The sequence below is a fragment of the Rattus rattus genome, chromosome 2 (genome assembly GCF_011064425.1).
Source record: "Rattus rattus isolate New Zealand chromosome 2, Rrattus_CSIRO_v1, whole genome shotgun sequence".
Lineage (NCBI taxonomy): Eukaryota > Metazoa > Chordata > Mammalia > Rodentia > Muridae > Rattus > Rattus rattus.
This window is the reverse complement of record NC_046155.1, coordinates 191,985,100-192,129,278: the sequence shown is the minus strand read 5'-3', so window position 1 is coordinate 192,129,278 and position 144,179 is coordinate 191,985,100. Positions and strand designations below refer to the sequence as shown.

Sequence of the window (144,179 nt, the reverse complement as noted above, 5' to 3'; positions counted from 1 at the left end):
ACCTCTGGAAGAGCAGTCAGTGCTCTTAACCGCTGAGCCATCTCTCCAGCCCCTACATCATAGTCTTATGGAGACTTTTTCTCAATATGAGTCTCCCTCCTTTTTGATGACTCTAGCTTGTGTCCAGTTGACATAAAACTAGCCAGCACCTTGCTCCCATCCCCCTAAGAAGGACAGCTCTACTTCCGCAGGCTTGTGGAGACAGGAAGTGTGATCCAATGAAGTCATGTGATCCAATGAAGTCAATCATATGCTCCTTCCCGGGAACATGAATCTTGGGCTCACGAACAGAAAAGTCTATTGGAAAGTCCAATAGAAAGATGGGAAATGGTTGGAGGTAGTGTGCCCCAAAACAAAAGTCTGAGAGAAACTGGCTGGTGTTTCTGTGCCCAGGCTTTCCTGGGTCCTGTTACTCCAACCTGTGTAATTTGGCCTTCTCTTTAACCTACCAAGTGACCTCTTATTCTTCTAACACTAATTTTTTAAATTGCTTATTTTATTTATTTACATTTCAAATATTATCTCTCTTCTTGGTTTCTCCTCCACAAACCCCCATCCTATACACTCACTCCTGCCTCACTGCCCTAGCATTCCCCTACACTGGGGCATCGAGCCTCCACAGGACCAAGGGCCTCCTCTCCCATTGATGCCAGGTAAGGCCATCCTTTGCTACATATGCAGCTGGAGCCATGGGTCCCTCACTCTTTAAAAGCTTAGTTATTTCTCAATTCTTTGCCAAAAACCATTTATTATTTTAACAAGTAATATACCCTTATCCTGCCCCCCACAGTCTGGGGCAGAATGGAAACTGATAGCAACATCTGGAAGAATTGGAGCTTTGTTTTATTTCGAGCTGCTGTTAACAATTCTTTGTCACGGGAAATCTTCTCTCTGTTTTCCTAACACAGTACCAATCTTCTTTCTTTCTCTCTTTCTTTCTTTCTTTCTTTCTTTCTTTCTTTCTTTCTTTCTTTCTTTCTTTCTTCCTTCCTTCCTTCCTTCCTTCCTTTCTTTCTTTCTTTTTTCTTTCCTTCCTTCTTTCTTTTTTTAAAGTATCATGAGTACATAGAGGAGGCCTGAAGAGAGGATGAGATCCCCCTGGAGCTGGAGTTGCAGGTGGCTGTGAGCTGCCCCACTGTGAGCGTTGAGAACAGAACCCAGGTCCTTGGGGGAAGCAGCAAGCATTCTTAAATCACTGAGCCATCTCTCCAGCCCCTTGCCTCCACTCTGATTTCTTGATAGTTGTTTTGATTTTTAGTACAATGATTGTGGCACTGGAGCGGCCCACGAATAACTCATTTGATAGTGCCAACTCGTTCACACAACTGGTTTGAATTAACTTGCAGGAGGCACTCTTGGTGAAACAATCCAGCCTTGAATTGATTTTGCTGATAGGTGGGGTGACTCACAAGGACATTAAGTCACAGAATTAGATGCAGTCCTCTTACACAACCACCTTAGAGAGTATAAACAATGACATAATCAGTAAATATTGGCACAAAGGATAACCTACCATGATATTAAGGGCTTCTTCAATTAACATAATTAACGGTCGCTATATCCTTACTTTAAATATACATCTGGTGGGGGGCAAGTGTGAAAGTGGATCAATTTGTGATTTGAATTGGCAGCACATGACAACAGTTCAGACCAACTGGGCCACAAGTATCATCACATTTACAGTACATGCATATAGGGTTGCCTGTGTTAGGTAAAGAAACACTTCCAGGTGACTTATGCAATGGATGAGTTCCACAGAAAGATGAGGTATGGCAGGGACCGAATCACTAAGAACTGTGTGTCCTGGGAAGAATATGAAGAAACGACTCCTCGCCCACAATCAAGTCACCAAAACATTTCATAAAAGGAGACATGAGTCCGTTCTTTTTTCCCCCAGTTCTGCTTTCTTCTACCCTGACTTTTAAAGACAGTGGAGAGTATCCAGAGGAGAGGGATTCTCAGAGCTAAAACAAGGGCTTGTCACGATTCTCCTAGGAGCCAGGGTGCCATTCACAAAATCTGAGACCCACCCTAGCTGGGTAAATGAACACATCAAACAAGATGAGATCAATAGCCAGCACGTGCTTTGCAGCACCGCTGTGAGGAAGATTACTTAAGTAAATAGAGCCCTGTTGTTCTGTTGCTAGGACATGTGGAAAGATTGGCTTTCACATGCCAAGCCATGCAACTGACTGACAGCAGGGGAAAAAATGCCAAGTGCCTGGAAGAGATAAAGGACCCTGTGCCAAAGCCTCTGGTGCAGCTGGGACAGGGCTGATGACCACGAACATCCATACTTCCTGTGTTTCAAAACTGAGGGCAACTCGCAGGAGAGTCTTGGTTGAGATGATCCATGAGTCTATTGGATCTCCCTTGGGTTGTAAATTTAGTAAGAATAATCTCATTTTTTTTCAACATGAGGAGATGTGGAATTTTATCAAATACTTTCTGAGTCAAATGACCATATGACCAGACAAGGGCCATATGGTTATTCTCCCAATGGTGGTAAATTACATTTTCTCTCAATGATAAATGTCTTCTGAACTCCTAGGACAGAGGGAATTTGGGTATGTTTTCGTTTTTTCAGCACTAAGCTGGATTTGATTTTGTTAATTTTTGAAAAGATATTTGTACCAAAGTTCATGAGTATATCTGCGTTAGTCTCCTGTTATCAGGTTATTTTTGTCTAGTTTTGCTATCAAGTCTGATTATAGGACCATTTGGGACTTCCTTTCTTCTGGGGTCAAGTTTAGAAACTATAATCTCTAGGGATTTTTTATTGTTGTGAGCGGATGGGTCCAGGGCCTTGTGAACTCTTGGTGGGTGAAACACTACCAAGGCATGTCCCAGGGCATCGCTTCTTCTGTATAGGGTCTTGCTTTGTAGCTGAGACAGCTCTCACACAGACGCCTCATCTCCTGGGTGCCAGGACCACAGGTATGCACCAGTAAACCCAGACCAGGAATTTTCTTATTTTACATACTGTTTCAAACTTGCCAAGCTATTTGATGAAGTGATTTTAATCAGATATAATTAATATATATCTATCAGATAGAAATAATCACAATTCAGACTTAATTGCTTTTAGTATCTATTGCTTTATACTTGCCTGCTTTTAAAAAATCCCATTAGTCTTTATCTGTGTCTTCTCTAGCTTTTTTAGTTTCTTGCATATTTAAACACAAAAGAGTAAAGTTGCAAATTTCTCTCCTATTTTAAACATTAGAGCTATATACTGTCTACTTTTTAAATTTCTGTGTGCATGTGTGCCATGGTCTTCATTCATGCCTAGACTTCAACATCTTACAAGTAGCTATATACACAAAGTTCATAATTTTTCAATTTTTAGTATCAAAAGGTCTGATTTGACATCTAATTTCTAAAAAAGAAATATTTGAAATTTCCATTTTGAATCTCAACTTCATCTCAAGGTAAAAAGAGACAGTAGTCTGTGTGATCCCAAGTTTGTGAAATTTACTCTGCTCCTGTTTGACTCGATTTGTGCTCAGATTTTCTAAGAATTCCACGTATGCTTGAGAAAAACATGCTTTTCATACATGACTTTGCAGTCAAGCTTCTCAGTGCACGGCTCACGCCTTCCACAAATGTTGTTACTTCAACCAGGGTATCTGCCCACAGTGGAGACACTGACGGTGAAAGCCATTCCTCGTGGTCTTGGAAGTTGTATGCTCTATATTTTGCCATGGGCAAAAACAATGGAAAACGTAGTTATTCCCATCTTTCCTCTTGAACAAAGCCTGTTCATTTAAATACCTATGCAATGCTCATGTGGACTCCACTCTGTGTGTGTGAAGCCAGAATTTCCGTAATCTTTTTTCTAGGTCCCTGATAGTGTATCTTTATGACACTCTGTATTTGGTGTCTGATTAGATGTACCTGCACATTTTAAAATCTCTTTGTTCCCCAGACCTTTTCTTCCTAAAGCATTAGATGCTCCTCTAGAGAAAGGTCTACAGGTGGTGATCGCTTTCAAAGTTTACTCATTGGAGAATGCTTCATTGTATCTAATCCTGGAAAGGTAATTATGCAGTTTTCTCATGGGAGAATGCTTCATTGTATCTAATCCTTGAAAGGTAAATACGCTGAGCACTTAGACCTAGAACTGTGGTTACTTTTCCGTCTGTGGTGGTTTGAATACTCTTGCCCCATGGGGAGTGGTACTGTTAGGAGGTGTGGCTTTGTAGGAGGAAGTGTGTCACTGTGCTTTGAAGCTCCCTCAGTGTGAAAGAGTCAGTTTATTTTGCTGGATGCAGTCAGATTGAGATGCAAAACTCTTAGCAACTCCTGTACCATGCCTGCCTATATGCTGCCATGTTCCTGCCTTGGTGATAACGTACTGAACCTCTGAACCTGTAAGCCAGCCCTGATTAAATGTTGTCCTCTGTAAGAGCTGACTTGGTCATGGTGTCTGTTCACAGCAGTAAAACTCAACTAAGACATCATCCAAGTTTGAAGATTTTGTTGCTTTGGCTTCCTATCAAGAGGTTTCCTTTGCAGACTTTTGGGGACTTGCTGATTTCTGGCTATTCTTCTTCATCTGTTGAACCCTGGTATGTGTAGACATGGGTTTCCTCAAGTTCCTCTAGCTTGACACTCGTTTGCTTCCTGTATCTGTGGATTTATATCTCTCCTCATTGTTCAGCCACACATCCAGGATCTCTCTATATAGCCATGGCCATCCTTGAACTCACTCCATAGACCAAACTGGCCTTAAACTTACAGAGATCTGCCTTTTGCCTCCAGTGTTCTGGAATTAAAGCTGTGGGCCTCTGTGCCTGGCAGCAATTTCTTAAGGAGACTTTCTCTTCCCCAATTATCTCTTTCACCATGTCTGGTCTGCTATTTAGAGCGTATTATCCATAGCAATGTTTTTTATTTATGTTATGTTTGACTAGCTTCAGACATCATTTATTTTGTCCTATTCTTATTTCTACAACCACATCACATTGTTTTGTATTTCGAATTTAGTAGTTTTAATATGGGAAACACGTAGACACCTTGCCTTGTTTCCATTGAGTCTTATGGCATTTGCTTCTTTAAAGTTTCTATGATGACTTGTTTGGTCTTAAACTGTGGAAGCCCCAGAGGTCTAAGTTGGGGTGTTATCCTGTGTTTGTTAGGAGAATCTCTCTGATGTAGGATACTCAAGGGTTTAGACTAATGTGAAGGTCAGAAAATGTCTGATCTACTCCGTGCTTGTGATTAGCTTGGCCATTAATCATGACATCCCTTTAAGCCCCTTGACTCACATATGTGATGTTCAACTAAACCATCCTTCACAGATGTTGTCTAGGGATTTATTTCTCTGCCGATGTCCTCATTCATGACGCCCTCCTGATGTCTGATCTGAATCATTTTACTGTTTCCCCAACTTACTCTATACCTTTATTCTTTCCCACCTCTCCGATCTCCAGATAGCTGCCTAGCATTTTAAAATATGATTCTGAACTTTTTCAAAACACTATCCTGGGATGTCTCCCCTCCATCTACCGTTCCTCTGTAAGGCCTCCACTTGCCTTCACTCGTCTTTTAAGTGTTTCATTGATTAATTCTAACCTGTTTTTAACACCTGATGTCTGTAGGTCCCTGGAGGCATCCTTCTGTCTAGCCAATGTGCATGCTCAAGTCCACTTCCATCTTTGTCTTGGTCCTTCCAGGTCCCTGTCGTTTCCCCAGGAATTATCTTTCCATCAAGGCCCAACTCAGTCATTATTCTTCTTCCCAACCCCCATCCCCAGCTGAGAGCTATTGACAGTTGATAGCTGCCGAGAGAGGGAGAACCAGTTTTCACTAAGGATGTGGTCCCTGGTAGGTTGACAGATCATGCTCCAATGGATGGCCCATGCCCATGTTTATATGGGGAGGACAAGTCTGACTCAGAGGGCTGTTGTTGTAAAAAATATAAAAAATAAAAAAGTACGGTTGTCTTTTACTCCTCTAGGTCCACACCGTGGTGCCCTAAGATATCTGCTAGATATCTTGGCGGAAACACATCCCAACTCCTCGGCGGCCCAGTGTCTCCTGCCACCACACACTTTCCTACACTCAAACCGTCACATAAAAGAACACACAATAATCTTTGACCCAATTGGTAAGATATAATTGCCCTCTTAAACATACAAAGCCCAGTACCATCCATCCCTTAAGAACATTTGTAACAACCTGTAAAGGTACAGCGTGGAATCTTAATGTCACCCGCCATACTGTCCTGCCATGGCTACTCCTTCTCCTCCTGTCTCTTCCTTTCCGTTCCAGTCTCCTCCCTTCCTTCAAACCTCTCTCCCACCCATCCTTCCTTCTCCTCCAATGACAGGCCTCCTTCTATCCTGTACCTGCCCCTCACCTCTATTTTACAAATTCAATGGGGAGAAGTTTCTGGTGAAGTCACCTGATTCCTGAGCACGTGACTAGGCAGCTGTCCTTGGGGCAGTGGAATTAACATCAAAATACAGATAACTCCAGGGCAAACCACAACAGTGGGCTATTAAAACTTGACCTCCAACTCAAAGCAACATGGACTTGAAGTTGAGAGGAAGTGCATCTGGGAGAAGGTGCGGGAGAGTGGAGGGTAAATACGATTGAAATGAAATTCTTTTTTTTTTTTTTTATTAACTATTCCTTTATTAGGTGGTAAGGGGACTGGGAAGGTGAGGGTTGTACAGTGCAGGACCTGGGAGTTCAGCTACAATGGACTGTGACCAGGTGCCATATTAGAAACATTTCCATCAGGCAGTGAGGCTGAGCCAAGGGGATAACAGGAAGAGGGAGCGCCACTCCCACTTTCAGCCCTGTATTTACAATTAGAAGTGGAATGCATACAAAACACAACCCCCCCTGACGTGCCCCACCCAGGCCCTAAAAGGCGAGCCAGGCTCTGGGAGGTGGGCCTGGAGTGGAGGCTGTGGGCAGGAAAGACCCCTTTCCCAATGAATCTACAAGTCTTATCTGGAATGCAGTGAAGTGAGGAAGGAGGATGGGGGGGGGCTCCCAAGTGTCCCCTGACCCCAGGGGAGGGGTGCCCAAGGCTGGCTATTTGGTAGTACCAGGGCCACGTACTCAGTACGCCGGGACCCTAGTCATATCTATGTACTCGGTACACAGAGTCCGGATTGGCCAAACGGGCCCACAGACTCAGCCCCACGGGGACGCTGGAGGGATTGGCAGGGGGCGGGGAAGGGAGCAACTCCATATATATATTGTTAAAAAAATAATAATAAGTTTGTTTAAATGAATTTGTCTCTATACAAAATGTAAAAAAGAAAAAAATAATAACTCACTCATGTCAGAGTGTGAGAAAATGAGAAGCGAGGAGAAAAAAGGAAGTGGAGGCAGGCAGAGGGATGGAGAGGTCCCAGACCCCTTAGAGGGCCGAGGCGGTGGGAGGTCAGTCCCTACCCATTATAAATAAAGGAAGACTGGGGGTCTGGGCTGGTGACCAGCTCTGTCACACTTCAAGACAGAGAGGTTCAGAAAGGCTGATACAGAGATAAAGGGATGAGAGCGAGATTAAAAGGGGAGAGAGAGAAGCCAGGGAGGGGTGCTACTTCAACACCCCTCCAAAATCCAAGAACTTAGGCCATCATCTGCCTCTACTTCTGGCTGGGGCCCCAGCTGAGTCTGGGACTGAGGGAGGGAGGGAACAGATAGGGGGTGTGGTTGAGCAGGCAGGGTCTGGCGGCTGTGGCACTGGTATCAGTTGCTGGACTAGGCGTTGAGTCCGACCAGTCTGAGAGGAAGGGAGGGGATGGGCTGGCCCAGTGCTCTGGCGACTCAGGAGATGGGGTCAAATATGGATGCTCCCTCGGAACCCGCAGGAAGCGGGTCTTCGTGGGGCTGCTGTGGGTCCCTGCTGCAGGGTATTCCTCTCCATGTCCTGGAGCAGCCAGGTAGGGTGGGGGCCGCTCATGGGGTGAAATGAAATTCTTAAAGGATTATTAGACTATTATCTTAAAAATAATGACTCCCCAAGCTGGGTGTGGTGGTGCACACCTTCAATCCCAATACTCAGGAGACAGAGGTAGGTGGATCTCTGTGAGTTCAAGGCCAGCCTGGTCTACAAAGAATTCCAGGACAGCCAAGGCTGTTACAAAGAGAAACCCTGTCTGAAAAGATAAAACAAAAGAAAAACAAAAAACAAACAAACAAAAAGGCTCTTCTAAGATGCCCTTGTGAGGGAATTCTGTTGCATTTCTGTTTTCAGCTGCGACTCTGCATGCGTGCTTGCGTGTGCGTGTGTGTATATGTACAGAGGTCTTTGTCTCAGAAAGTAATGTTGTGTTCCTCCCTGTCTTTTCTGCCCTGCCTTTGATGTCAGATTCTGTTTCATCTTTGTAAATCAGTTTTCTTTTCTGTTCATTCCAACCCCATCTTTAGGAATTTTTTACATGAAGACAACCACTTTTGTAGCGTCCTAAATGTTTTTCTGGAGCACGAGCAGACATGATGGAGAAAACTGTAGTGGCCATAGCTGTTTGATTCCACCCAAGGCTCCCCAGGACCTTTTGAATGGAGCAGGGGACACACAAGGATGTGTTTTGAGGATGGTTTAGGGGCCAAATTCTGAAGATCTATGGTTTCTGTGTGTTAGGAAAACAAACTCAAGTAAACCAAAGGAACCGCCCTGAATGGATGAGAGCCAGAACTCATGAGAATATCTGTGTTCATGAAGAGAAGATGAGCTGTGTGGTGTGTGACTGGGTTCCTTTGATGGAGGGCTGTGCTCATTACAGAGTTTATCCTGATGAGCCAGCCATAACTAATAGAGCCGTGGTAGTTCCTTGATTTGATGACTCAGTAGTTTCAAGTTTCTTGTTGCCTTTGGTACTTCACATATTTTCTTTCTTGGCAACCGTTCTAACAAGGCATCCTGCTTTAAAACACTTACATACCAATGGTCAATTCATGGCAGGCCTTACAACCGTGCTCACCGCAAAATGAAAAGAGAAATATCCGGCTCACCCAGTTGGCCTGATTCTGAGCTTATTAACCATTGCAATATGTGAAATGATTACTGCTGCAGTCCAGCCTCGATATGAGATGAAGTTTACTTATTCAGAGACACCTAAGTCACACGTTAGAGGACAATGTGTCATGGCCCCATTGGAAGACAGTGTCGCCTGTGCACCTCTGTTTATCATAACGCTCTGCACATAATAGGTTTTCTAGGAATGTCTTAAAAAATCCATGAAGTTATTTATAAAAACAGACTTTTTTACATATTTTTCAATAGTTTTTGACTCTTTTTTTTTTCAATAGTTTTGTGTGTTGGCATCATGACCCAAGCACATGTGGAAGTGAGAGCTCAATGTTGTAAGGTTAAGTCTGTCTCAGGCTTTTACAATTCTGTAATACAACCTAGAATATTATATTAAATACAGAATAAATCCAGAGTCCCATGAAAGCTACCTTTGTTCCATCTCTGTGTCCAGAAGAACTCCTGAGAGGGCTCCCCCAACCCCCATTTCTGAAGATTCTCACCAGCTCTCAACATTGCACAACAGAAAACCAACTTTCCGCACAGGAATCCTCCAGCAGCAAGACGCTCTGTAGATGTAGCTGCCCTGAGGTCCAAGATACCAGGTTTGCACCTGAGGAGATCTGCATCCAACTAGGTTTGTAGGGAGGAAACAGCAACCAGGGTGAAGGTCACCAACTATGAAAGAAAAAAGGACTCTGGTGAATGAGCTCCTGCCACCCCTACACCCACCTTAAAAATAAACAATCAGCCTCTCCTGACTGACTAGATGCACCTCCCTAGGGGAATGAAAAAGACCGTTTCTAAAACGTGATTGCTGCAGGTAACCTACCTGCCCCAAGTCACCTACCTGTCTACAGGTTCACAGGACCGTGGAGGGTGTTCACGACAGCCAGGGGTGGGATGGGGGTGGAATGACAGATTACACTGATTCTTGCAAAGGGCCATTCTCCCAAGCCTGTACTGCTGAATAGAGAATGTCCACACATGAGCTCACAGGCCTTTCTTCCCATGTACTTGCTACAAGGTAGGGCGTGTTAGGTCCTAAGGGTGTAGGGTATAGGGTATATAACTTAGATGAAGATGTCCCCAGTTGACACTATTAGGAGGTAGTGGAAACTCTGAGAGGGGAAGAGTTGGAGGGTCTTGAGGTCATTGGTTCTTGAGATGTTGTGGAATGGGATGGTGGAACTCTGACCTTTTCGTTTTTCTTTTTTGTTTCCTGTCCATGAGGTGAAAGATTTGGATTTCCAGCGAGTCCCCACCATGATGTGCTGTGTTGGAACAGGCCCAAAGCAATGGGACTGAACACTGTCCACTTTATGGTGAGCTGCTTAGCCCAGCTATTCGTTACTGTGAGGAAAAGCTGACCAACATGCGGGTTGTGAGCAAAACCAAACATGGCACCCGTCCTCATGGAGCGTGTAGTCAAGCCAGAATAAGGGGCAAGGATTAACTCCAGAGATAAGCGTAATTCCACAGCCAGAAGAGCAACTACGGAGGAGAGGTATTTGGCATATAGAGTGGGTATAGGCAGATTTCCCTCACCAAGAGAGGTTCGTGGGCCACTCTGATAGAAGCTGAACTTGAAAAGGCTGGGTGAAAGCAGAAAGGGGAAGTGGCCAATATCCAGGCACGAGGGGATCCAGTGGCCCTGTGGTCTGAGCAGTCAGGCTGTGGATAGGTCTTCTGTGGGTGGCAGGGAGAGGCTTAGATACAGTGGGCATGGAGAAGGATTGGCTGGTGTGTGTGTGTGTGTGTGTGTGTGTGTGTGTGTGTGTGTGTGTGTGTGTGAAGAGAAGCTGGAACAGGTAGAAGCTTCCAGAAAAGGAGGGTGCCTTGGGGCTGACTATGCTGAGGGATCATTAAGTCACGACTGAGGCAAAGGCAGACAGACGGGTCCTTCCCTTATGGAGGAGTTCAAGTGCCTCTTTTCTTCCCCAGAGCATGATGAAAATTAGGACTGAGAATCGCCTGGGAGCTGAAAGAGAGGCGCTTAATTCAGATGACACAAACCCCACAGAATGCTGCTGATGAGGTGCCTCTGTTAGTAAAGTGCTTGCTCCACAGCCGTGGAGGCCTGAGTCAAGTTCTTAGCATCCGTGTAAAAAGCTGGGCATGGCAGAGCATGTCTGCACAGTGCTGGAGTGGCAGAGAGGATCCCTGGGGCTTGCTGACCAGCCAGTCTAGCTAATTGCTGTGCTCCAGGTTTGGTGAGAAGCCCCGTCTCAAAAATAATGTGGAGTGCTATAGAAAAAGGCGGCCTCCATGGCTGGGTGGCTGCTTAAAATGCAAGTGTGGAAAATGGCCCTTTTTCCTGAGGTTAGAAGTGCCTTAAGGAGAAATGAAAGGGTCCTTCCCCCATGCCTCCCAGCCAACACTGTTTCTGCTAATGCCATGTTGGAGAGTCATACTTTCAATTCTTTTTTTTTTTTTTTTTGGTTCTTTTTTTCGGAGCTGGGGATTGAACCCAGGGCCTTGCGCTTCCTAGGCAAGCGCTCTACCACTGAGCTAAATCCCCAACCCCCCATACTTTCAATTCTAAGGTGATGCAAAATGCTCCAAGCTTGTCCACGGGAAATCAGGTTGATCTCCCCTGTCTGTGCTGTTTACTGACTGACTAAATATGGGTTGGACACAAACCCTTTGTTTCTTTGACCTCTGCAAAATGTCTCTCCTGTGACAGCTCATGAGCATGAAGGAATGGGCGCCATCTGGGGTTTTAAGCATTACGTATGCTCAGAGAACACTTGAAACTTCCCAGCTGCTCACAAGTCAGTTAGAAAGAGGTGATTACCTCCCCTGGTTGTATGTCTGAAGGAAAGGCTTATTCTACCGGGGCTTGAGAGTCTTGCTTGACTTTCCCATGGGTGCAGCTCACTGGAGCGATGGCAAGCCAACCTTCAGACAATTGCCAGCTGGTTCTGAGGTTATTTTGCAGATGAGCATAGGCCTCTGCCCTCCTTGTTGGCCAGGTACACAGCCAGTGCATCACAGGACTACTGAGCCAATAAGTACTTTCCCCATCCTGAGAACAAGTGTCTGTCTGTCCTCATGTTGTCTGAGGCATGCAGGACATGGGGCTTGGAGGACACATTCTGGATGACCCAGCAGCTTAGGACTATGGGTGCACAGTTTTGTGGCTGGGTTTGCTTCATGGTTGTATGCTGGTCTCAGGAGGGCCTGGGAGTCAGTGGCATGCAGCCTAGGAAGGTGGTCAGACACATGTTCCCCTAGTATGGTGCCTGGACCAACTTTTAAAGCTGTGACCGCAACTTGAGGACTGTACATTTTGAGCTCTGCTTCTACCCAGACTGGCCAGCGCCTCCCACTCATACCACGCTCTCTGCAGTTCCTTAGGATTAGAGTAAATGTGACTGTGTCAACCTACAGCAGTGACTCGCAACCCCTGAGTCGCAACTCCTCTGGCAAACCTCTACCTCCAAAAATATTTACATTACGGTTCATAACAGTAGCAAAATTACAGGTGTGACGTAGCAACTGAAATAACATTTTACGGTGAGAGTCACTACAACACGAGGGACTATATTAAAAGGTTTGCAGGGTTAGGGAGGTTGAGAACCACTGACCTAAGGAAGCACACATGGTATGGTACACATAGGGTGAAACACCTCTTTGGGATAAAGGAAGATAGGTGATGTGTGTAAAATTTCCCTGGAGTGTCACTACCTCGTATAACACCCATGGATTTAGTTTGGTTTTGCTTGATTGATCTATCTACTGCATTTGACTTGGAGCTCTTTCATTGATTGATTGATTGATTGATTGATTGACTGATTGATCTCCTGTGTTTGACCTGGGGCTCTTTGAGGCAAGGGTGATCTGTCTTGACCACATTGTATACTCAAATCCTAGAACATCGGACCGGGAATAGATGATCAATATTGAGTGTGCACAGGAGGTGAGGGGTGAACAAGCTCTCTTCATAGAGCCCAAGTGAAGGGACCATTGAGGAGTGTGGATGATGGAGCTGCCACCATTCTTTTGTGATGTAGTGTGCCTGACTGACCTAGGACATTGAAGGGGAGTCCCAAGTCTTTGGCTTTCTGTTTACACACACACACACACACACACACACACACACACACACACACACTCTCTCACACTCACACACACACACACATACACACACACACACACACACACTCACACACACACACACACACACACACACTCACACACACACACTCACACACACTCACACACACTCACACACACACACACACTCACACACTCACACACACCTGCACACACACACACACACACACACACACACACACACACACACGACATGCAACTGGAAGCCAGAGATCACATCAGGTATTATTCTTCTTAACTTGTCCACCCTGCTATTTGTGACAAAGTCTCTCATTGGCCTGGGGTTTGCAAATTGTCTTAGGTCAGCTAGTGAGTCCTACAGCCCTATGTCTCACCTCCCAGGAGGGCTAGCATTATAAATACGCTTTTAAAAAAATTTTTTTGCAGGGGTTCTAGGGATTTTACTTGGACCTCATGATGTACTGCAATCACTTTGTCCATGGAGCAGGCCATGGCTTTATATCGGGCCAATAGATACAGTCTCAGCCAGAGCTCTGAAGGAAGCACGCGCCAAGCTGACATCTCAGTCCTTCCTGTTTCACCAACCCTCAGCACCTTTGTACTAGGGATAATCACCTCGACCTTGCATGGAAGCAAGTCAGAACATCTGTGCTCAGGAACTCGCCATGGGCCGTGACCGAGCTGCAGAATGCTTTTTCTGATCCCGGACACCATTTCTTTCCCATCCCTCCCAAACCCTGAGAAGATAAATGATTTGTCTTTTATGGCTTGCATGGTTTCATGCTATGAGGTTGGGCTCCATCTGGAAGCTAAGATAATGTTTTTCTCGAGTCTATAGTGGTATTGGGGCAAGCGACGTGGACTTTAATCTTCACTCTCTGCCTTGATCACATTCTGAACAGCCATGCATGATGGAGAGAGACCTGAGCTTGGAGTCGAAGCTTGGCTGGGCTGTCATGCCCACTGGTTAGAGGACCCAGGATGTACCAGATTCCCAAGATCACTGATCTCTCTGTAAAAGCTGATACATACTGACACTCTTTCAAGGATAGAATGAATGCAGTTCAAGGAAAGGTTTGCAAAGTGTTATCGGATTGCCAGATGGAAGCAAGTTTATCTTTCCATATCAACAGAATGAGAGGAGTGGATGAGCCTGCTGTCGACTTCTATTTTTTCCCTGCCTTTTCTGTTTGTTTACTGAATCCTAGAGAAACACGCTTCTGATTCGTCATGGTGAAGTTATGTTTTCCCTTCACGCATCCCAAGCACGTTAGGCACATTCTCTTTTTTGTGTGTAAGCCCTAAAGACTGTGTGCACACAACCATTGTGTAACAAGCACTGCACAGTATCTGCTATGGCCACCCATGAGGTGCATCTGCAGAGACGGTGTTTTCAGAGGAATTAAAGAGCCAAACCCAAGGCTAAACAGGACTGGATGTCCGACAAATGGGACGAGATGCAGGCTCTCACAGCTCTGCTTGAGTCTGCTCTGCCTGGCCATTTGGACATGGTTCCGTTTATCTATGAGATTTATCTTAAATCCCCGCCCCACCACATAGGAATGCCCTGACAATGTGTAAGGAGAGTGCTGAACTCTTTTGATGCATGGTTCTTTAAAACATAACTAGAACCAGAGACGGTGTATGTGGGCACTGTCTGATGTGTGTATCTGGGAATAAACCATAGAACGGAGCTGGAGGCAGGCTGACAGAGGGTCAGACGTCAATAGCTGATGGTCTCCATGACCACAGAGAGGTCTGTCTGTCTGTCTGTCTGTCTATATCTCTCTATCTCTCTATCTCTCTATCTATCTCTCTATCTCTCTATCTATCTATCTATCTATCTATCTATCTATCTACCTTTTTTTTTTTAAATAAAGACAGGAGCTCCTGTAATCAAGACTGACCTTGAATATTTGATCCTTCTTTCTTCCAATTCCCATGTTCTGAAATTTTAGTCCTGTGCCACTAAGCCCAGGTTTTGTTTTATTTTGAAGTGAAATCAAAGCAACAGGAGATTAAGAAAAAGTGTGGAAAAGATAGGGAAACTTGTTAGGACGGCATTGGTGGGTGGGCACACTCAAAGCAGAAAGAGGCATTATGTGGATAAGGGAACTAACTAGAGGGGGCAGGACAGTGATAGAGGGGTCCAAATTAGAACAAGGTATGTGTGACACACACACAAACACACACATATATATGACACACATATATGAACAAGATGTATACTTATCTATACATGTATACAGCTCAGTTGTAGAGTGGGTTCTAGCACACACGCAGCCCAAACATCACAGAAGCCACGTGTGGTAGTAACACACACCTGTAATCCTAGCCACTTGGGATATAGTGGCAGGAGGAGCAGAGGTTCAAGGTCATTCTCCCACATGGTGAGCTTGAGGCCAGTCTGGAACACATGAGACTGTCTCAAAAACAAGTCAGGAAAATGTCGGCATGCCAACGTTTCTGGGATGGTCACGTGCAGGACCGATTGACAATGACTCTTAAGTGAGCTTAACACCCCCCTAACCGTGCGTGTTTTGAACCTAAAAGTTGGGATGGGAGAGATGGAGATGTTGGCCCCTCGATGTGCAGACATTGAGGACCAGTTCCGATCTACAGCATCCGAGGGCACGCCAGGTGTGGTGTCGTGAGCCTGTAACCCCGGGACGTGTAAACATTGGCTAGGTCATTGGATGTCTAGCAGTTCGATGACTTCTGTTTGGAGGTCCAGACTCTAACCCTGGCACTTGGTTTATCCCATGCTTTCTGAATAGTCCACATAAGGCTGTTGCTCTAATGAGCCGCCTTATGGGGTGGGAGGTAAGTGTGTATGTGTCTCAAGTTAACAGAGGGGACCTACTGCCTGCTGAGGTAATCCCACAGTATAATTTTGTTGACTCTAAACTAAGGAATGACATCTTGAAGTTACAAAAGTCCTACAGAGTAGGCTGAGGACAGCATGCCACTGCTCCCTGCCAATCTCTTTTCTTCACAGCCCATCAGTCTTCCTAGCCATTGTTTCCAGATGATCCTAGGATGTGTCTGGCTCTCATGCCCTACTGATCTCCCAGCTGCGTGCCCCAGTCTTTCCCCGCGGGGTTATTGGAGCCTCGCCCTGGTTTCTCTCTCTCCTGCTGGGAGTTCTGCGCCCAGCACCCTGTCCCTGTTGGGCGGCTTGTCTAGGAGATTTCCTTCTTTCAGGCTGCATCTCTGGGAACCAGAGCCACGGCTCATTTTGGCTACTCTATTAGACTTCTCTGGCCACTGTAACAAAGCACACTGGGTGGGTGGCATAAACTTTGGAAGTTTCTTTTGTCGCGGTTGTGGAGACAGAGGTCTAAAATTAGGTCTGCTGGCCTTACAGCTCAGGCTGCAGGGCTATGTACAGGCCCTGGTGAGAGCCTCGTCCTGTTCCTGGTAGCTGCTCGTATCCTTTGGCCTTCAACTGCCTCCCTCTCCTGTCATGCTCTCTGGTCACAAGTCTTTCCTTATATGTAGATCAAGTCCCTCTCTTCTTTTTATATGTTACATTCATAGCCTAAACTCCCGAGAATGCTCGATTGAACCACGGACCTTCCCCCCATGTGAGGTACCTAATATACACAGCCTCTAGTAATGAGGACAGACATTTTTGGGGACTGAGTTTCAGCAAATCATGGCCTCTGCCCTTCACCATCATGGACCGAGGAGGAAGAGAAGAGTCTATCATCAGTTCCACCTAGAGAGATTCCTACCTCTGACTGAGCAGCTAGAACTGACCACAGGAGCCCTGGACCAGCAGACTTGGAACACACTTGAGAGAGAGGGGAGTGTGGAAGGAACCTGGCATTCCCGAAGGAAGATCAAGCTGGGGAGACAAAAGTGAGGGGCCAGACAAACCAAAGCCCTAAGGAGCGAGGCAAGAGTGTTTGTTTAACTATAGAATGTTCCAGAACTCTAAAGAGGGGATCAATGGAGAGCCCTCCTGGGGGAACCTGGAGACTTCGCTGCAGGTCACAATTAGGGAAGAGGTGCCAGTCAGCCTGGGCTTAGCGTGTGGATGTCTTGATTTTGTTATTTTTGTTTCCGTAGGGATTCCGTGTTTCACTGCTATCTTTCCATTCTTTATTTAACGTTGTGGTCAAGTTTGGGGTTGCCACGTCGGCGATCTGATTCCGTATTCTGTCGCTTTTCAGTGGCACCAGGTTGGTTTGCAGTGCTGCCTCCCTAGCGCGAGTCTTTTTCGCCTCCAGGGGCGCTCCTACTCCGCCAGTGTCTCAAGCTGAGGGTGGACCAAAACCCAGACTGTTATCCCGCACAGCGGGACCCCAAGGCGCAGTTTAAATTACGGAAAGGGAGGTCAAATGAGTTCTTGGCCCGGCTTTTGCGGCGTGCTTAAAGCCTGTTTCCGTTCCAAGAGGGATCACGCGCTCCTGCGCAAAGACAGCCAGAAGCTGCCGCAGCTAGTGTAGTTCATCACCCTTTCCCAAGCGCTCTGGCTGCGTGGGAAGTATACCGCGAGCCCACAGACCACTGTCTTGTGCAGAAAAGGGTGGAGGGTCCTGGCTGGGTCCCCGAAAATGAAATCACACAGTAGGAGGTTTAAGGGGACAAAGTTCACGCCCTGTTGTTTACAATAGGTCACTTCCCCGGCCAGAAAGTATTAGAGAATTAGACAAAAGGAGGAGACTTTCCTGGTCGCTTTTCCTGGTGCAGATTTTTAATTTCACAAAAAACCGAGTGGGGTTCCGGGACTTGCGCCCCGCCCGCCTCGTGGGGTCTCGTCGCGCGCGCGCCGGCAGGGGGCGCCCGAGCGCAGCTAAAAGGCGCTGCGGGCAGCGGGTGGCCTCAGTGGAGGAGCGCGGCCGCGGTGCGTGGCCAGGAGCGGTCGCAGAGGGGCTGCAGCGCCGCTCGCACAGGACACCGGACGCCCGGCTACGGGCACCCGACGGCGTTGCTCTGCACTTCCCTCACTGCGGTCCGCGCCCTGCCCGCCACCCACGCTCGGTCCCCACGCATTCCGGGCTCCCGATGGCCCCCGAGGCCAGGGCGTCCCCGCGCCTGCTGCTCAGGGCGGCGCTGCTGCTCCTGGCGGCCCTGCTCCCTGTAGCTTCCTCAGCGGGACCCCCAGGTACGCGCACTCTGGACTCCGCGGTTGGTCCCGCTGTCCTCTTCTCTGCCCACTGGCTTGTCACTCTGGGGACCGCTGTCCCGCTCTGGCTCTGTGTTGCCCGCGTGCATGTCTTGTCACTAACCTGTGCATCCTCGTGAGTGGTGTCAGGACGCGCTGGGTGTGGGCACTGGACAGTCAGAGTATGGGAGACGGGCTTGTCACCACCAACCGCACAACAGAACTGGGAAATGGAACTTGTCTAAGTGCCCTCACTTTCCAGGCAAAGGAAAAGAGAAGTGACTTTGGCATCGCACGGGGTAGGGGGCACTTCCTTTGGTCAAACTCTTCTCGGGGTTGAGGGTGAACATCTTTCTGTCATCTTCTTCACCTGACTGGATGTAGGATAGGGTCACTGGGGAGCTCCGAGGGAAGCTAAGAGGCAGGACTGACTGACTGTACTCCAGGACCTGCAACAGTTGAAGTCCTTGCAGCCTTGGGAACTTTGCAGCTGGAAGAAGACATTTGTCTTTCGAGGAGGGAGAGGGAAGCCGCGCAGTCAGTGAGTTCCAGAGAACTTAACCCTTTCCAAAGGTCAGGCTGCAGCCTGAATGGACCCTTGCTTTGCACAAGAGGCTTGGCTGGCTCCCGTTTCTTGAGTGTTTCACCTAGACGGTCAGTCAGTAGTGGGCTCTCATCCCTATGTCCTTGGCGTCTTGGGTTCTAGCATGCACGCATTTCCACACTTGGGAACGGTGGCTTTTATTTATGTCCTCGATTTGTAGGAACTAAAAAGTGGACTCCCCCACCCCACCCTTTCTCGTATTGCTCATTTCCATCAGGGCTCAAAACAAGACAAACTTCTTTTCCAACAAGCGCTACTAGTTTTGTATGCTGGTTTCTGCATTGCTCTCCTCATAAGGATAAAGGGAGAGACCTCGGTGACCTCTTTGGTCGTTGACATGCATATTGCCTGGTAATGTCCGATGCTCTGACGGTGAGTTTCCCTTTTGTAAAAGGGTCATACAGAAGCAGGAGCCTTTTCCCTTCTGTTTGTGATCGCGAGGCAAGCATTCACTTCATATTTTATACAACGCCTGACAGAATGAGTCTAGTTTCCCATCTCCCCACCTACAGTCCCCCGGCTTCGCTCTTTCTAAGCTAAAGTGTTTGGGGCACTGAGTTCTTGTTACAGAAAGCGATCTGAGAGTGGGGGCACTGGTAAGTGAGCTTGGAGGTGGTTCCAGCCTCTCTCGTTCCTTTCCGAGGCCACAGTCAACTTAGGATGGGTTCTGCTTGTGAGTGTGGGAAGGCAGGGCTGTTTGTGCTCCTCATGGGTTGGGCAGTGTTGCCAGTGGCCGCTCTTTCTCTCGCTCTTTCTCTCGCACTCTGCTCTGCAAATCCCTGCACTTCGGAATGTTGGAACTGGAAGACGTGTTGGCACTTCCCTCTACTGTGTTGACGTGGGATCTGCAGTAAAATGATGACCAGACTAGAAATGGACAAAGGAGACAAGCACATCTCCAAGTGCCTATTTACCGTACTTAAGTTCAATTAGGGAAGGGAAGAAGTGGGCATAGCAGCCTGCAGATAGCTCCTGCGCCGGGGAAGAAATCACGAAGCAGCATGTAATTTATTCCATGGACTCCTTGAGGAGCCTTCCTGTCTGTCTGTCTGTCTTGCCGTTCGCAGTTTGCAGCAGCTGCTTGGATTTGTGTCTGGTGGGGCAAAGCCTCGGGCAGACGTAATTCATGATTCCTGCGAGCGGCAGCTGTCCGCCCCGTCCCTCCTCTTTTGGGTCCAGCATTTCTGAAAGGCAAATTACCCAGAGCCACAGGCATTCTTCTTGTAGCACACATGGAAGACTCTCATCTTGGGACAGATTAAAAAGAACAAAGTAGCAGGTGATGGCCCTCCCCCCATCACTACCATAGGTTACTAAGCAAATATTAAAGTAACAGGGGTGCAGGGGTTGGGGATTTAGCTCAGTGGTAGAGCGCTTGCCTAGCAAGCGCAAGGCCCTGGGTTCGGTCCCCAGCGCCGGAAAAAAAAAGTAACAGGGGTGCACCCTAGTCCGTAGGACTGAAACCATCCATGCACTTACAGCAGACCCCCAGGGATGGCTAGGGGCCATCTTTAGTTTCTTCTAAAAAAGCTAAAGATCTTTTTAACTAAGTCCACAAGGTCAAAGCTATCCTCAAAGTAATATGAGTTCACTCTTGGCCTCTTTCCTGCATCGATGTTCACCTGAATGGTGTAAAAGCTTGCTGGGTGTAATAGATGGTACCTGACAGGGTCCAAGGCTTGGACACTGAAAACACTAAGTGTTTAACCCCAGGGATAAACACCTGTGGGACTCCCAGTCAGCACTTGAGTAGCTTGCTTTCTAAGTGGAATGTAGTATTTACTTAAAAAAAAAAAAAGTCTACAGACAAACTCTAGCTGCTGACTTGAATAGTTCCTGCAGTTTTTTTCTTTCAAAAAATGAGCAAAGTGAGCCCGGTGCCTCTGCTAAAGTAATTGCACGAATTTCTTGTCAGTGATGCAACTTGAGTTTCTTGAGCTTGAAGGCAGCTAAGCTGTCTCTCCCCTGGTTTGAAACGCTTCTCTGTAGTAGAAACCTTTCCAATGGCAACAGTGACAGGAATGAATGTGGTTTTAATAGCAATATGAATGAAAATGTGCCTTCGAAATGTCACACGATGAAACACAGTGAGTCCAAATAGCGATCACACAAAATAGTATACAGGGACCCAACGTGGTGGCAAGCATCTGCAAAGCCAGAGCTCCTGTAGCAAGAAAGATGGGAGGTGGAGATGGGAGAGCCTTCAAGTTACTTAAGTCAGGTGCTCAGGAATGCACAAGGCAGCGACAGAAACAAAAGAGACTCCACCCCAATAAGGTGGAGCATGAGATCAGTCTTCCCAAGACCATTTTCCGGCCTCCATGTGCAAGTGTGCACTTACATGTGCACATGCCAGGGCATGTGTGAATACACAGCACCCACACACAATGCACACACATGCACACACACTCACACGCAATGCACATATGCATGTATACACACACGCACACGCAACGCACATATGCATGTATACACACAGGCACATATGCATGCACACACATAATCTACTGTCTATCTTGAACTGTTCACAGGGCCTTGTATATGCTAGACACACTGCTCCTGAGTTACACCCTCATTATAAATGAATTAATTGTTAAATTAGCATAATCCCTAGTATAGTAAGGAAAGATAGATGACAGACTCCCCATTGAAGTATAACTTTTATGGGAACCTTGTAAGTTTAAAGGTAGAAAGGGATCCAGAAGCCACAGAGTTTTTTTTTTTTTTTTTTTACAGCTCCTGGGATACACGGGTGAATGGAAGTTAGAAGTCCAGACACCCAAGGCAGAGTCTTAACATCTTTACGACCTCTCTGCTGGCTGTCTGTGTTTGTGGGTAGATGTGGTCAGTGAGACCCTCTCATCGTTAGAAGCCCTGGAAACTTTCCTGTGACCTGGGTGGCTCCAGCTCTTTGGTGTTTCTTTCCACTCCTGCCTTTGCAAGCAGACGGACCCTTTGCTTCAGTCTGTGCTCCAGAGCCTAGCAGGCAGACAACCCATATCACTCTTTTGTGAGTATAGAAAGCATTAGTGTAAAATTAGGGGTGCAGTGGGATTGCAGGATGACAATTCTTGTCCCTAGGAAGCTATCACTAGAAAGTCCCCATGTCACCAACATGTGACAATATCTACATGTAAGTGGTAATGACCCGTCCCTTGTCTCTGGGAGGGACATGGATGTGGACTGCGTTCTATCCCTATGTTTGCTGTGAGGAAGACCACACACCTGGCTCAAAGCAGCAGGAATTATTATAAGATAGTACTGGAGGTCAGGAGTCCAGATTGGGTCTCTTGGGGCTAAAATCCAGGGCTGTGTTCCCTTGGGAGACATGGGGCACGAGTGGGTTTCTTCACTTCCAGCTCCTGAGTGCTCACCTTTCTTGGCTCTGGAGACTTAGGAAGAGACCTTTGGGTACCACTACTACTCTGCCAACCTCAAGGGGTGTGAACAAGAAACCTGGCTACAAACGTTTCCGGAGCTGCTCCGGGAGGCTGATTGGGGACAGGACCGCTGTTTACTTCCTTATGGAATTTCAGGCTGTCTTAGGTTGTAATTAAACTTCTGTCATCAGGAGCTTTTCTTTCAATTAGAAAACGTGGGGATGGGTGTTTAAAGCTATAAAAATGAAATCGAGAAAGGAACAGGCCTGCTGTGTAGTTACTTGTGAAAGCACAGATTTCATCTGTTAAAATACTTAGCAAACTGGAAACCGGTGCCTTGGGGAGCTTTCGTTGCCCGCACATCTTCCCCAGCCTTAATAAATGAGCATTTGAGTATTTGGAACGATTGGTTAGTCGCATAAACTAGCATCATTCTTTTCAAGACTTGGACCTAGCGCTCAGCAGCACTTGCGTTCTGTGGCCGATAGAGGGCGCTCCTGGCCTTTCGGAGGCGGTCCCATCTTCCTTGGGCTCCATTTGAGCCGGGATTTAGAAGGGAAGAAAATGAGCACAAACTTTCAGTTATCTGCTTTGTTCCCTTAGTGCACTGCTTTAAAATTTGTTTTAGCTTGCTACTTGTTGGAGTTTCCTGCAGACATTAAATTGGGAAGGACGTGGTCGACATGACTGCATATCAACCATTGCCAATTACGTGTTAATACGTAAGGGATTTGAAACCTAAATCTAAAGCTGGACTGTGCAACCTTTTAGATGTTGGGATACCCTTGGTACTTTTGTAGGCCCAGGTCAGAATTGAAACAGTTGTACCATGGGGGAGAATTTAAAAATCATGGGGGTGTGTGTGTCATAGTCTTGGTAATCCCTTTCTCCCCACTCCCTCTCCCAGTCTCAAGTTTTACTTTTGTAACTAGGGGAGTATTGCAAATTATTTTAATTATCATAGTCAGAATTTATCGTAACTTACTGTTAAGTGTAGCAACAGTAAATGCTGATTAAAAACAGTTAGCATTGTAGTTTTCTGCGGTGGCATTGAAGTACTCCATAAAGCCCATGCTACAGATGTGACTCTCACCCTTGCCGCGTGAGGACGTTTTTTAAAAAGTGTCCTTTTCCTAACTGGCTCTTCCCAAAGTGTCCTTCCGCTTGGTTTCCATAGTCACCATGTGAACTTGGTGATACTCACATTTTCTTCCTGTGGAAACCAGGAGTAAAGCTGTTAAACTGTTCTCACGCAGGTATAATCTAGTAAATACTTGTCCTAGGATTTGGACTCAAATCTTAGAAATCCTGCACTCCTCCCCTGCAGGCTACCTGGGTTTACACGTCTGGGAATTAACTGTGCTAACCAGATTTTCTACCCCAGGCTACGTGCAAATGCCAGCACCAGCGTTTCTGACTTGCTCTGAGCGCTGGTTAGTTTTAACTGTTAACTTCACGCAGCACAGAATCACCTGGAAAGAGAGTCTTATTTGGGATTATTTAGATTGGATTGGCTGTGGGCAGGTCTGTTGGAGATCGCCCTTGCTAATTGAGGTAGGAAGACCCCGCCCACTGTGAGCGGAAGTAGGCAGTACAAGACAGGAGAAAGCTCATAGCTGGCAGCAAGCCAGCAAGCAAGCATGCGAGAGGTAATGCACCCATTTCTTCCTACTCTTGCCTGTGGATGTGATGTCTCCTCTAAATTCCTGTTGCCTCAACTTCCCTACAGGACAGAATGTAAACTGAAACTGTAAACTGAAGAAATGAACAGCATATTTTTTGGGTCTCTCCTACTGTGGTTGGCTGACAAGGAACTGTGGTATGCAGGGAAGTAGGGCTTCCCTGAAATTGCAGTTGGTGTGACAAAGTGGACCAGGAGGTGTTCGGATAAGGGGCGCTTGTGCCAAGGTGTGTGCCGCTAAGAAGTTACACCTCGCAACAGGTCTAGGGCAAGAGGTTTATTGGGGGAGGGGGGAAATCGAAAGGTCTTCTCTGAATGGGGACATGAGAAATAGACAGATGTATAGACAGGCAGACAAATAAACAAAATGAAACGGGAGAGAGATAACCCGATCTGGGGTGGCCAGAGCCTTTGTGCACTGCACCTGGTGCATCTGGCTATCTGGGGGATGACCTAAGACTCTCCTGCTAGGTCCCGGGAGGGCAGGCCAATGGAAATGCCTGATTTCTAACAAGGGGTGTGGTTATAACAAGGTCCTTCCTATAATAGGTCTTGCTTAACTTTCCTCATGACCACTCACAGACCTGCGCTTGTGTGTCTAATCCCATCCTTAACCCCTTCGTGGTTTACCTCCACGGTCTCATAGCCAGCACACATACGCGCCACATGCCCTTTACCTGTAAAAACTTTGAAAGTGTGTTCTGTGATTTCAGTCACTGTCCCTTGCCAGCTGTGTAAGAGTCCCTAAGCTCTCTCATGGTCAGTTTGAGGAATGCCAGGGTGGAAAACTAGTTGAACCAGGTTGGACAACTAGTTGAACTAGTCTAGCATTACAATACACGACAGACCAAACCTCAACAGTATCCCCTGTCTAGTTCACAAATGAACGAGACTCAGACTATGGTGATTTTATTTGGCTTTGACAAGTACTAGGGGTCACCCCTAATCTACTTTTCTAACTGCTGGCCTGGCTACCTCCCCAGTGGTGTACCCCAGATACTTGCTGTTTCTCCTGGCCATGTGATCTCATGGTCCATCTCCCCTCATGGCAGCTTCTCTCTCTCTCTCTCTCTCTCTCTCTCTCTCTCTCTCTCTCTCTCTCTCTCTCTCTCTCTCTCTGCAACCCCCAAACAGGTAACTCAAAACCCACCCACCTCTAATCTCCTCAGGAATTGGCTATACCATTTTTTATTTATCCAAAGTTTTAAATTAGGGAACAGGGTTTGCATAACAGAAGCTGGCAAATGTGAGGACTAGACCTTTAGGTCTAGTCTAGCATCACAATACACAACAGACCGAAAACACACCACAGTTGGAAGTCTCTCTGGTCGCTTCTGTATCCCTTGTGCCTGCCTTACACTCTGAGACTTCCTTACACTTAGTGCTCAAAAAACAGTGGTTGGATGAATTGAATGGCGTGGTTGATGCAAGTTATCTGTTTAACCGATGCTCATTCCTTCCTTCTTTAAGATTTTACACACACACACACACACACACACACACACACACACACACATACACCCCTTTTTGTTTGATATATTGTTTGTATTCCCCACTTTTCATAGATTATTTGTCTATTCCCATTAGTAATCACTAAGTGATTTTAAAATTTTTAAAAACTATTCATTTGAAATTTGGACTGCCACTGGGTCTTTTTGGCTTCTGGTTACATCTGTTTCACTTGCTTTTTTTTTTTTTTTTTTTTAAAAAACCTATCTCCCCACAGCACTTGTTTGGCCACTCTTAGTGTGTGTGTGTGTGTGTGTGTGTGCATCCCAGGATGGCCTTAAACTCACTATCTGGTTTTGAGTTTCTGATCCTTCTGCATCCACATGCTGGGATTGCAGGCATGTGCCACCAGTTTTGGGTTATGTGGTGTTGGGCCCTGAACTCAGGGCTTCATGTGCATTAGACCAGCACTCACCAACTGAGCCCCATCCCAAGACCCTGCCTGTTGCATTTTCTAAGGGAATTTTTCAGGGAGTTTTCAGGGCTATTTGAGTGGTGATTGAGGACACAGGATTATCCAAGTGTTTAACATAGTTAGACGATGACCTTCACATTTTGGGGAAATAAATTAATTTTTAGAGAAATTGTGTGTGTGTGTGTGTGTGTGTGTGTGTGTGTGTGTTTTGCCTGGCAGTTTATAGTGGGCTGAGTGTGAGTTGGACCAGTGGACAACGGCAGTTCTTTAAGGAATCATTTTTTTTTTTGTTTGCAAGCTGAATTTGAAGAATGTGCAAAAGATCCCATAAAAAACCTGGGAAGTGCTGATTTCCCATGAGTCTGTGGCATTGTCATTAGCAGGCGTGGCACGGTGTTCCCTCCACAGCTCTCAAAATTTGCTCTTTCCAGTGGTATGCCATCTGTCTTATGTTTGTTACAAGGAGAACACCCACCGTATCCCTCCGGTTTATCTTTCTAATCCATTCCGGAAAGCTGGCAGTGTACACGGGTGGAAGGGATCTTGTTTTCCCTGAAACAGTAGCTTTTATTTGTGTGAATTTCTAAACAAAAAGTCCAAGGGCTTTAAAACATTAAGTCCTAACGATCATACTTGGCCAGAGCTGGGGTTAGGTTCACTTTCATTTCTGGGTTCGTTGTTCTGGGGCACAGATGTACTTACTCAAGTCAATGGCGTGCCTACAGAAGGACTGACGCTGTCAAAAGGGTATTTCCAGGATGGACCCCTAAAATCATCGGGAACAAGCTAAAGTGATCACGGTTCTCGCTTATTGTGACTTGACATCATAAACCCACAAGCAACAGCCTGGCTAACCCCAAATCCTTTGTGAGATCAGTGGATAAACAGATGAGGGAATTGTTTATCTCTTCCTTGTAAACCTGGGAGCAGAGAAAGCTAGACTGGTGTCAGTGAGGACAGCGGAGTCCCATATTGTCCCATTTGTCCCAGTGTTTCCACTCTGCCATTGCTGCCCATGTTATCTGATCACCTGTTGCTAGATGGTTGCTGCCTGTCTAGGGATTATATCCATGACATCACAGAAGGTGAGAAAAGAGGAAGCTAAAAGGGGACAGGAGCACATTGTGGCCCTTTAAGCTGCTTTCACATAAATGACAGCACCTTTCCTCATCTGCATTATGGGCCAGGCTAACTTGTAAGTGTATCCTAGCTGCAAGGGAAGCTGAGAGTCCAGGCTTTTCCTGTGCTTGGGCCAGAGAAGTGGGCAATGGGCTTGGAGTGGCCCATAGGTAGTATTTATTATGGTAGTTTCAGATTCATCAAGCTGCTAAACTGTTACAAATTTCTTGTGAAACTTGAATAAAACTGATAAAAATCCCAAAAGCATCTTGGGAGATAAGACTGGTTTATTTTCCAAGTATCCTTGGGCATGGAATCATTCTCTAGTGACTTAGGTGTTTGATTTTAATCTTGTCACTTGCTGCTCTTTTTTTAAAATAATTCCTTAATGATTTCTTTATTTTTATTATTTTTATTTTAAAATTTGAAATCCTGGGCTTGCCTTGAACTATGTAGTTCAGGATGACCTGAGCTATTTTAAACAAAAGATTTATTTTATTTGTGTGTATCTGCATGTGGGTATGCGAATGGGTGTGTGTGTGTGTGTGTGTGTGTGTGTGTGTGCTTGTGTGTGCATGCACACTCGAGAGGCCAGAAGGCACTGGCTGTCTTGGAACTGGAATTACAGATGTTTGTCTGGTTTGTTATGTAGACGCTGGGATCTGAACTTGGGTCCTTGTGACTGAGTAGTGATAATAGTAAATAACTATTTAGCCACCTCTCTAGCCCAGATGTTTCTTTTTATTGCTCCATTTTATGCTTTTCCACGCTGTAGCTCTTTCTCCAGCCACAGGGGAGGGAGAGCTGAGGCAGGGTGATAAGGAGAGGGAATCCTGGGAAGAGAGCTGGAGTGGCCGAGCTGCAGTTTTGCTTCTCAGCTTCCCTTGAATAGAAATCAAGGATAGTCTGTACCAGTTCCGTCTGACGGAAGCTGCTGACCCCAGGCACCCTTATTACGCAAATGGTCTTGCTTGTAGACTGGGGCTCTTGCTCTGGGCCACTCCCAATAGTATATGTGGTGGCCTTATGTGACCAGCTTGAGTGTAGCAGCCAGATAGACTCAAGTGACGCAGTGTTGACTGCAGTTCCTGTAGTCAAGTGTGAGCCTACTGAGGTAGCCCACTCTGTGAACAGAGATGAGTGCAGACTGGTGATGCTCAAACAGAAGGGAAGCAGAGCAGACTGTGTACAAACTATGTAAAGGTTAGCAAGTGAGAGCTGCATGGCATGGTCACCAGTTGGCTTCCCGGGGCTGCTGAATTAAAAATGTGATTCACAATTGTATTCAGAGTCAGCTCCTGGCTGTCATGAGCACTTTGGCATGCATGCAGGGGGATGGGGCCTTCCGTTCTGAATAAGTGGTACTTTGTTACCAAAAGGCTGGCTGGGGACAACCACAGGGAATTCACGTTTAGCTGGAGTGGCAGGAGATGTGAGCCCGAGGGTCCAACTGGCTGCTGGGTACATCAGTGAGGGCTGATGGGAGCCAGGCATGCTGTAGCCTCTTGCCAGGAGCACCCTGGTCGTTCTAGGTCTCTCCAGCTCACACTTGGCCGTGTGCTGCTTCCTCTGTACAAATGCAGCAGAGCACATTGAGTGCCAGAGGCAGAATCCTATGAGACCTAGGACTGTATGGGGAATGGTTGGCTTCTGAGGACCCTGAACTGGATGATGTCTGCACATCTGGGCTGTTGACTTAGCTGTCCTTGTCCTGGTGGGGGGGACATAGGACACATCTGCTTGCCTTGATATTTCTCTGTGCAAAAATATGATGTGGTTTTCCTGTGGTGGGGGGTTAGGCGCTTTCTGTGCAAAGGTCTCTCAATTCTCTGTGGTATTTTAGTTCATGTATGTGTACATGTATTGTATATTTATGTATGTATCTATTATCTGTCTGTCTGTCTATCTATCTATCTATCTATCTATCTATCTATCTATCTATCTATCTGTCTGTCTAGCTATGTATTTGAAGACAGGGTCCCACTATGTAGCTTGGCTGTCCTGAAACTCACTATATAGACCAGGCTGGCCTCGATCACACAGAGATCCACTTGCCTCTGCCTCCCGAGTGTTGGGATTAAGAACCATGCCACCATGCCCTGCTCCCTCTGGTGTTTTATAAGGGCAGACTCCACAGACCCTCAAGGAGCCAATAACTATGGAAACTGCTTTTATGGAGCCCCAAGGGTCAAGAAATTCCAGAAAAGGAACCACACTGTTGTTTTATGGTGCAGATGTCTGCCTCTCAGGAAAGATTCAGCCAACCAACTGTGGATCTTACTGATACCTTTCTATGTAGACCAGGCTGGCTTCAAACATACAGAGATCCACCTGCCTCTGCTTCCCGCCTTTAGTCACCCTGGCTCTCCAGGAAGATCCAGTCAACCATCTGTGGGTCTCGCAGGTACCAGTTTTGTGTTACACAACCTTCAGTCAACCTTCATCTTCAGTTATCCCCCTTTTGGGGGACAAGAAAGGTCATATCTTTTTGGCAAATATAATTCCATGTAAAGACTGATTTAAACTTTAGCCAGTTAACTCAGAGCTTTGCCCATGCGTCGTCAGCCGTCTGGATGTTTCTGTGTATTCTGATGCGATCTAGTACTTGTGGGAGATAGCTGAGCACGTCCACATCCCTCTCAAATAAATCTCAAACTGCTCTCTTGTTGTTGTAAAAAATATAAAAAATAAAAAGGTACTGCGGTCTTTTCCCTCTCTAGGTCCGGCACCTCAGTGCCCCAAGATGTCTGCTAGATATCTTGGCGGAAACACATCCCTACTCCACGGAGGCCCAGTGTCTCCTGCCGCCGCACACTTTCCTACACTCAAATCGTCACATAGAAGAACACACAACACAGTAACCTTTGACCCAATTGGTAAGATATAATTGCCCACTTAAACATACAAAGTCCGGTACCATCCATCCCTTGAGAACATTAATAACAACCTGTAAACACACAGAGCGGAATCTTAACGTCAGCCTCCATCATCCTGTCACGGCTTCTCCCTCTCTCTCTCTCTCCCTCCTCTCCTTTCCATTCCAGTCTCCTCCTCTTCCTTCAAACTTCTCTCCCACCCATCCTTCCTTCCCCTCCAATGACAGGCCTCCTTCTATCCTGTACCTGCCCCTCACCTGTAATTTACAAATTCAATGGGGAGAAGTTTCTAGTGAAGTCACCTGATTCCTGAATACTGTGACTAGGCAGCTGTCCTTGGGGCAGTGGAATTAGCATCAAAATACAGATAACTCCGGGACAAACATTCTCTCTCACTGGCAAGCTGCACTGCCACTTAAGTCCTCCGCTCTCCTGGTGAGCCTGTTGTGTTTTTGATTAGATACTTGTGTCTCAGGCCAAGGTGAGGACTTAGTTTGCAAAGTACTTGCTCATAAGCAAGTACCAACCTCTAAAACCCAATTAAATGTTAGCCGTCATGGTACATGTGTGTAATCCCAGTGCTATGGAGACAGAGCCAGGTGCGTCCCTGGGACTCACTGGTCAGCCGGTGTAACCAGTGAACTGCAGGTCAGTGAGGGATCTTATTCCAGAGAAGACGGTGGTGTTCCAGAGAGCACATGAGGTTGTTTTTTATCATATACATGCACACATGCACACTCACGTGTATGCACACACATGCACACACATGCACACACACACACACAGAGAGAGAGAGAGAGAGAGAGAGAGAGAGAGAGAGAGAGAGAGAGAGAGAGAGAGAGAGATATCTAGGGGCAGCATTCTTCACTAGAGAATCGTGGAAGCATTTAGATGCTTCCAATAGATGAAGCAGGGAGACTTCTGTCAACACCCAGACTCCACACCGCTGGAGAATAATTCAAGTGTGTTTGGTGTTTAAATGGCTCACCTATTTCAAAAGCTTTGAACATTCCTCTGGGGCCTTCTTTGTAACTAAGCCTGTCCCCACCTGCTCTGTGGACCTGCCCACCTCTCCGTGTCTACAGCAGGCACTCCCTGGGCACAGCAGCCTCTGTGTTGGCCTTGGCAGTTCTTGATTTGGGTGGGTTGCTTTTGTGACCAAATGCATTGGGTGCTGGGTTAACTTCAAAGGTTTCACAGCAGGTCTTTACTAACCCGAACCCACCAGTGCCTGAAGACGAGTGGCAGAATCTCGCCTTGGACTTCCTTAAATTTCAGAATTCATTGTTTCGTGGAGCCAGAGCATGGGAAGTCCAGGAACTGGTTTTAGGGACCCTGACAGCCCAGAACTCTTTACCAGTCTGTTTTAATGGCCATGACTAAATATCGGAGGCTGGATGCTGTATAAAGAGTGTTTACTCAGATCCCAAGCTTGCATCTCTAATTCCTTCAGTGTATAACAGTGAGGTTAGGCTTCCCTAAATCCCAGAAACCACCCCCGCCCCCCAGCTTCCTGGTGGTGTCCCCTGTTAGAACGAGTCCAGAGAAGATTCCTAGGCATATTGTCATAGGCTCACAGGCGTGTTTCAGGATGAGGGAGGCCTTACTGGATAGACAGAAGAAAGACACACCATTATACATCTCCTGAGTCCACTGCTTTATACAGACCTCAGGGGCTCTAACCATGTAAGGCAGACTCTGGACTCACTCTTACTTCCGTGCTTCTCAACCTTCCTAATGGGGCACCCCTTTCATACAGTTCCTCATGTTGTGGTGACCCCCAACCCCACTATAAAATTATTTCATGGCTACTTCATAACAAATTTTGATATTGTTATGAATCATCATGAAAATGTCTGATATGCAGGATATCTGACATGGGAGTTCTGTGAGAGGGTTGCTTGGCTCCGCCCACGCCCCCCGAAGGGTTCTCTTCCCACAGAGTTGAGAACTGCTGTTTTTAGGGTGTCCTGAAGGTTCTCTACCAGTTTGAGGGAGATGCTACTGCTGAGAGAACTCTGCCCCCATCAGGCATTTGAATGAATTGTCTCTACAGTGGCCAAATGGAGGAAGAAGCTGGGGAGGAGAGAAGTCTAGATATTTGTTTCTTTGATTTTAGGCTAGAGGACAAAGCTGGCTTCCTGTCTGTCTGTACTGTCTGTAACTGTCCTGGGGGTTTTAGCGATGAGATGAGAGTGCCTAGGGGCATCGGGGCATGCTGGTCTTGCCTGCTGTTTTAAGATGTCAAACCATCTCTTTACTTAGAAATGGTGGACTCTTTTGGGCATCACACACTGAGATCAGGATAGAACAGGCTAAGGAGAGGACTTTCAGCTTAGAGATCAACTTGGTTTTGGAGTTGGGCTTAGCTTGTTTTACAGCCTTCCGGGGGAACACTATCTCCTTTTCTAATCCTAGGAAGACACATGCTGTACCTCAGTGGGTATTGCAAACATAGGGTGAGGTCACCATGATCTTTACCTGGTGGGGTCAGTCCAACCTGAGCACAGAGTGATGGTCACACCCAGTGTGGTCAGAAACAGCCCAACAGCTGGAGCTGTTTGTAAGGGAACCACCTCTGTCCTCTTCAGTTAGGGAGCGTCTCTGAAGTGACTCTGACTTCTATTCTACCGTACTCCTCTGTGCAGTGCTGAGGACACTATGCTACTTGACCTTTTCTGTTAGGCAGGGCTAGGAGCTTTGATGCTCCAGGACCTTCCTCCAGGTGGAAGAGTTTGCATTCAATTTTGCCCTGGCTTCCACGTGGCAGCTCCCTAGGACAGGACAGGCCTGCTGTCCTGGTCCTCACTGGGATTTGTCACTCTCAGGAACTCTTCTGGGTTTGTCTAATGCTCCTGAACTCAAGAAAGGGGGTAGAGAAACAGAAAGCACATTAGTGATAGAGCACAAATGCCCCGTTCTCTGATAATTCAGTGTTATTGGCATAAACTTTACGCTTTCATTTCTGACTTGTTTTCTTCACCTGGTCTTGAATTTAGATGTTTAAAATAAATACACAGGGAAGTCACCATATATACCTGTCAGACAAAATGAAGTCTATGCCTGGTCTGTTATTTGCTGCTGTGGTAGAAATACACAGCTCTTTTCTGTTGCCCACACATAGGTGCTGTTTGCTACCAAAGACTCGCAGGTGGTCCTATGAACACTGTCATAGCACAGCATATGACCATGACTTTGGAGAACCATGAGTTTTACTCAAAACTGCTTTTCAGATGTGGTTTGGTTTTAGTCCAAATCAGACTTTCAGTTACTCCAGCAAGTACTAGGGAGAGAATCAAAGAACGAGGTAGTATTTCTTTTTAAATCACCAGTGTGTGGTTAATTGCTTCAGAGAATAGCTGGTTCTTTCCGGTCAGTATTTTTATAGTGGCTTTCTCTCGAGCTGTGGGTTTTAACCTCAGGATCTAAGGTGTCAGCAGTAGCTGTCTGAGGTGGGCACGGAGATGGAGGAAGGCTGGATGGTAGCTTCCCTTTCTTTAGGACGGGAAACTGCCTGGCATTCCAACTTAAATATTCCCCCATTCATCTAATGCAAGTTGAGTGCCAGCGTAAGCCAGCACTTTCTGCGCTTTAACGATTTTGGCTAAAATCATTCAGCTGCAAAATTACAGTGGAACAACTCAAAGCAAGAGAGCCAAACGGGAGGCAATTCCCGCTTTGTTCTTTCTTGGGGTCGTATTTCCTGGAAACCTTTCCCTGGCCCTTCCCTTTCCTCTTCTCCTCCCATCCTTCCTGATGCTTCTCCTCCACACACATCTTCTCTCTCAACCTGACGAAGCAACTGTATTTTTTTTTAAAAAAAGAAACACAACCTAGAAGGGTTCAGTTATAACTTTGAATCAGTTTTTCTAAGCACAATGTCTGCAGGAGCCCGGCTTTATTGGTTCATTTTATTGACTGTTTTAAAGGACACTTTGTTTCTTTATTCTGAGACATAGCTCTCCCGGCGGCTCTCAATAGGGAAACCTGTGTTTACACCCAAGGTAGACTGGCCTGGGACTCAAGGATGGTTCTGACCATCTGCCTCTAATTCTCAGGCCAGGGCTTATCCAGATCAAGACACTGAACAGAACATCGAGATACACAGAACTGTGGTGTATCTGGAGTAGTCAGACTAGGCATAGATATGCAAGTCATTAGTTTTGCTAGTCACTAAGCCTGGATAGCACCCTGCATCCTCTCTACCCCCAATCCCCGCCAGCACAGGCCACTATTATCTCTTAGATCCCAGGTCAAGGCAACTCCAATTCTTTGGGTTTCTTAGGAAGGGAGAGATGCTTGGAGGTGGACCGTGATGACTGGCCGATCGATCCTTTATCACGGGTTGGGGACTTCCTCTCCCATCTCTGCTCTTTAACTCTCTTCCCTTGTAGTCTTTCCTCGCAAGCCCATACTCATCTCTGCACTGCAAAGGACCAAAGGATGCTGAGGGTATTGTCTGGGTCAGCAATTACAGGACCTTTCCTGGGGTCAAGGTAGTGGTTGACAGCTGGCCGTCAGCAAACATGGTCTGGCCTACTGACCGTGTGCATATGCATTCCCATGCTGCTCCATGACCAGTGAGAACGAAAATTGAGATATTTAATCAAAAACTGAGATGTCTGTCTAGGAGCCGGTAAGATGGTTCATGGCAGACGGTGCCTACCATAATTCCTGGTCTCCTGAGTTCAATCACACATGGCTGGAGGAGAGGTCCAACTCCTGCAAATTGTTCTCTGGCCTTAACACATGCCCCATGGCATGTATGTGCCTGTCTGCCTGTCTCCTTCCCTGCTATTCTTCATTTAAAAGTTGAAACGACTCCCATCTTCTTAGGATAAGGAGCACCTGAGAGTCAGGAGACTCCCGAAGTTTGTTATGTCAACAGGTGCCCCGGAACTAGACAGTAACCCCGAATCTGCAGGCCATCTTCTGCTGTGACCCCGAATCTGAAGGCTGTCCTCTGCTACACCTTCCTGGCCTTGCAGGCATTTGGATTGGGGAACCCTGGGTTGATGTGGTTACCAGATGTTCTTTTCTTCTCCCACTGCCAGTGTATGGTTAACGAGGGATACCAAGGCACATTGAGCAGGAAGGCAGGTAGGGGGCAAGCTTGCTGGGCCCTGCCTGCTGTGGAATGGATGCTGTAGACTTTGGCCAAGCTGGCCCTAAGGACTTAGCTCTGGCTTGGGCTTAAGGCTGAGTATTAACTGGAGATTTTTTTGAGGTCTATTTTGAAAGCCGAAGACCTCACCGAGGACAGTCATTGAAGAAGTTCCAGAATCAATAATTTGTCTTGACTAGTGATGGCTCAATAATTTGATCTCAGACCAAACTGGCTCCCAGGATCTACACTTTGACTTTTGAAGCACATAGCCCTCCTGGAGTCCTCTTGGATAAGCCTTGAGGTTTGGGACTCGACCAAAGTAAGGAGTCAAAGTATCAATCGGAGTACAAAGTATCATTCCTAATGAGCGAGTAGACATTTTTCGACAGCTGAGACCCAGAAGTGTGGCAAGGGGTGGCTACCTGTAAGATCACCAGAACAGCATCTTGCTATTTAGTACCTGGCAGAACATTCTCAAGTCTAGACAAAGTCTACTGGCATGAGCTGCTGGCAAGATTTTTGCCGTAACAGAACTGCTGGAGCCCTGGCTGGCTAGTATTGGCTGCTGCTTTGTGAGGAAGCGCCTTCCCATATGTCTTCATTCAAAGACAGCGAGCGCAGGATGGGGGATGGGGAGGATGGGGCAGGTTGCAGACAGGAAATTCTTCTAATTTAACCCTAAATCTCTTCAGCTGTGGTTTAAGCTTACTTCCTCATTTTGTATGCCCCTGGAGATGAGGAGCAGCTTGTCAGGGTGCTACCTGTCTGCCCGCCCCATTGCCCTTCATAATACCACAGCACTGACACTTGAGCTGGTCTATTTCCTAAGAGACAGAGCTCCCAGGTCAGACAGCCTTCAAAGCTGAACCCAGGTCCTTCATGTCAAGAAACTGATAAAAAAACTATTTTTTAAAAGGCTGTGTGCATCAGCTGTTCATCTGGCATTCACAAAGAGCCCGAGCCTGGCAGGTCAGGCCTATAGCCCTGGCTACTTAGAAGGCTGAGGTAGGAGAGTGGTAGAGCTATAGAATGAGTTCAAAGTCAGCCCAGGCAACTTAGTAAGAACATGTCATGTTTGTTTGTTTGTTTGTTTGTTTGTTTGTTTTTAAAGCCATACATATAACTCAGTGACCTATCAGGACAAAGCTCTCTGCTTGATTTCTGGTGCCATCAATAAATTCACATTTAAATACATAAGTCGATATGGACCTCTGTATTGCAGTTAAACTTCATGCTGTCAGAACACCCATTTCTTGCCCAGAGCCTGGAAACCAGCCTGCAGTTCCAGAAACCACTTTCACTATGTGGCTTTGCTTCATACTTAGAGAGTCAAGTCACTAGACCGTCAAAATGGTCACCAGAAATAGGACATGTTGTCATGTTCCAAGCCCAGGCGTAAGCTTACTGTGAGCTGAATCTGATAATGGCGTGCACTTGCTGGAAGGACTGACCTCACCCCCTCCTGGGTCGGTACCCAGGTATCGATGGAAGAGGGGGTTGTTGTGGGACTGAGAATGATGTCAGCTGTAATATCAGAGCAGATGGAATCTAGAAAATGAGAACATTTAATCAGGTCAAAGACCCCATTTCACAGACCCAGTGTGTGCTGGGAGGGCAAGGAGGTGGTATGTCTGTCGATCTAATGAGTTTTGACGAAACCTTAATTTCAGACTAGGGTCGCCTCTGAGACATGACTTCAGGGCATCCCCAAAGCCTTTATGCTTGAAAGTGACTTCTACCCATGACACTCTAAAGCCTAGAAAGCTATCTCTAGAAAGCCTTTTTTTTTTTTGGCTAAGTTTTTTTGTCATGAGATGGCAAATGTCCCCAAGAGAGCACGTGGGGCGTCAGTTACAGCTCTCTTCCAAGAACGCAGGGAAGAGGCCTTGTCCAACATTGGATTGCAAAAGGGCTCTTGTATGAGATCTCACTTATAAGACTGGTGTGGTTTAGATGCGTCCCCAGAGGGATGGCTACAGGACATAGAGTTTGGGGCGGTTGTAGAACGTTTAAGAGGTGGGATCTAATAGGAGATTTATGTCATTTGAGTTTAGTCCTTGAAGGGGACAGTGAGATCCATCTTCACTCTCTTACTGCTTCCTCACTGCCATGAGGTGGGTAGCTTCACTATACCCTATGATCCCACCACCATGGCTGCCTCCTCACAGAGCCAAGAGCAGCAGTAACAATCAACCATGGCCCAGAGACTTCCAACACCATGACCAACACTAAGCTCTCCCGTGTCTAAGTTGACTCTCTCAGATATTTTATAATAGGGACAAGAAGCCCATCAGCACAGAGTCACGGCAGGGAAGTAACCGGAATGTTTGCAGACCGCTCTTCTCTCTAGATGGCAATGATGAATTGTTTTCTGACCCGGGTGAGTGGGAGAAGCAAGCATAGCTCATTTCTCAGGCCCAGGAAGCATCTGACGTTCTGTCCCTCTGGTTCGCTTACCTGTGCCTTCTCCCTCACGGGACTTTGGGAGCCTCACATGTGGAGTTGGGATGGGTCCTCTGGGGATTATGGTCAGGGCACATCATGTTTTTGTCCTCAGAATGAACATCCTTCCTCTAAGGCATCAAATCATCCTCTTTACGAATGTTGTTGACTCTCCCAACCCGCTTTGGTCCAGAGGCCATGGGGCAATGTTCGGAGGGAGGACGGGTGCTGGATGTTACAATCCTTTGTGTTTGTTCTGTCCAGATGTTTCATTGGTATCAAAATTCACATGCTAACCCATGTGTGTGTCCTCATGAAAGTGTTGTCTCCCCTTTCTTTCCTCTTCGAGATTGCCAGTCGTTTTTAAAAATGTTATGAAAATTAAGGTTTTCCTCCCCACCTATTTAGGTCACTTTTTACTTATTTATTTTTCTGAAAGTGCCTCGTGTTACTGAATAGTCAGCCATCTTATCATCCAAATCAACCTAACGTTTCTTTGGCTGTTGCAATTGCTACGTCAATAGGTAGCGGATGTTGCCACAATTTTGCATTACAGTTCCAGTTACGCAGGGAAGTGAGAGGTTTTGTTAGGTAAAATGTTAAATATTAGCTTGGTAAATTTGGAAACAAAGAAAAACTTAAGATCTCCTAATCGGAGACCAGGTGGTGCTTTTAAAAAGCTATTTGATTTGTATAAATGTTTTGTTTGCGTTTATATAAGTGCGCATGCTCATTCGGTACAACGCTCGGAGGCTGGAAGTGGGTGTTGGATCCTTTGGAACTGGAGCCACAGATGACCTTATCCTGTGGGTGCTGGGAACCTAGCATGGGTGTTCTGCACGAGCGGTCATTGTTCTTAAGCCCTGAGTCATTGTTCCATTCCCCACAATAATCCTTTTTGATGATCCACTGTTGTTTTCTCTTTTGGGAAACCTTGGAACAATTTAATGATTAGATATATACAAAAAACAAACCAGAGTTTTACATCTCCTTCAAGTATGGTTCAGCCTTTGTGGAAACAAACACTTTGTCCCCTCACTTTGAATATGGCGGTTAGTCCTCCTAACCCACTGTAGCGCCTTCCCCTTAGAGAGGTTTCAAAGTTCGTTCAGCCTCACAAGACACCAGGGGCACATGTAGTGAACAAATGCTTCTGGAGAGTATGTGAAATAAGTTACTCATTTGTTTTTTCTTGCCCTGGCACGTCTGCATACTCAAGGCAAGGGACACCCAGGGTTTATTTTGAATTTCTTCCCGTTCGGTTTAATTTTACCACCCACAGTTATCCAAAATGCAAACCGCACGTGGGATCCGCGCTGTTTGTTTCGCTGTCACACCGTGACGGGGTGCAAACATGGTTGCGCGCACATCTTTAGGATCAAACAGATCCGATGTCATTTACATTCTTGCTGAGTGTGTCAGGGAACACTGGGAGAATCATCCTCTCAGCCACTGCACAAAGTTCATAGCTGCACTGTTTGTATAGTTGACCACCCACTGAAGCCAAGGCATGTGAAACTGCTGTCCGCTAACATGGGCCTGAAGGTCACATGGGACCCACCCAAAGACGCTACCAGTAGACCCGTGGAACATTACAACATTGCCTATGGGAAGTCACTGAAAAGTCTTAAGTCCAACAAGGTGAATGCGGAGACACACTCCTTCCTTATTAAAGACGTGGGTAAGTGACACATGTTCCTTTCTTCACTCATCTCTAACTGGACCAGCGGTCGCAGCTGTGCACTTAGGATAGACTGAGTGTGGCTGGATCAGAGTCTTTGGAAACAGGAAGCTAAAGCTTTGAGACCATCCTGAGGATACGCTTGAAGGCCTCACCACGAGGCCTCTGGTTTTACTCCAGGCTTCTTGGCCATACACTTAACTCATAACATCAAAATGAAGTAGAAGGTTTTAGGTTTTGATGGTGCTTTGGAAAACATGTCGATGATTATTTATTTATTTACTTATTTATTTATGTCTTACAGAAACAACTATTAGATAGTTTAACAGTCTAATATGAACATCTTTCCATTCATAAACCACTTAATAATTAAGTACAGTTGACCATTGAACAACTTTGGTTTGAACTGTGTTGATCTGCTCATATGTGATTTGTTTTGGAGGGGGTGTGGATTGTGAAAATTAGAAAAAAAAAAGCTCGCTGAAAGACTTCAAAGCCTAGTTATATCACGAAGAAGTTGGGTGTGTCAAAAATGCATGTGACAATCTATATTATCTGCTACTATAATGTAACATACAGATCTATTTAAAGTTAGCATTTATCAACACTTATGCATGCAAACACTTAGAGTTCACCCACAGCATCTGTCTGAGTCTTAATTGTCAGTACGATACAGCCTAGAGTCGTCTGAGAGGAGAAGCCTCAACTGAGAAGTTGTCAAGGTTATGTTGGCCTGTGGGCACGTGAGATTGTCTTGAGTCTTCATTGATAGAAGAGGACCCAGTCCACTATGGGCAGCAACATCCCTAGGCGGATGATCCCATGCCGTGTTAAAAAAGCCAAGTAAGCATAAGCAAGCCCCCCAAAGTGAGCCAGAGAGGTAACCAGCAAGCAGCAGACCCCCATGGTTTCTGCTCTGAACTCTTACTTGAGTTCCTGTCCTGATTTTTCTCAGTGATGGACTGTGACCTGCATATGTAAGACAGATGAACCCTTTCCTCCTCTAGGTTGCTTTGGGTCAGAGTGTCTTGTCACAGCAACAGAAAGGATCCCACGACACATAAACAAAGGCTGCAGTGCTAAATCGTGTCTGCAGAAAACTGACTCTGACGACGTCAGCGCCCTCCGTGTGTGAGCAGCCCATCTCCCTAGTAAACCATGAATCTCAGTTTCTTTAAAAAAAAAAAAGGACCCTACATCTTGTCACTCTGGCTTCCCTTTCCCCCAATATGATACTTACCAATATCATAGGTGTCACTTGATTAATTCTGCTAGCCATGGGGCTTCCTGTCACCAGCAAGCTGTTCGTAGCTAAGATTCTGGAAAGGTCAAAGTTATTATTTGCAGGTTTTCACCCCTACAGGGGTTGGGGCCCTTAACTCCTGAGTTGCTCAAGGTCAACCGTATCACAGAAGGTCATGCATGGACAGCATAACCTTTGCACTCACTGAACCTTGGTTTTCAGTTGATCCTGGAGACCGGGAACATTTTTTAAGTCTTGCCTCAGAGTGCCTTGTCTTAAAGGTACAGCTCTAGGGGGTCTGCTCTGTACCCTCTTTCTTTCTGCTAAGCTTTCTACCGTCCTATAAGGCTACAACTTGGAGATGGGGCGTGAGGAAGTCACAGAGAAAAGCCAGAATCCTTTTGTGCCATGTTACTGTTCTGATCCAGACATGAATCAGCACACATCTCCACCCTCTGCTGGGTACCACTGTATTCTTTGGGTAACTGGACAGAAAGTGTATAAATCAGATCTAGAGGTGGCCAGGTTCCCTTCCTTGTGCTTCCAGTCAAATCCACAGCGCTGTGAAGCACCGTGGCTCCCATCCCCAGTCCAGCTGTGAGGTCAAGTGTGAGCTATCAGACCAGAGACATGAGCAGAGACACACTTATTCAAACACCGGGTTGTTGTGATTGGGAGAGGGCCGTACCTCCCAGTAAACAATGTCTCCCAAGGAAGTGATGAGTTAAGTGGTTGGGAGTCAGAGACATGTGGATTCCATTGCTTGGGAATTCAAATGAGCCCAGAATAAGGAGAGCCTGGCTAAGCACAATTCTGTATTCTGTGGGGACCTGGAACGGCTTCCCATTAGCTCCGCAGGTTGTGCCAGACCCTGAATGCCACCAGCTCCTGCCACCGACAGACAACAGCTCACACCAGGCTTGAGCATAGCAGAAGTCCCAGAGAGCCTCAAACTTCTGCCTTGAGGACTGAATAGGGTTCTGTTTAAAAGAATGCCTCGACTTTGAGAAATGCCCATTCTCACTTGCCTTTACAACAGGACAAATTGCCATCTCTCCAGGCTTTATGCTCTTCAAGGGACCACTCCCACCTTACCTGTCACAAGGCAATGATTCATTTTGAGGGGAATTAGTGTTACAGTTTTGGTTTGGAAAACTCGTAAGTCCAGGGTGTGTCCTCTTTGTGCCGGGACTGTTGCCCCTGGTTTCCTTTTGAATCTCAACGGTTTCAGGGTCTCAGCCAAGGAGACCTCTGCTACTTGCCTTGACCCTGAGACCAAAGTCCAAAAGCAAAAGCCTAATTATTTCAAGATTAGCATTTTCAGAATTCCAGGAAATATTTTTCTAGCCTTTTTTTTTTCTTTTTGGTTGAAATAGTCAAAAACCACATGCAGATGTAGCCTGGGGAACATTTTACTGTGAAAAAGAAAAATTCCATGAAGCTTTATGCAGAGCAATAAGGATTTTTATGAGTTTCACTGATATTTCCCTTTTTTTTTTTCTGGATCTTTCCATTGGGAGTTTCCCTGTGCAATGTCAGTAGTTTGTGACACTGTGTTTGGGTACTGATGTGGTCAGTGAGCTCCTAATTCCACTGCTGAGTTCATACTCCAGCCCTCAAAGTCTTCTGTTATCAATGGCGTGGGAACCCCGGTTTGTTCCGCTGCCTGCACTTCGTATTAAACACAGCTGACATTCTTAGGGCCAGCCCTGGTTCAGCCACATGGGGAGCATGTTAGCGATTTCAGTAAAACCGAAGAGAAAGCTACCGTGGGACTTGACCACTGCGTTTGGGTTTTTGTATTTGTGTATAACTGGTGTGAGTGAGATGGTGAGTGAAGTGCGCGTTCCTGGAGGCCAGAGGCGGTGGTTTGATGTGAACCGTGTGTTTCAGAGCCAGGGGTGGTGTACTTTGTGCTGGTTACCGCAGAGAACCACATCGGAGTGAGCCGCCCCGTTTACAGAGCTGAGAGCCCACCCGGTAAGTCCGACCGGGAGGCAGTGCTTCGATGATTAGATGGGGAGGGCACCCCTCTCCTGGCTTCTTCATGCCAATAAAAACACAGAATTATTGGGCTGGTGAGATGGATCAGTGAGTAAAGGCGCTTGCCACCAAGCCTGACGACCTGAGTTCGATCCGTGGGGCGCACAGCATGGAAAGGAGAGAACGGATTTCTGTAAGTTGCCCTCTGAGCCACACACATGCATTGTGGAATGCACGCCCCCAATACATAAACATAATTTACAAATTAAAATTAGAGTGATTAAAAGATTCCTACGTTGTAGGCTTGAACGTTAAAGCCAAAGATGGGAAAGTTGTTTTTTTTTTTAGAAGAGAAGGTTTTTTTTTTTTTAACTTTTTAAAAAATTTTTTTCTTCCCATTTTGGGAGTAGTTTTGATGCAGTTTATAAACTTTTTGCCTGTCGTTTTTCAACACGGCTCAACTAGCCATGTGCAGACCCTACAACTAATGTGCTGTCACTAAAGCTTTGGTGTGTCGTCTCTCAAGGACCATTTGACTGGTCACTAAGGGTGTGCTGAACTTTGGAAAATCCCGCAGACCTTGTTTCTAACTATCCAGTTGCATTTCCCCGATTTAGGAGGTGAATGGATCAAGATAGATGGTTTTCCCAACAAGGGTCCAGGACCATTTAATGAGACCATCACAGGTACTTTGTCCTCACTTGGCTCATGCCTTCGCCGAAGCCACATCTCCCAAAGAGGACTGTGGCCCGGTCACATGCCTGCGCTCACATGCCTTCACCTCGTTCTCATCGCTAAACTAATGCACATGCTGGTCGCCCAGACTGCAGCTGGTATTGTGTGTTTGACTTCCTGTTCCTTCCCCTCCCCGAGTGAGCAACGTCTGTGTTTACATCTGGAGATCGTCACGTGCTAGCAAGCAAATATGGCGGCTGAGATGGTGGAACTGTTCCAGCTAGGAATTTTATAACCTTTTATCTGCGAGCAGCTAATTGAGACCGTTGAAGACAATGGCTCTTGTTGGCCACTGTGTGTCTTCAAGTCTTATACCTTCCTTGGAATACTCTGGAATATTTTGTGGTAGGCCAGATCCCTGTCTCCCATCTCTGCTCCATATTTGTCCATGCGTGTGTTGCCCTGTGGACATTGATGTTGTCTGGTCATATTGTTTTACTTATTGAGAGAAAAGTTGCTATTTCTTATGAGCTCGAATATATTTAATAAATGGTTGAAAAAATAATTCACAAGAATGCAGTTATTTCAGAATGTGGTTGGGCGATAGCCCAGAGGCAGTAGGGCGGAGAGCTGTGCTTCATTTTGGGTATCATGTGGTTGGAGCACATCGACATGGACTGGGTTAGAGAGAGGTGAGTATGTGTTGAGGTTAATGACCACAGCGAGCTTCTTAGATCAGTGTTTCTGGTGCAGATGGTTGCCAAAGTCTTTTATATAAGAAAAGGGGGCAAGATAATAACAAGATAAAGTGAAGTGCTTCAGGAGGCGGCACCCTCTTCCTCAGGGGTACCCCAGGTGACAGTGGGGTGTTGTGAGTAGAGATGAGGGGCTGGACTGGAAGAGGCAACAAGGAGTTAGGTACGGTTTGGGGCGTCATTCTACAGAGTGAGAATGGAATTATGGAGAGTACAGGGTCAGGAGAGGATTGGGAGAGAAATGGGACCAAGGATTAAACTTGGCACACCCTGGCAGCATAGGGAGTCTATTTTTCTGCAGAGTGTATGTTTCCAGGGCCAAGTAACCCGAAACCACAGATAGTACCAGGTTTATATACACTCATGCTTTTACCTCTATGTGTACGCTTATGACCAGTTAGAACTCTTAAAGTAGGCACAATAAGAGTTTTGGTTTATTTGTTTGTTTATTTATTTAATTATTTATCTATTTATATTTTTGGCATTTGTAGTTTTCTAAAATCTTTTTTAAAATTTTATTTATTTATTCTTTTACTTATTCACTTTACATCCCATTCACTGCCCCCCTCCGAGTCACTCCCTCCCACAATCCTTCTCCTATTCCCTCTTCCTCTTCTCTGAGTGGGGTGGGGCCCCCTGGGTATCCCTCCCTGGGTATCCCCTAACCCTGGCACTTCAGTTCTCTGTGTACTCCTTTTCCCAGCTAGAAGAACATTTCCCACAGACAGGGAACAGCTTTGGAGACAGCCCCTGCTCCAGCTTTCAGGACCCACATGCAGACCAAGCTGCACGTCTGGTGTATGTGTACAGGGAGACCTAGGTGCAGCCTGTGTATGTTCTCTGGTTAGCGGTTCAGACTCTGAGAGCCCCACGGGTCCAGGTTAGATGACTCTTTTGGTCTTCCTGTGGAGTTCCTGTCCTTTTGGGGGCTGCAATTCTTCTTTTTCTTCCATGAGTCCCTAAGCTCCTTTCCACTGTTTGGCTGTGGGTATCCTTATCTGTCTGTGTCAGCTTCTGGGTAGAGCCTCTCAGAGGACAACATGCTCCTGTGTGCAAGTATAACAAAATATCATTAATAGTATTAGGGGCTGGTGCTTGCCCATGGATGGGTCTCAGGATTGGTGGGTTATCGGTTGGCCATTTCCTCAGTCTCTGCTCCCTCCTCTGTGCCTGCATTTCTTGTAGACAGAATAAATTTTGGGTTGAAAGTTTTGTGGGTGGGTTGGTGACTCTATCGCTCCAGTGGGATTCCTGCCCGGCTACAGGAGGTATCCTCTTCAGGTTCCATATCCTTGGTACAGTAAGACTTTAACACGAGTTGTAATAAACAAACAAACAAACAACAACAACAAAAACAACAACAACAAAACGGTAACACCACACTGTAATGGTAATGTGAAGAATGTGACTGCTCTTTCCTGCCTCTCTTAGAATAACCAAATGCACTGTCTTTACTCTTCTTCTCAAGGTGAATTGAGCCAATATGATATGTACGGGATTAGATAAAACAACATTAATTAGTACTGGGGTACTAATAGTAGGATATTACACGTAAGGAGATGCTGCTAGAACAAAAGAACCTGTATGTTTGCAGGAGCCAATTTGACAACTCAGAAAGCTATTAGGTGGTTAATACGGGGGCAGCATATTCACACCAGAGGCACTGGATGAAGGCATCATTTATATCTTGGGCAGGATAGAGTAGGATAATATGAGGGTCCATTACATTTTGCAGCACAATGCACATTTTCATTATGGCTTGTTTATTTCTGGAACTTTCCACTTAATTTTGGGGGGATACAGTATATCACAGGTAATTGAACCTGGGAAAGCTAAGCTTTGGATGGAGGGGGGCTACCACACATCTAAGATGAGGGCAACGTAGGAAAGGACGTTTATTTTAGATGTATTTACTCCTGAAGACACATAGGTAATCAGTCAGAAACAAACATTTTACTGACAGCTATATATTCTTTGCATTTGAATCTCATATTCGGGTTTTTAAATGTTTATTTTATACTCTTGATCTGACATTAGATTTAGAACGAGGGATTTTCTTGCTTTTTCCCCCCAGATAATCACTTTCTTCTGCTACCTTTAATGGGAGTGTATGGGCATGTTTGAAGGTGTCTATGGGTCCATGTCTGTATACGGGTGACGTGGACTCCTGGGGGTTACAGATTAGGATTCGGGCATCAAAGAAATTCAAGTTCTGACTCACTGTTGGATTAACGCACCATGACTGCATTCAGCTTCTTTGTGTAGGAGCTTTTGGATCTGTGAGACCAAAGCTCGCTGTTAGAATAAATCATCTCCATTTGCCATACGTAATGAATAAAAGATACCAGAGGAGACACCCCTAGCTGAACTTGCAGCATATGATGTAGTCCAGACCCCAAAACAACCAACCAGAACAACCATGGTATCCAGAGAGCACAGACTCAGAAAATGCTTTATTTTATTATCAATGAAAGAATGTGAATCTATAGGAAATTGTCTAGGACTGATTGAGATGCTACCTAGACATTTTGCTTTTGGGTCTTGAGATAAAAAAGCTATTTCTTGTTCAGAGCAATGATTCGGTGGATAATACTTTGGTCAAACAAAAGAAGCATTCAGAATGGTGCAGGTCTTCATTCGTAGGAAAACATTTGCCTTTGAAAACATAGCTATGGCAGCGAGCAGCCTTAGTCAGCACCAGTACCAGCGTGAGGCCTTGCAGGAGCCTCTTCACGCTTTGATTTGTCGATGCCCCACAGTGGTCTGTTTGAAATCAGGGGAGAATCCATTCTTTATTCTGCTGAAAACAGGGATTTCAATTCAAATTCCAGAAGGCCTCCTTTTGCTGGCTCAGACCTATCAGGTCTAAATATTCTTTACCTAAAAATAGAACCAAGGCTGTTAATCTACTCCTTCAGTGCCTGTGGTTTTGCAGGCAGGTCTCTAGCATGGTGAACCAGACCTTTGAGGGCTCGTCGGCATGAAATGTACACACCAGTGGGAAAGAAAACCAGGAAGCAATGAAATGAAGTCAGTCGCATGCATCAGACTAGTGTTGGTGAGGGCTGCCACTCAAGGGGGTGGGGAGGGCTTGCACAGCAAAATGTGTTTCCAATGGTTCCAGAGTGTTGAGGTCTACTAGTAAAGTGGGGGCAGGTTTGAACCCTGGGAATTCTCTGTTTGAAGATGGCCTCCTCCCCTTTCTGTCTTTACCCAGGCTTCTCACATCCTCCGTTTCACACAGGAAGGAGATGTCAAGCATCTGTGGGTCTACACTTCTTCCTTCTGAAAGGACACCAGTTGGGTTGGCTGAGGGCGTACCCTCATAGCCTCATGTAAACCCGATTGCCTCTTTAAGGACACAGCAGCTCAATATAGCCAACTCTGAGGTTCTGGGATTAAGATGTCAGTACATGAATTTTGAGAGGACACAATGAAATGATCAATTATTTGGAAAAAAACCCTGCATAGTAATCTTGAATGAGCAGATGGGGACCCTGGTGATAAGACTGTGACATCAAGCTGGGATGGTGAGGTAACATGATGAGGGAGAGGAGGTGGAAGAACCTTCTAGAAAGTCCTAGAGGTTGGACAGGACTTGAGTGACTCAGTCTGGTTGCTCACCCAAATATGAAACCTGAAATAATAGACTGAGTAAAAATGCAACTCTTGGGTGGCAGCCTTGCTTCTTCTGGCCCAGCAGAAGGTTTCCTCTGTTGGGCATGCAGACCCCACCCTCCTTGCTGGGATGTCCCCCTCGATCCCCTTCTTCCGATCCCAGGGAAGTGACATCTTAAGTCTGTTCATTTTCCAGAACGCTGGCGTCCTTCATTTACTTCAGAATTCTTCACTGCTGTCTTAGCTTTCTTGGCAGCTGGCTCCAGAGTAACAAGGTCACATAGAAGCACGTCCCTAGGGTCCAGACTGTGCCGTGTCCCAGTTTTGATAGTGAAGCAGCTGGGACAGTTATTCTGTATTTGCCAAAATTTCGTCTTGGAAGCCACGCTAGATCCTAGCTAATTTTAGCGCAGAATATGCTCATATCTGTTTTAATAATCTTCGTGGATTCCTACAAACCCTGTCCTCTGTGCTTTCCCTCGAGCTGGGGAGCTGAATTGGATCCAGAACTGACACGAAGTCTGGGTTTCGTGCCATGTTCTTCACACTGTATTTTAATTACATTAATTTTAATGCTTTCAGTAGTTCAGTGACAGCTTGATCTAAGTTGGGTGCGCTGTGGATCATCCCTCTCTGGCCATCGTCACCAGCACTGTGGTTCAGACACTATAACCCTTTGGTGATAGCCACTGGCCTTTGAGCTGTTCCTCAGTCCAGGAACATGAGCCATGTCTAGTATTATATCTTACACACTAGGCATCCATGATGGTAGCCCGTCTGCTAGCCCCGTGTCCTGGTTTCTAACCACTGGCCATAGAGCCTCAGTTAGGCGAAAGTTGGTCCCTGCTAAGCTGGAGTTCTGGACGCTTCTGTCTGTTGGCAGGATGTCTTGTTTCTTCTCCCTCACATCTCAAGCTTGCTTGCAGACCTCCTCAGGCCCTAGTTTTGCAGGCTTTTTCCCTTGGCAGAGTCCCGAGGCCACTCTTGGCTTGTTTCTTCTCTGCTTTAACCCGGACAGGCACTCAGAACATCTCCCCTCTCAACCTCCTTCGCTGGTCCCACCAGGACCACCCAGCTGCTTGGTGCGCTCTCTCTGGCCTCTCACAGTTGGACTAAGGGAGAGAAACAAAGAGCGAGCTGCCCTGTGTCCTCTCAACCATCACAGCTGTGTTTCTCAGTCCGGGCCCCTGATGATGCTTCGACGAATCTGACTGTCCTTACATGGTCACCTCTTCCTCTTCCATGAGGGCTGCCACGAAAGGTAGCCACTTTCTTCAGCTTCTTTCCTCTTGTGCTGTCTTCCTTCTGTCAGGTGCCTTTGCTTCCTGATCCTCTCAGGGGGTGACACACCTTATCTTCCTTGGGTGATGTCATCTCCCTTTCTCCCTGCTTTGAGGGAAATTTGAGTCACCCCTTTTCTTGAAGGCTGACTTCATTAGCAGAGCATCTTCAAACCACAGTGAGATCCCAGGGCAAATTTGGGGTTGGACTCCTCTCTGGAGACTTCCCTCCAGCAGCCTCCCTGATGTCTGGCTCAAAGTATCGACACACTGTTGCACAAATAATTCAACACTGAAACAACTTAACCACGAAATCATGAAAAACAAGTTTAACCTCTGCTTACTGCCCTACCTAGCTCATTACATATTTTTTTGTAGTTAATACAGAACCTCTGAGGTTGGATATAAAGAAAAGAGGTCTGTCTTGGCTCATGGTTCTTGTCATGGGGGTGACTACTCCTAGGCTAGGGCCAGAATGCTGGAAAGCTGGAGAGGCTGAGCTGTGCTTGCTCATGCAGCCTTGAAGGAATGTTCTAGAAGGGCCTCTGCAGTTTAATAAAAGCCAGCACTTGTTCAGAGGTCAACGAGTAGGGCCTTGTGTTGCTCTCTGACCCTTGTGCCTACCAAGGGCTCTTCTTTCAAAGTCTGAAAGTGAAAAAAATTAAGAGCTTGGGACTGTCAGCCTGGAGTATATTATCCAGGTTGTCTGAAAAAATCTGATGTTTGTCTGGAAAGAAACACTTCCTTCCTATCAAGCTACTCATACATGGAATTTTATTATGAATGGGGACCAGGTAACAGGCTGAAGAAACAAAGCACCCAGTCAACAAGACCAGGCCTCTCATTTTCAGAGAACACATGCCCTGCTCTCCATCTGACCCCCAGATGAAGTAAATGCAGGGAGACTTCCATTAAAACTCCCCTAGAGAAAACCAAGCCAAACCTTTGGGATATGCTTTTCCCAAGAATAGTTCACCCTGGTCCTTCTGAGCCTTGATAATCTATGATCCTGTTGCTGTGCTGTCCTGAGGGGCCCAGGAGCACCAGATACTAAAGGCAGGAAAGGACAACCGCTCTCTTTGCTTTTGATGGCCCCTGTGAACTGTCAGGAAGTGTGGCTGGAAATTAACATGCCATGGGATGGATCCATGGCAGCTGTGGGGGCTGACTCACCCATTAGAGCATAGGAAGCCTTCACAGCTGGTTACCCTGGGAATCTGGATGATCCATTCATATGTGTTGAGGGGAATTAGGCCAGCAATGGGAGCCAGTAGGCAGGACTTGGCATAGGCTGATGCTGTGCTCTTTTTACAAGTGAGATGGTGATGTGGCTGTCAGAATCACATGGATATTAGCTTCTGACATTGGTCTCCTGCATAGATAAGCCATCCCCACTGAAGGGCACAGAGACAACAGTATTGTCCACTCGATGAGAGCCCCAGGGAAGGCTGTGACTAATGGAAACCCAGACGTATCCACACAAGCAGCTGTAGAGCCTCTTGATTCTCAAAGTACTATCAAAGGCTTCCTCACTGACCTATGCAGAGCTCTCCTGTCAACGCACAGCAATTTGTGGGTGACTTGGCATCTTGTAGCACACTAAGTCCTCAGCCCCACATGGTGCAGTAGATGCTGGTATCCATAGACTGATGTTCAGTTCTGGTGGGGTCAATAACAAAGTCATCTGCTTGATTTTCAGAAGGCTATCTTGACAGCCATTTATGGGCACACTCAAACTGTGACCCTTGGGACCCGAGTCCATAGGATGACCAGAAACCAGCAAGGGCATGAGAAAAACTGGACACATCCAATCCAATGGGAGTCCCCTTTCTGTGATCAGGCACTAAAAATGCTGTTTTTAATCGTAAAGCAAACACCAACATTTGGTGGTGTGGTCTACAAAACTCAAATGCAATCTTGAGAATTTTGAGATAAAACAGATTGTGGAGAAGTAGCAGCACTCCAGGATGTGGGGGACTGAGATAGATTTCTTTGCTGTCTGTGGAAACCTTGAGGGGAAATTGTTTAAGTGAGCAAGTGCTACACCCTGCATGGTCCCGGGATAGTGCAAGGTGTTTGACCTACTTCTGATTGATGGCTTTACTGGATTTTAACAGCCAATTCTAGGGTGCAGATGCTGGCAGCTTGGCACTGTCCCTTGGGGTCTACAGCGTAGCTTTCTGTCCTCATGATGGGCAGGCTTCTGGTAGCTTCCTCACTTGAGGACACCCTGGAAGCAGGAAAGCAGGATCTCAGACATACTCCACAGGGACAGTGAGCTGGAACCAAATGGCCCTATGGGAGTGTTTGAAGTTAGTTTTATGTCCATCATGAAGGCTCGTTGGCTTCTGTAGAACCCATAATATTCTACCTGGTGTTGGTGAGCCTGGAGGATGACGAGATTCTTCTCTCCCTCTTTTCTCCTTTTCAAACTGCTTTGTCTCTTAGACTATCTCCCCCTTCACCTTCTGTAAATGCTTTCCTGACTGGTCAAGAGGCGCTGTTCAGGTATCTCTGAGGGTGGCAGGATGTCTATGGGCTGCCTCTCTCTACTTTGGGTTCTGAGTGACTCCTTGGACAAGTAAGCCAATGGATCCATTGACATGGTTGACCAGGGACTTGGATCTTCATCCAATGGTCCTTCCTTGGTGCACTTAGTACACCTCTAATGTGAAAGGGATAGGGTAGTGAGTAGGCCTCAGAAGGACAGATGCCATTGACTTACTTCCTGATGGGGAGCCAGAGCTTGGGGATTGCAATGAACCATTTGTGTAAGGCGATGAGTGTGAATGCAATGGACAGAGACTTCCACTGAGTCCTTTACCCAGAGCTCTCTGGAGCACCATGGTCTCCCCTAGAGTGACTGCAGTGTTTATACTAGTGTGGCTACAAGGATGCTCACAGTGTAGCCACCAGGAGCTTCTGAGTAAGTGCTGCAGCACAGTGAGCTAGAACTACAGGTCCAACAGCAGGGTTCTAATTCTTGCCCAGTGTCTGTTGCCATCCAGCCCTGCAATGTTTCCTCCACCTTTGCCTCTTAGTCTCTTTGTCTTTTATTGGTGCTATTCCTGGTGAGTAATATCTGATAGATCCATTCCAGAATAAAGAAATTAAGAGTCCTTCTTTGTTATTATTAAGTAGATGATATTATTTAAATATTACTCCAAAAAGTCATTTATTGGAGAGGACACTGGCATCACAATGGACTGTGTAGATGGCCATGATATTTGAGAGTATGGCACTTAGTGATGTCATAGTCATCTCAGTGTATACGAACATGCCATATAGCATGCTCATGGTCTCATGATGGAATTACCTGACAGTGCATTTACTAGACTGTGTCTCTGTGGTCAGCGACACACGGTTGTATTGTAATACTGTGTGTGCTGAAGAGTTTTGAGAATCTATTCAGAGGTTCCCATCTAAATTTGCCCAGGAAGAATGGTTTTATGATGGATATAAGCTTTTGAGGCAATTGTAGCCAAAGCTATTCCAGAGCTTGATGCATAGCCCAGGCTAGCCTTTACTTCATAAGTGCTGACGTTACAGACATAAGCTCTGTACCTGGCTGTTACATACAGTCTCAGAGATGAAGAAGCTGATGTAGTCAGGGAGTGCTCTTGGAGTCCTCTGTAAGTTGGGGGTTTGATGTAAACCCTGAGTCTACAGTATGGGTTAGCCTGATCTAAAAACCTGTCACATTTACCTAGCATAGAATTATACATGGGCAAATAAATCATCGTGTGGAATTCTTGTCTTTTTTTCCTTAGTAAAAAGAAAAACATTAATTCCATACAACTTCAGAAATGTGCTGACGTACAAATCCCAAGGAACAGTCCAGTCCTGCCTGGCTCCCTGGCTTCTAGGTGGTGCTTGATTTGTTCTATGCCTGTCAAGGGGACAGTGTGTAATTGTCCCAGGTCTTCTGTGATCCATCAGCTCTGCCCATGACTTACCTGGTTCTTTTGTACTAAGACTAATGAGGGAGGGGATGTGTCCCGCCAATTCTGAAATAAACACACTCTGCCTTGGTGGGTGTGAGCTTGATTGATCTTGGCAGTTGTGACTTCCTGTTTTCAAGATAAAAGATCTACAGAATTTATTAGAAATATTGAGAGTGATTTTGTGAGGCCATTGCATACAGCTTAGAGAAAATACTTGCATAATTTAATTGCAGATGAATTCTAACCACATGGAATTGTTTCCCTGGTGCATGTATCTGCTTTAAGAGAGGCTCCCTGGATGATCTGCAAAAGACAGTATGCAGAATCCAGAATATTAAAGAGAAAGAAAATTTCAAGGTGCTTGAAAATCAAAGCCTCAAAACAGAAGTGACTGTGTTTGAAGGGGTGGGGCCTCTCATTACACTGTGGCTTCTGTCCACATTTCCATTGTCCTGAAAATAACCTTTGGCCAAAGTCCTCCTCTTCTCCATGGGGAGACTGCAGTTCCAGCTCGTGTAGAGTCAGCTTGGCAGGGCATAGTGTGCCCACTCTGCAGGGAGCCCGTCTAGCCCCAAATTCTGCCTGTCTAGACCCAAACTCTTATTTCGAACTCATGAGCAGAAGAGACTGTATGGCTAGTGGTAAGTGTGTGAGGTGATTTAAATAGAGAGAGCACTGGGGATCAGAATAGGTGGGTCCCCATACCCCAGCCCTGGTTGACACTAAATGTCCCTTTGACTTTATCTGCTTTGTCCACGAATGTGGATGTCCTTCTTTCTCACCCCAAGGCCACTGTGCGGATAACCAGGATAGAGATGGGAGGCTTTTTTGTTTCATTTTGTTTTTGCTGACTTTAAAGTTCTATCTAACACAGATAGGTCTCCGTGCTGGGTTATCAGCTGTTCTGTGGTCCTGGCCCCATGCTAGGGCTCCAGTAGGAAGGTTGACAAGTGCTCGTAGCAGAAGCCACACAGCATATTGGGGACAGCTGCTGTCTCTGCCAGGGGGTTGTGTGGTTAATGTTCGACAGGACTACTGTATGTGAGAGTTCCAGGATGCATGTTACAGCCAACAAACTCGTGTGGTCTTGATGAAGCTCCTTGTCCTGAGAACCTCATTCTATCTTCTTGTTGACCCCATCACTACGGAATTCCAAGATTCTGTGGAATCCCTGCTCAGCATTGCACTAATGAGTGCAGGGGTCGCCAAATGAGAGTCTGTCTTGGGAGGGAACCTGTAGCTATCCTCAGGGACAGAATAAATAGATAGATAGATAGATAGATAGATAGATAGATAGATAGATAGATAGATAGATAGATAGATAGATAGACTCTAAATACTAACCAGTGTCCCCAGGACACACTACTTTGAGAAAGTTAACAACGAGAACGTTTCAAGTCAGTTTGGGAGTTTTGGAAGCTGGTTAATTTGTCAGTAAAAAACTCAAAGACCCTGAGGATATTAGTAACAGTGGGGCATAGCCAAGATTTGTGGGAGACGGGGCAAGACTTACATAAGGGTGGGAATAGAGACTCCAGGTCAAATTAGTCTTTAGCTACCTTTTCGATATGACAGAGAAAAAGCCTTCTTGTGGCCAGTTATAAATAACAACTAATGACTCTGTTGTATTTTTATATCTATCTCTAGCACTAGTCATGGGGTATATAGCCTGTCTAGCCTGACACGGTGAAAGAAAGTAGATGAAAAGAGACCTTATAAAGCTTCCAGATCTGTGGAAAGTTTTCATTTTAAGTTCAGAGACCTCTTGGCAGGAAACGGAAGCCCAGGTAGATAGCGTTCTTCTTGGAATTTAGCAGAACAGGTTACCAAAAAAGGAAGGTTTTATGCCCAGTGATTAACCCAGGAGGATCAGTGTACACAGAGGTTTCACATACATGTGGTACATCTTTAATCATTTCTATGTTGTGTCCTTCTTAAGAAAAGGAAGTGCCCAACAAGCCCTTGCGGATGCGTGTCCGAGCCTCAGACGACAGGCTGTCTGTTGCATGGAAGGCACCACGTCTGTCTGGAGCCAAGAGCCCACGGAGATCTCGGGGTTTTCTTCTGGGCTACGGGGAGAGTGGCCGGAAGATGAATTATGTCCCACTGACCAGAGATGAGAGATCGCATGAAATTAAAAAGCTTGGTGAGTGTGAAAGTGTCTTCCATGCAATGTGCCCATCGCGTCTACATTTAGAACATCGTTCAAGGCAGGATGTTGTCTAAACAAGAGGTGTTTCTCCCAGCTATGACGGTTATTCACGGTAATGCTCTCCACTAGCCACCTTCTCCCTCCCTGTGACTAAACCTTCCAGAAGGAAGAGGTTAATTTGGCTCATAGTTTTGGTGATGGATCCCTACAGGGGAAGGCATGGAGGCAGTAGCTCTATGGTAGCTGGAGTATGGTAGCTCCTGGACCTTCTTAAATCTCAGTAGAATAGGAAGCAGAGTGAACAGGAAGTAGGGCCCAGCAACAGAACTCCCAAGGCTTGCCTCTGGTGACGCACTTCCTCCAGCAAGCCTCATCTTGTAAATGTTCCATTGCATTTCACAGTGCCACCAGCTTGGGGCTAAGTGCTCAAACTCATAAGCCTATGGAGACAGGTCTTACTGAGGCCACAACATCACTTTGTCCCATCCTGTCTTGGTCTCTGTCCCATTAACCTTTATTCATTTGCAGGATCACACTGTCTAATAAGTAGTGTCTATACACAGAGTCCCTGAACCCCTTATCTAGATGTGAGGTGTGGTGGGGACGGGAAATATTTTCCCTTTATGGTCCTGTTTTCATAGCAAAGGCAGCATTAGCTATGGAATGTTTGTGGGCATATTTGCTGGGACAAGGAGCTACTGTGTGGTTCATATTAATAGGTCTTAACCTTTATTAACAGACAAGGACACAGACCATGTTCTGAGGAGATGCTGCTGTCCCCTAAGGAACTGCTAATGGCCACTCTTGCCCTTGCCCCATTATCTACCCAATGAGTTGGATGTGGGGCAACTCTTTCTGGGGGAAGCCAGGCTACAGAGACTCAAGGGTCCAGGGTAGCCCTGGCAGCACATCTTCCTTGTGCTATAACTCCAGTTGTAAAACCCCCGGGTACATGCTCCACCACCTGCTCTTTTAACAGTGATAGGTATTTTGGTCAACATGGTTCATGCTTCTTTTATTTCCTAATGGGTCAAGACTCAACCAAGGGAGAGGCTATGGTTTACTGCCCTACTCAGAAGATTCCAGTAAAACATCTGGCCTCTTCACTCAAGCATAGTCAGGTGCCTCTCGTGTCATTGCAAACCTGATGGCGTAGACAGTGGAGGTAGAGGCTCATATCCCTCAGGGGCATGGAGGCTGGAAGTGGAGATTGGCATTGTTGGGGTGAAAAGCTAGGGTAGGAAGGAGCAAAGAGGTACCCACAGGCCTATGGTGTGTGGGAAGGAAGTGCAGTTCCCCTTGCTTGGCACCTCTGTCATAAAAGGTAAGTTCATCTCCAAGATGGGTGAGGGGCGTGTAGATGGAGAGACATGGGAGTGAGGTCAGAGCACGTAGAAGAGAGTCACAGCCAGGCCACGAGGCGCCATCATTTGAGCTCCGAAAGCAGCCCTGGGTGAGAGGAGTTTCAAGGAGACAGAGTTCTGGGGAGAAAGCCTAGTGGTCTGCATTGCTGGTTTGCTGTGAGAACTCACCAGCTAATGGAGACAAGGCAGACAGTCCTATAGTCCCAGGATCCCCAGTCCTGGTTCCTAAGACCGTGCTGCAATGTGAGCAGCTTGGATTTGAACTGGTGAAGACCCTGGGCAGATGGCTATATTCCCTTTCTGAAGAATCTTGGAAGTCTTCGTTATATTGGATGCTATGTTCAGCCACTTGCTGGACACTCCAGGGTTCCAGTGTCTATCAAGCTTCTTGAATGGGTGTTCCCAGCATGAGACAACTGTGTGGCATCCTTTGTATCTATATGGGCCCCACAAGGAGGCATAAAGCCCCTCTGAGCCAGGCCTCTGAGCCATCAAAGCCAAGACTTTGGCAAGAAGACAACAATGCCAGAAGAAATATGGAGAGACCCAAGGCAGCAAAAGCAGAATCTAGGCTGGGGGATAAAGCGACCTGGTGATGTGGAACCACAGAATAATCCGGAGTCACTTCAGCCTCCATTCCTGAGCTGTCCCTTTGCTACTGGATGGTTTCATTATACATGCTGTTGGGCCCTTTAGTGACAGGGCTCAAACTCTACCTGGCTATCCAGCCAAAGAGGAGAGACTCTCTTTGCATGTCTGATACTGTGCAAGAGTGGTGTTCAGGCAGAACGTTTCATTCACGGCTCTCATTCACAGCCAGCACTAGAACGTAATTTGGCTTTATTCTGACCCACATGACTGTGCCTGCCAGTTTTTTGTCTCTTCTACAATACATTATCTTTAGAATTTCATCAACAGATTTTGGCTTCCCCCAGTGGGTTCCTGTGAAGAGGAGGTCTAAATAGAAGGACAGGGTGTGGGATGTGGGTGAAGTGAATTTTCTGGGATCTTCTGAGTCCTGGAAGCCCATCTTTGTCATTTATTCTGCTAGGACCTTAGCACTGTTTGCCACAGAGATGCCACTGTTCGTGGGCATCTCAGAAGTGGAAACACACTGAGGAACCTTAAAGAGTGACCTAAAGTCCCATCAGCAAGGAATTCCGTCTCTAGACAATCATTAAACACATTTTATCAGTGGTCTTCTGAATCAATGAAATCCCCAAGATGAGTAGCAATGTCGAAGTGGAGGGGCCTCAGGACTACAAGAGGAGAAGACACGATCAGACCCCAGGTAGAAGGATAAATGATGGAAGACAAGGAATCTGAAGACCTCCAGGAAGACGCCAGATGGGAAGTGAAGAAATTCTGCTGCATATACTCAAGGCTGGGAAAGGAGCCAGACAGGGTTTGCATGGATGGTGTGTGTGGAGTGTCCTGGGTTCACTGGGTAGTGATTCTGGTGTCAGTTTGGAGATCGTATTTCTACCCAGTATCCAATAACCAAGGCACAGAGAGAAGTGTGTGACTACTGTTGGGTACATTCTATTGTATATCTGTGATGACTGCCCATGGTTGGCTCCTTCCCCATCTGAAGTTAATAAAAGTGGGGCCTTGACGTCACGGAGAGCTAACCAAATTACTCAATGACTTTGGCAGTCACCTCGCCCCTCTCAGCCTGTCTTTGTTCATGAAACAAGGACAGTGATAGGTGCCTCTCTGCAGAGCATAATGGCTAGACAAAAGACTTACCTGTGAAATTGTTAGCGTAGTTGGGGCAAGAGAAGGAGGAGGGGAGGGCGAGGGGAGGGGGAGTGGAGGGACCATAGGTGGTAGGGCCCATAGGCTACTGAGGAATGAGGACACTGTCCTGCTCTTTGGTCCACAGCCTCTGAGTCGGTGTATGTGGTCTCCCTGCAGTCCACAAACTCCCAGGGGCAGAGTCAGCCCGTCTATAGAGCTGCCCTCACAAAGCGCAAGAATGCAGGTACGTTTCCAAGGATGCACTTGGTGAAACCATGGTCTGGTGTGGATGCTGCTCTCCATGTGATGCTGGCTGCGATGGGATGGTGGGATGGTTGAATTTCAAGGGGGAAGAAGAGAACTACAGTTGTAGGCAAACAGGTTTCTTTCACTGGTAGAGACAGGAGAATTCTTTTGATAAGGTCTGTTTCCCTGAGGATTATGGATCGCTTTATAGTACAGTTGCTTTGCAGTGCTAGAGGGAGTGAGGCCTCAGTCCCTTCCATGGAAAGATAGTCTGATCCATCTGTTAATTGTGCCTAGGGAGGCACTGAACATGGCAGGAGAAAGGACAGGTGTGTTGAGGCAGCATGGTGGCACACACACCATTTCACTCCACTTTATGCAGATGTGATAGATAGCATGGAGAGAAGTATGAAAATACGTAATTGTGGTCCACTAGTCGCCCAATCATTGTGCACTTATTGAAGTGTGTTTTTCTTTACCTCCACTGATGGGTGTTTTTTAATCACTCATAATCTTTACAAATTACACATACCTTTCAGGGCATGAACCTCAATGGGTTCTGATTCCTTTCTGTTGCTGTGATAAACCATGGCCAAAAACAGTTAGGAGAGGAAAAGGTTTATGTCCTCTTACACTTCCGGTACAGGCATTCACTGAGGGAAGTCGGGGCAGACACTGAAGCAAGAACTGAAGCAGAAGCCATGGAGGAATACTGCTCATGCTCAGCTAGATTTCTTACACAGTCTAGGCTCACCTCCCTAGGGACAGTGCCATCTACAGCACCCTGGGTCCGGGGTGGGCCCAAGATAATCTCTTATAGACATGGCCATGAGCCAATCTCATGGGACAGTTCTTCAGTTGAGACTTGGTAGAGACAGGAGACAGGTCTCCTTCTGGGTGATGTTAGGCTGTGTCAAGTTGACAATAAAAACTAAGCAGACATGAGGAGACCCTAGCACAGCCCTTTAATGCACTCATGATGTAGAGTGGGGCCTACTATGCTTTTTCACATTGCACAGAGACATCCCACCGAGGCCCTTCACTTGTATCAGCCACTGATGGTCACCAGAGAGCAGGACAGCTTCTCCAACAGTCCTCTCCAAAGTCCCCCAATTAGGTAAAATCTGAATCCTTTTGGCCCATACAAAAAACAAAACACTCCAAACCAAAACAACAAAACAAAGAAACTTACAAGCAAAATTGAGGACACTTTGTAAATCTTAATTAGTTAGAGACCAAAATAAGATGGTAAGTCTTGTGACTATATTTTTGGATGACAGAAATAAATCTCAGTAAGAAACTGGCAAACTGAACTCCATCTTATATCTGAACATGACATTTTTTAAAAAGATTTATTCATTTATTATATATAAGTACACTGTAGCTGTCTTCAGACACACCAGAAGAGGGCATCGGATCCCATTACAGATGGTTGTGAGCCACCATGTGGTTGCTGGGAATTGAACTCAGGACCTCTGGAAGAGCAGTAAGTGCTCTTAACCACTGAGCCATCTCTCCAGCCCTGAACATGACATTTAACCTGCCATTCAACCACATAGTCTAAAATATGAAGAACATTGACTCCCATGAGATTCATAACCACTGTTTAAAGCAGAAATTTCATTTGGCATTGTGATCTCTAATGAATAATAATGTAAACTTTCATCCTTCAAACATATGCCCTCATGAAAGTTTTACTACTTCTGAGAAATTTACAGCATGTAATGAGTAAACACTGAGCTTCTTGTAGTGTTTTTTTTTTACCAAGGCATAGCCATTCCTTTATGCTCTTCTGCATACTGATTGGCTCAGGCAGCTTTTGAGGTGAACTCCTTGCTTCTCAGGCTATGGTTAGGAAAAGCAAGAATGGAGGTTTCCACACTTCATGCAGATGAAATGATCACTTAGCATTCTATTCATCTCATCTTACCTAAGTTAAGCATGAGCAGCTAAAAGTTAGGCCAGTCTTGGATGGAGGAAGTCAGTACAGAGCCTGTGGTAAGATGGGTCCCTTTTGTGCATCCACTGTCATTTCAGAAGAGGATGAACTGGATGTACCTGAAGACATTAGTGTCCGGGTCATGTCATCTCAGTCCGTGCTCGTGGCCTGGGTGGATCCTCTTGTGGAAAAACAGAAGAGAGTTGTTGCATCAAGGTACACATGTACACTTAATTCTTACCTTTGAGTATGAGAAATACAGCTTCTCTGGACCTGAATTCAGTGGTTTTCTTTTTAATTTTGTGAAGACTTATTTATTTTATTGTGCATGAATGTTTTTGCTTGCATGTGTATATGTGTACTGTGCACATGATTGGTGCCCACAGAAGAAAAGAGGACATCAGATCTTTTGGAGCTAGAATTACGGGTGGCTGTGAGCCACTATGTGGGTGTTGGGAATCAAACCTGGGTCTTATGGAAGAGACCAGTGCTCTTAACCATGGAGCCATCTTTCCATCCTAATTTTATTTTCTTTCCTGTGTGGGTGCTTGACCCCTCTTTTGCTGTTGAATGTCCAGTACTTAGTGGCAGCCAATTTTCTGAAAATCAAATAGGGTCTGTCATAGGACAGGACTTCATATCTCATCTGCTTCATTTTGTCTTGAGTGTATAAATTCCCTATGTTTGTTTTCCTCCTGCCTCAATTATGTCTAGTTTCCCTCTGGGAAGAGTTCACTGTGGGAGGAGTCTTCTTGAAGAGTCAAGGCAGGATAGATTTTTATATTGAGAGGCAGAAGCTTGTCTAATGTTACATGCATGGCTTCTCAGTAGATATTAGCAGATCTCTGAAGTGTGTCAGATCCTCCTTGGTTGCGGGTAACAAAGAGCACCTTCTTTTTCCTTAGCTCATGGTGTTGTCCTGTTCTGTCTTTTATACCCAATTGTAGTAGCAACAGACAAAAAAGTAACCAATCTTATCAGGTTAGAATGATCTTTATGTGAGTTTTATGGTTTTTACGTTGTTTTGAGACTGGTGAGTATAGATGAAAAATGTTTGTGTGTGTGTGTGTGTGTGTGTGTGTGTGTGTGTTGTGTGTGTTCAAAGACTTGATAATTTATACAACTAAGAAAAAGCCAATGATTTGGTAGCCTGGTTATTATGTATTAAGTTTCAAACCTATCTACAGCAGCAAAGTGGATCATACTTTGAAATAAAAGAAATACAATGTTCACATTGTAAAAGTACATAAACTGTAATCTTTAATAGGTACAGGACAGCTTTGCTGTCTGCTGGTAGGATGACACATGTTTCTATCTAAGGGCTCAGAAGAATCACTGTGTCTATGCATATACTCTCTCCCAACAAGAAGTGGTCCTGACCGCCTTGGGGCTTTGGTTTCCTACATCTTAGGGAAAACCAGGGGAAGTTAGACTCTCCTCAGGAGAAGCGCTTTGTTCATAGCTGTGGCATGTCTTCAACTGACGTCTTCTCCTGACTTACTATATATAATGAATAACGTGTGTGTGTGTGTGTGTGTGTGTGTGTGTGTGTGTGTGTGTGTGCATGTATACATGTACATGTGCATGCAGAAGCCAGAGGTCAACATAGGATATTGTTCCTCAGGGATCCTCTGTATTATTTCATTTATGGCCTTGAGAGAGGATCTCTCACTGGCCTGAAACTTGCCAAGTAGGCTAGGCTGGCCGTCCAGCAGGCTTCAGGGATCCCCTGTCTCTTCTTCTTCAGAACTGACATTACAAGCATGTACCAGCACACCTGATTTTTTTAACATGGCTTTTATGAATCAGGAGAATCTGATTCATATACTGATCTTTACACTTCATCTTGCAAACTTTTTGCAACTGAACTCACTTTCCAGATCCCCAATAGAACATTCTTAATGCCTCAAAGGCTTCCTACTGGAAAGAAGCCATGAAGAAAAGTTGTATTAACAGGGGTCCAGTTTTCAGGGTTTGCTGCTTCTCTAATGCCATGGATCTCTGCTGTCTGGGGTTTTTGAGAATTGATATGTTTGGTATTTCTCTGCCAGTGGATCACACTGGACTCCCTTCTCAGCCACTTGGTTCTGCTCTGTTGTAGAGTTTTGTTCCATTTCATAGCAGGAAGTCTACACAAGACCATGTTTCCTGTTCCTCCTGAGTCTATAGAACATGTCCAGTTAAGCATAAAATGAGGCTTTTTGGCTTTGTGTGCATGTGCATGCATGAGAGAGAGAGAGAGAGAGAGAGAGAGAGAGAGAGAGAGAGAGAGAGAGAGAGAGAGAGAGAGAGAGAGAACCAGTCCTGTTCTTGGTAACATCACATTCTTCAGCCTGTGTGCATATACATCACTGAGAAATTAGGTGCTTGGTAATCCCTGTCCACCTTCCTTTATCTCTTCTCTTCTGTTTGTTTTCTCTGGTCTTTGGAACAATGGGACATTTTTAGTCTTGGACAGAAACACACTCTATTTCTTGGTCTGTTTTTACACACACTTGCCAGGACCCTGACTTCAGATTCTTAGAGTCAATGACATAGTCGAAAGTTTAGAATTTCCTCCTCAAATCTTCCTGCTTGCTTTTAAATATCGCCAGTTCCAGGGAAAGTTAAACAGCGAGGACTCTGGAAGTCAGCTTCAAAGACTCGGGTCCTCAGGCTGACTGTCCTGTTGCGTTTTCTCATAGACAGTACACTGTGCGCTACCGTGAGAAGGGGGAGTCGGCCAGGTGGGATTACAAGCAAGTCTCCAACAGGCGTGCACTGGTGGACAGCCTGATCCCAGACACCGTGTATGAATTCGCAGTCCGGATCTCACAAGGAGAACGAGATGGCAAGTGGAGCGCATCTGTCTTCCAGAGAACGCCGGAATCGGGTTTGTGTCTAAAATGGTCTTGGGGTTTCAACTGAGGATCACGCCTAAACTGACAATTCAAGCAGTCTTTAAAGTATCACTATACGTCTTAGTGGTAGAGTTTGTATGTATAATTAGAAGTAGAGTTTGGGTCTAGAACTATTAAATTAAAAGAGAGAGGGAGAGGGAGACGAATGGTTGAGGAGCAGTTTTGTTTGGTTCATGCTTTGTACTCTGACATTTTTTTTCCTACCAAAATATTCTTCTGATATATCAAATCCTTCAAATTTCAGCATATAGCATACATACATTACTACTGTGGCCACGGATGTCCCTGGGTGGCTTAGCTTTTGTTGTGTAATTTTCCTGAGAAAATCTTTCCTGTAGCCAAGGCTCTCATTCAGTAACAGCTAGAACGGCATCTTTATAAGGTGCACTAGGTGTGCAAGGCAGCGCATGACTTTTATCTCGGCACTTGGGACTCAGAAGCAGGTGGCTCTGTAGGAGTCCAAGGCTAGCCTGGTTTACATATTGACTTCCAGGCCAGCCAGGGCAGCATAGTGAGGCCTTGTCAACAAAACAACAAGAAAACTTGTACTAAAGGGATGTTGCAGATTTTGAACCCCTAATAGTGCAATATTTACCTGGAAGAAAAAACTGGAATTCCTAAAAGCCGGTTTCTAGATGTTTCTAAACCCCGCAAGAGTTGTGTGTGAACCACAAAAGTCATCCTTCGTAAAGTTAGTGTAGAATCGCCTTGCATGTGTCATCAGCACCAACAGGCCATCTCTTCAGTAGACAGTGTATGAGGGGCCTGTCGGAGGTCATGAGAGCCTTGTGGAATGCTTGATTCCCTGTCATCTTATAGCTCCCACCACAGCGCCTGAGAACCTGAGAGTCTGGCCAGTCAACGGCAAGCCCACGGTTGTCACCGTATCCTGGGACGCCTTGCCAGAGTCTGAGGGGAAAGTGAAAGGTGGGTGTCTCCTCCTTACCCTCTGAGTGGTCCTTCTGAGAAATGCTACTTTGGTGACTCTGACTGAAAGGCAGACGAGCAAGCAACAGTGAGGTGGACGAGATGCTAGCAAGGTGCTGGCCAGGGGACAGGAAGGCTGGCATTACCCAAGAGCTGGCAGTTACTCTTGTCATCTTCCTGTAGACATGATCGTCTGGACAGCCGTGCTGGAGTTATTTTTAACAGCACCATGAGCTATACCCTGTGCTCATTCTGGAGCTTTCTGTTGTGCCTATGAGATTCTGAAAAGAGATGTCACCAGGGGTCTGCCGGGACCATAAAGATCTTTAATGAGACCATAAGCACCTTTAATGGGACTAAAAACCTTACCTCATGATTTCCAGAAAATGGATCTGTTCCCTAAAGTTCAGCCTGTATTGATTTATTTGGGTCAAGGAAAGGATAAAAAAAAAATAGAAAAAAATTCCTGGAGCTTTAAAAGAATAAAAATACAAGGGGATATTTACAGGTTGGAAAGTAGTCTGTTGGGGCTGCTAAATAAACACTGAAATCTTTTCATTTCAATGTGTAAAGGACTTTTTCAGGAATCTGGACATTTTCATGTTAGATTGTACCTAGCTTTGCTCACAAGTGTACCCCCCTGGTAGGAGAGATGGAATCTTTAGAGAAAGGAGTCTTTTCATTGTCATTAGGTTTGGGAGAGGCAAATTTAAGTCTGGTATGCCCCAAAACTATGAACAGTTTCCTTCATCTTGGAGAAAGACAGAAGGCCACTTCTGGTCTCCCATGAGAGTTTCCTGGTGGGAATTATTGAATGGTTCTCTTTTGTGTTCAACTGTGAGTTAGTTGACTTGACTCACAGGTAGTGTGTCTTTACATAGGACAATGGGGATTCAGGAAAATGCTTGGTGTGACATTTTCTGTACTTAATGATGTTTCCCCCCATTTTTCATAAAGAATGGATTTTTTATTCTTCTAGCATGTCCCCCTCCTGCACAGGAATAAGTCCAGAAACAGATGAAGAGAATAGGTGCTTAGCTGTCCCCGCTTACGTCTCGATTTTTACAACGTAAGCACTGACCCCTGTCTATTAAGACTGCAGTGCTGGAAGGACCTCTGAAAAGGGATTAGAGACACCTTTCTGGCTGGTTAGGTTTTCAGTCTTTGAAAACAGTAGTGACTGCCCATCCAGTAAGTCCATGCTATGGACGGACAGACCATACTTTCAGTCCTACTTCTTAGTTTAAGTCTAATGCTGAAGGGAGCCACAGGTCACCAGCTAAATATGGCCAGAAATAATGGTAGCTACTGAGTTTTTTGTTTAAAGATTTATTTATTTTATGTACGTGAGTACCCTGTCTCTCTCATCAGTCGCACCAGAAGAGGGCATTGAATCCCATTACAGATGGTTGTGAGCCACCCTGTGGATGCTGGGAATTGAACTCAGGACCTCTAGAAGAGCAGTCAGTGCTCTTAACCACTGAGCCATCTCTCAGTCCCAGTTCTTATATATTTACATATCTTAGTTTTCATGTAGGTATAATTGTGAGATTAAAATTTATAATTCGTTGGGGGGGAGTGTATTTTAAGTCAGAGAAATATATAAAGCATAGTAAAAGGGTATATACACTGACATAGTTAAATATTTTTGCAGATGTAAAGCCATAGTAACGACAAGGTTTTATAGCATGCGATCACTCTCACTTCTTACTTTTGGTCACTATGCATGACCAGTTCTATGAGCAAAGAGTGCTGCATTTCCCCAGCACGTGTTTCAAAGGCGCTTCTGGTTTAACATTTCTTTATTTATTGTACCTTTTAAAGCTTACAACTAGGGAAGGAGAGGATTCCCCCCATACTCATGTAATTGCTTATTTTTTTTTTTTTGTAATTCAAAATTTTTTTCCTGAGGCCATCTTCATATTATCTTGGTAAGATTTTTGAACCTTAAATTTATTGAGAGAATGGGCAAGGGTAGTTATTTGTTGATCATCAAAGATCCACTGTCTTTAATTGGTACACACATACACGTGTACATATTTCTAAATATATAGAAAGTGCTTGAGAGTGGTAGGGAGGGGGAGAAGGAAAGGGGGAAATGATGTGCTTATATTTTAATAAAAAAGAATTAGTTTAAAATGTAAATATAAAAATGTACATATAATAAAAGGGACATCTTATATTGCCTGTCTGTGATTTTCAAACGTCAAGGCCATTATGTGGTTCTAGACAAGACAATGAAGGATGGGAGTATTAGGAGCTGCACAGCTCTGTCAGTGAGTTTTCTTCAGTTTTAAATACAATGAAATATTCGTACCAGCATAAAGCGAATAAGAACTTTATAATTCTTACAAGAGTGAAGTTATATGCAAAACACGGCATCGTTCTGAGTTAATGTACTAAAAATCACTCCACGTGGTAAATGGGACTTGCTCTGAGCGGTTTATTCAGAACCAGTTCCTGGGAGCCAGCACTTTTGACGCCCCTTTGTTTCTTACATTAGGGAATGTTAAGGTCGGCATAGAAAGTTTTTAAATAAGTGCAAAAACAAATAAAAACTACTGTAAACATACATGGTCAGCTTATAAAGATAACCTCCCACCCCGTGTGCTCCATTTGCTTAAAATAGCAATTGTCTGCCTGGAACTTAACTTCCAGGGCTCTAATGCGTGTGAGCTCGCCCCGCGCCCGGTTCTTCTGCTGCAGCTGTTGGCCAGGTGTGCATCGCTGGGGTGTCAGCTTCGGCAGTGTGTGTCTGAACTCATCCTGTGTGCACGATCCATCTGTCTGCTGGGTACAGAACTGTTTTCATTTTCTTCCTTCCAACCGTCTGCCAAATCATTTCAGAATACATTCTTTCATATGCCCCGGCTCTCAAACCGTTTGGAGCAAAGTCCCTCACCTTCTCTGGACACACTACTTCTGCCCTCGTGGACGGTCTGCAGCCTGGGGAACGCTATCTGTTCAAAATCCGGGCCACAAACAGGAGAGGCCAGGGGCCACACTCCAAAGCCTTCATTGTCGCTATACCAACAAGTAAGCATTGCGCATTCATGCTTTCCCTCTTCCAGCCCCGCCCCTTCATGCTTTCCTTCTTCCCGCCGCCCTTCATGCTTTCCTCCTCCCCACCCCACCCCTCATCCCTGCTATTTGTTTTGTGTTACTTTGAATCATGCTTCTGGGTTCAGAAATGCTCACTAGATGATTATTCAGGGCTGAGTTTGCACGGTTATTTTCAAAATATATTCCGTAAGACCCCTTAGAAATCAACCTTTCTAAAGATTAAAATATTAGTCCTGATTTCTGTTAATACTTATTTACAGTATCATCGACATATTAATTATACGATTACTTTGGTATTAGTATTTAATTCAGGGCTTAGGGGGAAAATATATAACCACTTTTGTATGGCTAATTTGACATTTAAATTGTTAGCCCCTGCTGCCACCATTGAATAACTTTGTCCTCTGTTATTTTGGAACTCCACATTATTCAGAATACTTTCAACTGTCTGGTTTGTTGATCAGTATTGAAACCAACAGATGGATGAAGATCCAGAGATGGGGCGGACTGTGTGCGGACCATGCTTCTTTTATTGCTTCCACATTTATTCCGGACACGCACAGCTCTCGCCTCCACGGTCTGCTCAGAGTGAAGGCTCAGAGTTTCATGTTGAAAGACACTGGAAAAGACACTGTTCCCTCTAGATCCTGCTGTTGCTGTATAAATTCCCTTCCAATACAATGTCCCTTCCTTCAATCAGTTCTGCTTGCAAAACAGCACGAATCACAGAGTATGTTTAAGATCCTAGTTTGCTGACTGGAGGCTCTATTTTTAAGCCTTATTTGGGGGATACAAATGCATCTGCTTTGAAAAAAAACCTTTAAGCCAGAGAGAGGAAGCAAGCGGAAGTTTGTTTGCAGGGAGACAAGGATTCTTTGTTGTGCTTTAGAGTTTAAAGCCTGGTGTTGCGTTAGTCACCTGCGTATTCCATATGTTACTCCATTAACTTGAGTGTCGGGCACTCGACTTTAAGAACAGTCACCCTACATTGGCAATGTACAGACAGTTAGTTTAAGAGAGCCCCACTTAGGATTTCACACTCACAAAACCAGTGACTCAGAATCATTCCTTAGTATTTTGGGGTTGGTTCCAATACCCCCAAGGACACCAACTCTGCAGATCCTCTTTTTATGAAGTAGAACTGTTGGCAGAGACCCCGCACACACATTTCCCCATATACTTTAGATCCCCACTAGCTAACTCACACAGCAGTGCAGTGGGAAGGCAGATGCTCTTTAAACCTGCCATTATTTAGGGGAAAATGAGTATATACATGGTCAGTACAGACTTTTTTTTCCCCTCTCAAACATTTTCTAGGTAAGATTGGCTGGCTCTGTAGCTGCAAACTCCGTGAATACAGAGGACTGACTGTATCTAAGCACTCATTCCAGTATTTCTTCAAATGACAAATTGTGACATCTCCCGATTCAATCCACACATATGTTCTAGAACTCTGTTTGTTATTAATAGTAAAATATAACTTTTTGAAAAAGAATATTGTGATTGGGAGTTTGCATATTTAATGTTCTAAAGAGTTAGAAGCAATCACTTATAATGAGCAAATTGGAACACATCCGTATTGGATGGTGATGACTCTTAAATTTGATCTGATGTCCATTCTTTAATGCTCTACAACCTTTGATGTTCCAGCCAGTTCTACTGAAGCCAGTGTCCAGCCAAATGGGAGAGACAATGGGAAACCTGAGAAACCACAGCAACCTTCTTCCTCTGCTCCCAAAGTTGCAGCTTCCTCACAACACACGCCCCCAGCCAAAAATGTCAAAGATGCCCTCTCAGACTTAAAGAACAAAATCCAGACTAATGGTGTGGCGCCCGGAAGAACCCAGCTTCACTCTAAAGTGGGTGAGCTGGACCCTCAGTCCACAGAAGTCACTGGCGAGGAGGAACTGGATTCCCTTGAAGATCCTCGTTCATCACGGTTGGAGACCCTAAACCAGAAGCAACCCTTGAGGGTACCAAGTAGATCTGGTCATGGGGCTCTGGCTCCTGGCAGGACTCCAGCCAGGGCTGGCCTGCCAGTGCTGTCCCGCAAGGAAGGGATGGACAGGCGTGGCCCCTCACTGGACCCCCATCCTCATCCTAGGGTTGAACCTTCAGCTTCTTCTGCCTACCACCAGCTCAGCGCTACAGACAATGATTCTGTGGACCGAAAGGAGGATGATCAAGCAGGATCCCCTGACCCTAAAGCTGCCTCTTCCAGGTCATCTCCCAAGAATCCAGGCAGGTCCAGGCCAACCTCCGCCCCTAGCCGCCATGCGGCTTCTAACATGCTCAGAGACAAAAGCCGGGTACACCCAGGTACAAAGGCAGCATCATCATCTACGTCGAGACAGTCTCATTCTTCCACCAGTGAGGAAGATTCCAGTGCCCAACCCTCGAGACATTTCCCACTGCATAGAGGATCTTCTCCATCCCCGCTTTCTAGGGGCTGGAAGGACCGCCAGGATACCCATGCCTCTAGTTCCCATACGACTTCCCAGACCGCCAGCTCTTCTCATCCCTCTGCCCTGACAGAGGGCTCTGAGGAAGAGGATGGTGGCGCTGATAGTGACAGAGCTGCAGAAGACACCATCAGGCGGGCTGAGGCCACTGCTCAGATCCAACAGACCCGGCCTGGCTTGGGTCACTTTAGTTTGATACGGAATAAACCCTTCACTTCTCACAGCAGAAATCCAAACAGATTCCCCAGGCTCCGTGGACCAAGACTTCAGCCTTCTGTGTCTCCTCAGTCTACCTCAGCCTCGAAAGTCCTCACCAGGGCTCCTTCGCTGCCAGCATCCCACACTAGGCCTGGCTCTGATGTCTATGGAGACGGTGAGGATGAAGAGCCACTTTCAGCCACTGTGGTCAATGATCGTACACCTTCCTATCCCAGGCACCCAATCTCTGGCAGCCCAGACACTTTGAGAAGAGGTCCTCAGAGAGGGGCCAGCTTGTACCGGAAGGAGCCCATCCCAGAAAACTCCAAAGCTGCTGGAGCGGATGTACCTCCTGGGGGCAGATCCCCTCTGTCCTCCAAGGCTCAGGGCTTTCAACAGAGCACCACCGATGAAGGTGCTCCTCAAACATCCCCAGCATCCACCAGCCGCCAGCCGTCGCCTGCTAGACCTCCAGCATCAAGATCACAGCCCTCCCCCGGGTCCACTGTTCCCAGAAGAATGACACCCGATCGCAGCTCAGAACTCTCTAGTTCTCAGAGCAAGGATCGGTCACTTTCCCAGCCCAAGCTGTCCGTCGCTCACGCAGGGCATGACCACCCTCACACTGCAAACTCCCGTGGGGTGCTCCCCTCGGCTCCCCAGAATCAGAATGAGGGTGCCCAGAGCACCTACGAGGACAACAGCACTGAAATTGAGGGTCCAGAATCCCGGGCTCCCACTCATTCGGCTCGAGCCAAGGATACCACTCCACCCATTCTGAAACCTCGGCAGGTGGGCTCCCAGACATGGAACAGTGACAACAGACCTCAGCCCAGCCAGGCAGGAGCCTCTGAAAGACCCATCCGGCCTGGCAGCACCCACCCACGGGCCCAGGTTCCTGGCAGGGCTGGGGTCCAGGCCACGTCAGTGAAGAAGGTCTCACCTTCCAAGCGGCCCCTGCCACCCGAATCTCAGCAATCGGTCTTCGCTGAGGAGGAAGAGGAAAACGAAGGAATGTTAAAAGGCAAAGATTCTCTGTCTACCTCAGTTAAAAAGTGGCCTTCTTCCTCCTCCCCGCGGGACAAGTACACAGACAGAAACCTTGACAAAGACAAGGCTGCCATTGGGCTCCTTGTACAGGAAGAGAACACCGTCCCTGGAAGGCGACCACCAGGCAGCCCCCCAATAGCCTCACACCCATCCACCCGGCACCAGCCTCGAAATCCCGCCACTGCAAGTCCCATCGCGAACACACACTCCTGGCCAAGGTATACCACCCGGGCCCCTTCCAGCTACTCCTCCACGACACCGATGCTCTCCTTGCGGCAGCGGATGCAGCGGAGGTTTAGGACGCCAGTCTCGCGCCAGCCTCCACCGCCCAGACCCGTGCTTACACCAGGTAACTGGTTCTAGCCTTTTATATTTCTTTTCTTTAAAGGGCTTAGTGTTTGTCACAATTTCTGGAAGTGTTTTTTGCTTGCTTGATTTTAGTTTATTCTGTTACTAAGCACCCACCATAGCCAGGCACGGACACTATCCCGACTTCCTTGTCCAGTTTTATGTTGGGTGGGGCGTGGCTTGCACTGTGGCCCCTGCTTTTCAGATGAGTTGGACCCTCAGAGACCAGAGCTGCCAGCTTCCAGTCACATCAATGGGAGGTGTCTGAGTTACAGCTGAGTTCCTAACATGAAACCCGCCCTCCCATCACCCCTCAAACTGCCCCTTCCTCTGTGAAGGTGTGACATAGCCTGATGCCATCTTCAGTTACTCACTTGGCAGAACATCCTTAAGAAACCAATAATAATAACATATGTATGTATGTGTGAATATATGTATGTGTATATACACATATATTACATGTATGCATGTGAATATATATCAATTTGTCTTCTGCTTGTTCCATATGTAATATGGATACGTATGTATTTGTTTCACTTGGCAGGACATATTTAAGGAACCAATGGTAATAACATATGCATATATGTGCATGTGTGTATGTGTGTGTGTGTGCACCTTGCACTTATCTTGCATGTACCTGGGGTTTCTTATAATGTCTTCAACAAATGTATTAGGATCTGGTGGTATTGACTGATTGATTGATTGATTGATTCATTCATTCATTCATTCAAGACAGTGCCTCACTTTGTATTCCAGACTATATATACCTCAAGTTGCCCTCAAACTTAAAGCAGTTGCTAAGACTGCAGCCTGAATCACCAGACCTGGCAGCATTTGTTAATTTGCTTAATTTGTCTCCTGTTGGGATAGTTTTTCCACTAAGACTGTTTTAAGTGACACCACATTAATATATGTTGGATTCACCAATCCCTTGCATGTAGTAGAACCCAGTATGTGCTTGCTCTATAAGGGAAGCAGTGCACTAAGCCTGACCAGCAGTGTTGCCAGAAGCCCCAAAACTTCCTCTTAAAGTGAGGCTGGCCCGATGAGAACAAAGGTCAGCTGTCCCCTAGAAGAGCCCACAGGGAACAACTCAGTAAACACGTCTCAAGCTGCACTGTGGACCTGTGCATGCTGGGAGAACACCACGTGGTCACTCAGCCACTGAGAGCAGGGACAGGAGTCAGCAGGAAATAGCTGTCCTGCTTGATGGACTTTAAACCACATCAGAATTCATCTCCATCATTCGGATCTCCATCCCTCAACGCTGTCAGACTGTCACGTGACTGTCCTGTAAATGTTCTGTCATGTAGATGCCACATTATAAGCTTATTATCTTACAGATGCTATTGGTTGAAACTCTGTTTTGTATTTGTTGGAAACGAAGTGTTTGCACTTACATTGTGATGAAGTCAGTAGTCCAGGAAGGTATAATTTACCAAGAACTTATTTTTTTCTTCCCTTTTCCCTGCTGTGTAGGTTATAATGGAAGACCAAATGCAGAAGAGAACATACCTCCTGGTAGTATTGGAAAACCAAATGGACAGAGAATTATTAATGGTCCTCAAGGAACAAAGTGGGTAGGGTGATATTCCTTACACGCTCTTGTGTTCCTGGTGGGAAGAGAAAAACCATGGATACCGTGTGCCAAAAATCAAGCAGTCTGCTACTCCCTTCCTCTCCCCTCCCCTTCTCTCCCCTCCCCTCCTCTCCCCTCCCCTCCTCTCCCCTCCTCTCCCCTCTCCTCTTCTCCTTCCCTTTCCCTCCCCATTCTCCTCTCCCTCCCCTCCTCCCCCTCCCTCCCCTCCTCTCCTCTCCTCCTCTCTTCTCCCCTTCCTTCCCCTGTCTCCCCTCTCCTCTTCTCCCTTCCCCTCCCCTCCCTTCCCATCTCCCCTTCTCTCCTCTCCCCTCCCTTCTCCTGTCTTCCCTCTCCTTCCCTTTTCTCCTTCCTTCTCCCCTCTCCCCTTCCCTCTCCTTTACCCTCCCCTCCCCTCCCATCTTATTGATAAATTCTTAGTATATCCCAGCTGGCCTCAAATGCAAGATCCTCCTGATTCACAGCCTCTCAGGCACTGGATCATAGGTGTGCCTCATCCTGTCCATTTAAGAATTTAATAGCTTAAGAAAGAGGAAAGGGCACATGTTTCTACTTAGTAAACTGAGGCTTTCTCGTGTTCAGCAAGTGTGATGGCCACTCCACAATAGAAACTTTCTCTATTCTTCATCTTTAGTTTTAACTACCTGTGTAAAGGATACTTGAATATAATTACTCTCAATGTCTAGAAAGTCTATGGTTCTCCCGAGTAACTAACTTGTTCTTTGAAGCTGATCCATGAGGCTTGGGCTTGGGAAACCTCACAGTGAGGTTTTCTATTTGTCTTGATTGTCAGGAAAATAAGATAAGTGTTTGCCCTGACCACAGCAGTTACCTGGAAAAGAACAGCTTTTCTTATTTAATTTTTAATTTCTGTATTTAATTTTTATTTTTACCTTAGTGTATAATTATATATTGTATGTTGTACTCACCAGCTTTTCTACCTGACTTCTTTGTTCACAGATTAACTACTCTGGGACCTAATTATTTATGAATAAATGCTTTGGCTCATTCTCTGACTAGCTTGTGACTTATATAACCCATTTATTCTATTCCATGTCTTCCATATGGTTAGTCACATGCCCTCAGCTTCATGAACCTAACCTCCTCAGAGCCTGGAATAAACATCTCTTTCTTGACTCTCTCTCTGCCGGATGTCCCACCTTCTATTCCCTCCCTCAGCTCATTGGCCAATCAGCTTTTAATTGACATGTGATGCTTCTACACACTGCATAAGAGCTTCTCTCTACTCTATGTATTTTCTGTTAATTGTTTCAAATCATTTGTAAAAGAAATAGTAAAACCAAACCAAAAAGTTCTAAATCAAATAGATCATTTTGTCAGATAATCTTTTGAATCTGACCGCTGTCTAACTAAAACTGAAAATGTGCCACGGTACTTTTTGTTTAGAGAAAGAATATGTTAAGTTCCTGCCTGGGGCAGAGATAAATGTTTAGGGGAATTTTGTGGGTTGACAGTGTAAGAAAATGGAAAACAATATTCAAGGCTTGAAAATATTCTTTGAAAGAATTTTTAAAAAAATCTCATTGTAGAATTACCAGTCAAGATGTCTATTTACAATGAAAAGGTTTAAAAAAATATATACTGAGAGCCTCTGAATTTTTTTGTCATATAACATCTAAAGATGGGATCAGTGCAAATCAAAACAGAATTACTTTATCAATCATTCTGAATTGAAAAGGCTTCCTTGTCTGGCCTCAGTGGGAGAGCGCAGAACTAACCCTGCAGAGACTTGATGTGCCAGGGCCTGGGGACACACAGGGGGCCCCACCCTGGCAGAGGAGAAGGGGAGAGAGGGATTGGGAAAAGGACTCTGTGGTGGGGGTCAAGGGCAGCAATTGGGATGTAAAAATATTAATTAATTAATTAAAAAAAGAAAAGTAAAGGCCTTGACAACTATGTTTCCTAGCCAAAATGCTGAGAGGTGATTGGAGCTGATTTTGAAAGTAGGCTCTACAATAAGTATCTTACGTTTGCTGTTAACTCGGGACTTCTTTTGTATTGTGGTTATGTAGAGACGGGGTTTCAGATGTTCCTCAGTGTGGGATCACCAGGAGCCAATGTGTATCTGAAAAGTCACTAATGGATGAGGACTGCTAGTCTAGGACCACACTTAGGGGGCTGCTAGTCCAGGACCACACTTAGGGGGCTGCTAGTCCAGGACCACACTTAGGGGGCTGCTAGTCCAGGACCACACTTAGGGGGCTGCTAGTCCAGGACCACACTTAGGGGGCTGCTAGTCCAAGACCACACTTAGGGGGCTGCTAGTCCAGGACCACACTTAGGGGGCTGCTAGTCCAGGATCACACTTAAGGGGCTGTCAGGGAAGACATGAGCTCCTTCTCATAGGGAAAAGAATGAATTTTCAAGTTTTATTATTTTAGAGAATAGGATGTTTCTCCATGCATTCTATATTTTACACTATTTCTATAAGTTAAAAAATAATTCAATAATCAAAATTTATTTTTAACATAAATAGCACAAGGAAAACATTTCATAATTTTAAGCAACTGGTGATATCTGTCAGTCATTAAGGTATTTCAGAAATACAAGGACAAGAAACAAATGTCCTTTATTCCAAACTGGTTCTCAGGAGTGACCCGTTGGTGACAACTTAGTGGATATCTTTTTGGAACACTTGTCTTTGACATTTTCAAGCTTATGTACAAAATGTGTTATTTTCAAAGTAATCAGTCCTGTTACCTGGGTATGCATCAGTTTAGATCAATATACACGAGATTCCTATCTTCCTCCACTGGTGGCTGACGGGCTATTATTTAAGCTCTTCTATCAGTTGATGAATCCTTGGGTTGGTTCCTGTTTTTGGCATTAGATATGATATACTTAACGGTAAAAAAATACTTTGAATATTTTTTGCATATGTGATGAGCAAAACAGTTTATGTATTATATAGGTAAGCGATGTGATACGGGGCAAGCAGAACAATGCCAGGTGCTATTGGGTTTAATTTTCAGGCCTTGCAAACCCTAATGACCGGAGTGTTTCCCTCCCACGTCCTAGCTTCTTCCTGTGGATGCTCACGTCTGTACACATTGTTAGAGATGTGAACATTTTGGGGGATCCCCTGCGTACCCTTCCATCTGTGCTGTCTTGGTTTAGGTTGTAGACCTGGACCGTGGCTTGGTGTTGAATGCAGAAGGGCGGTACCTCCAAGACTCCCACGGCAATCCTCTCCGGGTGAGACTCGGGGGAGACGGTCGCACCATCGTGGGTGAGTGAGACCGGTTCCGAGGAACGACAGCTGCATGAGCTGTGAAACAGCTTTGGTCTTCACACGCCCCTCCTTTCTGATGGTTACCAGTGGCCCACCCCTGTCGGCCATGTGGGAAGAGGGTCTCCCAAAGGGACCAGAATCTCATGGTTCTCATCATCTTCAGAATCCCCTTCTAGAAATGTGTAATCTAGTTTGTCCTTGAACTTGGCCATTTAGAGCTCAGGTCAGAAAACTACGGTCCACAGACTAACTGTGCAGCTTGGTTTTGGAAGCCTGTGGGCCCAGAATAGTTCTCACAACTTAAAAAATGATTCTTCACCCCCACCACAGAAGAAGAATGTGTCTTGTGACATGTGGTAAATTTATATGACATTCACATGTCGGCGTCCATGCACAGAGGCATCATTGGAACACAGGAGCATTTATTAAGGTAGCCCATCCATTACGTATTGCTTATGCATTGTGTATTGTATGTTTTGCTCTACAAAGGCTGAGTTGAACAGCTCCATCTGGCCCACAGGGCTTAAAATGCTTACTCTCTGGCCTTTTGTGAGAAATGTTTGCTATCCCTGGCCCAACCTAACATGCTTTCTCCCCTAGGAGTAGAAATAAAGCGCAAAGAACCACTTCTCTTAACAGACACAGTTTTCCCTGGTAATGGCACATTCTGACCTAAGAGTTTATATGGGTCTATAAAGGGGGATGATGGCCGATGTCCTAAGCCCATCTGTCCTGGATAGCAGCTGACACTACCACCTCAGACACACACATTCACCGTTACTCCTCTGCTATTTTCTGGTTAAAGCATACATAAGCTCCGAGAAGACACGTCCTCATCGTGCTTCCTGTCCCCTGGATTGTTTCTCCTGGTCACATAGCTCTCGCTTGGTTTTATTTCAGATCTGGGAGGAACCCCTATGGTGAGTCCCGATGGCCTCCCCCTGTTTGGGCAGGGGAGACATGGCAAACCTGTGGCCAGTGCCCAGGACAAACCCATCCTGAGTCTTGGAGGGAAGCCCTTAGTGGGCTTGGAAGTGGTCAGAACAACCACCCAAGTTCCTACCACCACCATGCCTCCAACCACAACGACCACCACTGTGCCGACCACCACAACCCTACCGCCCACAACCACCACCACCCGCCGGACCACCACGACTCGCCGGACCACCACCACCACCCGCCGCACAGCCACCACCAGGCGTCCCACAACTACAACCCGAGCTACTCGCAGGACAACTACCACTACCACCACTCCAGAACCTACCACTCCCTCTCCTACCTGTCCTCCTGGGACCCTGGAACACCAGGATGAAGCTGGCAACCTCATAATGGGCTCAAATGGGATCCCAGAGTGCTACCCCGAGGAAGGTAACCAGCTTTGTTCTAATGTAGGCAACTTACTTACCTAATATACCCCAGGATAGAGATGGGTCTCAGAGCCCGCCAGGAAAGGGTGAGTACCGTCTAGGGCAGAACAGCAGCCAAACTGAGGCATCCGGAATCAAAGCTGTCAGATTCACTCAATAGGAAATAGGGTGTGAGTTATACCTGTACACACAGGTAAGTTAAAACATTCAGGGCGTCTTTTGTTTATCTAACAACTGAAACAGTTCATTCTCAGTTCGGATTCAGGTTACGTTTCCCAAGGGACTCTACTGTGTCTTATTGGTGTGTGTGTGTGTGTGTGTGTGTGTGTGTGTGTGTGTGTGTGTGTGTACACGTGTGAGAAAGAGAGCTAGAGAGAGAGGGAGAGAGAGCGGGGGTGGGGGAGAAATATTGGTAGGTCAGTTCTGAGAGTGTGATTAACAGATCGGATAAGTTTCTGACTTGGTGGCCTGTTAGATGACAGTCTCCCTGTGAGCTCCAGGAAAGCCATCAGTGCGTTTGGCAGATCAGCTTTCCTTTTGAAGAAAGCCAGTGTCAAGTGGTGAGGCTTCTCTTGAGAGCATGGAGTTTCCATTGGATAAAAACAGACCACGTCTCCTGCTTTACCACGTTCGATCCACTCTCCGATCACTCCTGACATCTGCCTGCCTTCCCACCAACGGTCCAGGTCATGGTAGAACAATGCGTCATCATCCTCTCGTCTCAGGCTTCAGTTCAGGCTTCTATGGACAAAGCTTTGCCTCTGACACACAGGAGACAGACTAAAGCTGGTCTCGCATAGGCTGTAAAGCCCGTGTCTCTTAGTCTAACACAGACTGAAGACCCTTTCTCTCAGGATGCATTTGCAAGCCTAGAACTCTTGCAGAAAATCACTGCATGTGATGAACCCTGATGAATCTGATGTTAACACCGCGTTCAGAATGAGAATCTACTTCTGAGGCACTGTTTGAATGAAAAGTTGAAAAATTAATGGGGAATCCTGACATCTTAGAGGTCCACAGCAGAGAGCAAAGAAGCACAAACCGAGGGAGAAAGTCGTTGTCCAGAGAAACCTTATAATGACCACTCAGTGAGTACAAATCTGAATGCTTTTTCTTTTTGTTTTCACATTTGTTTGTTTGTTTACTGAGGGAAGGGATGTTCTGTATGCACATACAAGAGCATGCATGCATGGGCTTGGAAGGCAACCTGTGAGAGTCAATTTTCTACCATGGGGGTTCCAGGGATGGATCTCTGGCCACCTAGCCTTTTGGTCCCTGGATTTATCTTTGACTTTCTAATAGTATTTAAGCGACTTCTTCCTTCTGCATGCACTGATACGTTTGTTTCTGGAAGTAGAGATTAACTACAGCAGATAACTTCGTAATAATTGGTTGTAACAAAAGGATGACCGCCCAGGGTTTGATTTCTCTCTCTGCTGTTTTGCACTCTGCTTGGTCGGAATCTTAAAGGCCCTGCAGCGTGGTCGTTCCTTGACGGTTTTCCTACTACAGATTTTGACTTGGCTTGAAACCCAATAGATTTTCTCAGCATCTGTGTCCATGCTTTTCTCACCAACCACAAAGCAGAGCATTCATTTCACTTGCGTCCCCTCTTCTGGCTCCTTGGTCCAGCCCAAAGGCTAATGTACCTCTCGGCAGCATTTTGAAATCAAGAACAAACAAACACGGAGTCTGGCTAAAAATTAAATTTGGCGAGAACGGCCCATCTCCCTGCCATGTTCAGTGGACGACGCGTTATTCTTAACATCCTTCAGTGGGCTCTGCATTCTCTGTCTGCTGTTTCTACAACTTGAATGTTTTCTTTCTTGCTTTTGTTGCAATTGTAATTATTTTATATTTTAATTTAAAACCCTTCCAGTGACGTATAGGGAGCTGTGTGTTTAATCTACACAGTCTAAGGAGTTTTGGGGATGAGAAGACATAAACATATCCTACCATCAGGACCGCAGACATATACATCACCCCTCAGAGCCTTCCCTCCCGCCAGTGTTTATTCTTTTTATTTTCTCCCCCACTTTATGTCTCGGAGTTGCTTTTTTTTTTTCATGTGTCTCTAGGCTGACCCACTGGCCAACACCCATACGTTATTCCTTTCTGAGTTTCTTACAGTAGGCTCCAATGACTTTCTGTCCACTCATTTTCAGTTTAACCTATTATCTACAGTGGCTGCCTCTTGTGTAGAAACTTAGTTGCAAAGATGGCTTGAGGTTGGAAAATAGAGTCAGATTGCTCTAGGAAAGCCTGCTCTACAACTGTGTAACACAATTGTTCTTTGTCCACTAAGCACCTTGTCATGGTCTCAGTTGCAGAATGCTCTGTTAACATTGTAATGGCACTTGGAGAAGAGATGGTCCCGGTAAAGGCCCCAGCATCAGGGGAGGAAGACCTGCTCCTGGTCTCCCTTACAGAACCACAGAAACTCCTGGGTCTCATCCACACCCTAGCTTTGTCTTTCACCTCCCTGTTCCCTTAGCACAACCTCCTCTGTTGTGCTGAGTAGAGTTCAGTCATGAATATGCACTCACTGTGCCTGTACTGTGGCTCCCTCTGTATGCAGCTAAAATTACCCAGACAGCGTCCAGACTGTGGCACCCACCAGTCTAGGAACTGGAGTGTTCATTGCTGCCGTAGTTACGACTTGGAACCTGTGTGGCAGCAGTGAAGAATATCAATGAGGGGAGTTTCCAATCCTCTATCCTCACCCTGCTTCAGCTGGTCATTGGACATTCCAGTCCATTTGTAAAGTCCTGGTGTTTCGTTCCAGTGCTCCAGCGTTAAAAGCGTCTTTTCAAACATGCAAGTCTTGGCTCCCTTGGTTAAATCAGGTCTCCTCCTTTTCTTTGAAAATTGCTTCCAAGAAATGTTCTAGGAATAACCTTGGGCCACTCGGTCACACCAGCAGCTCTGTTATTTATGGATACTTCCTCATTCGCTATGGATGCTGTGCTTTCCCACAGCCGGGATGCACATTACATGCTCGTTTCCTGTGTATCATTGCATTTATTCCACTCTCTTTACATGCACACATGAGCACATGGACACACAAGTACACACAAGTACACATACACACACACACACACACACACACACACACACGGACAATAGTTTTTTTTTTTTTTTAGTTTTTAGTTTTAGCTAGAATCAGCTTCTCCTCTCAGTAATAAACCTCTGGAGCTAGGATAACAGACTCTCCAGTTTCTCTGGGTACCAGGTTCTCTTCTTCAGGCACTGAAATATCTTAAGACACAGGCATTCTGGGTGGACGAAGTGGGATGTTAAAGCCAGCGATCTTTGTTTTCCAGGCTGGAGATTGGATGATCGCACATCTCTAGAAGTGCTTTGAGCCAACTGAACATCCAAGAATTTGTAACGTGACCTTGTTACATGTTGGAGAGACACACGCTCATCATTAGAGAAAACAGTTCCAGTCTGCCACGATCACCATCCTGACAGAAAACACAAAGATAATGATCGGGATGTATTTGCAGTGGACCCCCCCATACCATATGGGGATGCACCCAATTTCCCATGGCTGGAGTCAGCTTCCTCCCTCTAAACTTCTATGGAGAACAAACTTAAAAAAAAAACTATTTTAATGTCTGGAGCCAGAGCCTTAATTCTGTGGAGACGTAGAACGTTCTTTTTTTTTTTTTTTTTTTTTTCATTACCATGGCTGGGAAGACTTGGCTACACTCCCATGCAGATGACTGGAAGCCACTTTTATATGAAGGTCAAAGTTTTGACAGTGGGTCTAGGATAGCTTATAAGATGTCCAGTTTTACGTAGGTCCAGATGGTCTTGTACAGCAGAGTCCGGAAGCCGTCTGTTCTGATGGAATGTGGCTGTATGGTCATTGCATGCAGATGATTCATTTACTTGGAGAGAAGACTGTGGTAACTGAAAAAAACAAATAAGTGATTTTATTTGGTTTTAGAAATGTATTAAATGGCTTGGTGGGATGTTCCCTTGTGCCAGAGGCCTTGTGTTGGTCACCACAAGAGATGATCTAAATTGACAGGTAAAATGTATATATGACCTTCCGCAAGGTACCAGCTACCCCAGCATCTCCAGGACTTGCAATGAACATGGGTATCCACAAAGGAAACCCTGCTTCTCCCTGTTCTGTTTGACCTGGGATATTAAAATGCACATTTTTGTTCCTTTTTTTTTAACTTGGAGACATAATGCAAATTGAATATAAATGGTCAATAAGAAAGTCACACTGCTCCTAAAAGCTAAACTTGCACATGAAAACAAAACAGGTAGGTCAGGAACAAGTGACAAGATAAACTCAAACTTCAGGCACCATGAACCTGAAAACAGACTTGAATTTGCGCAGGAGTAGCGCCATCTTGGATTCAGGCTTGTTGATGTTGCCCTGGCCGATGGATAATAATATTATAATAATAACCACCGTTTTTTTTAAAAGATGACCATTCTATCCCTGAAGGGTGGATGATCTAGAACTGGCCTTATTAGCAATCACTCTAAGCACAGATCCTCACCCTAGGCATGATGGTCAGGGATGTTGGAGCCCATCTTGGGAAGCTGAGAGTGGCTGTGGGTGTCCTGCTGCTATCTATGGGCTGGTGACAGCTGAGTACGCTTGCCCTCTATCTCAGGAGCTCACTTCAGCACCGTTAAGCTCACCATGTAATGCTAACTAAGAGCTGCAATGGAACTGGCAGGATTGTTACATTGCTAGGTAAATTAGATCAGTGACTTCTAACAGTTTAGAAAATGCCAAATCGATACATGTGGTTTCCCAGAGATGAGAATTTAGATACTGGTTTCCCTTTGTTTCCTTGTGAAATGTTGAGTCAGACTGCAAGGGTTCTCAGACAGTTGGATTGGTTAGGTCAGCTTTAAAATAGAGGCGGTTTGCTGGATGTTCTGTGAGTCAAGGAGCCTGAAGCTTCAGTTCTGTGTTTTGCACCTGTGTGGCTTCAGGCCGCTATGAATCCTAGAGAGCCTCAGTGTGGAGCCCAGAAGTGGGTGTGGGAAACACTATTATCCCAAGGGTGTGTGTGAAGATTAACTCGAACAGCATTCACTGAGAGCACCCAGAGTTCAGATGGCATCCGGTAGCCACCTTCCTCATGCTATCCCTTCAACCCCTCTCAAGAAGAGGTTATGTCTAGAGAGTTCTGTATTATGGCTTCAGGTCATAAGGAGGAGGAGTTGCTCTGAGCTGGATAAAAACTTCATTGGCTTCAAAGCTCATATGCAAGTCAAGCAATCTAATGGGTACTGATTTCCTGAGTCCATAGTAAAAGGTCACTGGGGAGGAAAGACACATGGGAGAGAATGACTTGAGACAATAGGTCCTTTAGATGGGTGGTAGGGCTGCAGGGAGGACTCTGTAAGACTCTGAGCCTGTCATCTACTTACAAGTGGGACAGTTTTAGGGCACAGAGGGATGGCAGGGAAGGAGGCTGAAGAATTTCCCTTCTTGGCTCATAGTCCCCCATTGTTAGGGGTGACCACTACATCAGTCAATGTCAGGTGATTGACAAATACCTTTCCTGGCAATTACTAGGGTCTCCCAAGGCAAGGAGGGCAGGGCTAGAGAAGCAAGAACCTTAACCAAATCACTGTAGTTGCAGGAATTGTTGCATTTCAACCAAAATGGAAGAACTTTGTATCAGGACACAGTCCTGGCAGACGCAGAGAAGCACAGGAAACTCAGGTAGTACAGTCTGCCAAGCTAGAAGTAAGCAGAGGTAAATATAGAATTAGAATATTCTAATGGCAAGATAGAAGTAGGTGGAGAATAAAGGCAGATAACATGAGCTACCTGGGAAGGGGATTTTTGTCATCATCCAGGGCCCCTCTCCTGGCTGATCTCTGAGCAAATGTGTCCAGGCTTGTGACAGTGATATGGAAGGCCCTCCCTCCAGGTCTAGAGCAATTCAGACAGGAGTGTGGAGGTGACAGGGAGGGTGACAGGGGCTCTAGGAACGCAGAGCTGGGTGTTCTCCTCAGTAAAAGATACTGGGTTGCCTTTCTCGGATCTCAAAGAGAAGAGGCCTGGCTTGCGTTCGAGGGTTCGGATGGTCTTTCTTCTGGAAAAGTGAGGAGACATTGATATCCGTGACGGTTTCTGGGAGCCGCGCAGGATGAGCGAGCCGCTATTCTTGCGATGTGGGTGTGGTAGCAGCATTCCAAGAGCGCTGGGAAGACTCACGTGGTGATCGGTCTTCTTCTCTCTTCCTCCCTAGATGACTTCTCGGGCCTGGAGATAGACACGGCACTACCCACGGAAGAGGACTATGTTGTGTACGACGACGGTATGGAGCCACTCTCTAAGCACACACTTTGCTTTCTGATCACAAGACCTTATTTTAATTCCAAGTGTTTGATCTTGATTGCATTTGTCTCTGGTTCAGACTGGGACAGTGGTGGTAACCAACCTCTCTTCCAAGCTGGTTCTGCCGTGGCTCAGACCTCCCTTTTACCAGCATCTCTATTGACAGAGCCTTGTGGTTTTAAATCAGAGAGGGACCTCCTACTGGGGCTTTGTGTTAGGAAATATAATGCGGTGGCAGGTGGGAGTCAGGGGGTATCAGGCGGGCCGGTGCCAAGGTGTCCCCCTGAGAAATCACGCCATGCTATAGACCTGGTATAAGGAAGGTTTATTTGGGGGAAGTGAGGGGACTGAGGAACTGGAGGGGGGGTAGGAGCAGACAGACAGAAGCAGAGCCATGAGGGCAGAGGAAGTGGGGACAGAGAAGGACAGAAATAAGGAAAGAGAGGCTGGCAGGGAACGTGGGACCAGAGGTGTGTGTGTGGGGGGAGTAGCAAGCTAGTACCCGGCAGCGGCAGATGGTGACGTAAGCAGCCGCTAGGTCCCTGGGAGGAGTCCAGCGGAATCGCCTGTAAGTCAACACTTCGTCCTTTCTCATTTCTTTCCTTTTCTAGTGAGATAATATAGATGCTACTACAGACGTGTTGGTTTCTTATCATAGAATCTTTTCAAATAGTCACGTTCAAATTCCACAATGTCCCTGTCCCAGCTCCGACCATCTCTGAAGAAATGGTAACTGCTCTTTGGTTACCTTTAGGACCCTGAGGTTGTCTTCTCTTTCCTGGAATTGCCTCTGCAAGTGAGCCGTTCACCTTAGCGACTCGCACACCCAAGCCCAGGGTCTGCTTCCTCTTGTTTTCTGGTGTCTTGAGCCACAATCCTGTGGACAATGTTGCCTTTGATGCTTTCTTTTATTCATAACTAAATTAGAGTCACTGCAGTTTTCAAATTGAGGATTGATTTGAAAGAAAAACAGCAGGCATTAGGAAATCCAGGAAGATTTCTCGGCACCTTGGAAAACACCCACCCTGTTTTTTCTATCTTTGATCAGTGAAGGGGGATCTGTTCTATTTTCTTTTTTAAATGTTAAAGGCCAATTCTTTTTAGAGTATTAATTGCAGTCTCCTCCCCGAAAAGGTCTGTACCTAGATTTTTTTTCCCCAAGATTAATTCATTTTTAAATTTTATGTGTATGTGTTATGTCTGAGTATCTGTGTGTACGACACATGAGCACAGTGCCGCTGGTGACCAAAAGAGGGCGTCAGATCCCCTGAACCTGGAGTTACAGGCAGTTGTGAGCTACCTAATGTGGGTGCTGGGACCCTAACCCGAGTCCTCTTAACTGTTAAGCCGTTTCTCCAGCCCCAAGGCTGTTTTATTTAATTTATTTTTTAAAGAGTTATTTATATAAAACGTATTATTTATCTGTATGTGTATGTGTGTTGTGTGAGCTCATACGCACCCTGTGCATGCTCCCTGCGGAGGTCTGAGGGTGTCAGGACCCCTGGAACTAGAGGTGCCAAAGGTTGTGAACCACCTGCTATGGGTGCTGGGAACTGAATCTAGGTCCTCTGTTCTTAACCACTGAGCCGCCTCTCTATCCCTGGTGTGATCTTTTATAGCTTAAAAAGAGTAAAAAGAAAAAGAAATTCAGGGCATGAGCATGGCCTGAAAGCCCTTTTCTGTTCCTAAAACTTTGTTTGTGGGTACATGTGTGCCTTTGTTCTTTCTCTTTCTTTCCCTTTTAAAATATGCAGCAGCATATAACAGTTGTTCCAGTGTGTGTGTGTGTGTGTGTGTGTGTGTGTGTGTGTGTGTGTGTGTACCTACAGTCAAATCACAAGTATCCTTCGATTACATCCAGTGCCTCTTCTGGTACCACACAATTACAAAGAATTCATATCTTTTCAGATTATGGACTTGAGACCACAAGGCCACCGACCAGCACCATGCCCTCAACCACTGCTGCCACACCAAAGATCGTCCCAGAGCAAGGCACTGTCAGCTCCTTCCCAGAGGAAGAATTTGACCTTGCTGGAAAGAGGCGGTTTGTTGGTGAATGTCACTTCCTTAATTGGGGAAACTGATTTTAGCTTTGCTCCTTGAAGACAGCATAGCTAAGACCTGGCCTAGCCCTTGGAGAAAATGCTTCCCTGGGGTGAATTTTCCCTGAGGGGTAATTTAGTGAGTCCGTTTTACTTAGATGGGGGCTCAGTTTGCAGAAGTCATTTAAGAGGAGGACCAGAGAACTGTTAGTGCTCAACAGAGGATCTCAGTGAGGGCGTCCATACGAGGGTGCCAGTGCATACACACACACACACACACACACACACACACACACACACACACACACGTGTGTATACACACATATACCTGCACGAGCACACGCACCCCCACGCGCATACACACACACACACACACGTGCACACACACATACACACATATGCACACACACATACACACACACACACAGTACACACACACACACACACACACACACACACACACACGTGCACACAGAGGCCAGAGGGCATCCAATGTCTTCCTCTGTCACTCTACCCTATCCCCTTGAAGGCAGCATCTCTCACAACACCAGAAACTCACTATGTCAGTAAGGCTGGCTAGGGAGATCGCAAGGTCTGTCTGTCTTCAGGCCCCCAATACCTGGGCTACACGCATGTCCAGCTATGCCCAACTCTTTATGTGGGCACTGGGGATTCAAACTCAGACCCTCATGTTTGTACAGAAAGTGTTCTTATGCACCTAGCCATCTTCCCAGCCCTGAGGCCAGTTTTTTTTTTTTGACAAGTTGGATGGTTGAACCTTCACTTGCTCATGGCTTGCTAAATTCTGAACAGTGCACCTTAGTGAATGCTGCCACTAGTCTTGACAATGTCGCAGAACCAACACCATTTTTTGTACAGTTATCTTCTCCAACTTCATTAGCCTCAAAGAATTGGGATCTGGAAATTCATTTCTCCCCTCTTCTTTCTCAGTGGCTAAAACCATTTTGATCGAGAATTCTGTGCAACCGAACTACGTTCTACTCCCTTTCCAAGCCATTCCTTTCCCCATGCCCTTGATGAACCACATTAATGAGACAGTTGGATTAATATGTCACTGAGTGGAGACAAGCAACAGCTTAAATTAACATCGTACTTTTTGGTTTCCAAAACAAATGTCTTGCCATGAGCAGAGAAGATATCTTGCCAGCTAAGACGCTGTGACTGGGCGTCTCACCATGAGTTAGAGAGCAAGGCCATTAGCCTGAGGCAGCATTCCAGGGGCTGAAGCCAGTGTTTGCTGTGGTGTTCAGCCGCCTGGTGGAGTCCACCAAACCGGCCCTTCCCTCCCTGCTGTCCCACGACAGAAAGGGAAAGAGGCATGGTATCGTTAGTGGTATCTGTACCAGTACCATTTATACCATGATACCATTCGGTGTCACCATTAGCCCTTCCACAGATTGCTCCTGAAGACCAAAGGTCTTTAGAGATTTCTAGCCATTTCAGTGGAGAGGACTTGAGGGTCTGGAGTGTAGAAAGCCTTAACTTCAATTCCTTGACATTCCTAAAGGTTTTTATAGAATGAAATATAATCAAGGGTCTGTGGGTTGGCAGCAGAGCCGTTTGTCCGTGGCTCACGAACACATTCTCACTGTAACCGAGTACCAGGCCACGGCTTGCAGATCCCCGGTCTCCTGTGGCCACTGAAACCATGTGGTTAGGAAGGGCTTCAACATGCCATTCATGTAAGAAGCTGACCAACAACGTTGCAGAGGGCCTCTTGGGCCTTGGCTTCATGTCCGCACTTCCAAGAGGATCGTGAGGTTCGCAAAGCTCTCCAGCAGGCCACCTAGGAAAAAAGCTTGAGGCTGCCATCTGTTTCTCTGGTCTCAAGATGGCTGAGGAGATGAAACATGACACAGAGATGCTAGTTAACGGACTCGGGGTTTTCCAAATCTGAGGGCGTAGGCGTGGAAGAACGCTGGAGGTTTATATTACACCAAATTGGAGTCAGAGGACATTTCTAAATCACGTTGAAGTTACAGCCACCAACATTGATGGGGCAAAGAGACTTTTTGAAAGCGTTATATTTATTTTTGTTATTATATATCTTTGAAAGCATCACACTTTAAGCTATGTGTACATGGACCTGTTAATGAGAGATAGGGATATGTTTTATTACATTGCTTATGTATGTGTGTGTAGTGTGCCTATATGTCTGTATTCATACTTGCATGTGTTGGGGCACACACGTGTGTAAGGCCAGACATTGGTGTTGGGTGTCCTTTTTTTGCTCACTCTGCACTTTATTTGCTAAAAGATAGTGTCTTTTATTAACCCAGAGCCTGCCAATTATTATAATCTAGCTAGCCAGTTTACCACAGGGATCCCTTGCCTCAGCTTCTCACATGTTAGGATTATGGGTAGCTTCCACACCTGCTACACTGTCACGTGAGTTCTAGGGATTGAAATTACGTCCTTATTCTGGTGTAGCATGTCCTTTATCCCCAGAGACATCTCCTCAGCCCCAGGGATGAGCTCTTGAGTTAGCAGCAGATGTCTCTGGAGCCTCGGCAGGATGAGCCTAATTTGCGGCTCTGACTCTATGCAGTACATGCTATGATTTTGTTTCCAAAAAAGAAAAAAAAAGGGTCTGACTGAGCATCTCTGCTCGTTCCAGCTCCTTACGTGACCTACCTCAGTAAAGACCCAGCAGCCCCGTGCTCACTGACTGATGCCCTGGACCACTTCCAAGTGGAAAGCCTGGATGAACTCATTCCAAATGACCTGACGAAGAACGATCTCCCTCCTCAGCATGCTCCCCGGAACATTACTGTGGTCGCCATGGAAGGCTGCCACTCCTTTGTCATTGTGGACTGGAACAAAGCCATCCCTGGAGATGTGGTAACAGGTGTGTCCTAGGCAGATGCTCAGAGTTCCAACTGGTCTGTAAGCGAGAGGAGAGATGGATGGGTGGATGCCCAGATGGGCAGGTAAGATGGGGGACGCAGACATCTTTTTCAGTGGCGTGGGGAATGTGAGTAACCGCAGGAGCATTGTGGGTAGTTAAGAGAACACTGGATGAAAGCCAGAGTCCTGAATTACAGTCTTAGGTTGGTTTGTATGACCTTGAGTTAATAATACATCATCTTGCTGGGGTTTGTTTTCTCATATGTAAAAAATAAGTACCGTGTTCAATGTCTTGTCTCCCTGCAAACAAACAGCTGGGCAAACACTTGTCAGAGATCCTCTAGGAGAAGATGGTCAAAAGGCTTCTACTGAATTGCTACTGTGTCTCTCCTTCTTCCAAGCCTTCTGAGTATCCCCATAGCAGCCTGTGTGCTTCCCAATTCTTTATATGGTCGGTCACTGGATATAATGGGGAAATCCTAAGGGTCTGAAGCACCTCCTCTGGCCTTTGGCCTATGAGATGCTTGTGAGTTTCTGTTACTCTACCAAGATGACAACTGAAAATGAGTCTGTCGAGACGCGTTCTCACACAAAGAGAATCAGCACGTCCTTTCCAGAACAGTCTCCTTTGTCCATGATTCCCGCCAGGCCTGTGAGCTGTGTAAGAGGAAGGTGCACAGGTTGGCTGTGAATATGTTCCTGGAGGGTTGGGTAGTATCAGAGGTTAGAGACCAACTCTATCCACTGCAGGAGTCACTCCTGTAACTGTGAACTTCTAGTGCTTCTGCTGTAGGACTCCAACATTGTTTTTTAAGGAGGGAAAATGTGTTCAGAAATTTTCCAGAGGCAGCTTCTCTTATGGAGTTTGCATAGTGGCCCCAGAACCAGGGCAAGAAACCAGGAAGTACAGTCCGCATGCTTCCTGCCGGGTGTGGCTAAAGGGTTAGGGATACAGGACCAGTGTGGGTGAGTGGGTCCGAGCCTTCAGTGTAACTGAAGGTTGCTTCCTTTATGGTGTGTGCTGAGCGAGACCAGTCCCTGCAAAGCATAGCACATTTCTAATACAAAGCACGGGGATTGTTGGAGGGAGGAGTCCTGTAACAAACCACTGAGAACTTTCCTTTTGATTGAATGGGATTTTATAAATGGCCTTCCCTAGCCCCACCTCTCCTCTCCTCTCCTCTCTTCTCTTCTCTTCTCTTCTCTTCTCTTCTCTTCTCTTCTCTTCTCTTCTCTTCTCTTCTCTTCTCTTCTCTTCTCTTCTCCTCTCCTCTCCTCTCCTCTCCTCCCCTCCCCTCCCCTCATCTCCGCTCCCCTCCCCGCATCCCTGTCCTCCCCCGTCTCTGTGGTGTTTGTGTATATGTGTGTAGGTGCAGGGAAGCCATAGGAGGACAGCAAATGTCCTGCTTTGCCACCTTCCTCCACCTTAGTCCCAGAGACAGGTACTGGACATGGAGCTAGGTTGGTGGCCAGAAATTCCAGTCGTCTTCTTGCCCAGCAATGGGGTTATAGGAAGGCATGTGCCCACACTCAGCTCTTTACCTGCTGAGCCATCACCCCACACAATAATTGGCAAGCTTGAAAGGCAAATAGGGTCACAATGAGTCTTTCAGTCACAGCATATGCCCGGCAGTCACTGTCAATCTTCTTCACCTCATATAAAGGACAACTGTACCTATCTTACAAGAAACTTGGGTTTTGTCTGTCGTCTAAATTCTTATTTATGCATTCGTTGTACAAGGCGATGGTTTTCAGAGTCACATTTTCATTCCAGGGTATCATGTACTTTGACCATATTCACTTCCCCCTTTCTCTCATTTCATCTCCCCTTTCCAAATGGTCTGTTCATCCATCTATCTATCTATCTATCTATCTATCACTTTTGGTCCTGGTGTTTGTTGAAGCAACAGAAGAAGCAAACTAGAACAGGTTCCTTGATGCTCACCAGGTTCCTCCCTCTTCCTGTTTCCAGGATACCTGGTCTACAGCGCCTCTTATGAGGACTTCATCAGGAATAAATGGTCAACTCAGACCTCGTCAGTGACCCATTTGCCCATTGAGAACCTGAAGCCAAACACAAGGTATGGCATGGTGGTTGCTTACAAACCAAAGGCTGGACCTGTGAGCTTGGCCATAGTATCCTTTGGTTGGGAACAAAGGATTAATCAATCATCGCCATTTCCTTGAATTCTTGGTTTAGCTTGTGGGATACTAGTAAAGGCTCACCACACGCCATGTCTCTTGCTTAAGAGAAGTTGCTGCATGTATGTAGGTTGTTGCTTGGCAACCATGCTCCTTCCTTGTTTTCCTAGGCATTACCTTAAGGGCAGGAAGGCTGTTCTCTGTGTTGGAAGAGAATTGATTCAGTTTCAGTCACTAATGTGACATTTAGGTAGCACAACCTTGCTATGTGACTTTAGTGGGACAGTGTTTGCCAAACATGTAATGGACACTGAAGCCTTGTGATGTAGATGTTCAGAACCTTCAGGAAAGCTGTGTTGCATGCATTAGCAAAGGTTACAAGTCTGCCCTCACCACGCAGAGCACTGTTCTGGAAGCACTCAGTGAGCGTGGCCACACTTGTTCACAGGAGAATGTCTCACTCTCTCCCACTGTGCTGCCTATTTGGGGAGGCTTGGCTCTCGGAAGGTGACCTGGTTGGTGGACATGCACGAGGCGCTGGGCACGCCTTAGCCAAGCAGTGGTGTGACCATCTGGGCAGCTGGGCATGGGGTGGGGAAACCCCTGGTTTGTAGCATTTTCAATGTCCATGGTTCAGGGACTCCGACTATAGCTAATTTCACAATGTCAGTGGACTCATAGGATCCCATCGTTCTACATAGCTTCACAGATCCTGAATAGGTGGTGACTGACATGTTGTCCAGACAGTCATAGTACCACACTGTTGGATAGAGCCAATGGGTTTGCAGTAAAGAGCTCAAAGTAGCTTCCACAGGCAGAAGAGTACAGAAAAGTCTGGAACAAATGACTCAGTAAACAGACATGTGCTAGAGATGACAGAATCTGGCTAGAACCAACACAACAGGAGACGTCCCCAAAGCTGGGAGCACTCCCTGTGACATTTTAATGTCCATTTAGGCTCAGTGGAAACAAGCTTCTGTAAACTGTTGTGAATTTCAGGGTTTGGCAGGTGAAGGGAAGCAATAAGTCATGGACTAGGGAAAGTGCTTCATTCCTTTCTAAAAGCAGTGGAAGGTGACCAGAGGAAACAAAAGCAACATCTGATTAGATGGAACAGGGCCAGCATTCTCTTTCACCCCGTATAATAATTTATTCTATAGCACAGCCACCATATCAAAAAGCTGGAAGATGCCTTCCAGTGGATTCACCACATAACAGCTAACAACAAGAGGTGACTCTTTAGTTTCCTGACCTCTTCCCACAGTGTTCTTTCCACAGCTTTTGCTGCCATGTTGGATTTCTGCCATTTTGACTGTCAGGTGATGGTGTAAGGTGGAGTTGTACTTGTTCTAACCTTGGCTCTGGGTCCAAACTGTATCCAAGCAGTTCTTCCTGTTTATTTTGGGCCAGGGCTTAGGAGGTAAGCTAGATGCGGCCCTCTTGAAGTGTACAGTGCTGTCCTCATGTGGCTTGTTGTGTGGTGTGAGACAGATGTTAAAAAGGAAAAACAGATATAGACTTCCATAGCCAGTGTATGAGGGAGTTTGGGGACAGTACACAATGGGGGAATCTTGTTCTTCTGAGCCTGAGGCTAGTCAGGCAAGATTAGGAGAAAGTTAGGCTGAAGGTATATGGCGCCTGTAACCCAGAGAACAGGTAGTCAAGGTGAGGTAATGCAAAATTGCTCCAGGAAGAGGAAGCCCCAAGCCCTGAGATGTTCTAGGGAAATGGATGGTCTCAAAAGAGAATGGGGATGAGGGGATGATGGACAGTACGAGGCTCTGTCTGACCCCCTGCACCCAGCCTCCCATGCCTTGACAGGATTTTGGCTCCTGGGGTAGAGTATGCAGGTACAATGTAGCATGGGGCCTCTCTGCTCAAATTTCCTCAGGACCCATGTGAACATCAGCTACAACATAGCCAGAGCAGAGTGGACACAATGAACAGGACACCCTCCTTTTTCCTACACTTGACTTCTGGGTGGGGGCTGTGCTATCCAAGCTCAGGCACTCATCCTGCTGAGTCAGCTTCTTTGCAGAAGGGGGGAGCAGGCTGTCTTTCAGGAGAGACAAGAAAGCAATCCACTCAAAGGAGGGGCCAGAATCTAAAACTTGGTGGTTTATGTAGGATCCTGTTTGTTTGTTTTTGTTTTTCTTTTTTTTCGGAGCTGGGGACCAAACCCAGGGCCTTGAGCTTGCTAGGCAAGCGCTCTACCACTGAGTTAAATCCCCAACCCCTGTTTTTGTTTTTCTAAAACAAGTATATTCTACCTTAGTCACTAACCAAGGGCCCCACCATCACTCCTTAGGATCTGTGTGCTTTAAAATTCAATTTTACAGTAAAGAGCTGGGATCGGAGTCTTAGATGGATCACACTCCATCAGGGGTGTGAGGACCTGTGCAGCATGGGAGTCCCACGTGGCTTCTGGACATAGATATCACTCCTAATTTTTGAATGGCTTCTCTTTAAAGAAAAAAATGTGCTTGCAAAATTCAATTAGAATTGTTGATGTGTGCTGGCCCCCGACCCCCATTGGAACTGCCTTGAGGTTTTGCCATAAATCACTCCACAGCCACTGAGAGTGTGAATAATCAGGAAACATGCACTTCTGGGTCGACTGAGGTCTGGAAAGACGTTCTTAATTGTACATAGCTTTTCTTCTTTTAAAGAGAATTGAAATGAAGAAAAAAATCAATAGTCATAATATGTTGATGATTTAAGATTTTACCAAGTGGCTTTCCCCTTAATGGTTAGTGAAAGCACAGGAGAATATCTGTGTGCTGTGAGGCCAGAGGTGGTGATGTCATTAACTGTGGTTTGTGGCCACCCTCCAAATGTAAACAGTCCCTCCTTAAAACTCAGTGATTTTTAGTCAGCACTTGCACCTGTACCTTAGCCAGATAAAGGATTTTGAAATGGTTAAGTGAGACATTTCTTCTGGCCAAAAGCTAGAGGAAAACACGACTTCTAAGGTTCAAAGAGCTGCCAGTCATGGGTCCTAGAAGAATCTCAGGATGAGGAGGTCACAAGGGTTAACAGCAGTGGCGCCAACTGATGTTCTGTTCCTTAGTTCTTTGAGCATCAGTGTTGGCAAAGTAAAAATATACTTGGAGACCGTGTTCTTTTCTCAATGAATGAGCTGACTGAAACATTGTGCTTTCCAGAACATTCTCTGTTCCTTGACAAATATGGCCCTGCGGCAAAGCCTCTGTCCTCAGGTTCCCCCAGCCTCCACTTCCTCTTTCTGGACACTTCTCTTCTGGAGGTGTCAAAGCTCCAGGCATGGCTGTCATGTGAGCTCCACTGAAAAGGCCACTCTCTAGCCACCCTCTCCTGCCAGTCACAGCCATATTTGTGTTGAATCTACCATGGAGTAGATTGAGTTAATGTTTGAGTCCTACTCTGTGTTTTGATGCCCCAGCTCCTCTCTCTCTGAGCTTATACTGACCTGAGTCTTAACCCGTAAGCAGGTTTTTAAGGATGGATTGGGAGAGTCACCCAGTGTTTGCCTGGATGCTCCAGGAAAAGCACTCTGAGCAACTGTCAGCCTAGCGTTTCTGTTCCAGTCCATCAGCCATGTGCCTGTGCTGTATTAATTATCCCATTTCAAGAAATTGTCAAAATTGAGAAAGTTCTGGAAAAAACATGAGGATAAACAGCTCTCCTGGTGTGTGTCTCTCTGCCCCCGTTCTGTATGTGTGTGTATCTATCTATCTATCTACCTACCTACCTACCTACCTATCTACCTACCTACCTACCTACCTACCTACCTACCTACCTATCATCTATCATCTATCTCTGTGTCTGTGTGTCTGAGGGTCAAACACAACTCCAAGTCTACTACAGAACAGAGGCCAAGTCAACTCCTCTTTTAAAAGATATTTTCTTTGGATTTCAGGTATTACTTCAAAGTTCAAGCGAAAAATCCTCATGGCTATGGGCCTGTCAGCCCTTCAGTCTCATTTGTCACAGAATCAGGTACGGGCATGGTCATCTTTGTATTGCTTTCTTTGGAAAATGAAGTAAATGATCAGAAAAACAGCTATTGGCAGAGTGCAAACTGGGGCAGGAAAATGCCTCCTTTTTGGTTGGATGAGTCCAGGTTTCTTTTTATAACACCCGCCCACACACACACATGCACACACATGCACACACACACACACACACACACACACACACGCACGCATAAACACAGAAGAGAGGTTAAGAGAGAACTGAAGTAAAAATAAATAAAAATTAATTTATTTATTCACTTTACATCTCAATATCAGCACCTCCTCCCCAGCCCCCCTCACACAGCTCTTCCCCCATCCCTTTCCTCTGAAAAGGGGGATCTCCCCCGGGTATCACCCCACCCTGGCACATCAAGTCACTCCCCCACTGAGGGCAGACACAGTGGCCCAGTTAGGGGAACAGAGTCCACAGGTGAGTAGGCAACAGAGTCAGGGATAGTCCCCAGCTCCAGTTGTTGGGGGACCCGCATGAATACCAAGCTGCACATCTGCTACACATGTGCAGGGGGCCTAGGTCCAGCCCACGCTTGCTCTTTGGTTGGTGGTTCAGTCTCTGGAAGCCCCCAAGGGTCCAAGTTAGTTGACTCTGTTGTTCTTCCTGTGGAGTCCCTATCTTAGGTAAATTCTAATGAAAGGAAAAACAAATTTAGTTTTCAAACTAAAGATGGATCCGACTAATTAGCATAAAGTAGTTTCAGAACTTTCATTTTTGTTGTTTGTTTGTCTTTAGTTTTATTGAGACAGAATAGCCCAGGCTGACCCGAAAATGGCCATCTAGCCCAGGCTGGCCTCAGGCTACTGAGTTCTGGGATTACAGGCTTGCACAAGCACACCTTTGAAAGTTTAAGACCATTTTTATTCGAAATAGCTGGAAAAAAATCCACCTTAGGTGACCTGGGAGGCAGCTGCTTCTTGGGGAAGCCAAGTCTCCATCTAAGATATTTCTTTATGGAGAAGCACAGATAGTGTACTAAGTACTTACAGTTTAACTTCTAGTCCAGTGGTTCTAGAATGCTGCTGCCCTGTAACACAGCTCCTCATGTTGTGCTGACCCACAACCATAAATTATTTTTGTTTCTACTTTATAAGTGCAATTTTGCTATTGTGATGAATTGTAATGCAAACATCTATGTTTTCCGATAGTCTTAAGTGACCCAGTGAAAGGGTTGTTGACCTCCAAAGAGGTATTTTTATTTCTGCTACTGTTTCATTGTCACCCCTACCCTTCTGCTGTGGAGAATTTGAGAAGGACACCCTTAACTCTTCCTCTTAAACAGGCATCACAGCTTCATGCACAGTGGATGGCCCCAGAATGAGCTGCCTATATGAAGCACAAGGGAAATTCAGGGAGATAGAATATTCTAGGTGTGGCGGGAGAAACTCTGTGATTTTATATATGTTCAAATTTATTAGGTGTGAGCCCTGAGACACAGTGTTCTGTCTGAGGATGTAGCACAATGGCCATGTTTGCTTAGAATGAATGAAGTCTGCTGCAAAAATTAAAATGAGGAGAGGATGAACAAGGAGAGGAGAGAGTGTTGGTTACTTAGTCCACACACAAGGCATTTATGAAAATCAATGTGCTACCCAAAATAGCTCAGTAGGCAGGGGATTGGTCCAGTGTAGCAGAGGCCTGGGTTTGAGCCCCAACACCACTTGAAGAATGATCTATTTCCTGAAGCAAAATTTCTTCAAAACAAGTTTCATATTCTCTGAAGTGATTTTCGCAGTTAAAGCATAAATATTTTTAGATATGAATGTCATAGCTTTTGAGTATATTTAGCCCTGGCCACTGCCCAGACAGCATGTCCTCCAGAAGCTTCCTCCTGCCACCCCACACAATCTGTTCTCTCCCATTTAGTACACATCTTCTAGGATTTGATATATGCACCCTAAAGTGTATACTCCTTTGGTTGGCCTCCCTCCAAATAATCATTTTTGTTTGTCTTTTGTTTGGGGGTTGTTTTTGTTTTTTTTTTTTTTTGAGACAGCATTTTCTCTGCATAGTCTCGGCTGTCCTAGAACTAATTCTGTAGACTAGTTTAGCCTTGAACTCACAGACATACACCTGCCTCTGCCTTCCGAGTGTTGGAATTAAAGGCATGAACTACCACACCCAGCTATCTAATGATCAACTTTTGATGGATCCATGCATTCTGTATGCTAGTCTGTCCATTCTCTTTTATCTGGTCTGTCTTCCACTGTGCAGCTATGCTGCAGCCTGCTCATTCGACCCATTCAACTGTAACTTTGTTATCTCTGCTCCTTCACAGTTACAAAGATGCTATCCATGTCTATATGCAAATGTTTGATTTGTATTTTAACTTCTTTTGGGTAAACCCTGAAGAATAGAAAAAATGTGTGATTTTATAGTATGCAGAACATTTTAAGAAATCATCAGACTTTCCCAAATCGGAAGCTTAGAAACAAGAGCACTGACTTTTTTCTACAAAGTTTTATATGACCTATTTATGCATATGTCTGTAAGAGAGAAAGAATGTATGTGTATATACATACTCCAGTGTGCATGTGAGTATGCATGTGCACATGTGTGAATGTGCATGTCAGTGTACCTGTGAGAGAGTATGTGTGTGCATGAGTTTGTGTGCATGCCACATGTGGCAGAGAAAGAGAGAGAGAGAGAGAGAGAGAAAATATGCCATAGTGTGCCTGTGTGTGTCTATGTGTGTGCATGCCACAGTGTGGCAGAGAGAGAGAGAGAGAGAGAGAGAGAGAGAGAGAGAGAGAGAGAGAATGAGAATATGCCATAGTGCGCCTGTGAGTGTGTGTGTGTGTGCGCGTGTGTGTGCGCGCGTGTGCGTGCCACAGTGTGTATGTGGAGGTCATAGGACAGTTTTCAAGAGTTGGTCTTCTTTTACCACACAGATTCTAGGGAGGAAACCCAGGTTCCTACTCATTGAGCCATCTGGCCAGCCTAAAATATATACACATATGTATATATACGCATATGAATTAATTTCATAGCACACAATTTCAAAACATCACTTCCAGAAACTCACAGATTCTATATCAACAAGAAAGAAGTTTCTCAGAAAGTATTTCTCAAAAGACAATGCTTGCAAAGTAAAACCTATGGAACACTTTGGTATCTGACAAACAAACCTTATATTTTTCCCTCTATTCCAATTTGGTTAGTTCTTTTAATGATAGTTGGCATTCCGACATTTTCCCAATGTATGCTACAAAGTCAATTACTTATTTTTCATCCACAGACAATCCTCTGCTGGTTGTGAGGCCACCAGGTGAGTTTTTCATCTCGAGGATGCTGACACTGCCGTCGTGAACGTGAGGTGTGAATGGTGGGTGTGAGATGTACGGTCACAATGGTGACCCACGCATAGAAAATGGTGGAGCATTTCACATCTGCCTGACTTTTCACCCATCCCCCATGCTCTTTGTGGAAGAGAGTGACTTGAAAATGCTTTAATATAGATGTTGATGGGATCAGCCAATACCCATAAAATAGGGATTTTGTTTACGTGGGGATGAAAAGTTGGCAAAATACAGCAAGCACACAAGGACATTTTACCTCCTTTCCCCTTCCCTTCCCCCAACAGCCTGAGCAAGCTCTGTGTTTCAAATTCAAGACAGGGACAAAGAGGGACTGAAAGAGCAGAACTCTTGGCTAAGGGACTTAAAGTACTGTGACACGTCCCAAAGGTCAAGTGCCCATGACGCTTCTTTTCCTTGAGACTTACGTCTTTCATGAGCTTTGAAAATCCTCTGTTAAAATACCAAGATCTAAATACCCTAGCATAAAAAGAACCCTGCCCTTCAGATATTGAAGTTAGCTATTTGATGCCTTGATGAAATGCCTGAGGAAACCAGGAGGGAGGATTATTTTGGTCTATCCTTCCTGAGATTTCAGAGCATAGCCACGTGGCTTCCTTGCTCCTAGGCCTGAGGTGAGGTAGAACATTCTGACTGAAGGACATGTGGGACAAATCTGTTCTCCATGGCAGGCAGGAATGTGGAGAGGAGGGGGGATCCCTTTAAAACCATTCTCTAGTTACCCATTTCCTTCACCAAGCCCTTTCTTGATTCAGGTCTGAATTTATCAGTGGGCTAACCCATGATAAACTGAGAACCCTCCTAAACTAATAATCTCTCCACAGCCCACCAGAAGCAGACCAAACCTTTAACACAGGAGCTGTTGGGGGACATTTTAGATCCAACCCACAATACCCCAGTGTACTCCAGTATTAAAAAAAAAAGAAAGAAGAATACTCATTTACTCAGAGAAGCCCAGAGAGGAAGGAAGGCCCAGTGAAAACACCCAGTTTTCTGATAGTTTGTGTTGGAACAATAACCCCTGTAACCCGCTGTACCTCAGAGCTTATCTTTTGTGTTGTCAAGGTGGTGAGCCCATCTGGATCCCATTTGCTTTCAAGCACGACCCTGGCTACACCGACTGCCATGGCCGGCAGTATGTGAAACGGACGTGGTACAAAAAGTTTGTGGGAGTTGTTCTTTGTAATTCTCTAAGGTATAAGATCTACCTCAGTGACAATCTCAAAGGTAAGTCTTACTCTTGGGCGGCTATGTAAAGTTCTGCTAGTTAATGGCTTGGGAAGCAGATGCTTCCAAATATGTCTGAGGCCTGGAGCTGTGAGGCTAGGGGGATATACGTGTGTGTGTGTGTGTGTGTATGTACATATTCCCTGCATTTTAGGAATGAAATCCAAACCCAAATTCAACTGGATTGAACAGCTTTAAATTTATTTATTTTTCTTGCTAGAAAGGATTCATTTATCGGAACCAGGTCTTCCCTTCCATCCCCAACACTGGAGACTCACCAGCCTCATCTCATTACTAATACTGCTCACCTTCTTCCTCCCTCCTTCCTTCCCTCCCTCCCTCTCTCTCTCTGCCCATCTTTATGTGACTCTACCTACCTCTTTATGTCTCTTCCACACATTTTCCTTCCCTTCAAAACCTCTAGGAGAGATGGCGCAATCATCTTGTAGACCCCGGCTTGGGAAACACAATGTGGTTCAGCCCCGAGTTGTGCTTCAGCACCACGGACAGCACCCGATGCCCGAAACTGTGGAAATGGGCTCTTCTAACTAACTGCACAGACTTGCCTGATTTCTAATCTCTTCTCTATTGTGTCTTGTTTTATTCTCTCTGGAAAGCTGGGGATTAAAAGGCCCATCATTTACATGTCAGAACTGTCTGTATTACTCACAGCCCCCCCGCCCCCACTGAACATATGTTAAGTATTTAGTATACAAGATCTTGCTGGCTTCTCACAACGCTTAATGACATTTGTATCATTTTTCAGACATGAAAACTATGAACACATGACTTAAGCAATGTTCCCAATTTAAACCGTCTCCAAAGCTTGTTCTAACTCATAAGCCAGCAGTGACACTCTCTAGTAGTCAATGACCTGTGTTACTCCCTTATGCAGACACATTCTACAGCATTGGAGACAGCTGGGGAAGGGGTGAAGACCATTGTCAGTTTGTGGATTCGCACCTGGATGGAAGAACAGGGCCTCAGTCTTATGTAGAAGCCCTCCCCACCATTCAAGGTAAGAAGAGCAGAGTTGCTATTTTATACTGGGGTTGGGTGGGAGAGAAATGGCCTTTGACTTATAATTTAGAGATTAATGCTGGGAGTGCTTTGGATCATAAAGGGTAAGAATAGGGAATCAATGAATTAAAGCACTTCTACCATATGCTGGCCTTGGGATGAGCCTTGAGAGACTAGAAATACAACGGGGTACATATGACCCCATCCTTGCTCTCAGAAACAAGCTCTGACACTAGGAAGAGAAAACAACTGTGTGGGAGGTTAATGATGGTGGACACTGTGACGTGTAGATAACACCAGGTTGTGCCACATAGTTGTCCTCTTGTCAAGGTTTTGGATCCGTTGTGACCATAGGAATCAAGAGAGGCAAACACTGAGGTTGTTAAAGAAGGTTGTCAGGATAGGCAGTATGAGTCTTACAAGACGGATGAACATCGACAGTGAGTGCATTGTGGAGTCCTTCCACCACGTCTTTCTATTAGGGCATAGTGGTCATTTCTGTTAGATTTTTACCTGATTGGGTGAGGTCACATTGTAGAGATAATCTGCTTAGTCTACTGATTTAAACTGTAACCTCATCTAACAATTCCTTACTGGGAACGTCTAGAGTCATCTAGGGTCAAATATGTAAGCCAGCTCAGTCCATCACAATAAACACACACCCACACAACCCATATATTTTCAGCTCTTGTGGCGTTCCAGCCGGCTTCTGTGACAGTCCTGTGTTTTCTGTATTCTTTGGTGTTCTGTGCTAAGGTTGTAGAATTGACCACATTTGTTGGTTCGCTCACTGATAGAGGGTGGCTAGTTCTTATTTGGCAAGAGGAAAATAAAACCAAAGTTGAGAGCAATAGAGGCCCCCAAACATTTTACAGCTGTTGGAGAATCTTTCCATGTCAAGAAGTCAGCAATGTGTAGACTTTTTTTTTCTAGAAAGATTTACAAGTCTGCTCCAGGTTCTCAGGCCTAAACCTTGGAGTTGAGCAGTTCTAGGAGGTTGGAAGCTCTGAACTCAGAGAACAGAATGGGGATGAATGATGTGTAGTTTCCCCAGACCAGGATGAGTTCCTCCGTGGATGCTCTCTAGTGGTGGCTGAAATCACATTCTTTTGTGATGAGTGAGAGAGAGATGGGATTATCACCCATGAAACATGCCTTGGGGGTAGATCTATTTTTATTGTGACACATAAAGCTGACCCAGTGTATTCACAAATAACATTCAGAAATGTTCACCAAAGTGTTCTGTCTGAATAGACTGCAGGGTGAGACGTTTTGTCAGTAACTTCAGTTTGTCCCTCTCTTTCTCATTGCCTTTCTAGGCTACTATCGCCAGTACCGTCAGGAGCCCGTCAGCTTTGGACAAATTGGATTTGGAACCCCCTATTACTATGTGGGCTGGTACGAGTGTGGAGTCTCCATCCCAGGAAAGTGGTAACCACAGGATGGGCCTGCTGCAAGTTCATCTTCCCAGCCTGTGTGACTAACCCACGCTAGGGACTCTGGGCAAAAGAAAGACAGTGCTCCAAGCCCACTGCCCCGGTGCATCCGGAGGCCACAGGGTGGACATGGCATTTTGTCCTCTTCAGTTGGAATTTGGCCACATTTCTTGGCCTGGATTATACATGCAATTCCGTTTTGCTGAAACTTCACTTCTTGTTTGCACTCTGTCTGTAATCACACATTCCAGAGACATCAACCCTGCAGAGGATCCAGTGTGATTTCCAGACTCTTCAGGCACAAAACCTGGATGTTCTCCAGGGAACAGCACTGGCGTGCTCTGTCCGCTTCACAGAATGCTCTCTGCCTCTTTCTCTCTTCTTCAAAGCAGCCAAGTTTAAGCTTCACCCATCTTTGTATGAAGTAGAATTGAATCACTGAAATCACCGATGGAAGTACAACCTCTTTGAGATTTATCCTAGAGACTTATCCACCACTGGGCTAAGTGCCTCAAATCTTATTTGTAAATTCTCAATTTTGATATATATATGTGTGTGTATATATGCATATACATGTTCACACTCATCAAGAATATCGATTAAACTTGTGCTAAATTTATGGTTGTTCTTTACATAAATGCGTGCAAGACTTTGTGGACAAGGGTTCTGTTTGTTAATACCTTTCTGAGATCTCCACGGGATAGGTTCTCTGAAGAATATTGCTTCAGTTAAAAAGGTATACATGCTTCCTCTAGGTGCTGCTTGATGATTCAAGTCATGATGGCATTGAGGAGTAACCATTACCAGAAAACCAAGGCTTTTCTCCAGTCTTTTCATATCAGGGAGATGACTTCATTACCTTTGTTGAGAGAGAGACAGAGACAGAGACACACATACAGAGAGACAGAAACACAGATATACAGACAGAGAGACACAGAGACAAAGACTGAGACAGACAGAATCAGACAATCACAGGGGAGGGCTTGTGTGCACATTTGTGTGTGTGTAGGTAGATGTATTTTCAGAGGCACAGATCAGCTCAGGCATTAACCCTCAGGAGCTATCACTCTTAAGCAAGACCTTGAGAAAAGGTTTCTCACTGAGAGCTGAGGTCTATAGATTGTTCTAGGCTGGTTGGCCAGTGAGCTCCAGGGGTCTGCCTGTCTCTGACTCCCCTAGAGTTGGGATTTCAAGGATGTGCCACACACCCAGCTTCTGATCTGCGCCCTGGGTATCATACTCAGGTTCCATGCGGATACAGCAAGTGCTTTCCTGGCTGACTCTCCCCAGGCTCTATACCTAATGTGTTCCTAGATGAATGAATACTTTAGACTCAAAGTGATTTTTAACTCACGTCTTTAAAAATTCAATTTTCCTTTCTTTCCTGTCTTAACATCTTGAAATAGAAGCATCCTTCTCCCTGAGCAGTAACACGAGAGGTTCCATTTGGACTCTCTGCTTCCACTGTTTCAAAGGTGTCTGTATTCCCATATGCCCCAGAGAGCCCTGTGAGTAAAGGGCTTGTCTTCCTGCATCCAAGTGTCAGCATCAGCGGAGCAGAGATGGAACTGATGTGGGAGAAAGCGCTGCTGGGTCCAAAGGCCACTCCTGACCAAAAAACACTGAAGGGCAGAGAGGGTGTGGGGCAGGAGTGCGGGGCTGGTGGCATTAAGTCCCCCACTGTACTGAGGCGATGGGAATTACCAAAACCTTCAGAAGATAAGGAGCTAAAACCAAAGCCAAAGCAACCAACAAGAACTGCAGCATAGGCAATCAATCAGGAGTGATCTGTAGGGTGATCTAACCATGGGATAGATGACAGACAGACAGACAGACTGGAAAGAGGGCTCAGCAGTTAAGAGCACTTGCTGTTCTTATAGAGGACCAAAGTTTAGTTCCCAGCACCCATATCTGGTGGCTCACAACCTCCTTTAACTCTAAATCTAGGGAATCTGACACCCTCTTCTGGTCTCTATGAGGACCTGAACACACATGAACACACACACACACACACACACACACACACACACACACACACAAAGACACACACACACATACACATGAACATTCACACACACACACGAACATTCACACACACACACTCACACACACAAAGACACACACATGAACATTCACACTCACACACTCACACACACACATATAAAATTTTTGAGAGAGAGATAGAGGATGGGTGAATAGAAGATAGATGATAAATAGATATGTAGATACGTAGACACAGAGATACGTAGATATGGAGATACAGAGATACGTAGATACATGGATGCTATCAAAGGTCTTGTCAACAGTTTGCTCACATGGTTACAGAAGATGCTGTCATCAACAGTCTGTCTGAAAGCTGGAGAGCCTGGCATTCTGGAAGTACAACTGGGTTTAGGGCTGTAGAGCCTAGAACCAAAGACATCGTGCCTGTCACTCTCAGGCTAAGTTCGAAGGCCTGAGAGATCCAGTCAATGGCATCCAAAGATAGTGATCACGGAATTCTCTTTGTTGAAGAGCAGTCCCAGCTCTAGGAGCAGGAAAGCCTGCTGTCTTTTCTCTGTCTCTGTTTCCTGAGGCCCCAGCTGACTGAACAACATCTGCCCACACTGTGGGTAGATATTCCACCCTGACTAACATGCCAGCTCCCACGGGGAACCCCACTGCAGACAGTCCCTCTAGTCTCTCATTGCTTCTCTAGGCCCTAGTCAAGTTGGTAACAAAAGTGAAGGATCATGGGTAGTGCTATCAGCAACATTTCATTCGCATTAAATTATAGAGTACATCAAATAAGTCTCCAGTAGTCATCTGGGATGAGACACTTTAGAAAGGCCACTGACAGAGGGTGACATCAAAGACAGAGGAAGATATGCACACTGTAATGACTCCCACCAGATGCTCAGCCTGAAGACAAAAATGTCACCTCCCTGTTGCAGTAATTATTAGAAAATGTAATTTTTTATCCCGTGCTAATGAGGGCACCATCAGGCCACATGGCATCTGCAGAGTACCTTTATCTCAATGGCGGCCTGTTCCGGTGTGGCACCACGCCACGTTACCTCTAGCTAACCTCTCTCTCTGCTCCCATTGCTATCACCCTCTCCCGGTTGACCAGCGAGAATGATCCGGTCCCAGCTACCCAGTAAAATCAGACACCAGAGGTCCGGCAGCAGCTGGTCTGTCTTGCTCCCTGTAACAGATTCTGTCCACACTCCCAGCAACTGCCCCCTGGTAGTTAAAGTATAAACTACCAATAACCCATTAAAATCATTACTCAATCAACTGTAATTTAGCAATCAGATTTATATGTTAAATTCTCAATCCACAATATGTCTGCCCAATAAACTCACAACCAATTGATAAAGATATAAACCACCTACCTATGGAAATCCATCCCTTAAGAAATATTCATAACTACCTGTGGCATTTAAGGCCACCTGGATCTAGGTCATCCTTCTCTGCCTCCATCTTGGTTCTTCTTCTCCTTCCTCTTCTCTCCAGCCTTACAAAAACTTTGTCCCCACCTTACTTTTTACTGTCCAATCGTGGGCCTTGACCTAGCTTGTGCCAGCCCTCTCCTGCATATAGACATCAACCTACACTTCCCCAGAAGCCTGTGAGGAAAGAGAGAACTTGCCAGCCCTAGAGGTCGGAACAGATGCCCATGGGGTCACAGGGAGAGAAAACTGTCCCAGAGTGAGAATGAATTTTAGAAGAACCCAAGCAAGAATTAGTGTCTTTGCAAATGGTGAGCTGCTCTTCCCCTGAAACCTGAAACACAACCCAGGATGCTGATTCCTGGGCCTGAGACCCACCTGCTATCTGTGGCCTGTAAATCCAGAATGCTCTGTACGTGTGTGAAGTGCTGTAAAAGATACTAATGAGAAAGACAAAGGCCAACAGCCTGGAACACCAAGCACAGTGTGTGAGGTCCAGAAGCATTTATGATCTGTGCCTTTTAGGAAAAGTCTGAGTAGACACAAGTTTGAGTTTCGCACATTTAAAATCCTAATTTTAAAGTAACACACACTAGGCTGGGGAGAGATCTCAGAGCTTGCTGTGATTTGAGTTGGATCCCACATTAAAACACACACACACACACACACACACACACACACACACACACACACACACACAAAGCCTACATGCCATGGTGTGTGCTTTTAATCCTAGGCAGAGACAAGTGAAACCTGGGAGACCCCTGGTCAGCCAACCTCACAGAACTGGTGAGTTTCAGACCAGTTGAGAGACCCTGTCTTGAAGGTAAGAACCCTGGCGATAGCCCAGTTGTTGAAGTTCCCGATACTTAAGCATGAAGATGTGAGCTGGAATCCTAGCCCTGTTACAAAAAGCTGGTCACAGTGGCATGAACGTGTAACCCCAGCACTAGGGGCCAATTAGCCTAACTGAACCAATGAACCGATGAGCTTTTAGTTAAGGGGGAAACCCCACACATGAGTGTTCACACTCACACAAACGAGAATACCGCACATTACCAGCACGCGCACCCACACACACACACACACACACACACACACACACACACACACACACGCACACACGGATGGATTCCCACACTTCCTGCTTGGAAGGCCCTTTCCTTGGGTTGTGATCTTGGGAGTCATTTAAATCTTGTGGGTGGCTTCGGGCACATTTAACGTAGCCATTTACTTAAGACATAATTTTCAGCATTTTCCGAATTAGTTTTGACTTATTTTTTCCCCTTTGACCTATCCAAGCTATATATCTGGGTCAGTTGGTGGTAGGGCAAGGAATTTGAAAATGTGAGGAAAACAGCTTTTAGTCATTATGAGTAATTACAGAACAATCCCACTGACAGAGTAAACCTCAGACCTATAAGAAAAAGACCATATTTTTTCAATATTTTCATTATTATATTTATTTTATTTTATGTGTATGGGTGCTTTGCTTGAATATAAGTCTGTGTCTTTAGAGGGCACTGGATCCTGGAGAACTGGAGTTACAGACAGTTATCAGCTACCATTGTGAGTGAGGGGAATCCAACCAGGGTCCTCTGTAAGAACAGCGAGTGTGTTTAACCAATGAGCACCTCTCTAGTTCCCAGAACTGTAACTTTGTATAGAGTGCTCCAAACATCTCTTTTAGATGTAACTGTACTAGGTGCTGTTGGCCTTTAACTCCAGCATTTGTGAGGGAGAGGCAGGTGGATATCTGTGCGTTTGAGGCCAGCCTGGTCTACAGAGCGAGTTCCTGGACAGTTGGGGGTAACACACACAAAGTAACAAAGTAACTGTTTTGCCCTGACTGGGCTCAAGTCCCAGCACCTACATCTGTTGGTTCACAACTACCTGTAACTTCAATTCTAGAAGATCTGACTACGCCTTCTGGCCTCTGAAGGTATCTGCACACATCTGGTGCACATAAACACACACTCATACACCTAAACAAGTAAATAAAAATGATATTTTAAAAGGTGTCATGCTTGGACGGTTTACTTAATGTAAAGTATCTTTCCAAACATCTCACTCAGATAAGATCATGTCCCAGTTTCAGATTAGACTGAGCTAGGGCTTGCTGTAGGAAAACATGACTCGCTGTCATAAAGGGTAAGCAAATGCGTCACAGTCCCGGGACAGGAGTTCTGTACAACGTGTAGCTAGGTCTCCTGGACTCTTCTGGGCTCCTTGCTTGAATAACTCCCACTCTTGTTCTGTGTGTGCATCCTCAATTTTCTCCTAGAGACCAGCTTCTGCTGGATGCCTATTACCTGAATAGTCACTATTTCCACTTACCCTTAAGGTTCACCCTGCCATCCCTAGTTCATGACTGTTAGACCTCGGAAGCTCAGCTGATCTTAGCCTCCTGCCCCGGTGTCTCAGATCAGGATTCAAAGGTGCTGAATGAGGCTCAACTAGGCATGCTGATCCAATCAGCTGTTCCCCAGCCTGACTAGAGAAGAGAGACCGGCCTGGCCTCCCCAGATGGACATGCAGTGAAGGAGAAGTGAGAGGGGAAAGTGAGTTGCCTCTTTGGGACAATGCTAATTGTAAAATGGCTTCACTTTGGATGTGGTGAAACTCTTGGGCTTCTTGAAAAGGCGCCATAAATCTACTTCATAGAGGAGCTGGAGAAGGAAGTTTGAGAAACATTCCCAAATCCATAATGAAAGGATAGACAAGCTTCAGTCTTCTGCACTTGTGTTTTCAAAGAAATTGAAACAGTGAAGGAGAGAACCAAACACAGTCTTTTTACAACATTCTGTTATTAGGCAAATAAATGGGATGGGATGGGATGGGATGAGGTGGGGTGGGTGGGGTGGGATGGAATGGGATAAGATAAACTAGACAAAACTAGACTGGACTGGGCTGGGCTGGGCTGGGCTGGGATGGACTGGACTGGACTGGACTGGACTAGACGAGACTAGACTAGACTAGACTAGACTGGACTGGACTGGGCTGGACGAGACTAATTCCTAGAAAGCACAGGATGGGTTAGGCAGAGAAACTCTATCCAGCACCTGGGCCTCTACTCACCCTTCCCTAACTTGGGACAGACATCACTAATCAATCAAGCCTGTTCTTCCTCTGAATTTGCATTTGGCTTCATCCTCAACACAAACCTGACTGCAGAGCAGTTTTTTCAGATAATTCCAGGGGCCAGGTTCAAGCTCATTTACCACCTCTGCTCGATCAATGCAAATGGCTCTCCATTTTGACTTCTGACAGAAATGAACCCAGACTCCATGGGTACCACGAGTAAAACAGGATAGTGAATTAAAACAGCATTTTCCGCCCAAGAGATTTTGACATTTAAAAAATAATTCCTGAATAATCCAGTTCTTATTTAATTAAATTTATCAAATATTTGCTCAGACTACGTTATCTACTCAGTACTGTCTAACTGTGTGGTGGTTTTCCTTAAAGAGTTCAGTCAAGTTTAGGGGTAAAGACACCTATGTCCATGTGAGTAGGAAAAAGTCCCACCCCAAATGTATTTCTTTTGCATATTTAGAGTTGGTTATTCTCGGTGAAACTCCAGAGCCCTGTGGTCACAGAAGGGCTCTGACAGGCTGTCCCTTCAGTAAACAGCAGAGGAGAGCACAGTGCCATGCTTGTCACCTAGGAATACCCTGCCTGCAGGAAGAGGAGACAAAGGATCAGATACTAGCCCAGACAGAAGTGGCCACAGTGGCTGTTGCCTGGAAGACCACTGCACCTCAAGAGTGCATCTTCCCCCTCCCGTGTCACATCCCCTTCTCAGAAAGTAACCTCTTTCTGAGCTATAAGTAGGGTTCAACCATCATCCCCTACCCCTCACAGACTGAACTCAAGTGGCTCCTGCACTTAGGCACATAATGAAACTTGCATTTTCTTTTTCCTGTTGTTTGTATATTTGATTGACTGAAACTACACCGCAGACTTTCTTCACAGCTCTTTCCCAGTCTGAGAGAGCAAGGTAACTCCAGCTTACCCGTCCTCTGCAGCCACCTCCTTCTCCTCCTTTTCCCTGGCCCCAGACTGTATGCCAAACCACGTCATCTCCCCAACCTCCGGCTGCCCTCTTGGCCCTTGGCAAGCCCAGTGTGCATTCTGCCCATCCACCCTCACAAGGCCACCTGCTATAACCTCCTGGGAGGTTTGGGGAGGCTAAAATCCAGAGGAATTAGAGAGGGGAACACAACACTGGGTGTTCAAAGCCTCATGTAAGCACGTCCCCGCTGTAATGAGCGTGAGGCTCATTGGGGAATGAAGGTGTGACCGAGGATGTCCTGGGCACCATGACAACAGCAACCTTTTCCTTGGGCATAGGTCTCCCTGGTCCCAAGGTCACCTGCAGGGTGACACAGACCCCCTCATGCCCTGACATCTAGAACTTGACAGGCTTCCTTTCTGTTAAAGGTTTATCCATCCCCACTTTAATTCAGCAAACTCCGGAGTGCCATGCGTGCTAGCAGAATGAAGGATAGACACGCCCAGGCCAGCCCACAGCCCGCAGACACTTTATTTGAAAAGCTGAACTATGACAACTGTAAAGGCTTCTTTTTTCATGGTAGATTGGAAAACAAGGACTAATGATTTGAAATATTGTTTGCAAACCGCCATCTCAACTGGTCTAACTCTCTGGGAAGCACAGCTGTTTGACACTCTCTGGATCCCACTTAGAATGTTTTGGGGCTGCCTTATCATGTAGGACACAATTACATGTTGGTGACTTGTGGCTCCTTTCCAGATTCTGCTAGGAATGCTGTAGTTAATGGGAAATAAACTGGGGTCTGAGAGGCACAAAACCTGGTTAGCCAGTGCAGAGGGCTTTCTGTGGTCGGATCATATCTGGGCTAAATCACAGTCAAGAATGGTTTGTGCCCTGCTTCGCAGTTCGAAAGTGACTAGGGGAATGCTATGCACACATCTGCTCGTGTATTATTAACAGTGCTTGCTAAGCATCAGCGCCCCTGCGAGGCACACATGGATCCCTGTTTTATGGACTGTTTGGGAACTCACGCACCGTGAAATCCATCTTCTTTGGTGCATATTTCTGTAAGTTTTGACAACTGCATGAGATCGTGTAACCACAGCTCACAACAAAGCAGCTGGCGCCCTAAATAACCCCTTTTATCTACTTCCTGCCCTCAAACCACCAACCTATTTTCTATAATCCATGTTTTACAGGACACTGTAGAAGATAGATCATTAAAGACAGTGCGTCTCAGAGTCCTACATGCTCTTCCAAACTCCAGGAATTTGTTCTTTTAATTATGAATACATTGCTATAAGTATCCATGCACAAGATCCTGCTGTATAGAAGATATCATTAGGAAAATAAATAAAACATCCAAGCCATGAACTGGGAGAAATCACATCGAAATCTGGCCCCAAAATATATGTATATTTATACCATGTTAAACACTTGCCTAACTCAATGATAAGAAACTCAACAGCCAGTAAAATAAGTGGGTAAATATTTTTAAATTTACTATTTGTGTGTGTGTGTGTGTGTGTGTTGTTTGTCTGAATGTCACATTCCTGCAGTAACCACTGAGACCATAAGAATGTGTTAGACCCATGGAACTGAAGTTATAGAAAATTGTGAGCTGCCATGTAGGTGCTGGGAATTGAACCCAGGTCCTCTGGAAGGTCTGCCAGTGCCTTTAATCACCAAGCCATGCCACTAATATTTTTTCCAAAAGACATTTTACCAATAAAATTTGAATGACCAGTAAGCACATGAGTGGATAGAGGATAAGGTTTCATGCTTTTAATTTAGGGTTTGTTTGTATGTTATGCATATGAGCATTTGCCTGCATAAACGCATTGGTTGACCAAGAGGCCCTTTGGTGGTATCACTACCCTGGTCCACCATCAGTTCTCTGCTTTGGGTGATAGAGTAGTTCACATCTCCCCAGGAACGGTGTCATACAACAAAATTCCAGGCTCACCACCAAGCTGCACAGGACAGAATCAGAGCAGCAGAGTGCAGGTTTGGGAACTGCTGTAAGATACTAGCCATTGCCAGTGGACAAGGAAGAGCTGGGACTCACTCTCAACCTCACTAGGCTAGCGGACACAGTTCCTGAGTGAACGACAACAGGTCACTGTGGAAGTGGCCAGTGGAGACACCAGGGAGGAAGCTCTGTCCCAGGCTGCACTGAGGTCTTCCCAGCTCCCACGAGAACAGTTTCCAGCACCCTGTGGCTTTCCCGGCACAATATTCCAAATTCTTCCACAAAAATAGATCAAAAGCCTAAAAGGCAGGTCAGGTTGATCTACTACCTGGGTCCTACTACCTTGATACCAATTTATGTCCTAGTTCATTTCAATTATTGTGGTAAAATACCTCGGTCAAAAGCAACTGAGGGAACAAGGGCTTTATTTACCTCATGATTCCATGGTACAGACTGCAAGGAAGTCACAGCAAGCTTGGTACAGCAGCTCGCTTCACATCCACAGTCAAGAGCACAGAGAAATGCACGCACGCACGCACGCACGCACGCACGCACGCACGCACGCACGCACGCACGCACAGATTTATTCGCTTGCTTGTCTGTCCTTAGCGGGATTTCTCCACTTTTTAAACAGTTTAGACCCGTTCTCATACTTTGGGTCATGGCTCCTTTTGGGGATCAAACGACCATTTTACAAGAGTTGCCTAAGACCATCCGAAAACAGGTATTTCAGATTCACGAAAGTAGGAAAATTAGTTATGAAGTAGCAACAACAACAAAAAAAATAACTATGGTTGGAGGTCAACGCAACATAAGGAACTGTATTAAAGGGTCACAGCATTAAGGAGGTTGAGAACCACTGCTTTAGAGACGCTGGGGCGATGGCTCAGTGGTTAAGAGCACTAGATGCTCTTCTAGCGGGCCAGGGCTCGATGTCTAGCACAGACATGGACGCTCATAACCCATTGTAACCCCAGCTCCAACTTTCCGAAATTTCTGCTGTAGCAGAGGCTGAATCCTGATGCCCCCCTGTGAGACCGCCATGTCAGCAGAGTGTTCAGGAGTGCGTTTTGTATATAGAAAGCGTTCAATTCGTTGCAGAGGTTTTTGCTCCATGAGCATTATGTTCTTTGGTTTTCTAGGCTCTCAAATCTACTCACATGTTTGCTTCACGTGCATTTTGCCTCCTCACAGTGGCAGACAGACATACTAACAGTGTTACAGGTTTATTAGACTCAGAATGACTCATATGTTTGGGTATAATTAAACCCCAGTTGTCTCTGCTGCCCCTGTTCCTCCATTTTGAATGTCAACCATATGTCAGTGGAGATCTGACAACTATATTGACAGCCATCTGTAGTTCATTGACTTAAGTTCTGCTCAGTCAAACTTACTCATTCTAGGGGGTGGGGTGCTGGGTGCGGGGGACAGCTGGATGGCCGTGACTGCCCATGCTTGTCATCCCAACATTTAGGAAGCAGAGGCAGGAAGATGGCCATGAATTTGAGGCCAGCTGGAGCTCCACAGTGCAGCCTGGGAGTTCAAGGCCATCCAGAGTCATACACAGAGTGTGTTTTAACAAAACAAAATGGCTGAAGTAAATTTTTTTTTTGAACATGGGAATAACAGAAATTCAGTCTGAATTTCTAACCTCACTAATTTTTGGTCACTTGAGCCATTGGCAATGGTCCTCAGCCATAGGAGGAGTTCTTCGTCCCTAGTTTCAGCTATGATGATCTATGCAAACAGATGTATTCATCCATCTCCCCTGAAAGGCCACCCAGGTTCTCTAAGATTAACACATGAACAGATGTCACTCACACAAGCTCTTTAAACTTCCTGGCTTCCTGCTGTTTAATTTCCTTAAAATATGTCCTATTTACCAAAATAAAATTTATGCATTTAAGACAGAAATTACAAACTTTTCTATGTCTCTGTTGAAAAGCTGCATGTGTTGTTGAATGGTTTCTGGGGGCCCGCCCCTTCCTGGGTGCTGCTTATACACATTTTAGACAGTAAACATCTCTCGGTGAGGTCCAAGACATGTTTTAGGCATGTCCGTGCAGTGGTGCTTGCCTCTGGGAATTTGTAAAAGCCGTTGAAGAACATGCAGACTTAGTCACCATGATTATTCATATAACACCGTACATAGTCTGCACAGTAAACAAGAATGCAGAAAAGAAAGCAAAAGGGCCTGCTTTCAGAAGGAAGTTTTGAGTTCAGTGTCTGTTTAGTGCTAATTAATAAACACAACCTGTTCCCAAGTTTGAAATGTAATTGAAGTGTCCATTTGCATATTTAGCAGAAGAGAAGCACACTAATTAAACACACCGAGTTACACAAATGCCTTCACATTATCTACTGCACCCCTGCCCTGCTGATCAGGTGCCAAGCAAGACCTACCGACGGGAGCTCTCGACAGTACATGGGCTGCTCCAAACCCAGGCCTTATGAGGAAAACCATAACTCCCATCAGCTCTTGTCTTTCCTCTTTTAGAAGAAGGGAATATTTAGACCTGACAGCCCTGGGAATCTTTTTAGAGACATTGGAGACTGTAGATGGTAAATGTAGGAGTCCTTGCCTCTGAGATGCTGCCGTCCCTTGTGTGTTGGGTTTGCCGCTATAAAAGATGAACCACAGGAAGGCCCATGGTGTCCAGAGCTCTCCTGTGACATTACTAGCTTCATCGATGAATGGACTCAGTGATGACATTTCCGATTTTCTGATCCTCTTTGTCATCAGAAGTCAGGTGTGCTATCTTAAGGCAGGATCAGCGGGGGTCCACTGAGGCGTCCCTCCCACTCCCTTTCCTGCTGTGGGGATTATGCACAAGTGTTGTAATAGGTCCTTCATGGCCCTGGCTTCCAGATGGCCTCAAAGAACAGATCTGCCTGTCAGCACTCTCTCTCTGTCTCTGTCTCTCTGTCTCTGTCTCTCTGTCTCTGTCTCTGTGTGTGAGTATGTCTCTGTCTCTGTCTCTCTGTCTCTGTCTCTCTGTCTCTCTCTGTCTCTGTCTCTGTCTCTCTCTCTCTCTGTCTCTCTGTCTCCCTCTCTCTGTCTCTCTGTCTCTCTCTCTCTCTCTCTGTGTGTGTCTGTTTCTCTCTCTGTCTCTCTCTCTGTCTCTCTCTCTGTCTCTCTCTCTCTCTCTCTGTCTCTGTCTCTCTGTCTCTCTCTCTCTCTGTCTCTCTCTCTCTCTCTCTCTCTCTCTCTCTGTGCCCACTGGAACAGAAAAGTATGTCTAGCTGTGGTCCTCCTGTTCCTTAGCAGTTCCTTGGTACCACAAATTCAACAGCTCATCTTGGCTGGTATCTGATGCTTAAGCTCATCCATAATCCATTTAGGACAATCTCATTTAGGACAAGCTCTCCAGAGAGAACCATCAGCATCCTCCACCTGTACCTGAGGTGGATGAAGCTCCTTTATCCCTCAGCTCCAGCAGCTGTGTGAAGAGACAGGCACATGAGAAATCTGCCCTTTTAGGTTCAGGATGCCAATAATTGCAGGGCTGCTCATGAGCGCCTAGCCGCAACTCATAAAGAAGTGCTCTGTCTCCGCCCAGGCCAGGCTGCAAGGCCATGCGGCTGAAGTTCCTTCCGGTAACTGGAAGACACCAAAGCTTACACATGACAAAACATAGTCCATTATGTAAAGGTTCCAACTGAGCCTCTGGGTCCAGCCGGGTTACCCTGGGTCAGTTCACCACACAGCATTACAATGAGTTCCCGGTAGCTATTGTGTGTAAGTCAGTTGCAGTTGGGCTTTTGAGACTTAATCTTGGTAAAGCTCTTAAGAAGAATCCACAAGCCAACTCATTTCTTAGATGCTGCTTATGACAGTTCTGTAAGGGAGGTGACATACGTGGGAAGCGGTGAGTGATTTGGGAAGGAGGCGAGGATGGCCAGGAGCCAGGTGAGTGGATTGAGGATCAGGATCAGAACGCTGAGGGGTAAACAGGGTGGACAGAGGGATTTGGTGAATGACTGTATAGTGTAGGGCCCTGTGTTTGGGTCTTCTCATCATTCCTCAAGACAAGCCAGGCAAGGGTGGAGGTCTCTCTAATTATACTTGGCATTCGGGCTATGTCCTTGACTGTTTTTGTCCTGGGGTCACAGGATTCTCTAGATCTATAAATTTTATATTTGTTTATAGAGCCCAGTGTTCATGACTGCTTGAAGGCGAACACATTCTTCCTCCTCACCTGAATTCTCTGCTTATAACGTTTATTTTGACCTAAGAGGCCTTCTAGCCTGGCTGCCAACATTGTATTTTATGTATTAATATTACTAGGAAAATGCTGAAATACTCCTAGGAAGTGACTCACAGGAGACTGAAATGTCCAAGTTTCGAGTATAATTTTGTTCTTTACAAACCAAACGACAAACAATTTTTTTTCCCTCAGAAACTCCTTTTAGAAAGCACGAAAGTTGTATTTCACAACAAAATCTGTGCTGGACAAAGAAAGCTCTTTCGTTCTTGTTTGCTTTGATTGATTTGGAGAAATTTGGCCAAGGTCTGTACCATCTTACAAACTGACAATGATTAACCCAGGCACTAATTACCTCGGAGACTTGGTTGGTACGGAGCTGGGTGGAAGGGCTCTGTTCACCACTGGAGCTGGAGGAACTGTGGTTGTTGTTGCTGTCTCCTGTTGTTTTAGAGTCCTGAACACAGAACATGTACTGTCTTAGTTACTGTTCTATTGTTGTGATAAGACCAAGACCAAAGCAAGGTACAGAACAAAAAGTTTATTCGGCTTCACTACAGAGGGCAGGCCCATGACCATCTGTCAGGCAACATGGCAGCAGACAGACATGGTGAGAGATCAATAGCTAACAGCACAAATCCTTAGCCTCGAGTAGAAGGCAGAGAGACAGAGCTGGGAATGGGATAGCCTTTGAAGCCTTAAAGCCCATCTCCCAGGAACACACCTCCTACAACAAGGCCACACCTCCTAATCCTTCCCAAACAGTTTCCACCACCTGGGCACCAAGTATTCAAATATATGAGCCTATGGGGCCATTCTCATTCAAACCACCAGGCCTTCGTTCAGTAGACTTGTGATTGAATGAATATTAAAACAAGTAGCGTAAATGGTACTTGAGATCTTGTAAGATTTTCTTTTAAATGCTTTTCAGTTGAAGTTCATTTTGCAGAACCAGAAGCCTCTCTGAAGAAGAGAGGGTCAAGTAATAGGCTGGGGGACCTTGCTGACAGGTTGACAGGTATCCTCACCTCCAGAGGGACAGTGGCAGCAGACAGTTTCAGAGTCAGTACAAAAGCTTTGCCAAAGCCAAGGAGGAAGCTAATATCAAAGGTGCCTGAGAAAGCTGTTCTCATTAAGGAAAATATTTTAAGTTCAACAGAGTCTTGGTTTTAGGACGGTTTGAAAGGTGTGGAAGCTGAGCAAGGTGTTTATAAATTGTGCCTTGGCAGAACCCAGGAAAGCCTGGAAGCCCCACAACCTCTCTGTGACCTGGGTAGTGCTTGCAGCTTCCTATTCTGTCAGGATTCAGTAAACCCCTCCTCAGGGTGGAAGTCAGTGAAGAGGCTGTCATAAAATGGCACCATGTGGGAATCAGGAAGAACCTCAATCTCCTCATAATGTTTGAGATGTATTTAGCACATTTTGCTATTAGATTTTCTGCTGGTGTCTGAAGGCTTTGCTCTGTGCTCATCCTGAATTCCTATTCCCTGCCAGGGTCTGAGACTCAGTAGAAACTAATATATGTTGACTAGACAAGTGGAGGATTCCCACTTCCTGATTTACCAGCAAAGAAGGTGACATACAAGGACTCACCACACTCAATTACTTATACTTAATCACAGATGATTAGCATTCAATTTTACTAGGTGTGATTATTGTTTCTTTTTTTTTAATTTGACACAAGCTAGGGTCACTCAGGAGGAGGAATCTCAATTGAGGTGATACTGTCATCAGATTGGCCTGCAGGCAACTCTGTGGAAGCATTTTCTTGATGTTCATGAGAGACCAAGTCACTGTGGTAAGTACCACCCCAGGCTGCTGGTTCTGAGTTAAAAGAAAGGCTGAAGAAGCCAGGGTGAGCAAGGTAGTGGACAGCATCCCCCATGGCAGGGAAAGGGTCCCTTAGTCCCCCAGTGCTGACCTGACTAAGACAAGGAGGATGGTGTTACATCTCAGCCCCAGTATCCCTCCCTGTCAGTGGCCTCTCCTCATTTCCTCTTCTAGGGTGCTGGGGAAGGGCTGGATCTTCAGCCATCCAGCCAGATCCTGGCCTCTCTGGCCTTCTCCACTTTTGTGCTGAGGAGAGGAAGCTAGAAGCAAAGCTGTGAGCAAAATTCTAAAAATAGGAAGGCTAGTTTTCCCCAAAATGGTACCATGATTGGGACTGAAGAGCCTGTTCCGCAGCCAAGAGCTTATGCTGCTCTCACAGAGGACCGGTCTTCAGTTCCCAGCTCCCAAAACGAGGGGCTTACATCTGCTGGTAAGGCGAGGTCCATGGGATCTGATGCCCTCTTCTGGCTTCTGCAGGCACTGTGCGCAGACACACACACACACACACACACACACACACACACTCTTAAAATAAAATAAAAATGAAATATCTCAAGTATAAGTACAGTTATAAAACTTAGCACTATGGAGAAATTCCACTCAGTACCCCTGATACATTCTAATCCCCATGGATCTGCTTCCTGTCAGCAATTTCATTCATTTCCACTGTAATCTCCTTTCAGAGATGTCGGACCATCAATTTCTCCACCATTTTCATTCCGTTCTTCCCAGTGTCTGGTAAGTCAGCAGCACAACAGTAAACTGGGTTTTATCTTATCGATTTGATTTTGTGCAATGCTGTATGCTTCCATATATACTGCAGACCAAAAAAAAAAATGTTCTGGAAACCATTTCTCAATTCTAAAAGTAAGTTTTTGGTAAACAGTCTTGGATTCAATCTGGAATAAATTTTTATTTTGAACTATTGATGAACATATTTTTGGCTTCTGAGCAGGCGTGCATTCTCCGCTGAGTATTTACTTGAATGTTCTTGCTTGAGTCAACATAATTACATTTTATTTGGTTTACTTCAACTCAGCTATAAGATGTTATTCTACTAATAGCTGTTAGGACCTGACCTTGTGTATAGTGATCTGCTAGGCATTTCAGGCATGATCCCTAACTTTGAAAACTAGCAGCCTGGTTGGAAAAAAATAGAGGAAATTTAAGCTAATTTGTGAGCCAAATGTAGTATTCTGGGAAAGCCAGGGGTAAGCCTGAGGCTACTACACCATAATCCCCTCCCACACTGTGGCAGACATTACTAATCACTGCTGTATGATCGCTGTGCCAGGGTGGTCCTGGAATCATTTTCATCAGTCACTACCAATTGATCAGGATCAGCATGCTAACTAAGTCTCCTAGCCACCTCTGGGATAGATTGCATAACTTCTCAAAGGGCTTCCAAATGGAAGAATTCTGTCTGGGTGTGTGCCTGCAGGCTTTGTGCTTAGAAACTTAAGTAGCTTGGTGATTACAAGATCTGTTACTCGGGAACGAATTCAAGCCACATGGACCTTCAGTGGATTGTATTTTTTTCTTCAATCAACTCACATCGTGAATTCATATAGTGTTGTGAAGAAGCATTTGGGAGAGGAATCAGAAAGTTCTGAAATCTCTCATTTAGATAAATGTGTGAACTGAAGAGACCCCGAAGGGTAAGTAAGATTTCACTGTCGTCTGCCACTAAGTAATATTGTGAGTTGGTCAGTGGCCAGCTTTCTTTGGGAATTTGAACTTCATCGTGAGGACAGGGAGAGAGAGTTATAGCATTTTAATAACAGTTTCCCATAATTATCCAAGTCATCAAACTGGTGTCAATAACGAATGAAAGCATAATGGTTTTGCTTGAATTTGATGGTTGAAGTCTGACCCTGCACCCCTTCCTCAGTCTTAGGGAAAGTCCTGGAGTACCTGCCAGGATTATCTGTGACCAGGGGACGGGATCAGACACTGCCTCGCCTCGAGACTCGTTGGCCCTCCCCCATCTGAACAGACAGAGTCACAGTAACGAATGCAGTCAGCATATCTGACTCAATGCCTTTGTGATGGGCTCTGCTAAGGGAAGATGCTAGGGCGGGGTGCGTCGGGGTTGGATCTTAGTGTGAAGGGAGCATTGAGTTAAGGCCCAGTGCTGCCTTAATAATAGCGCTCACTGGAGATTACTTCTCTTGGGGATGTCAAAGGCGAGAAAGCGAGGGTGCTTTGTTATGGTTGAGACTTCTCACTTCCCGCCCTCTCATGAGGTCCTGTTTTGAGAACTTCTGTGCAGCCCACATGATTACTTTCACATTACTCTGTTCTCAGTAGCACGGGACAGTGTGAGGTTGCTTCTGTATATATACAGTGAGGAATGAATAACCGTCTGCTGGGGCTCGGAGGCCAGATTTTTAACTTCAGTCTGGTTTTACTGTTTTGACATTTTCTTCCCAACACCAGCTCAGTGACACATTAAAAGCTTTCAAGGCCTGAGTTTATTGCTGCTGCCATGAGAATGGCTCACAGGAACCTGCACTTCAGTGAAACGTCAGCCATGAAGCTTACCGTTTGGCTAACACAAATGTCAAACTGGTGCCTGTAAGGTGAGGCGGATGTTGGTCTTGGAGACAGGGAGTTGGGTGATGCCTGTTGTCTGGTCATCGTATTGGGTCTGGAGTGAGGTGTGCTAGGCTGTGTTGGGGAGGCCTGGGAGGCCTTCACATGGTCCTCACCCAGACAGCTTAGGGTTCAGGCCCGCTGCAGATGTGCAAAGATAAAAGGCAAGTGAAATCAGTTAACACACCTCCCTTCTGATGGCTCTCTCCTAAGTAACTATGCCAGTCCAGAAAGTCCGTTCTGTGATCGATTTTCTTAATGAGTTTTCTCAGCTCAAGGGCGTTGGATCAGCTGTGGGTGATCTAGGCTTTATCATGGTACTGGTAAGAAGCAAAGGACCTTATGGATAAATACACTTGGCCGAGATACAACACTGGAAGCCATTATCTCCAACTTTAACCCAAGCTACAGCAGATGAACAGAAGTATTAACATTTCTTTAAAATGGGAAAGTGAAAGGCAACCAGAACTCATAGGCCCTAAGCTCTGGAGTTCTGAAAGCCCTGCATCTTCTTGTCTGAGTCCTTTGTCACATTTCACATCTGCCTGGTTTGTAGATCTGTGTCCTAAATGGCTATGTCTACCCACTGGACATGACTGGGCCTGCCCTTCCTGAGTCTTGTACAATGGAAGGCAGTTCTAGAGCCTGCACTCAGTAAACGTGCCTTCCTGAACCACCTCAGGCCTGCGCTTGAGAGACGGCAAGAGGGTCCTGAAGAGGAGCATGTGCTCCTTGCTGCTCCTGACCCTGGGCTCCTGCTTGTCCCAAAGAGTCAAGTCATATCAACTCCTCCTCCCCCTCCCGGTCTCCCTTCCCCTTCTACCTCTCCTCCTCTCCCTGCTCATCTTCCCCCTCCTCTCCTCTTTCTTCTCCCCTTCTCCTCTTCTGCCCCTTTCCCCTTCTCCCCTTCCTTTATGGCTTCAGGTGCCATCTGTCTTCCCCTCAGAAATAAAAACAACTTGGGGAAGAAAGAATTTATCTGGCTTATGAAGTGACAGTATATCAGTGAGGGAAGCCAGCAGAGGCATTCACAGCAGGAACCTGGACAAGAGAACTACAGCAGGGACCATGGGGGATCCAGTCTGCTGTCTTGCTCCCAGGCACTCACATTTAGCTATACGTACACCAAGACTACATGCCCAGGGGTGGCACCATCCATAGTGTACTAGGCCACCCCATATCAATCAGCAATCAAGAAAATATCACTCCAATATGCCCATAGGCCAATCTGACGGAGGAGGTTCCTCACCCCTTCTTTCCAAGTTGGCTACCAAGATTAGCTGTCGTACTATGGGATACACATTGTTATGGTGCTGAAGGTAGTGGAAGAGAAGTGGGAATGGGCTTTACAATGTGAAGAAGGCTATCCACTACGAAGGGTCAAGGCTATCCACTACAAAGAGTCAAGGCTATCCACTACAGAAAGTCAAGACTATCCACTATGGAGAGTCTTGTAAAAGTTCACTGTCTTTAGCACAAATCATTTTGCCAGTTTAAGTGGGTTACTGATGTTATTAAGTGATAGACATCGCAAGATTTCTTACATTACTGTGGGTCTCAAAGGAAGCAATAGCTACAAGGAATCCTTGGATGATAACAGTTTTATCATGTGGCCATAGCCCACTAAATACGACTATGACGACATCTTCCTCACTAAAGCCTGTCCTGACTATGCTCACACATCATCGAAGCAGTTGGGTGGTTATGTATCCATTTGGGCTAGGTATTTTATATAGTTTAGAGCTCTAGACTCAGTCATAAGTCAGAACAGGTCCTTTCAGCTCACCTCTTTGCTATGCTGCCCACAAATAATGTATGTAATCCTGAGGCCCTGGAAATAACATAGCAAGTGGTCCTGGGCCAAGAGCTCGCTGGAAGGAGGAGAAACGGGTGGTGATTGAGGCATATGGTGGGAAAAGAGATCATTCCTTCTAGAATCTCTGAGAGATCAGGAGGCTGAGACACAGCTGGACTTGCAGCTAAAGTTGGACGCAAGCTCCAATAAATGAAGTTGACAGATTAGAGTCCAGAGTCAGGTGGCCAGATCTCCAGAGTGTTCGCAAGCTTCAGTGAGCATGAGCCTTCTCAGAGGTCAGCCCAAGTTTAGAATCAGCCATGCTGCACTCCACAAGCATCTACAGAGCCACACCATAGGTGACATCATCACTACCTGTGGCTGAATTCCAGACAGCAGTAAGAGAACCGTTGACATTTGTCCAAATACAGATACTCAATATGTAGCCATTGGTTTCACTCAGAACTCAACAACTGCTTTTTAAATGCCCACTGAAGAGCAGGGACCATGCTTCAAACTTAAAGAAAAACACGGCTTTGTGCTTGTCCCTGTGAGCTTTGAGGTCAGGCAATGGTTCTTTACTAGGACATATCTGTCTCCTGGGAACACCTGACAATCACTCCAGTTGCTATTTCTGGGGAAGTGCAGGTAAGGGCATGTAGCTAGCAGAGGTGCAAAGTGCTACTAAATACCTTGCAAGCCTAGGAAAACTTCCCCAACAAAGAAATGTAGCCCAGTAGATCCAATGGTATAGAGACTGAGAAGTGGAATCTACATGTTTACATGTAGGGATAATTAAATGTTGTGAATGATAATATCAGACTTCTCAAGATGCCCTGGAGCTTCTGAAGTAGACTCCAGAGGGCACAGGGAAGGAGCCCAGAGAGGGCTTGAAGGAAGAGAAGATATTACTCTGGCCGATGAGGTAACAGTAGATAGCAGTGAGCCAAGGCCAGGGCATGAAATATTACAGCCTCTGAGGCCCTGAGAGGTTGTCCAGTGTTTAGAATATGGTTCTACTCAGCTCCAAAGCCCATCTTTTGCATAACCACATGAAAAGATAATTATACACCAGCCTTGCCCACTAAGAGGTCACATTGTGAACATTCAGTCCTACTTCCAGATCAAGACAATCTCTCTAGTCAAGGTCCTGCTTGAGCATGTGGTTGAGAACGTACCAATTACAGTCAAGCTCAGTGTCGACTCCAATGTGTCTTCTAGCTTTGTCATGTCTGTCTCACCTAGAAGGGTTAAGATTAAGGGAAGGAAATCGTCTTGCCCCAAGAGCTCTGAGGTTCACCCTGAGTACAGGAAGGTTAAAATCCTACATGTCATGTGTTCTTTCCAAGAGAAGCCTGAGGTGATCAAGAGCTTGGGAAACACTCAAGGGATTCAGCCTTTTCACACAGGTGGTCACTGGCTACTAACATTTCCTCCCTCTGGGCCTGTCACTTAGAAGTGAGCTCAGTCAGCCAGGGATTTAACATTAACAGAAGGTCAGTGTTTGTGCACATAGGATAAAATGTACCAAGAGTTACTTACAATTCTGGTTGTTGCAGCAAAGAGATTTTCCTGAAACCCTGGCCTTCCAACCTCCTTCTATGGCATGAGATAGGGTTCCAAGGACATAATGTGCTTGGTAAAGGGTCAAACCATTACAAAAACAACAACGTGAAAGCTCAGAGCCTCCAACCAGGCAGGCTGCTTGTCAGAGCACAGCTCCATTTGCAGAAGTGCTGATGTTCGTTTTTGCAGCATCCTATAAAATTGTGGCGAGAGAGGGAAATTTGTATTGGGCGTCTTCCACTCGTCAGCTGAGTTTCCATTACTCTGCTTGCTGGACGCTGGCGATCGGGTGGCTGGCTGACTGCGGCAAAAGCCAAGCCTGGAACTCACATCCAAGTATGGAAGGCTGCCAGGAAGGTGGTGACACCTAGACAGGGGGCCATGCGACATACCCCCAGTCACTGGATGCAGCTGCAGAAGACACGACAGGAGAGGTAACAGCAGAGGCCACTCCTTGCCCCATCAGTTGAGAAGAAAATAAATTCATCGAAGGGCAGGAATGGCCAGTCACTCAGGACCAAAATGTTTACAGAGTTCCTAAGAGAGGAAGCACATATCCCCTGGTGTAGTGGTGTGCTTGCCCCTGGAGCCTGGTCACAAGCCTGAGATGAAAGGGCGCTTATGTAAGACTGGAAACTGTGTCCCATGATGAGGAAACATGGGGCTGTTTTGAACCACTGCCTCAGCATTCTTTAACAATTAGTGTAATTTTTAGGTTATGGCCCATGTTCTAGGAAGAAAAGGAGAGAGGGGGGAAGGGGAGGGAGAGGGAGAGAGAGAGATGGGGAAGAGGAGGGATGGGGGGAGAGGAGGGAAAGAGGGAGGGAGGGGTGGGGATGAGGAGGGAGAGAGAGGAGAGGAGAAGAGGAGAGAGAGAGAGAGAGAGAGAGAGAGAGAGAGAGAGAGAGAGAGAGAGAGAGAGAGAGAATGTATAAGAGTGTCTTGGGCTGCTCTGCCAGCCTGGTAATGCCCTAGGAAGATGCACTTGCAGACTTGAGCCACATAATACTTCAGAGTTCTGGTTCCCAGGATGAAACTGTCAGAAATCTATTTCCTTACTCTCCCACATAGATGCGACCCTCCTGTAATATACACCTCGATAGCTTTCTGTCACTTCCATGAGGACACTGCAATGTACCTGGATGGCCATTGTCTGAGGTCCTTCCTTGATCAAATCCTTGAATCCCGGGTCCCTGCGGCAGCTGGAAACTGTCTGAAATGCACATTGAACATTCATGGACAAGGCCGAAGTCACTGACGTGAGAGGTGAGTCAAGAGTCACCAAGGGGCAGTGCCTGCCTGCTCTCAGCCTTGTGCACATGAGTGACTGGGTGTCTCTGTGTTTGTTTGTGTGTAAGCAGTGTGGTGTCTAGGTGGAGTCTGGGCAAGGCTGACAGCCACTGTGTCACAGTCAACTGAGGAGCAAGTCATAGCAAATCCCAGGAAGACGCTGCAGCAGGGAGCAGTGTGCATAAAAGAAGGGCATCGCTGTTGGATCCTGGAGGGGGCTGGGGATGCAGAGTGAAGGCAGAGCCCTGGACTTTTGTGTTCTGCCCATGCTCAGTGCTGAGGGGAGCATCCCCTGACCCTCACACTAAGGCCTATCTCCCTTACATCCAACAACTGGAACTCAGTACAGACCGGAAAAGCATTGCAAAGTGAGGGCAGAGGAGAGGGCTGTCCTTGTCCAAGTCTCGGGAAGGCAGAGTGAGTTTGGAGAGAAACCTTGGGCTTTGGGTAGTGATGTCGAAGCTGTGGGAAGATTCCAGAAGCTAGGATCTCTTTTTAAATAGTAAAATTTATTAAAATCTTCTACATGGCTGATATTGGAAGATTATTTCCATACTATTGTATCTCTTCACACTCCGCTGTACAGGAAAAAAAAAAAGAACACTGAGTTCAGAGTCAGAAAATCACAGTCAGGGCTCAAGCCCAAGTCTACGAGAGCTCAAGGAAGGTTTTTTATTTTTCTATCCTTTCTGCACTTCACTCGCCACCCGCCTCCCATTTCATTGTCTGTAAAACTAAAGGGGCCGAGGACAGATGATAAGTAACCATCCCAAGCCTGACATTTTATAATATGATACTAGTCTGCTGTGCCATGAAACTCTTCACAAAGATGGTACCCTCTTCTCTTTGGGCCACTGCCTGTCCCTTGTGTGTCCCTTCTTTATATTATTTATCTTTTATATTCTATAGAAGACACGATGATGATGATGACGATGATAATGATACAAATCAAAATGTATCTCTTAATCTCCAGCATAGGTTCTGATTTGCTTCAGACCACAACCATCATTGGTCTGACTCACGGATGCCTTTTCTCCTTCACAAAAGTTATATGAGCATATTACTCGTTTGGCAATTTTGCCAGTATATTTTTACTATTATTTACACTGTGGGTACTAAAATAGAAGACTTAAGGGTACTGACTATGTTAGCGCTTCAATAAACCCAGTCAGTGTCCATTAGGTATGGCATACATATAGTACGTGTTTGTTCACTGACCACAAATAGCTGTATAATCGACGAGGTGAGTTTATAATGTTGCCCTAATTGCATAACAATAGAAATGCGAAGTTGCTAGGATCTCTTTAAATGCTGTCTAGGGAAGGCTAAAGGTCACACAGCCAGCCCTGATTGCACATAAGAGGAAATTGTGGCTCTGGGAAGTTACCTGATTACAGGGCATCGCACAGTTCCTCAGTGGCAGCACAGGGGTCTAGAACTTGTGTCTCCTGATTAGCTGCAGGGCTTTTCCTTATCATCCTAGGCTACTTTTCTTCCAACAATTACCCCTTCCCCCACAGGTGTGTTATTTCTTTGTAAACTCCTATGTTCAGATTCCTGTAAAACATTCTTGTCCTGAAAATGAGATGCTGAAATACAAGAGGGTAAAAGCATGTCTTAACTTTGAAAAGTATTTGTAATTGACAAAACCCATATTATAGTAGAAATTTCATGCAGAAATATATCAGTGGTATGGTCTATAAAAGGGATAATACTTGGGGAAAATGAGTTTTCTCTAGAAACACAATTGGTGCTAACACACTGAAACCCAGCCGTTAGGTATTAGCAGTCAAAGAAGCTGAGTTCTTGTTTGATGCATAGGGATTTGGGGGAGGGGTGCAACCAGGTCTACAGCAGCCATGATGATGTAACGACAACAAATGCCTTCATGTCAGAGTCGCTTTTTCTTGAGCTTCAACTCAACCAACTTGGTCAGTAGTTACCTCAAACTCAACTTCACCGCAGGCTTGACTTGTGACAGCATTGATGTGACATCTGGTAGCCCTGTTCCTTCAAACACTGGACAGTGGTTCTTTGATTGGAAATGAGAAAGGGGACCCATGGATCTATATGGGAAATGAGCACTGCATATGGTCTTTCTAAAATGTGTGTAGATGCTTATGATGCCTAATATTGTCAACCTGATGAAATTTAGAATCACCATGGACATGAATCTCTGGACATACCTGTGAAGAAATTTCTAGATTGGATTAATTTAGGTGGGAGGATGAACACTCATTGTGGCTTGAATCCTAGTCTGTATGAAAAGGATAAAAGAGAGGTAAACATAAGCAGCATCCTCCTCCCCTCCTCTCCCCCTCCCCCTCCTCTCCTCCCCCTCTTCTCCTCTCCCCCTCTTTCTTCCCCCACATTTCTTTCCTTCCTTCTTTCCTCTCTGGGAGCTGAGCAAAGTACACTTTGTGGGGAAATATCTGGAGTCATTCTGAGAGTCAGTCAATGAGGGAGAAAGACCTGAATATGTGTGGTACCATCCAATAGGCTGAGACCCCAGACAGGACAAAAGGGATGCAGGAGGAAGCTACAAGCACAGAGATTCTACTCTGTTTCCAGGCTAGTATGAGGTGCCAGCCTTAGCCATATGTTCCTACTCACATGATGTTCTCCTGGGAGCACAGGAACCAAGGATCCACTCCATCGTGGACCTAGTCCTTGAAGTCATGAACCAAACTAAGTCTATCTTTTTTTCCCATTGTTTCTCTTAGATTTGTGTCTGATTAGCACAGATACTAAGGGGCTAAAAGAGGAGGGAAGGAGCAATATGTGATTGCTTAGCAACAAGAAGGGGTAACCTAAATTGCTTGAGAAGAGTCTAGCGTCGTGTGGTCAAAAGTCACCAGGAAGAACTAACAAAGGAACACATGACAATGAGAAATGTCCCTCAGAATTCCAGGTATTTGAACACTTAGTCTCCAGTTGGTGTATCCATTTAGGGAAGGGTCAGGTGATGCAGCCAGATAGAGGAAGTCCTGGAAGCAGGCTTTGAGATTTAAAGCCTCCTGCCACACCCCTTCCACTCTCTATTTCATGGTTGGGGTCAAGATGTGAGCTCTCAACTTCCTGCTTCTGCTACCATGCCCAGGACTTGCTGCTCCCTCTGCCAAGATTGACTTGTATCCCTCTGGAACCAGAAATCTGAATAAACCCTTCCATTTACGAGCTGCCTTGGTCATGGGGTTTTGTTGCAGTAAAAATAAAAAATGGTGAACTGTTCCTGCGCATACCCTGTAGGTCACGCTCCCACTAGTTCTGGCTCCAGTGGGCCATTGGAACTGGCGATCTCAGCGGCTCCACGCTGCTCCCATCTACTTTCTGACTCGCTATCCATGAGCCATTCCAGCACGGCACCTGTCAGGCCACCCCGCCCTCACTCACAGCTCTCTTGGCTGGTTTCCACCACGCCAGGCGTAGACATCTCAATTCCATGGCGGACCCAGTGTGTCCCGCCACTGTACACTCTCTTGAACACAATTAAGTCGCCACATGAAAGAACACATCACGCAATGTCCTCCGATCCAATTGATAAGATATAATTTGCTCATCTAGACAACACAAAAACCTGTACATACCCATCCCTTAAGAATAGTCATAACAACCTGTAATATGTGCAGAGAGAAATCTTAACATCCACCGCCATGTTCTTTCAGCTTCCCCCTCCTTGCTCCTGCCTCCTCTGCCTCTCTAAAACTTTTCTCCGGGGGTTGGGGATTTGGCTCAGTGGTAGAGCGCTTGCCCAGGAAGCGCAAGGTCCTGGGTTCGATCCCCAGCCCCAGAAAAAAAAAAAAACTTTTCTCCGGCTCATCCTTCCTTCTCATCCAATGGCAGGGCTCATTCTATCCTGTACCCGCCTTCACCTGCATAATGACCTCAACCTACAGGGTTTTAGCACAGCAACAGAAAAGTAACAATACACTACCCCAAGCAGATTTTTTTAACTATGGTTTATTACATTTATTTATTGCTGGGGGAGGGGCACAGATGCTACATCATGGGGAGCCAGAGTGTAACTAGGTAGATCACCTCTCTCCTCCTGTACTGTGTGTGGGTCCCAGGTAGAAAACTCAGGTCATCAGGATTGGTGACAGGTGCCTTGATATGCTGAGCTCCCCCACGCCCCCAGTTCACAGATAATTATTTACCAAATACTTTGTGTCTACTTTAGTGTTTGAACTTATACTCTTGATTTTTATGCTTAAAGATACAGCATTCTTCTGAAACACCGCTCCCTCTCTTTCTGGGAATGGCCACCAGGAACATCTGCTCCTGGACATAGATGCATTTTCAGGCAGGGAAGGGAGGTTGTCTTGGATGTCATTCAACAGCAGGAAAATAGAAAGTGGTTTCCTGCTGGGAGAATGCTCCTGTCCTTATGTAAGGACCTCCCTGAGGTCCCGATCACCGTTTGATCTTCTCTTTTATGTCAGGATTTCGGAGAAACGGTCCAGGTTGGCGGTACGAACGTCATGCTCTGTGGAAGGCCGAGTTGGAAGATGGTTGGGTCCTGGTGCCTTGTTAAACCAAACAAATGTTCTGAGCAGTTGAGCTACCCTTGGAGACCGTGTGTTTACATGTCTAACTTCCAACAACAAAGGAAGTTGGAGCTCATTACAGTGGAAGTCTGTGCCACATGGCAGGCAGCAGCTTAGATCCATGGCTTCCTGTTTCTTTTCACTTCTCTCGGTGTGGACCCTCCTCATTTCCAATTTCCTGGACTCTGGTAGATATTGGTCTTCCTGATGGCAATCTACCAGTGCCACCAGATGTTCCCGGGCCTTTCTAGTGAGGTGTGCTGTTTGTCACCGGACACTTCCAGGGCTTGTCTCAGAGAAGAACCATACTCTCTTCTTCAGCTGCAAAGCTGACCTCTAAGACCCATTTTACTTGAAAAGGGATGAAAGGAAGCCAACAGGAATTCAAGGTTTAACTCCTCCAGGAGCCACTGGGTTCAGTGTTTTTCCTATTTGGAGACTATCATTGTACAGAGGAAATACTGTCAATGCAAACTTGACCCTCACCCTCATTAGACGGGATCTTACTGTAAATGCCCACCACCACCACCACCACCACCACCACCACCACCACCACCACCACCACCACCACCACCACACATCCATGTGTTATAGATTGGTCTCTGAGGTTGGAAGGATAGACCCTTCAAAAGGTGTATCCTAGAAGGAGGTGTTGAAGTCATAAGAGGCATGCTCTTAAAGGGGACTGTGGGACCACTGTGCCCTGCTCTTACCCAACACAGAAGCAGGTACTCTGAGCCCAGGCACATTCAGGCATGAGCCTTAGAAAGAGGTAGAGTAAACAGGGCCAAGGCTTCTGAACATCTAATGTCTAGACATCTTCTGGAAAATTTGGTAAGGCATTTATTTCAGAACACAGACTAAAACAGCTTCTTGGCACAGAACAGGGTTAAAGCAGTCTTCATGTTCTCAGAAGCAGGTGCTGCCCCTGGCACTGTGGGCAGTGGGGGGGGGACAAAACCTCTGACTTTGAAGGCAGCCAAGGTTTGGTGCAGCTTCTCTTCAACCTTTTTGTTTTTTCGGGGATCCAGGGAGGATTCCTTAGATGAGCGTTACCACAGCCTTCCTGTGAGTTACAGGACCCACCCATGCTCAGCCCAGCCCAGCAGGCCCACATCCAGCTCCAGCCACCTTGTCAAGGGCTTGCTCTGTGCAGCCACACTTTTGGTATGGCTCAAAGGAGCCCTTGTTTGATGCCAACTTCCTGCATGAACTGATCTAGCTCTGTGTTCCCTCAAACAAGCATGCTATGCTAGCTAGTTATTTCGCCAAGCCTGGGTTCTCTAGAGTAATAGAGCTTAGAGGATGAATTTCTACACACACACACACACACACACACACACACACACACACACACTAAAGGGGGGTACTAGAATGACTGACAGGCTGCAGTCCAGCTAATCCAAAGATGGCTGATTATGAACAGAAAGTCCAAGAATCTAGCAGTTGCTGGATGTCTCAGTTGGCCCTCAGTACACACTGGAATCCCAAAGAAGTAGGCTCTAATGCCAATGAAGGAATAGACTTGCTAGCAATGCCAGGGAAAACAGGCAGAGTAAAAGCTTCCTTCTGTCTTCTTATGTAGGCTTCAGCAGAAGGTGTGGTCCAGATTAAAGGTGTCTCTTCCCTTCTCAGGGTCAGGATTAAAGGTGTATGTCTGTCTTCTTTCCAGCTTGAAAGATCTGAATTAAAGGTGTGTCTTTCTACTTCAAAGATCCAGCTTAGAATATTTTATAGTAAGCAAAAATCCCTCACAGGTGTGCCCTCCATTTGGGGGTCTAATTCCAGATATAGTCAAGTTGACAACTAAGAATATTTACTACATGTGGAAGTTTCTTATATATTACCAAGTTTGTCTACAGCTTTGAGATATAGCTTTGGCCCCACACCCCCGTTTCTACTGCAGCTTTTGTGTGATGAGTCTGAGGAAATAAATCCTATAAGATGTTACCCCAGTGATGCTGGTCTCTTATTAATACAACACATTATTTAGATCCAGCTAATCATCAACAACTGTCCCAGTAAAGCAAAAGGTTTCACCCCAGTGGTTTGGTATCCTGTCCATCACTGCTGGTTCTTCAAACCCAGCTGATCAGAAACCACAAATTCTTAACTCAAATGTATCATAAAATGGTCCCAATAGAGTCTTGGAGGTGCTTTCAAATTCCCTAGGCCTCCACTGTCTGCATTTCTTTTAACACTCTTACCTTCCAAGCTCCTACAAAACAGACTATTAAGCTTTGAGCACTCAATGATTTTTCCAGCCCCAAGTTTCAAACACTTCCATAACCCTCCCCCAAACAATATGGTCAGGTCTGTCACATCAATACCCCACTCCTGGTATTGATTTCTGTCCCACTTCTCTGTTGTTGTGATAAAACACTGACCAAAAGGAATCTGGGGTGTGGGGAGACATTATTTGGCTTACATAATTGAGGGAGGCCAAACCAAGAACTTGGGGCAGGAATCTGGAGACTGAAATGAAAGCAGAGAACATGGAGGAATGATGCTCACTGGTCTGCTGTCTATGGCTTATTCAGTTTGCTTTTTAGACAATCCATAAACATGTCCCTGAAGTAGAAACAACCACAGTGGTCTGGGCCATCCCACATCAATCATTAATCAAGAAAATGTCCCCTAGACCTACCTACAGGAATCTTAAGGAGGCATTTCCTTAACTGAGGTCTCCTCTTCCCAAATATCACTAGTTTGCAGCAAGTTAATAAAAACTAGCATAATATAACTGCATGATTTTCCACCCACACTCCAATTCCTGAATAACAACTCAGAGGCTTATTATTTATTTAAAAAAATGCCTAGGTCAGGAACTGATACCATACCACAGTTCCCTGCACCCAAATCCTGTGGGGGAAGAGAGCTGATTACCCAGAAGTGTAGATCTCCTGAGACCGCAGGACAGACTGCCACCTCTGCATACCTCTGCCCACATCCCTGGTCCAAGGGGAAACTGCACAGTGTCTCTGGACACAGAGATACAGGAACTGACAGCCACCAGGACCCACGGTTCTGGTCTTAGCCCAAGACCGAACTGAACTGGCCAAACAGCTCCCTGCATCCAAATCCCATGGGGGAGAGAGCTGGACCCTCAGAAGTGTGGACACTCCTGAGAAGTCAGAGGAGACTACCCTCTGCCCACAGTCCAGACCCAAGAGGGAATTGCCTAGTGCCAACTGTACCCACTGGATGCAAGGACATACATGAACAATCATGGACAGGACACTTTGATTCCTGCCCGTGCCTAGAGCTGGAAGACAGTCTCCAGGAGTGGCTACATACCTGAAATCAGAGCACCTGTTCTCAGAAAAGGCTGAAAGAAAACAGGAAAACAGTTCTACAGGAGTGCTAACACAGAAGCCCACAGAAGAGTCAAGTAACTCTCAGAAACAACAAGACAAGCAAAGACCTGAGACAACTCAATAGCTAGAGGCAAGCACAGGAACCTAAGCAACAGAAACCAAGACTACTTGGGATCATCAGAGCCCAGTTCTCCCACCAAAGAAAATACTGGATATCCAAACACACAAGAAAAGCAAGGTTTAGATTTAAAATCACATTTTATGATAATGATGGAGGACTTTAAGAAAGACATATAGAATCCCCTTAAAGAAATGCAGGAAAATACAAGTAAACAAGTAGAAGCCTTTAAAGAGGAAACACAAAAATTCCTGTAAGAATTATAGGAAAACACAACCAAACAGGTGAATGAATTGAAAATAGAAATAGAAACAATAAAGAAAGCACAAAGGGAGACAACCCTGGATATAGAAAACCTAAGGAAGAGACAAGAAGCCATAGATACAAGCATCACCAGCCGAATACAAGAGATAGAAGAGAGAATCTCAGGGGCAGAAGATACCATAGAAAACATCGACACATTGTCAAAGATAATGTAAAACGCAAAAAAGTTCATAGCACAAAACATACAGGAAATCCAGGACACAATGAGAAGATCAAACCTAAGGATAATAGGTATAGAAGAAAGTGAAGACTCCCAACTTAAGGGGCCAGTAAATATCTTCAACAAAATTATAGAAGAAAACTTCCCTTACCTAAAGAAAGAGATGCCCATAAACATACAAGAAGCCTACAGAACTCCAAATAGATTGGACCAGAAGAGAAATTCTTCCCATCACATAATAGTTAAAGCACCAAATGCACAAAACAAAGAAAAAATATTAAAAGCAGTAAGGAGAAAAGGTCAAGTGACATATAAAGGCAAACCTATAAGAATTACACCAGACTTCTCACCAGAGACTATGAAAGCCAGAAGACCCTGGGCAGATGTCATACAGACTCTAAGAGAACACAAATGCCAGCCCAAGTTACTGTATCCAGCAAAACTCTCAATTACCATAGATGGAGAAACCAAGATATTTCATGACAAAACCAAATTTACACAATATCTTTCTACAAATCCAGCCCTACAAAGGATAATAGATGGAAAACTCCAACACAAGGAGAGAAACTACACCACACAGAAAGCAAGAATATCATTTCCTTTCAATGAAACCAAAAGAGAGACAAACAAACATAATTCCACCTCTAAAAACAAAAATAACAGGAAGCTACAATCGCTATTCTTTAATATCTCTCAACATCAATGGACTCAATTCCCCAATAAAAAGACATAGACTAACAGACTGGATACGTAAAGAGGAACCAACATTTTGCTGCATACAGGAAACACACCTCAGAGACAAAAACAAACACTACCTCAGAGTAAATGGCTGGAAAACAACTTTCCAAGCAAATGGCCAGAAGAAACAAGCTGGAGTTGCCATTCTAATACCAAATAAAATTGACTTTCAACCAAAAGTCATTAAAAAGATAAGGAAGAACACTTCATATTCATCAAAGGAAAAATCCACCAAGATGAACTCTCAATCCTAAATATCTATGCTCCAAATGCAAGGGCACCTACATTCATAAAAGAAACCTTACTAAAGCTCAAAGCACACATTGTACCTCTCACGATAATAGTAGGAGATTTCAACACCCCACTCTCATCAATGGACAGATCATGGAAACAGAAATTAAACAGAGATGTAGAGAAACTAACAAAAGTTATGAATCAATTGGATTTAACAGATATTTACAGAACATTCCATCCTAAATTGAAAGGATATACCTTCTTCTCAGCGCCTCATGGAACCTTCTCCAATATTGACCATATAATCAGTCACAAAACAGGCCCCAACAGATACAGGAAGATAGAAATAATCCCAGGCATCCTATCAGATCACCATGCAGTAAGACTGGTCTTCAAGAACAACAATAATGACAGAAAGATGGCCTATACATGGAAGGTGAACAATGCTCTACTCAATGACAACTTGGTCAAGGAACAAATAAAGAAAGAAATTAAAGACTTCCGAGAATTTAATGAAAATGAAGGTACAACATACCCAAACTCATGGGACACAATGAAAGCAGTACAAAGAGGAAAATTCATAGCTCTGAGTGCCTGCAAAAAGAAACAGGAGAGAGCATATGTCAGCAGCTTGAAAGCACACCTAAAAGCTCTAGAACAAAAAGAAATAAATACACCCAGGAGGGGTAGAAGGCAGGAAATAATTAAACTCAGGGCTGTGATCAACTAAGTAGAAACAAAAAGGACTATACAAAGAATCAACAAAAGCAGGATCTGGTTCTTGGAGAAAATCAACAAGATAGATAAATCCCTAGCCAGACAAACCAGAGGTCACAGAGAGTGTGTCCAAATTAACAAAATCAGAAATGAAAAGGGAGACATAACTACAGAATCTGAAGAAATTAAAAAATTCATCAGATCCTACTACAATAGCCTATATTCAACAAAACTGGAAAATCTGGGGGAAATGGACAATTTTCTAGACAGATACCAGGTACCAAAGTTAAATTGGGAACAAATAAACCATCTAAACAACACCATAACTCCTAAAGAAATAGAAGGAGTTATTAAATATCTCCCAACCAAAAAGAGCCCAGGTCCAGACGGGTTGGTTCAGTGCAGAATTCTATCAGACCTTCGTAGAAAACCTCATACCAATACTGTCCAAACTATTCCACAAAATTGAAACAGATGGAGCACTACCGAATTCCTTCTAAGAAGCCACAATTACTTTATACCTAAACCACACAAAGACCCAACAAAGAAAGAGAACTTCAGACCAATTTCCCTTATGTAGATTGATGCAAAGATACTCAATAAAATTCTTGCAAACTGAATCCAAGAACACATCAAAACAATCATCCATCATGATCAAGTAAGCTTCATCCCAGGGATGCAGGGATGGTTTAATATATGGAAATCCATCAAGGTAATTCATTATATAAGCAAACTCAAAGGTAAGAACCACATTATCATTTCAATGGGTGCTGGGAAAGCATTTGACAAAACTCAACACCCCTTCATGGTAAAAGCCCTGTAAAGATCAGAAAGACAAGGCCCATATCTAAACATAGTAAAAGCCATATACAGCAAACCAGTAGCTCACATCAAACTAAATGGAGAGAAACTTGAAGCAATACAACTAAAATCAGGGACTAGACAAGGCTGCCCACTCTTTCCCTACTTATTCAATGTAGTACTCGAAGTCCTAGCCAGAGAAATCAGACAGCAAAAGGAGTCAAAGGGATACAAATTGGAAGGGAAGAAATCAAAATATCACTATTTGCAAATGATATGATAGTGTACTTAAGTGACCCCAAAAGTTCCACCAGAGAACTACTTAACCTGATAAACAACTTCAGCAAAGTGTTGGGGTATAAAATTAACTCAAACAAATCAGTAGCCTTCCTCTACTCAAAGGATAAACAGGCAGAGAAAGAAATTAAGGAAATGACACTCTTCACAATAGTCCCAAATAATATAAAATATCTTGGTATGACTTTAACCAAGTAAGTGAAAGATCTGTATGGCAAGAACTTCAAGTCTCTGAAGAAAAATTGAGGAAGACTTCAGAAGATGGAAAGATCTCCCATGCTCATGGATTGGCAGGATTAATATAGTAAAGATGGCCATTTTGCCAAGAGCAATTTATATATTCAATGCAATCCCCATCAAAATTCCTACTCAATTCTTTATAGAGATAGAAAGAGCAATTTGCCAATTCATTTGGAATAACAAAAAATCCAGGGTAGCAAAAACTATACTCAACAATAAAAGAATTTCTGGGGGAATCACCATCCCTGACTTCAAGCAGTATTACAAAGCAATAGTCATAAAAACTGTATGGTATTGGTACAGAGACAGGCAGATAGATCAGTGGAACAAAATTGAAGACCCAGAAATGAACCCACACACCTATAGTTACTTGATCTTTGACAAAGGAGCTAAAACCATCCAATGGAAGAAAGATAGCATTTTCAACAAATGTTGCTGGTTCAACTGGAAGTCAGTATGTAGAAGAATGCAAATTGATCCATTCTTATCACCATGTACAAAGCTTAAGTCCAAGTGGATCAAGGACCTCCACATCAAACCAGATACACTCAAACTAATAGAAAAAAATTGGGCGAGTCTCGAACACATGGGCACTGGGGAATATTTCCTGAATAAAACACCAATGGCTTATGCTCTAAGATCAAGAATCGACAAATGGGACCTCATAAAACTGCAAAGCTTCTGTAAGGCAAAAGAGACTGTCATTAGGACAAATCGGCAACCAACAGATTGGGAAAAGATCTTTACCAATCCTACATCTGATAGAGGGCTAATATCCAAAATATACAAAGAACTCTAGAAGCTAGACTCCAGAGAGCCAAATAACCCTATTAAAAATGAGGTAGAGAGCTAAACAAAACATTCTTAGATGAGGATTATTGAATGACCAAAAAGCACCTAAAAAAATGTTAAACATCCTTAGTCACCAGGGAAATGCAAATCAAAACAACCCTGAGATTCCACCTCACACCAGTCAGAATGACTAAGATAAAAATTTATCTTAGTCATTCTCAGGTGACAGCAGATGTTGGCAAGGATGTGGAGAAAGAGGAACACTTCTCCATTGTTGGTGGGATTGCAAACGGAAACAACCCCTCTGGAAATCAGTCTGGAGGTTCCTCAGAAAATTGGACATTCCACTACCTGAGGACCCAGCTATACCTCTCTTGGGCATATACCCAAAAGATACTCCAACATACAACAAAGACACATGCTCCACTATGTTCATAGCAGCCTTATTTATAATAGCCAGAAGCTGGAAAGAACCCAGATGCCCTTCATCAGAGGAATGGATTAAAAAAATGTGGTACATCTACACAATGGAGCACTACTCAACTATCAAAAACAATGACTTCATGAAATTCATAGGCAAATGGAATGAACTAGAAAATATCATTCTGAGTGAGGTTACTCAATCACAGAAAAACACACTTGTTATGCACTCATTGATAAGTGGATATTAGCCAAAAAGCTTGAATTACCACGATGCAATCCACAGACCACAGGAAGCTCCAGAAGAAGGATGATCAAAATGCAGATGCCCCCACTCCTTCTTAAAAGGGGGAAAATCCACAGGAGAGGATATAGAAGCAAACTTTAGAGCATCAACTCAAGGAACAGCCATTCAGAGCCTGCCCCACATGTGGCCCATATATAGACAGCCACCAAAACTAGATAAGATTGATGAAGCTAAAAAATGCATGCTGAAAGGGACCGGATAAAGATCTCTCCTGAGAGACACATCCAGAGCATGTCAAATACAGAGGTCAATGCTAGCAGCAAACCACTGAACTGAGAACAGGACTTCCTTGGGGGGACTTAGAGGAAGGATTGAAAGAACTGAAGGAGCTTGCATCCCCATAAAAACAACAATGCCAACCAACCAGAGCTTCCAGGGACTAAACCACCACCGAAGGACTATACATGACTGACCCAGGGCTCCAACTGCATATGTAGCAGAGAATAGCCTTGTTGGGGCACCAGTGGAAGGGAAACCCTTGGTCCTGCCAAGGTTGGACCCCCAGGGGAATATGGGGGCAGTAAGGGGGATGTATGAGGGGAATACCTATATGAGGGAGGGGGAGGAGAGGGGATGGGGACTTATGGTCAGGAAACTGGGAAGGGGAATAACATTTGAAATTTAAGTAAAGAAATATATCTAATAAAAATTTTTAAAAAATGCCTAGGCCATACACTAGACTTGTTCCCACTGGCTTGTAAGTTATTTATCCTGTTTATTCTATTCTATGTCTGCTACATGGCTAGTTACCTCTCCTCAGTTTCATATGTCCAACTTCCTCTGAGTCTGGGTAGTGAATCTCCACTGTATTTCCTAGAGTTCCCAGATATCTTACCTTCTAATCCTGCCTCGGCTTCCACAAAATGCTCACTTACAGCATATTCTTCTAGAAACCCCTCCTTCATGAAGATGACAATCTTCCTGGCTGAGCCTTCCTGGTTTCTTGGGTTCTAACTTCAAAGTCATGACTTTTTATCATCTTTATCATCTCCTTCGTGGCAACTAATGAGATTTACACTTTGCTTGTTCTCTTGTGTTTTTCCCCAAATTCTAATAAAATTGCCTTAAACTTACTTCCAACTCCATTTTTAATTTTAGCAGACTCAGAACCCAAAAAAAGACCCTCAGTTTCTCTGGTAACACTGCTAATTTTAGCCTGTCTCTCTCCTGTACTGTAAATTTAATTTTTTTCAAACTATTTTTAGTGATGATTTTTAAATGCTTTAACTTACCGTTTAGCCCACCACCAACCAGAGGTAGTGGAAAAGAAAGTATATATAAGAAGTGGACCTGTTTACAGAGGTTCTTTGGAGCATCTCCCATTTGTGTTATCTGGAAACTGACAGTTGAGTTCACGGTCAGCCCAATCCACTGGAAAAGGCTTCACAGATACATCAGTAGTCCGGTTTGGTAGAGTCAGGATAGCAAACACAAATCAGCAGAGGTGGCGCTACCTCAGGCCTCGCCTCAGCACGAGTCAGCAAGAGGGACCTGGAGGGATGCCAGGAGAAGTTCTCGGCTACTGCCCATCTCAGGAAGGCAAAGATCAGCAAAGACTCAAGACCAACAAGCAATGCACAGCTAGCTCTACAAGCAAGCCTCGCTCAGCGTCACTGTCTGTAGAGTCCTATTTATACCCTCCAAACATCATGTATCCTCCATGGGTCTTGCCTCAGTACATGTGTCTATCCCAGCTGACACCACTCTGCCCAAGGAAGTGGCACAAAGCAGCAGCACCCCACCAGAAGTTTTTGGGCGCATCATTCTCTATGGAATCCTGACAAATGCAGCTCAACTATGAAATGTAAGGCAGACCAATACATGAGTGTTGTTAGCAAGGAATCCATCATGTGTCCTTAAAACAAGACATTCTTGTTTTAACAGAACATCATCTCTCCTGTGTCTGCTTCAGCTAAACATTCCTTCATGAGTCTTCGTTAGTCTTTCACCTTTGTCCACTGCAGTTAATTGTTCCTTCACGCATTTGCACCAGAAAAACAGCATTCAACAGACTTTCCAAAGAACCCTTAAGTTTCCACCTCACTATACCGTAGCTCTGTTACCTAGCCTGGGCTTCTGGGGGAATGAATATGAGTGGGAACCAAGCTCAGCACTTGTATATTATTATTATTTCCACTAAATAGATCCCTACCTACTACACACAAGTTTCTGCACTGATTTTGTTGCTTTGATCCCAATTGTTATTTTTGCATGCCTTTCTCCACACACCCACATACTGTTCCAAGTATGCATCATGGTACATGTGTCCATGTATCCTTCAGCAGAATGTAGCATGAAAACAGACATGCTTAATGTATGGTGTTTGAATTTTTTAGTAAGGAAATGAGTGTGTCTTGATTTTCACCACACACTATGGTATAAAAGGAAAGCTAATCCCTCAAAGTCAGATTTTATCTCATTTTCCAAGTCTAAATTCATACACTTCTCTCTCTGCTATTATGCTGTTAGTCTTTAGGCATTACACAGGAAAAGGAATGATTTTTGACAAGATTTTACAAGAAACATGTATTTCCCCCAGGCTGCAGTAAGAAGAAACTTGGCCTGTGAATACAGTAATCAGGACTCCAGGATTGCCAAGCCTCTAAAGTAGCCAAGGTGAACGGCACTGATTTATGGAAACTTGACATTTCGAAAAAGTGCACATTTATGAAAAGCAAGGTTTACCAATAGAAGCAACTCCAGAACTCTTGTGGAATCCACCCTTCAGTCTAAGCCCAAACCTTGGTATCTCCATTTCCTCCTGTTTGTTGAATGCACAGAACTGACCTCTAGTAACACAGGGAAGCTGTGTGTGTGTGTGTGTGTGTGTGTGTGTGTGTGTGTGTGTGTGTGTCCTAGCATGCAATGTGGTATAATCTAAACTTTCCTAGAAAGAGCAGCCAGAGTCAAAACCAGAGCCCAGAGAAGGCAGCAAGGGCACAGGACTCAGCAGAGAGAACTCTGGGTGTTTCTGTGCTGTGCCTGCACTGCTGGATTCTCCCTGTAGCCAACCGCACACAAGAGGCCCTGGAAATAGATTCCTGCAGTTGTGTCCTCAGCTAGGAATTGAAAGGGAAAAGGAGGCAGAGGGCATGGGGTGGGTGGGGTGCGCTAGCAAACTTTCCGTTTTACACTGCACTTGGAAACAGACAAATCCCTTAATTGTCACTACAGTCTAAGCAAGCTCAGCCTTGTGGGGGAATTCAGGAGAGGCCCGAGGCCAGGACCATTTGTCAAGCATATTGGGTTTCCAACAGGGATCTTAACAGACACTATTGAAACCTTTCAAACTTCAAGAGAGAGCATGACTCTGCTGGGCAGACGGGACCAGCCTTTAACAAGCATCCTTCTGGTTTGAGGTGTTCATCCTGTGAGTGGTACTAGAGGCAATACAAAACTAACTCTGGGCAGGCTTGGAAGGGGTTTCTTTTGGATGTTTACAGGTGACAACTGTGTGATTGGTTGCAGAGGGCTCTGTCCTGGTGAGTGCAAAACCAATGAGTACAACCAGAAGATGAGATAAAGGAACAGAGAGATGGACTTCTTATGGCAAAGAGAGCATTAGCGTTAATCTGCCTGAAGGGAGGAAGCCAGGGAATCAATAGGGCAGTTCTTACACATTCACATAGGAGAGCGTATGTAGGTGTGAGGTGAATGCCTGAGCATGCTCAGTCTAAGGTGTGCTTTCCCCTCCTCTCTTGGTTCAAGGTCCTTGGTCCTATGTGCAGCAGAGGAAGAGCAGACACCTTTCTGGTGAGAATCTCATATTAAATTGGAGGAGGTTTTATCTACCTGGCCTAAAAGAATGAACAAGACAGAGTACTAAAATAGTTCCTATGTTTCTCCAGAGAGTTTTAGCTGGAAAAAGAGAAAAAGAAAGGAAAAAGATAGCACAACCTAGGCATAGTGGGTGTGAGCACAGGATGAACTCTGATCAGAGTTACTCCATATGATCTTCAATGGTGGTTTTCAGACTAGGCCTTCAGCTGTAGTTCCAGTCAGATAGCCCCATCGTCTTGGGCATTTGGATACCTGGTCCCCAGTTTGGTGGTGTTCCTTGAGGAGGATTGAAAGTCGATGGATGGGTCACCTTCCAAGGGCAAGTTAAGACTTTAAACATTCAAGCCTCTCCCAGTTCACTCTCTCTGGCTTGTGCTTGTGGTTTCAGACACGAGCCCTCAGTTTCCTGCTCCTGCCACGATGCCTATCACTGGGTGCCATGCCTCTGATCCAGTCACAGATTTTTACCTCTCTGGAATCCTAAGTCCAAATAAGCTCTTTCTTCTATAAGTCATCTTGGTTGTGGTGTTTTGACACCGTAACAGAAAAGTAACTAAGGCAGAAATTGGTAGCAAGGGGTGGGCCATTCGTGTGACAGACCTGATCATTTTTGAAGTAATGCAAAATGCCTTGGAACTGTGGACCAGAAAAAAATGGCTGAGCATTGTAAACGCAGAGTATAATGGGCCATACTGGGAGGCGTTCAGAAGACAACAGTGCTAGAGCCAGTTGGACTGCAGAGGCCCAGCTCAAGAGGTTTCAGAGGGGAAATAATATCAGCAACTGGGCTAGAGACCATCAGTGTGATGTTTTGGCAAAGAATGTAGACTCTTTCTGCCCTTGAACTTCCTAAGAGCTTGCCCAAGGCTAGTATTGTAATTACTAGTGAACTAATTTCTTTGGTGGTAAAGACTTCAAGACAGCCCAGTATTGACTCTACTATACGTTTGTTAGGAACTATGACTCTACAATGAAAAGGGACAAATGTAGCAAAGAGAAATACAAAATGTACTGTTTGGAGAGGGCAAGGACAGAGGTAAGCTTGGTGTTACAGCCAAGATTTGTGCTGGAAGAAAGGCTGCACAAAAGCTGTTAAGAAAAAGCCTGACCTAGAATGCTCAAGATAAAGTCTATGGAGGATGAGTGAGATAAACATAAGAGTCTGGGGGAGCCTGTATGGCCTGGCCCCATAGACAGCACAATAGTCACCAGGCTATTAACCACAGTCATTTCCAGCCTTCTGGGTGGAAGACAGGTTATATGCCACCCTCTTTGAAGAGACGATGCCTCTTTAGCACTTCTGATTTCCCTAGTGCCTATCTGGGATCACAAGGACCTCATATCCTCTGCATGGGATCCCCAAGAGAATGCTTCTGCTGTTGTTGGGAAATAATGGAAATGTCGCTCCATCAACCCGTGTGCTGATGTTTCCTTGACGGTCAGATGGACACAGAACCGCAAAGGTGAAGGCAGGCTCAGATCTGGAGAAGATGGACAGAGGACTCTCGCTTTGGCCAGAGTTAGCAAAATGCTCACAGGGTAGGATCAACCAAAGCAGCTATTAACCACAGTCATTTCCAGCCTTCTGGATGGAAGACAGGTTATATGCCACCTTCTTTGAAGAGATGACCCTGCCTGTTTAACACTTCTGATTTCCCTAGTTAGAGCTTCTAAGAACAGCTCCAACCTCCTCCCCAAGGTCCTTCAAGGTCACTAGAAGAATCTACCTTCTGTTGTGACCTTGTTCCAAAAAGAGGTTGGGTAAATTTAAAGTTCTTTTTTCCCCCTCTGGCTTAGAGTAGGAGTGGTAAGTGTCCACAGCCTGTTCCCCAGCCAGGTGACAGGAGAGAAAAGCTAATGTTGGGATGTTCTGAACACAGGGGCAATTTCATCTCCGCAAGGGTGAAAGAAGTTCATTCAATCTCTTGCTTCCAAAAGAGCAGCCCCCGCCCCCTTTTTCCATTCAGTTATTGGCAAGAGACACTCAAGAGGCTTCAGCTCTATCCAGAAAGGCTCTGGGACCTGGGAAAGAATGTTGAGAAGCAGAAGATGTCGTGCAAATTCCAAGCTCAGCTTAATTCCAAACTTAATTCTTCCCATTCTCTCTCATTGTTCATTATTGGGGAAGCCGAAAGGCTGACATGGGAATAAAAACAATGAATTTCTAATCACACAGGCTATATTTAGAAGCTAGCTGGCTGTGTCTCAAGAGTAGTCTTGCTGAGCTCCTCTCTCAAAAATACATAGACTTCACCATTTTCAACATTTTGATTTTTAAAGACCATAAGTCAAGAACTGGACAGCTGTGTGTATGCATATTCACGGATGTGTGCATACATTGTGTGTGTGTGTGTGTGAGTGTGTGTATGTGTATGAGTGTGTGTGGGTATGTATGAGTGTGTGTGAGTGTGTGGGTGTGTGTGTGTGTGTGTGTGTGTGTGTGTGTGTGTGTGTGTGTGTGTGTGTGTGTGTGAGTGTGTGTGTGTGTGTGTGTGTGTGTGTGTGTGTGAGTGGGTGTGAGTGTGAATATGTGAGTGTGTGTGTGTGTGTGTGTGTGTGTGTGTGTGTGTGTGTGAGTGTGTGTGTGTGTGTGTGTGTGAGTGTGTGTGTGTGTGTGTGTGTGTGTGTGCTATTTTATTGCATTGATTGGTATGAGACATTCGTTCTGGATTATGTAGTTTTATCTCCTCTGGTTAGATTATAATTTCTCTCTGTCATAAAACTAAAATGCCTCCTTCCATGTATTTATAATGGCAGGATTAATTATATATAACATTAGGCTTTTAAATGCATAGTCCTGATGTAGTTTTTGAAAATTTGGAATTCTGAAATTTTGAAAGTCTTTGTTGGATCTGGCAGAGTATTAGCCTATTGGAATGATTTTTTTTTAATCCAGAAAACAACCATAGCATTTACTGAACCTGTGTATCTATCCTTCAAGGAGGTGAGGAGTCACAGACCAGCTCACCTGTGAAAGGCGTGTGGGAGTAAGAGAGAGTTGCCATATAAATGAATGACACTTCAGGAATACACTAAGCCATCAGAGAGTAGTGTCTTTCTCCAGCAGCACAGAAAGCACAAGAAGCAACAGCAGCCAACCTCTGGCCTGGGGCAAGGACGTTGAAGGACACCGCCAAGATGTGGTTGTGCAAAGATTGAAGACTCCTCCATTTGAGGGGTGCTAAGAA

General features: G+C 45.4%; 1 protein-coding gene across 1 annotated transcript; it reads left to right on the top strand.

Annotated features, from left to right (window-relative positions):
• The first annotated feature begins 38,815 nt into the window (after positions 1-38,815).
• Positions 38,816-102,147, top strand: Fndc1 (fibronectin type III domain containing 1). The gene is made up of 20 exons (XM_032894731.1): positions 38,816-39,002; positions 54,440-54,646; positions 57,902-58,000; positions 60,040-60,157; positions 62,626-62,813; positions 63,661-63,768; positions 66,616-66,804; positions 68,482-70,890; positions 72,369-72,469; positions 75,625-75,736; positions 76,640-77,107; positions 83,349-83,417; positions 85,346-85,489; positions 88,118-88,348; positions 90,320-90,428; positions 94,388-94,467; positions 97,736-97,765; positions 98,880-99,041; positions 99,937-100,059; positions 101,381-102,147. The coding sequence occupies exons 1-20, from the start codon at positions 38,855-38,857 to the stop codon at positions 101,494-101,496; spliced, it is 5,211 nt and encodes a 1,736-aa protein (XP_032750622.1). The 5' UTR covers positions 38,816-38,854; the 3' UTR covers positions 101,497-102,147.
• Positions 102,148-144,179: the final 42,032 nt, after the last annotated feature.

Coding starts and splice junctions, on each gene's coding strand:
- Fndc1 (XM_032894731.1), top strand. CDS start 38,855: ATGGGCCTGAAGGTCACATGGGACCCACCCAAAGACGCTACCAGTAGA. Junction 60,158..62,625: donor AAGAGAGTTGTTGCATCAAG/GTACACATGTAC, acceptor GTTTTCTCATAG/ACAGTACACTGTGCGCTACC. Junction 97,766..98,879: donor GCTGGTTGTGAGGCCACCAG/GTGAGTTTTTCA, acceptor TGTGTTGTCAAG/GTGGTGAGCCCATCTGGATC.